Genomic DNA, 109916 nt, shown 5'->3' on the forward strand with positions numbered 1-109916 from the left:
TTGATTAAGATGTACATCACATAACTGGGGAAAATTTATTGATGTCAACTTATTCATGATGAAACAACACTTCAGAGTATAATATTAACTTTTATGTTTTCACATGTAGATATATAGTACAGCTCTTAGACATTCAGACGATAGTTGACCACAGTAGCATCAATTTATTCCCAAATTCCCTATGCAAACAGAATCATTGGTATACTAGGACAAAGAAATCAGAAAATACCTCATAATCAGATGAATCCTGTTTAATACAACTTGTTTTATACAATACACCTTATGCTAACACCTGCAAGTACTGGTATATTTGCTTGCTTAGTTCATGTCTGGTGACCCTCACCTTCAGGTCAACCTTTAATGTTTCACAAATCAGACAAAAACGTATCAACACTTGTATCAAATATGAAATCTCTGAAATTACTTTTCATTGAGTGAATGACCATGACAGTTTAGACTGTATGTGATGAAGATATGCTTTCTTATATTCTAAACATTTATGTGGTGTTTTTATGAGAAGCCTGAGTCAAGTAAAATTTCATGTAAGCTCACCTGGTAACAGTTGATATGATACCACTAAACCCTACTCAAAATGATTGTAAGAGACATATTTAGGTTAGGTGACTCCAATGTTTTGGGCACTGATTGCTATGCATGTCTCTGGTGCACCTGTGGTAAGCTCGTCACGCTGAAGACCCGGGTTCGATGACCCACATGGGTACAACGTGTGAAGCCCATTTCTGGTGTACCCCGCCATGATATTTCTGGAATATTGCTAAAAGTGGCGTAAAACTAAAACTCACTCACTCACTGGTAAGCCAACATCTCTCAATTTGAAAGCAAAACTTGGGTTAGAATCCTGTCAAGATTTGATTCACCATGGTAACGAACATTTAAAGCTTGTTAGGTATTCAGTGGTTTTGATGCTCTGTGCCCGTTAATCACATGCCAGAAAAATACCATGAGCAGCGAGAGGCATGGTCAGAGTGTGTGAATGGGTGAGACTGCCCTCTGAAAATGGTGGATTAATAGTATTTTGTTGGTCATTCTGGAATCTTCAGGGGAAAATAGATCATGTTCTTATTATTACCTGTTACATTACTTCTAACCTTTAACAAGATCTGACTTTACCTAGAATTACTTCTTCCGGTATATCTTAATTATCTGAACATTTCCTTTATTCTAAGCTACATGTTAGGAAGGAAACAACTCATCAACTCTGAGTGTCAAGGTATACGTGGATTATATAGATAACCTTGGATTATGACAAATGTACATGGACACAATTCTGATTTTCGTTTTACAAAAAGGAAGTTTTGTTTATTTTGTTTATGGTTCTTGGACATGTATTGTTGTTTGGACATATTCACACAAATCATATTTATACTCATGTGTACATCACATAAATTTGTTCCTACTGTTTAGTTACGACGATCCACAATTCAACATCATCATCATCATCCTCATCTCATCATCATCAATAATGTTATCCATGTCATCATCCATTGTGAATTCTCACTCCACAACTGTAAACCATGCTATTTTTTTGCCTTATTTAGGGCTCTTATTAATTATTCTGATTCGTAAGTAGAGTTAATACTGACTTTTATACCTCTCTTTTCTATTATTCATTATTAACCAAATCTTAGACAAATATTGCATTTAAAACATGAAATTTGTTGTTTCAGAGGAAACAGTAGTATATTGAATGCTGTTTGGGATCAGTGTTTGAAGTGGAAATGTCATGGTTTACAGTACTCGTTCACAACATTGATGTTGATCATGTTGTTTTCAATAAAATGTTGTAATATATTTCAAATTCTATTTGTTTTTGTCTGATCTTAAATACAGGATCGAGGATAGGGTAACATACAAAGACCTGATGTGAGCTGGCATTTAGCATGTTCAATATGTTCACGATTATTGCACACACACAGGAACTAGTCTGAACATGGATTCCATGACCATGACACCTCTGTGATACCATGAATCACTTCACCTTGGACCTCTGTGATACCATGAGACAATTTACCATGGACCTCTGAGGTACCATGAAACAGTTTACCTTGGATACAATGAAACAGTTTACCATGGACCTCTGTGATACCATGAGACAATTTACCTTGGACCTCTGTGACACCATGAATCACTTCACCTTGGACCTCTGTGATACCATGAGACAATTTACCATGGACCTCTGTGATACAATGAAACAGTTTACCATGGACCTCTGTGATACCATGAGACAATTTACCATGGACCTCTGAGGTACCATGAAACAGTCTACCATGGATGTCTGTGATCCCATGAATCACTTTACCTTGGACCTCTGTGATATCATGAGACAATTTACCATGGACCTCTGAGGTACTATGAAACAGTTTACCATGGACCTCTGAGGTACCATGAAACAATTTACCATGGACCTCTGAGGTACCATGAAACAGTTTACCATGGACCTCTGTGATACCATGAAACAGTATATCTTGGACCTCTGTGATACCATGAAACAGTTTACCATGGACCTCTGTGATACCATGAAACAGTTTACCATGGACCTCTGGGATACCATGAAACAGCTTACCATGGACCTCTGTGATACCATGACACAATTTAGGTAGCCGAGTAAGTTAGACATCCGACTTTGTGTGTTAACAATTGGGTGCCTGATTCTGAGGATAATAATAATAATAATAATTAATAATAATTGATTTATAGTGCCTATTTCCAATACATATTGCTCAATGGCGCTATAAAGAGAAAAGATTGTAGACAATGTCTATGGAAAAGATGAGTTTTGAGGGCAGTTTTGAAAGCGTCAGCAGATTCTATTTCTTTTAGGGCGAGTGGCAGAATGTTCCATAGATAGGGGGCTGCAGCAGAGAACGCTCTTGATCCCATGGCTGTTTTGACGTGAGCAGTAGGGAGTTTGACGAGCGAAGCAATCGGCTTGGAACATGGAGATGAATGAGGCTTTTAAGATATTGAGAAAACATGTTGTTCGATGTGTGTTCGAATCCCGGATGGGACTCAACCCAACAAAAATACTAGAATCTGTACTTTACTGAGAAAGTGTAATCCAAAATACAACGTGTTACATCTGACCACTTTCTAAATGGCATGGTGTATTTCACGTCATAATGCTAACACAAAAGACAGAAATATCTTCTTCAAGATTTTATTTATTTACAATATTGTTTTTCAATCCAGACTGGAAACATCCACCAGACTTTAATGCCACATGAACAAATATGCATACAACACTATCACACATCATCCTCTATATCTCCAGATCTGCATTTCAGGGAACCTACTCTCATCCCTGGATCGTTTCTAGTGTTCTCTAATCTCAAATTACTCATCCTTGATTTTCATTCACATTTTGCCAGGCAAACTAGCACTGAGATCAGGAAAAAGGAAATGAGTAAGGGAGCACTCGAGAAGACATCCTTTCCATCAAAAAGATGTTTGAAGGCTTACTAGAACATGTCAGTCAGTTTTTCACTATTGACTACGTCACAATCAATGGGACTGGTCACAGTGTTGTTACTTTTTCACCAACCCAGTATTGTGGTAATTTGCATTCTGATTGGTCTGTCTGTTTGACTGAGCAGAGCAGAGCAGCAAATCAAATTCTCTATTGGAAAATCAAGGGCAGGTAATTTGAGGGTCCTGTAGGTTTACTGAAATGTAATCTTGAGATACAGAGGGCTCTCCATATCAGTTTAACATGAAATATACCCTGAGATAGTTGAAAAATGTCAGTTTCATAGAAAATGCCCCGTACTAGCCAGTTATTCCTTGATCTGAAAATCTTTCTCACAATAAAAGCATACAAATATATACATCAATACTAGATGAAAGGTTTCTCATACACTTTATATCAAACAGTTTCCATGGTTACATAATGAAATTCCATACCGTCAACAACAATGATATTAAGTAACATGCTGTGACAATACTACCTTGACATGTTTGTTGTTTCCGTTACCATGGCAAAGTGATATGATTATGTAAATGAACATTCAGAATGATCAAGAAAATTAATCAGATATACTTGTGTGTCTAGCCTTTGTGTCCACTTCACATGTAATCTAACTATATGTAATTCATTCCACTCGACCTGAGAAGATCTAGGTTAGAATCGGTCTTCAGCAACCCATAGGCTCCTAACGGGATTGGGTTGTCAGGCTTGCTGACTTAGTTGACACATGTCATCGAATACCATTTGAACAATGCTCATGCTGTTGATCAATGAATTGACTGGGCCAGACTCGATTATTTACAGACCGCTGCCGTATACCATAGCTGGCAGTGCATTAAACAACAACCAACCAATCAATCAATCAGTCAGTCAATCATTCCACACAGACTTTGTGTGAAAACATTTAATGCTTCACATATGCCGGGTCAGTGACATGTTCACTGATGTGACGGATCAGTCATGGTATCATGATCCCTTTGTGTGTACACATGATTACAGAACAACATCAGGGGTGTAAAGCAGGTAATGTGTCAAATGCTTCAGACCCGTGAAGATCGGGTTAGAATTGGTCTTCAGCAACACATGCTTGTCATAAGAGGTGAGGTGGTCAATCTCGCTAACTTGGTTTACACATCATCATATCCCAATTGTGTAATTTGAAGCACATGCTGTTGATCACTGGATAGTCTGGTTCAGACTCAATTATTTACAGACTGCCGCCATATAATTGGAATACGGTTGACTGCGGCGTTTAACAACAATCCAACCAATCATATGCTTCAATGAAACTTTTTACATTAATACTGGATAATGGCTGTATTTGCAGTTCGTCTCTTTAGTAGAAACACATTTGCTGCAAACTACTGATAAGACAACAGAAACATTGAGATTTCCCTTTTGTTCTTTGAACAGAATTATTTAGATACATTTATGATAAATAGCATAAATACACTTTGAAAGGGAAAATTTATACATGTGAAAGTAAATCTGAGTTTGGAGTTTTAATGTGATGTTCTGTAAGTTAATTGCTCAGTACACCTTAAATATACACTTACTAAAAAGTTATGCACTCACTTTCTGATCTTTACCTTCTTTGTTACCATGTAGATCTTCCACATGTATCTTTACAAAATATCTATAAATGATATTGATCTCACTTGATAAATGTCATTCGATAGGAAAAGCTCCTGCTGAAAGGTAAGTCCAAGAACACTGCACGTTTCCACAGATGGTCGCAAATACATACATGAGTCACACATGCTGAAGCAATGGAATGATGAGTAAGACAGTCACAGACTTAATGACCCTGAGAGACAGGTACCGTCAAAAATAACTACTGTAATGGAACAGTTACAAATCACTTCATCAGGGTCCCATTGTGCAGGAAGATCGTAGCAGTACAACAATCATAAGTTTTTGTAAAAGTATGGGAGTTATGATCACTTTAGAGCTACAATCGCTTTGTGAAACGGAGCCCTGGTAGGTCATTTAGGTTTCTTTATTTCGTATTAAGTATGTCACTTTGTGAATAGAAACACAAACATCTGATAAAAACTTAGTAAAATATATAATGCATGTATTATGTCAAAATGTATAATATCATTAAGATGTGCTTAACTATGTTCTAGATGTATGAAAAAGATGAGAGTGGCACTGTATTTGATCATCTTGCTGTCATTTGAGGATTTTATCAAAGCATAGAACAAGTCGAAATAACTTCATAATAAATTAAAAGACAAACCAATTATACAAGTTCATCATTCATCTTCATCATTCATCTTCATCACTACTCCAGGAGTCAGCTGTGGCTGCTATTCTCTTCACAAAACTTGGATCTTGTTTGCTCTTAGAGTCCTCCTTGAGATGATCATCATATGCACTGTCTGTGTTGGGAACCCACACCAGAATATTGCGGTCACTTCCTCCGCTGAACAGTTCATGGCTGTTAGTGTTAAACAGACAACAGTTCACAACGTTATAATGCCCTCGCAATGTGTTGATGTAGCCGCCTTTATGAAGATCTAAGATGTCAATGTTACCATCACTTGGCACAAATATCACATCCGGGCAGCCACCTTGGGACAGACCAATCTGGACGTTTTTCTTACTGTCATTTTCTATTGAGCCGTAATTCACCATGCAGTTTTTTCCAGTATATGTGTTCCACAAACGCAGCCTATTGTCTGTGCCGAATGTCACCAGAAACAAGCCATCATGGGTAAAACTCAGGCCATTCACTCGTCCACCGTGGGCTGTTGTGGCTAAAGACAAGAAGTACAACTTTATGATACTATTTAACATTGGTTATTACTTGTGAATGAATGAATGAACAAACGAACGAATGATGTTTGCAAATATTTTGTCCCAAAGATTCTTAATAAAGAAAAAAAGTTATTTCAATTAGTAAACTAGTATTACTATACTTATCTGAAAAGTGATACGCATTATATGATACGCATGGGGAAATCAACAACAAATACTTGCCAGGACTGGCAGGCTATACCTGCAAGTTGTTCAACAAGTTCACTTTAACCACATTATCTATTGAGATATTTCAGCCACTCGCTCAAGACTTACAGCTGGCAACTGAAGACGCTGCTTCTCCATTGTGTTGATCTAGAGACATCAGGTGCCCTTTGGCTGTACGTACATCCCACAGCAGGACCCGATTGTCAGCACTGAAAGAGAGTTGTGTATTCCCATCATTGCTACGTCGTTAGATTTCAAATATCTCCTCAAGTTTGCTTGTGTTTCGTTCATATCTTAGCCATATGACAGTGGCTTGTAAATAATTGCGCCTAAACCAGACATAACTCATTGATAGACATTGTTACTAATCGAGATATGAGGATGTCATTTCAAGTCACCAAACCTGGCAACCAGATCAATTTTGTCCCTTCTGATGACCAGAATAGTTTGCTGGGTACCTATTCTAACTATGAATCTTCATGGCAGATCCTATTAAATGATAAGTCAATCATTGTTAGGTATCAATGGCCGATCCAGGGGGGAGAGCAGGGGATGCAAGACAATTCACATGCCAAACAATAATTTCTTTTTATTCAATTGGGTATTATTCGCTTATCCCCTTTTTTAAAATCCCCAATCCACCTCTGATATCACCTGATCATACCTTCATTCTGTTAAGATAAGGGCTATGGGCTTTGTACAATAAGACGACAAGACCTCTGAATTACTGTTTATTTTAACTAACCTGCCTGTTGCCAAAATAAACTCATCCCTTGTAGACCACTTGACTGACATAACACAAGACTTGTGTCCTTTGAGCATATGGGTTGCCGACCCAGCTTTCAGATCTACCAGCTTCACCGTTGAACCTTGACAGCCAACAGCAAGCAGGTTGTGTTTGGTGGCGATGGGAGACATGTGATGACTGTATACAATAGTGCTGAACTCAAACGTATCTGCAGGCTGTGAATGAAAAAACAAACAAACTTGAACACCTCTTTTTATGAAAACCTGTGCACACCATACTGAGTTCTAAGTTGTAATTACGAGTTATTTTTCTTATTGTTTAATGTTTTCCTTTTCTTAGTTGATCCAAAGGTCATTTGAAATGATAAATTTGGCAGGCAATCAGAGAACTTAATAAACACTATTCTAAAACGATTTCAGCAAGACTGGATCATACTAGACAACAGACAAGACCAATGACTGAGTATTCCGGAAATGTCATAATAATCAAACTACTACACAATGAAACTGCTCACCACAAGCCTGTTAGTGTCCCACACTTTCAATAGTTTATCAGTTCCACTGGAGGTGAAGATGCCCGTGTCCAACGGGTACCACTGAACAGTCTGGATGCTGTGTTTGTGCATGTATCTATTGGACCTGTCCACTCCACAAACATACTTATAGGAGTGCTTCACATTCCCACTGAAATTCTCCAGATCATGAACAGATATTCCTCCAGTGGAGCTTCCTGATAACAAGCTGAAAACAAACGTAACAAGCTAAACAGTGGTGTGGGCATTGAGACCACAGGGGTTTGTTTTGCTGAAAATAATACGTCCTGGGTCCTACAAGTGTACACTGATATCCATCAACATATAAAGAAGGATATGTCCTGGGTCCTACAAGTGTACACTGATATCCATCAACATATAAAGAAGGATATGTCCTGGGTCCTACAAGTGTACACTGATATCCATCAACATATAAAGAAGGATACGTCCTGGGTCCTACTAGTGTACACTGATATCCATATACATATACAGAAGGATATGTATATGGATATCAGTGTACGCTTGTAGGACCCAGGATGTATTATTTTCAGCAATACAAGCCCCTGTGATTGAGACCACATACAGATAGTCATGAATAAGGAAACAGAAATAAAGAAAACCTTTAAGAATTCTTCCGTTTCTTAGACATTTCAGAAATGTTTCGGATACAAATCTTTCAGACAGATTTTAATTACGTTAACTTTCTAATCATGTAAATGTTGGCAATAGAAAGTGAAGGATGAGATGAATGAGTGAATGAATGTTAACGTCAGAATTTGGCGCCTTGAAATATATAACCTATAACCACAAGCGTTCAAAATAATAATGCTTACTATCTTGATTCAATTAAGTCAATGTCCATGCTGTTAATGCCACCACTTTGGACTCTGTCGACATCTCTGTGTTTACTAAGTTCCAAACTAAATATTCTTCTAGTTGTTTCAGCTCTGGATAATATCAGAGGGTTGTTAATGCCGTATTCTCTGTCCGTAAATAGTCTCAGCATTTTGAGAGCCAGTACTAAACACAATCGGGAGACATCGGACTCTCACTGTGATTCATAATAACATAGGGAATGCAAACATTGCAATATGCTTAGTAAATCTCAATATGTAAGGGAGGCTACTCTTTGTTTCAAAGCTCGCAAACAGCACGAGTTCATGCCATTTCGTGTGCTTCACGACCACTGCAGTGCGTGCAAGGAGCTCACGAAATGATATAATCCGGAAGATGTTAATACACGAACATCTTAACCTGTTAATGATTATTGTAAAGATTTCAATAATATTACTATATGTAATGTATACTGTTGTATAATTGACAATTATTTTGTTTGAAAGTAAAGAGTACAAATGGCCATATCTTTATTATCACAATGATAGAAGGCATTGGCTTTATCCGGCTAAGTAAGTTTAACTTTATACCAGTTTTGTCAAGTTGGAACTCTGCGCCATCTGTACCCATTAGACGGAACACAGTGCAGGCCACGAGGATAGAGAATCATGTCAACAAACACACTTACATTCGAAGGGTGTAATTTCTTTCGCCAACGTCTTGTTTTGGCAACGTTGAGTGGAAAGACTGTTAAAATAAGAAAAATAAGATCTACAGATGACAACCCTGGTCTTAGAGGTATACAATAATGTTGGAATATGGAAAAGATATGGGCCCGTTTCACAAAACGATCGTAGCGCTAAAGAGATCGTAACTCCCATACTTTTACATACACTTACGACAGTCGTAGCGATACGATTGCTTTGTGAAACGGGTCCATGGACTTGTGATGTCATGAAATCAGTGTGCGAAATAGCCACTGGTCCGCTAGTCAGTGGCTAGTAAATTTCCAGTAAATCTCCACAGTAACTGGCCCGACTGACTAGTGCATGGGGTCATTTTGTAAATATATCACTCCGACTTGTTAAGTTATGATACCCATTTAAATCTTGCAAGATTATTGCCTGATAAAAATGTTCATCATATTAACAGCTTAATGATGAAACCTGTATCATGCCGACAATATCTTTTTCAGAATTATTTTTGTAATCTTTTACTTAGTTTCTACATTTAAATTTCGGGCTAGTGAATTATTTTGTGGGCTAGTAACTTTCAGGAATTTGGAAACTATTTTGTACACTGCATGAAATCATGTCTGGGTTTTAGTCACAATCACACATCTATATGGAGATTTTTATCAAACTGATTTTACGAAACGAGTGTTTGAATGTAGCATTTTCCCAGCAAGAACGAGGATAATTTTGAAAATCAGTGTAACAATTTCTTATTAATACTGATCATTTTGAGCTCTCCTCCAGGAAAATTCACTACTAAAAGATGACATAAAACAAATGTACAGGTAGGATGTCATTCTGACGTTACTGACAATAGGATTTGAGTGACTTCAACAATGACACCAGGAAGATGTAAATATTGTACAGTCACATGTGATATTTGCATGACTTTGCATAAAATGTGTGTAATTAAGTTGTTTCTAATGGCTATTCCTGGGATTTATTATCCACTTCAGTTTGGGTTGTCCCATTCATTTTCCAATGGATGTAATGAGAGATTTACCCTAAATGGGTGATATCTCATGTATCTAATATATTTGTCTTCTGATTCTGAGGATAGCATTTTATAACAAAAAAAGTAATGATAAGCTGGTATCAGAGACCATATGATAAGATGTGGACTCTGCTGATATTATGAATGTTTTTCTTATTTTTTCACAGATTTTGAAGCTAGTTTTATCAGGCTTCTTGATAAACTTACAAATGGATCAAAAATTATCGTGAGTGAAACAGGTATGTGATATATCCTTACACTTTGGACTTTATCTAGTAGTAAAATCAATGAGTGAGTTTAGTTTTATGCCGCACTCAGCAATATTCCAGCTATATGGCGGAGGTCTGTAAATAATCAAGTCTGGACCAGATAATCCAGTATCAACAGCATGAGCATTGATCTGCACAATTGGGAACCAATGACATGTGTCAACCAAGCCAGCGAGCCTGACCACCAAATTCCGTTAGTCGCCACTTACAACAAGCATGGGTTACTGAAGGTTCATTCTAACCCGGACCTTCACGGGTCAGTAGTGAAATCTAAGTAAGGTTTAAACAAAAGAAGGTATCAAGATAAAATAGCCATTTCTAATCATGCACACTATGACCTACCTTATTAATAATGTTTAAATGATTCTGAAATTCAGTGATGTGTTTGTTTGTACATAAGTGTTAGTCTCCAGAGCGCATACATGAAAACTCGTGACTTTCTTTCATTAAAGTATTAACAGTTGATATACTTTGGTCTACTTTATTCCTGTAATAATGGCCTATATGCGAAATAGTTCAGCTGATTAATACAACTAGATACTAATTGTTTATAACTTTGAATGACTCATGTTTTCAGTAACTTGCCCCAAAACAACCTCTGCTGAGTGGATGTGTGCATAAGCTTATTCTGTTTCATACTGTACTAACAGTAGACATGTTGATCTTAGTATATAATTCTTACTATATCAGTCTCAATGGTTTGGTTTTACAATTGTAGCCATTTCTAACTTTGTCTACTGAGAAAAAAATACTGGTAAGTAAATTTGACCATTGTGGACAGAATCAAATATTTCAGTTTGTTTAGGATTTATCAACAAAACCAGTATGATATTCCAGGAGACTGTCAGTATCGTATCCTACCTGTAATCTATATCAGAAGCTATGATGTATGTGTGTGTGTGTTTATTCAGGAACTAGTGTGTTTTATCAGCCTGGGTTGCTGTCAGGGGGAAGTATCGAGCATGACTGCAGCACCCAGAGATCCCTGGGATACTACATCGAGGGGCTGCTGCTGCTGGCACCGTTCATGAAGCGACCAATCAAAGCTGTCCTCCGGGGGTGTCACCAATGACAAGACAGATCCATCTGTAAGATTTAGCATACACAGAAACATACTGTACTCAGATATATCTGTAAGATTATATTACATAGAAACCTACTGTATACAGATGCATCAGTAATATTACATATACACAAAAATATATTGTATCCCAGTATTGAGAGTTTGTTTCATGTTTCAGGTTGATTCAATCAAATTGTCCACATTTCCTGTGTTGAAGAGGTTTCTGGGTACAGATGAGGGTCTTGAACTGAAGGTAGGTCAGTGACGACTGTCGATGTAGGAAGACATTGTTTGATACAAGTTGTTCACGCCGAAGACCCGGGTTCCAATCCCCACATGGGTACAATGTGTGAAGCCCATTTCTGGTGTCCCCCCGCCGAGATGTTGCTGGAATATTGCTAAAAGCAGCGTAAAACCATACTCAGTCAGTCAGTGATACAAGTTGTGGTCAAGTCTGGCGCTTAGAGTGTTGGCTTGTTATGTTGGCGCCATCCCATTATGGGGCACCATGGCCATAAATGCCCAATTACAGTTCCCGAGTTGCTTATTGTAACATGTTATTGCTAGGTGAGCCATTATGGTGCTGCCATGATGTTCGTGATATTAGAACATTGACTTGAGCATGTCTTGCTTCTGTTGAGGCTTTGACACAGCATACATCCTCTCCAATGATGCAACACAAGCCCAACCAACTCTTGTTATCAGTAAGTGAAGAAACTGAAGATAGTTGGTTCCTAAATGTTTTTAGGTTTATGGCAACATAAAGGCAAAAAGAATTGCCTTATTACCCAATCAAATGCCATGGATATGTCCAATGACCCATAGTGGAGCTGTCACTGATCATGGATGTATAGTAACAAGTTCACATTGTTGCCAGGTAATCTGTCATGGTGTCATCTACAGTCCGTTTGAGTCAGAAACGGACCGATGAATTGCAAATTTGATCATTGTACAAAATTGCCACAGAAATATAAATAGTACACATGTTTATTATTTACTAATACCCAACAGCTTTCTTATATTTGAAAATTTTCCGGACTCCACCAAAAAAACCCCAAGAAACTATCATCATTGAAAACGCAAAAGTTGTTATCTGACGCGGCTGGGTGAAACCGCAGAAACGGAACAGCCAGTCATGGCAGGGGACATCTCAAAATCTCTTCCGGGAGACCTGTCGGTTCCTTGTCTGTCGTAGTGTCATAGTCACGACTTAAAGGGATGACAAGTGGTGCCACAGTTGCCTGTTGTAAGCCATCCCGAGACCAGTAACCTTGTTCAATGACGTTAGCTACCTTGTTGACACAGTTTTGCAAAGATTCAGTCGTGATTTTGTTAAAGGTCACATAAACCCTAGGGGGTTAAAATACATAAATCACTACCTGGCATCGTTATAAATGAAACCCCGTCATTAAAACTACTCATTTCGACCTTTAATTGACTTAAATCGACCTTTTTGACAACAGTGAACAATTCTCACCCGCGAACGAAATTTCAACCAATCAGAGCGGCGCGACTCTGTGACGTCATATGAGGAATAGCTTTGAGGGCCGATGCAGAATTCATCTACATTTTAGGGGGCAAATTATCTTGTTTACAGGCTTGTATAAACCTGAAATCGTGACAATTGTTGTGGAAAATGAAAGCTATATGTTCTCACAATCTACTGGCATTTAATTTTGTCTCCTGCTTTGCCTAGTTTCGAGTTACAACTTGTTTTCATAGGCGCTTCTGTCACAATTGATTGGTGTCGTTAGGCCCTATTTGTATAATGACTGATCCAAATTGATCCCATTTCTGTGTTTTTACCTCGATATTTAATCATGTCATGTAAAAATCTGTTTGTATTCTCAAAACAGTGTCGGCCCATAAGTTTTCACATGCAATACAGCAATTAATACTCCCTTGTTGTAACCCGTGTTAGGTGGAATAAACCTACACATGTTATTTGTCATCATTCACTTGATGGTCAGTTAATGAATTTATAACAGGTATAATTAGTGGTAACACACTTAGATTACCCGACAAAGGTTCCCATTTGGCATTTCTTGTGTCTGGAGTAAATATTCAACATTATAAACATCGATCAAAGGATTAACCGATAACACGCTGATTGATTAATTACTTTTATCTTACACAGCGAATTTGTCAAAAGGTAGTGTTTATGTAATTAGATTTACTAATCTATACTGAATACACTCTGCCGTGTCGGTGTCTGCGTAAAAACAACGTCCTTCTTTCAAAGGATTAACCGGCAATACATTGATTGATTGCCCATTATTGGCTAACTAAATTACTATCTTGGGTGACCAATGAGACTATACACCAATACCTGAAAAGATTTATCACTTTTTCGTATATTAAACTGTTAAAAGACACATCATTGGAACAGTTTTGTGGATATTGATGGATACATTCCTCAAACAAGGTAATGGCCTGATATTGTTCCTATAACTTTAATCTGTTTTAATTTTAATATTTGCATTTTGTTTTTTATTCTTTTGTCGTAGCATTCAACAGAATCATTGTTTTCGCCGTGAAGTGTAATGAGACAGACAACATACACTAGGGTGTGTGTGCGAATTATGATTCACATTGGCAAACTATAAAATGTCTAGATATTACAGTTCTGTTATAAATTCACTATAAGTATCAGCAGATCGTCAGCTTTTTATTTAGTTTCAAAATGCATAAAAGTATGATAATAAACTATTTAGGATTATAAGACCAAATATAAAGACGCACATTGACTAGTATCTACATACTGGTGAGTGGACATTAACCATGTGAATGTAGCAAGAAATTTATCGTGCAGTATTGTGACTTCGACCCCCACCTCGCTTCGACCCCCACCTGGAAGAAATCGATATGTTATAAGTTGTGTCATGCAAAATCATTTTGGTTATGATTCCAATACATATTTAACTACGAGTAGAAAGTAGTTTTGATTTTTAACTTGATGAAAACAAACTATAATCTCATTAATTCTAACAGACTTTCACGATTTTCAAAATGGCGCCCTGTCGGGAACATCCGCCAGTCTGTGGATAAATGCTATTTAGGTTTGTTTTCACCGGAGTTCTAAAATCAAAACTACTTTCTATTAATAGTAAAAATATGTATTTTATTGATGGCCAATAGGATTTTGCATGACATAGCGTATAACATAACAATTTCTCTCCTGGCAGCGAGGTGGGTGTCAATATAATACTACTTACAATATTATTGTTGCCGACCACAACCTCACTTCGAGGAAGAAATCAGTATGTTACAAGTTGTGTTATGGAAAATCTTTATGGTCATCAATCATATACATATTTTACTATAACTAGTAAGTAGTTTTGATTCTTTAACTTCCGTGAAGCGATCTGAACACAAGTAAGATATCGTTTCAGGCTTCCACAAGCTAAACCGCGCTCACAAACATAACCCATTTAGCACGAACTGCGGGTCCTGTGGAAATCTGTGCATGGTGACACCATCACCCGACCCTAGGAGCAATTGACGACAAAGCAGCGATTAGGCGTATGTCGTCGTTCATGTCGAAATCATCAAAATGATGAGCGTGCTACACACTTTCTATACAACTAACTGAAAATCGTTCCTCATATGACGTCACTGCAGTGCTCTGGCGACAGAGTTACGTAAACTGTCTGTGGTTTCGTTGGCGGGCGAGAGGGAAGCAGGCGACTTTTTGGACACTTTTAATCGCTCGGTATTAATTAACCACAAGTTTTTAAAGAATAAATTTGGTGTTCCGCATAAGACTAACCACAAATCTTTCATATGTAATGGTTAAAAGAGTAACAAAAAACAAAGTTTAGTGGTTCTTTAAGGGATTCCTTAACCAAAACCTCTATGTCACGTAATCTAAAAGTTGTGTTTGATCTGGCAACATCTCCTTTGACAATACCCCATATCATTTCAATGGGGTTAAGGTCACAGTGATAGGGTGGAAGTCGCAGAATATCGTGACCCTTACTTTTTATGTAACTGTCAACTTTGTAGAAAGGTTCACCTTTGTGGGTTTTTATGATCTCATATAGCTGAGGCTTCGTTGCCTTTGAAGGCCGTGCGATCTGAAATTTGTCAAGCCATGATATCATATCACCTTTTCGACTGTTCGATGTCGTGGCTTTACTGTCGGGGTCCTGCACGCTGTGGTATGGGGCATTGTCCATTACGATAAAAGACTTCTCTGGTAGAGCTGGTACCAACTTGTTTTTAACCCAATCGAGGAAAGCCGCACCATTCATCTCGAAATGGTAGTCTCTGTTATCTTTGCCCTGAATACCAAGTCGCAGCCTGGGAGAAAGCCTTTGCTGGAGCAACCAGCATGGAGAATGATTAGTCTCTCTCCTTTCCCTAGAGGCAGCTTTCTACGTGACCCCTTATCACCCCCATCGGTACCCACTGACTACTGGCAGTGTGCGAGGCGAGGCATTGACCCAGGTCGTCCAAGTACACTGGCTCCAACCCTTCCTCGCTTCTTCTTTATAACCCGAGAAAATTATTTCTCAAGCGAGCGATATCAGGGCGTTCACAGAGTACTGACCTATTCTCCCCCGAAATTTTCTTGTAATGATACCCTAAAGAGTGTAAGAGTTAAGCCAGAGTGTGTACTTTGATACTCTGAGGTTGTGTTCTTGCTTCAAATGCTTTTTAAAAATTGTCAGCGACATGTATTTGTTTTCAGAATAGAGCTTGTTGATAGACTTCCTTACAAGGTTCTTTTTGAAAGTTGTTTGAATGTTTTAATTTGTGTGATTTTGACCACGACCCTACCTGCTTCGCAGAGATCACCCTCACAATGTTTGTGTTCCAGAACATTTGTCAGTACCCTTTGCTGATATTCCTAAAGCTTTGCTGCCCGCTTACGGAATTTATTATTGGCATAAAATGGTTTGCCCCTTTCAGCTTCAGCACGGAAAAAATCGTACACTTTAATCATCAACTGTTTCACGTCAGCATTCAACTTCATTTTTCATCAGGCATGTGTATCCCGTGCACGACGAGATAGTGGCTGTTCCGTTTCTTCGGTTTTACCCCGCTGCGACAGATAACAACTTTTGCATTTTCAATGATGATAGTTTCTTAAACAACTTTTTTGGTGGAGTCCGGAAAATTTTCAAATATAAGAAAGCTGTTGGGTATTAGTACATGATATACATGTGTACTATTTATTTTTATTTATGTGGCAATTTTGTACAATGATAAAATTTGCAATTCATCGGTCCGTTTCTGACTCAAACAGACTGTAATGTTCATGAAGATATTGTAACTTGTTCACATTGTTGCTAGGTGACTCGGCGTGGTGCAGCCCCAGATGGTGGAGGGGAGGTTGTGTTGTGTTGTCCATGTCGTCAGAAGCTCCGACCCATACTGTTCACAGAGGCAGGCAAAGTCAAGCGGATCAGAGGTGTGGCGTATCCTTGACACAGAGAGTAACAGTGTTGCAAATAGCTGCTGACCTGTTGTCTCATGGCCAGTAGTTGTTTAGCAGAGCAAAATTCATCAAAAGTTATATACTGTGAACAGTAAACAACAAAACATCAGTATAATATCTCAATAGTGTATTTTTGGTAAATATTATCAATGTTGAAAAACTTCCGGCTCGATCATGGTTGTTGGCCAGGATTGCTAACTTGCAAGTTTGAGAAACTTAACTATCATCAGGTGGGCGACAAGAGTGTCACCTTCCATCACCAACAGAATAGTGGAGTCAACACGAGGGGTGCTGAACCAGTTCCTGCCAGACATCTACATCTACACAGACCACAGGAAGGGCGGACAATCGGGAAAGTAGGTCACATCTGGCTATAGATGGTAATCATTGTCAGGAAAGTAGGTCACATCTGGCTATAGATGGTAATCATTGTCAGGAAAGTAGGTCACATCTGGCTATAGATGGTAATCATTATCTGGAAAGTAGGTCACATCTGGCTATAGCTGGTAATCATTATCAGGAAAGTAGGTCACATATGGCTGTAGCTGGTAATCATTGTCAGGAAAGTAGGTCACATCTGGCTATAGATGGTAATCATTATCAGGAAAGTAGGTCACATATGGCTGTAGCTGGTAATCATTGTCAGGAAAGTAGGTCAAAGCTGGCAATTGCTAGTAATCATCTGGAAAGTAGGTCACATATGGCTGTAGCTGGTAATCATCAGGAAAGTAGGTCACATCTGGCTATAGCTGGTAATCATTGTCAGGAAAGTAGGTCACTTCTGGCTGTAGCTGGTAATCATTGTCAGGAAAGTAGGACACTTCTGGCTGTAGCTGGTAATCATTGTCTGGAAAGTAGGTCACATCTGGCTATAGCTGGTAATCATCAGGAAAGTAGGTCACATATGGCTGTAGCTGGTAATCATTGTCAGGAAAGTAGGTCACATTTGGCTGTAGCTGCCATCTGGCAATGGTAATCATTGTCAGGAAAGTAGGTCACATATGGCTGTAGCTGGTAATCATTATCAGGAAAGTAGGTCACATCTGGCTATAGCTGGTAATCATTATCAGGAAAGTAGGTCACATATGGCTGTAGCTGGTAATCATTGTCAGGAAAGTAGGTCACATATGGCTGTAGCTGGTAATCATTGTCAGGAAAGTAGGTCAAAGCTGGCAATTGCTAGTAATCATCTGGAAAGTAGGTTACAGTTGGCACCCGTTGTAATTATGTATCCTTATGCACTACAACCATTGTGTGTTATGTATATCATTACATACTGAAGACATCATGAGTGCATCAGGATCTTGTTATACTTGTATTATCATTACTGGTACACTAAATATGTCTTTCCTCCGAGTACAATGGTACACAGTATATAATAGGTATCATGGTCTCTGCACATTGAACAATAAGAACTTAGAAAATAAGCAGGCTTCAAATGAAGTAAGTTAACTGTAGTTAGATATAAGGTACGATACAAAATGTATATCACCATACTACCAGAGATACGGGTGAGTCACCCTGCTTGTAGAGGATCCAGTGTGTTGCCTGAAGCCTTGGGTTCAATTCCCAACATGGTAATATTGCAAGGATTCTTGCAGAAACCATGCTTGCTCATTCAGTCAGATCAGTGTTAAACCCAACTAACAAACTCACACACTTCCAGATCCCCAGGCTTTGGACTGACTCTAGTAGCAGAGACTCTGAATGGGGCATTCCTGTGTGCAGAGTCAGCCTCCAATGAGAAAGGATCAACAGAAGGTCCAACAGTGCCTGAAGACCTTGGCAGAAACACAGCTAAACTCCTCCTGGAGGAGATATACCGGGTAAACTGATATAGATCTCACTGTTGTCGGTAGTGTCATGATATGTACCCCTCAGATTCACACCCCATGGGGATTCTGACTTAGAACTACTCCCCATCATCCTGTGTTGGTTGGAAGAGGCAATAGTGTATTGGGTGGTCATGCCTTGTGACTTGGTTGTGGGTCATTGTGCCCCAGCAGTATGGTTTGTTGTTCATAATATGTGTCACTTGTTTATCTGGTCCAGACTTGATCACAGGCCAGTCATATAGCTGTAATATTGCTGAGATTGGTGTTGAACAAAAAACACAAATTGGACACGAACTTCCAGCTGTGGTCTACCTGATCAAGCACTGGTTTATGTGCTCCAAGTGTATACTTGCTATATCCACCACACTCTGTGTAGGTTCTTGGTTAGAATCGGCTCAGAGCCACCTAGGTTGGTCATAAGAGGCAATACTGCTGAATGGGTTACAAACACTTTCACTTGCCTACACGCACTCATCCTTTCACTCTCACTCACTCACTCACTGTTTCAGGGTGGCTGTGTTGACTCCAGTAATCAGAGTATGGCCGCCCTCTTCATGGTTCTGGGACAACAGGATGTCTCAAAAATACAGACAGGAACCCTATCGTCTTACACTTATGTGAACACTGTCTACATCACCAATGTAAAGCTTAGTCATGTTACTGCATACGTCTTTGCAAACGTGTACAATGAACTGCGTTAAAATAGTAATGAGCTTTAAAGCCTTCATTAACAATTAGCCATCCAGACAAATTTCACTCATGTGAGAGAGTCCGGTACTAAGTTATGATTGGAGATGATGATCCACTTCATAAGGTGGGTATGTGTACCAGTGTTGCCAGGATATTTATCATAATTTGAAAAGTTAAACACTACCAGTTCTGTCAAATTACTACAGTTCTCATGCACTTTGAGGTCAACTATGGTAATATGAAAGGATCTGGTGACCCATAACTTAATTGAGGAGTATAGAGATACTCCACATTTGGAAACTGAGGCTGACCCATGTAGAGTTATAATGCTTGTTTCAGGATCCAGTTCCTGCGAGACATCCACCAGTTCTTCCAGGTTCAGTTCAAGGTGGATGTACAGAGTCATGGCCCAGAGGAGGAGGAGGGGCTGCAGGAGGGAGGGGAGAAGCTTCTCTTGACCTGTGTAGGGGTTGGTTTTACAAATGTCAGTAAACCTGTTTTATAGCATACAAACATGGCTTGTGTTTTCATTCATATTTCCCATGGGGACTCCCAGGATAGAATAGGTCCTATCATGCTGTGTTCATCATCATAAGAGGTTACTTAATGGACCTAGTTGTCAAACTTTGTGTTTGATGGAGTGTCATTGTGTGGATCTATACTCACAATATCAATCACTTGATTGTATGGTCCAGACTGGATTATTTCATAAAGATGGAATATTGCTAAGCGCATTGTTAAACAAACATCTCTGGATACAGGAGACTAGGGAATTGTGCATCTGGTGGCCAGACATTGGGAACAAAAGCTTCAAATGTCATCATTTCATTGTGAGATCATATTGTTTATTGACATCATAAATACAAAATGTGGTCAATAACTTACTGCAGTACCGTCTTTCTATGTGTGATGAGACAAACATCACCTACTCTTTAATAGTGTGATGCCATGGGACATTGCTATGTTCTTCCATGGTCAGTTTCATGGGAATGAATGTTTCCAAATTAACTCCGATAATTATTTCAATTATCAAATGCTATACATAATGTATGCAATATTCATGTCATCATGCCATGTTTTTCAAATTTGGAAACAATACTTCGACAGACAAGTGTTCAGTTTCACTGAAAACTCCTTATGATGGATAACTGGCCAACATGGATAGATGCTTGCCAGGTTGTCCGCGATCAAGTGTAGTGCTACACCGACCATATGAGTCTTATGAGCAAAGTGTGTGCAGCTACATGCGGAATCAATTTCATCGTCATGCACGTGCACTAGCCTACATCTGCTCTACCTTTCACAAACCAAATGGGTTTGCTCATTGCCATGCACCGCCTACTTCTCGTAAATGCGTTCTCTGCGCCGGTCCTACTTATCCTTGTTTGCCAGTAAGATGTACAATGCCTTATCCACAATATCCAGTAAAGCTGTCATTGAGAAGTTGACCCACTGAAAGTGTACCTCAAAGGAGGGAGTGTTTCACACCATGTTAAATCCGTGAAGATCTGGGTCAAAATTATTCTTCGGCAACCCATGCTTTGCGCGAGATAACACTAATGGGATCAATGGGTCAGGCTTTCTGACTTGGTCAAGACTCGATTACTTACAGACCACTGCCATATAGCTGGAATATTGCTGAGAGCAGCATAAAACAAACAACAACACCATGTTTTCTTGTGTATTCCCCAAGTTTGAGACTTGCCATTACCCTCTTAAAGAATACCAAAACAAGTTCAGTATTTATTGCTTTAGTTTATTGGGTGTATGGACAGAACTGTAACAAACATAAAATATAAGTATTTCACATGTATCCATACTTCCATTCAAAGATGAAGTGAAGATGTTAAGATATGTTCTCAACAGAAAACAGCAGTAAGTTGAGAATTCATTTCATTCAGATTAATTCATTGTACTTTGCTGCAGAAACTAGCAGGTCTTCACCTGAACTATACAGAAACTGACAACTTCAGATGCCGACTGTAGTCCACATATCTGACTTGGTGTTACTTGACAGACTCAAACAGTCACAAGACCACAATTGGTATTTACTCATCAACAACCTTATCGAAGACCAACGCTCTGTATGTTGGTTTGAATAATCTCTTACTTTGTTTAAATGAAAATGAAATGTCATAACTGTGACCACAAATACTACTTTTCATTTTTATTTTTGTACATTCCATCATGGGTCGTGCATTTCTGCAACTGTGTAGTACTTTTCTTTTGTAGGTCAATAACTTAAGCTTTGTTTCATGTTATATTTGAGATTACACTTTCTTAGTGAAATACAGATTCTAGTGCTTTTGTTTGTTGTTTTGTCGAGCAGGTTAGACCACTGACTTTGTGTGCTGGCGATTAGGTGCCCGAAATCTGAGGGTGTGGGTTCGAATCCCAGATGGGACTCCACCCAACAAAAGTACTAGAATCTGTACTTTAATAGGAAAGTGTAATCCCAAATATAACATGTGTTACATTTGACCACTTTCTAAATGGCATGGTGTAGCTTTGTTCAGTTTGCATAAAGAAGACATGTTAAATTCTGTTATATTGAATTCCCTGCACCCATTTGCCACCATGGCTTTGTTTTGCACCACCTTATCATATACCCATCAGCATGAACATCATATAATCAGTCTAAATGGGCCAGTCCTTCACAAACGTAGTCAAATCAGAACCTGAACATGTCCTGGTTACCATTCCACAATGTGATCTTAGCTCCACAATTTGTTGTAAGTCTTTGTTAAAGCAATGTGACCTTTAATAATCACGCCGGTAAGATCCCTTTCTGGGACAGGGTAAAATGGTAAGACAAAAGGTAAGCACTAATACATTCCAGGATGTAGTTAAGATGGTATGAAGGAGAGTCGAGCATGGTTTGTTCATGGAAGAAAAGTGAAATTAGTTTTGAGAGTTATTCTTAGTTTTCCATATGTTGTCACAAGACAAAAAAATAATTAGTATGGTTCAAAATGAGTCCAGGTATTTATCTGAATGAAGATAAAACATACTGGCTAACAGGGGATGGGTAAATTTATGAGACTTTCCAACACCTCACAGTGATCCATGCATGGTATCACTGCTTCATCACCTTCAGAAGGAATGTTGGAAGGAAACCAACACCAGATGCAACTCATACAGTGAAAATGGTGAGCAAGTAGGTTTTGAACCACTTTTAGCACTTTTCTAGCCATTTCGACGCATAGGCCACCAAGAATAACTACAATTGAGGGCAATTGGACTCTGGGACAGCTCCAACAAATGTAAATATCAACAAATGGGTGATACAGAAGCACTGCGTACTAGCACACATCTTTTTCATTTCATCATGAAATTTAACGATCATGTATGACAATGCAGTTGTTCAGTTGCATATCAAGACATAAATAAACCTTGAGCTCTTCATAACAGAAAAGTCCCTCATTGTTGACATTAAAAGTAAAATAGGATCACAGATGCTTTAAAACTGCCTAAACGACTGGTTCTGTCACAATGAGATTGTTGTGTATGGGAACTGAGCAAGTCCTTGCTTCAAGTGAGGTATGTCTGTGATGAAGGTGGCCCCATTAACCTCTGGCTGCAGGAACACCAGAGCTTGTGCTTCCTTCTCAGGCACATCTGGTTCACCTTCCCCGCCCTTGTTTTCTGTGGGTACATCATTGCTGTCTGTCTTCCCTTCAACCTGGAATAGTATGAGATGAATAGTGGTTTCAGCTGTATCAGCAACTTTGTAATATTTTGTAGCAAATGTAATGATTTGTCGTATTCTGTTCTGAAGCAGTCTGTGACAATAAGTTTGGAGTCTATCACCCAGAATTTGGCTCTTTGAATCATTCTAAGTACATTTTAGTGTTACTGTATGGATTTTAATAGCTGAACTTACTAGACTGAACATAATGTCACTAGACTCAGGCTTAGAACTAGTGGCTGATTTCACAAACTGTGAATCTGTGTTTTTAGGTCTGAACAAGTAGCCAAACCAATTTCAGACATGTCACCACTGGGGATTGGTGCTGACCCATGCAAGTCAAGCTGAAGGGATCCATGTTGTATATACACTAGTAGCTAGTTCCATGGGAGTCTTCCACTTCTAGATTATCTATTTATTACCATTTGGTTTGTTTGCATACTCTTAGCACCTTCTCTTGTGAATGTTACTCAGAGCGAGAAGCGGCTGACCTACCTGCAAGCTGAGTTTCCTCTGTCTGGCATCTATGTACTGGTTATACCACTCCTTGAGTTCATCTTGTGTCACAGTCTGCAGTATCGCAATCTGTGAACATATCGGTACATCTCAAAACTCTCAATAATTTCTCTACAAGATATTGATCCCAAATATAACATATGTTACATTTGACCACTTTCTATATGGCATTGTGTAATCATAGCTTTCGGCTGTGGGAGCCGTGCCAATGTACAGTTATCAGAGGGGTACACAAAGTCCGCAGTCCAGACTACCAGTTGTCCGATTTCCATGTTTGTGGAAGTCGTGGTGGCTGAGCGGGTTAGGCGGCTGACTTTGTGTGCTGGCGAGTAGGTGCCTGATTCTGAGGGTGTGGGTTCGAATCCCATATGGGACTCAACCCCAAAAGTACTAATATTTGTACTTGACTAAGAAAGTGTAATCCCAAATATAACATATGTTACGCTTCATGTAATGTCCATCTTAAGAGAAGGCAATATTATGAAATGTGTGGAACATACATCGAAAACCTATGTTTCTATTCATAAAACAAAGCGTTCTGAGAAAGTAAATTTACCAAATTGTTTTCAGATAAAAGGGAGCTACCCATAAATGAGAAAAATATTTTCAGGCAATTGTTTTGCACACATTCATTCAAGATACTGTCTGTGGCTTACTTTAACACATTTCCAAGGGGAGATAACCAGGAACAAAAATCCATGTACCACTATTTGGACAGTTACAGACCATGCTGTCTACATTGATAGACCCACCTCCTTCTCCAGCACATCAAACACGTAGGACTTGTCGTGGATCTCCCTCCAGAGTCGAGTCGCCTCCTCCCCAAGATGCGTGTCCTCAATTGTCTTGTTTGTGATCAAGGAATCAACCTAACAGACACATATTGTTTTACATTGGTTCTCCAGCTATCCTATGTCAAACTCCATTTTGTTCATATAATTTCAAATTCCGTGTTATTTCCTTTAGGTTTACAATGCAACATGACAGATGAAAGTTGTTACTAATAACAAGTGTAAGAAGGAAATCAACATACTGTGGGAATCTGTCATGGAATGTTACCTTGACCAGGGAGTCTGTGTGTGTGTGAGTGAGTGAGTTGGGTGAGTGAGTGAGTGTAGTTTTACGCCGCACTCAGAAATGTTACAGCTATATGGCAGCGGTCTGTAATAATTGAGTCTGAACCAGACAATCCAGTGATCAACAGCATGAGCATCGATCTGCAGAATTGGGAATCGATGACATGTGTCAACCAAGCCAGTGAGCCTGACCACTCGATCCTGTTAGTCGCCTCTTACGACAAGCATGGGTTACTGAAGGTCATTCTAACCCGGACCTTCACAGGTAGAGTGAGTTGTGTTCATCACTGCTTTGAACAGTATTATAATAATGTCAGGTTGATGTTGGAGGAAAGCCTGAAGTGATGTAGGTATCAGACATTTAGCACTGTTGAGAAATCTATGATCACAGGTATGCTGCTGACACACCTTGAAACATAAACAGGGCAAACCAGGAAGTGAGCCCACAACCCAAGTTCCTGGCATCCCCAAGGGACAGAACTCCACAGAGTGAATTAGAGAACTGGAACCCTGATGTAGGAGGAAAGTTTGAAGGGATGCAGGTCAGGGATGTTTTGTGAAACCCACAAGTGTATGTAATGGTGCTGACAACTGAAGGCTCATAATTAGGGTGACTGAGTGATTCAAACCCAGATAATACCATTCAGCATCTCTCAAGTAAATAACAAAGGTGGTGCCTTGTACAACTGGGCCCCTTGCTGGAATGTCTAAAATGTGCCATTTCTTCCTTTATGTGCCATCTTGTGTAGTTGAATAGCTTAAATATATTTATATAGTCAAGTTGGAAGGTCTCACCAAGCTGTCGAACTCTTCCTCAGTCATTGCATGAAGAATTCCTCGGAATTCCCCAAGAAAGTCTGCCATCAGCTTCTGCACATCATTCATGCTGCAATAAATACAGAAATAGCTGATGTAAATACTGAGGCTCTAAATATCGCTAAATATTTCTCTCCAACCTGTGAATCTATGAGATGCCGGACTATAGCTGTGATATCAACATGATAAATGTATCACACAGAAAATGAGTGAGTGGGGATGCCATACAAACAGAATTTCAGGTACATGACTGCACTTCAGCTTCATGTGTGAGAAAACTCATAGTTAGTTAAAGATGTCTACCTCTTTGGTGAAAGGGGCGGTGGGGTAGCCTAGTGGTTAAAAGCGTTGGCTCGTCACGCTGACGATCCGGGTTCGAATCCCCACATGGGCACAATGTGTGAAGCCCATTTATGGTGTCCCCCCCGTGATATTGCTGGAATATTGCTAAAAGCGGCGTAAAACCCAACTCACTCACTCACTTTGGTGAAACACAAGCATCAGGGTCAGTAGAAATCTACGAATCCATAACAAGTAGATCCTGATGCAACCATGACATGAATCATTACACAGTAATTTCCAGCCTTTCAACAACTGAGCTAACATTCCCCAATGTATCGATAGCATCTCTAAGAACAACAGTAGTTAATCACTTGCTATCACATGTAATTTGTATATGCAATAAATATTTGCAACACTAATCATTTTAGACCTCCATGATATAGAAATAACACTTCTAAAGATAAATATCCTCCAGCTGGTCAATCACACTGTCTCAGTCACCTGTGTTTGCTTGACTGGCTCTCCACAGTAACAGACAATCCCAGAATGCCATTGGTCACCATGGAGTAGCAGAAGACACTATAGCCCAGCTGGTGTTTGGTTCGTAGAAAGTCAAAACAGGGTTCTTTCATCCGTGTCTGAAATCACCCAAAACCAAGAAAATGAACAAAACAAGAATGGTTATGATTGGTTAAACACTCTCGTCATCCAGCATCTAGGCGGTATGGTAACCTAGTGGTTAAAGTGTTCGCTCGTAACGCCAGAGACCAGGATTGGATTTCAGACATGGGTACAATGTGTGAAGCCCATTTCTGGTGTCCCCTGCCATGATATTGCTGGAATATTGCTAAAATCAGAGTAAAACTAAACTTACTCACTCCTACAGCATCCAGTCATGACAGCCTGTACATAATCGATAATAATCAACAAGAACTCACTGGTGTAAGATGCTACACAATCAGGTTCATCAGAAAAAAATATCAACTTAAACTGTGGGTTCCTATTGAGCCTTGGAATTAGACATGATTGTAAATAGTGTTTTAAGTTTGAGTATCCTATTTTTAATCTGAAGTTAAAGATGAATACATGCTAACAATAAATTAATTAAGAAAGGGGGTTATGATTCAACGTTAGCACGAACCAGCAGTAGTTCATTGATACAAGACTTCCTAAGGTTGCCTGGTTCAGACTGGTAGTAGTCGGTGATGCAGGAGTTACAGTCGTCCCTGTTGACGCTCTCCACCCGGCAGGTCAGCTGGCCAGTAGGTAACTGTAGCAACAGTTTCTGAAGCATCCAAATGTAACAGTTAGCTATGTCTAAACACATACCCGGCAGGATCCACCACCACTAACTTCAAATAAGGGACCAGTCACTGATTACAGGAGAAGTACTGTACATAAATATCAATTCATTTCCTGCAGACAAAACCACAATGCTTGTCATGTTTTTTTATGATTCCTCACCTTTAAGCAATAGATCCAATTAATTTTTGTTTAAAATGAAAGAAAGTTTGAGCAATAACTATACAGTTTAATTTTCTTTGACCCTCCCTTCACAGTCATCTGTTTCTCTAAGCCAGTCCAAGTGTAAGCTATACCTTGGGTATACGCTCTGTCGGAAGTGGCTGTGAGCAGAGTCTCTTCTGAATGTAGTCCGCCATCTCAGTCACCTCCTGCACAGATGGTGGAAAACAAAGACACAGAAATAGATATGGATTCAAAGTCTAGAAATGTTCTGGAGCACTGTAGAAATGAAAGTGCATGAATGTGTTTCTGAAATATGAACAATTGTTGCTTTGCAGATATTTCACATCATATAACCTGTGGAGTAGACATTTCGAGGGGTTTTCAACAGCATGTCATCAATGATAGAATGTAGTAGACGAGTGGTCGTACATTTGATGGTTTCTTGTTAAATTAGTATATGAACTTTGACTGGTTAGGATAGGATAAAAGGTTAACATTTGTCACTGTTTATTTCATAGAGCAGTGTGTAACAATTAAGGTTGTGAAATGACACAGCATTCAATAAATCGATTTAATACCCTAATCCAACAGTTTAATATGTCTAATGGTATTCTCATGTTGATTCAAGACCGGACACTGACATCTGTACCATGTGTTGCCATTAATTACATGGGACCTGTTTTATGCCAAAATTCCTATTCTTAATATAAGCCTATGGTAGTTACAGCGTGCTTCATGGAACACATTCTCTTCCAACAGAGGTTACTTGTCATATCTTCCTACGAACCTCTGTTCTAATATGGCCATATTTCCCGGTTCTTGGAAAATCCCTAGCGGCAAAACATCGCAACACGAATTATCTGCATTCTTTTTATCCAATCAGAACATGTGTTACATCGACTTAGATCCAACTTCTCTAATACAAGCAAAGGTGGGGCCACAAATATCCCTCCTCTGCTGGGGACTTGTGTTGATGTGACACACATGACATATAATGGCTACCTTAACGAGGCCATTACATGACTGAGTTCTGTCTATAAGAAACGGATGCGCATCGCGCAGGAGAAGAGGTTCTAGTTTTTCTGAAGCATACGGAAATTACCGAGGCCTTGTGAAGGATCACTTTTGAAATGTCACTGATTGCACTACTAAATCCTGGATTGCAACCAAAAATCACACCATGAAAGGGCCGTATTAGAACAGAGGCTCGGTAATCCTGACAAGTAACCTCTGTGGGAAGAGAATGCATGGAACAGTGCCTTTGCTAAATCTTTCTTGGACAACATCCCTAAATCTAACATTTCCAAGCCAGTTTATTTATGGGTAATCAACATGTCAACATATTTTTACTCATTCAGAGGAAATTAAAAGATAAAATCAAAACCTGTTAGTAGAAGTTCATATTTTGATAAGTTAAAATGGATTGAGAGAATAAACAAACACACATACCTCAGGTCGGAAATTCCCTATAACAAATCCTTCAATGAAAAGTTGACTCTTGAATTTGCTGAGGAAGGCTGTGAGCTGGGGGAGAGTCAGGTCTGAAATCAGACGGTACCGGTCGGGTAGTGCCTGGGTACTTGGATCTAACATGGCGAACCGCAACATTCTGAAATACATCAATGGCTTGTGCTGACATGAAATCAACACATGAAGTAGGGTACATTCCGATTTCATCAACTTGTGAGATGTTTGTCTATCAAAGCTATAAAATCATGTCTGGATAAAATCTTTAATTACCAATGCAGAAATATAAAACAGTGACAGATATACAAGAGAGATCAGGCATAACATCTATAACTTAAAAACCTCCAGTGTTGGTAATATTCCAGATATACTGGACCAGGCAGTAAATAATCAAATCAGGACTACAAAATCCAGTGATCAATATCATGAGTATATATCCATGCCATTGGGGTATGGTCACAAGCAAACATGTCGCCTCCTAACCTTACAACCAGTGCATGTTGCTAGGGACCTATTTGATCCCCAAATGGGGTAAAGCTGTTTTCAGTATTATGCAGGTTCAATTTTCCCACCTGTGAAGGTCATGGTCAGAATATTGATCTTCATTAACCCATGCTTGTCGTAATAGGCGACTAACAGGATCGGATGGTCAGGCTTGCTGACTTGGTTGACACATCTCATAGGATCCCAACTGCGCAGATTGATGCTCATGCTGTTGATCACTGGACTGTCTGATCCAGACTCAATTATTTACAGACCTCCGCCATATAGCTGGAATATAGCTGAGTGTGACGTAAAACTAAACTCACTCACTCACTCAATTTGCCCATTCAAAATGTTTGATCATAATATCACTTATCTAACCCATCTATATTGTTGTAATCAGGTTCAGTGACAAACCTTGCCAATTCAAAAGGTTTGATCATCTCATTGTAGAATGCCTTCTGTAACTGTGTCTTGATGGCTTCAAACAACTCTGGGCTACACACGAAGTCAGCGATATGGTCGACCATACACCGGAACAACAGCTGCAACAGTAGCAGAGTATCTGACTCAATGTCAACGTCCAGAAACAAAGGAATTTCATCAATAAATATACTGCAAGTGTTTTTGTGGCATTTGGATGGCAAACCAAACAACATTTTCTTGCATTAATGTCCCATAAACCTACAGCAGATATGCCATGCCCATTAGTTGACTACTGTTTGCAGATTGGTTGAACATAGAGTGGGAGGGGTTTGTGCTGCATCATTGTCTTGCAGCATTTTTTTTGTATCATTGTCTATATGTTATGTGTTAATTATTAATTAAGTAGTCCGTGAAGTTATTACTGCTGAGAAAGATATAAATAAGGACTGAATTCATCTTATTTTTCGTTTTTACAGAGGTATAAACATAAAACCAACATGCACACTTTGCACATTGTGTGCACAGCGTCATGAATGGGGTAAACCATTTTTTTACCTAATGACTTAAATGTAATGTAATTTAGTGCATATCCTGAAAACTACAACTTACAGGCATCTTGTGACTAAATCCCTCCATGCTGATGACGATGCCGGTAGGAAACCCCTCCACCCAGTACCTGCAACACACAAGCATGTCATGACTATAATCAGCAGCACTCTGCTCAACACAACACAGTTTTGTAATTACTGATTTTATACATCTGATAAACAAATAAAAAATCACAAATGTGATCTAATACAATATTTGAATAAATCCTCTTTATAGATCTGATAAACAAACAAAAAATCACAAATGTGATCTAATACAATATTTGAAAAAATCCTCTTTCCATCACGAGTGAATGAGTGACATTAGTGTTATGCCACTTTTAGCAATATTCCAGCAATATCAAGGTGGGGGACACCAGAAATGCTTCACACATTGTACCCATGTGGGGAATCAAACGTTACCGTGATGACAAACACTTTACCCACTAGGCCACCCCACCACCCCTTTTTACATCAAGACTAAGAAAAGAACATAAAACCAAAGTCAATCAATTTGAGAGGGTAAGTAACTCATGGAATATTATTCCCAGAAACATTCTAAGTAGCATATTCCTTTGTTTTTGTTTCCCCACAACTGATGTTTAGGAGACCATTTGTTTTGTACACATGTTAGTGAGGGTCACCCTGTGGAATGTTCAATGTCCGGTATCAGGAGGAGCATGGTGACCTACTCATATCCGGCCAGGACGGCAGGGTAGGCTGCCTCGGTCAGGATGTTCAGCAGGATGTTGATGAAAAGGTCATTCAGGGTGGCACTGTAACAGTTAATGCATGCATATATATACAAAGAGGGTACCGTAAATTACCATAGATAAGCCGAATTTTGAAGACCAAAAAGTGCGGTCTATAAAAGGGGGTCAGATTATCTACAAGTAACACTTTCTTCAAACTTTTTTCTGGTGACAGTATGAAAACGAAATTGTATCGTTTCGCGTGAACGAACAAGAGTGAGTGAGTGAGTGAGTTTAGTTTTACGCCGCTTTTACCAATATTCCAGCTATATCACGGCGGGGGACACCAGAAATGGGCTTCACATATTGTACCCAGAACGAACAAGAGAAAACGATTTTGTCAGTGAAGACGTCAAATTTTCATTTAAACATCACTAGGCAAGACTATTATGTGTAAAAGTTGAGGTTGTACACAACAATCAACTGAATGTTACAGCCATAAAATATATTGAAAGTAATTCTGTGGCATTTCATTGGTAAACTAAGCATGAAATTTTTAGAGTAAAATTAATATTTTATACTTATCCTGACTCATGCTTATTGCTTGTCTTCTTCTTAGTACTAATTAGTACTCACCACGAGTTACCTCCCTTCCACAAGCGCGGGAACGAGGGCGCCACCTCAACCCATGTGCCTCACTCTCTCCTTTTGTTTCGAGCCCGACACTTTATTTTTCCGAAGAAATCCAAAGTGTTAAGTGGGGAGGACGGGAGGGCTTACTTCATGAGTCAGGATAAGTATAAAATATTAATTTTACTCTAAAAATTTCATATTTTTCCTTATCCTGACTCATGCTTATTGCTTGTAGAATCCGACCGAAAAGGAGGTGGGAATATATATACTTTGGATTTTAATAATTAGTGATTTGAACTGCGATGATTGTAATAACCCTATGGGAACTTCATAAAGGCACTGAACTGATGAATTCCTGCTGCTTAACTTATCAGCTGCCATATAAAGGTTATTACAATTTATTGAATATGATAAAAATATATACAACATTAATGTAAGCTGAAGCTATTAATGTGATAGTATAAACTTCTGTGAGTTTATAGTGGATACTTTTATAAATGAACCAAAGTATTAAGCTTAAGATATGCATATATTTAAGCTATAATAGTATAGTACTGTGCTTAAGATATAATTATAACTTAAGCTGTATAATAGTAACCAACTCCTTAGAGTTTGTTAGCTAATACACTTATGCATATGACCATATGACTGAGCTTAAGGATTGATGAAACTTACGCTGAACATATATATAATAGCAAAACTCCTAGGAGTTGTAAGCTTATATATAGTATGATATAAAAAACCATAGTACTGAGCTTAAGACAATAAATTAAACTTAAGCAAAATTTATAGATAGCATGTAGCTATTAGTACTTTGTTATCAGATAAGTATAAAATCTGTAAGATAGACTTATCTTCTCCGTGGAACTGTCAACTGTTGAGCGAGGACCATGGGACCGAAATGGTGGATACCTGAGACGTCCTCGGTGGTGATATCTCTCAGATAGTGGTTGGCAAACACCATATCGGATCTCCAGTAACATCCCTCCATTATGGTATTCAATGAGCAATTCCCATGTAGAGCTGAGAGTTGAGGCTAAGCTCTAACTCGTGAGGATTAGAAGCTCTTGGAGGGTCGAGTCCTGCAGCCTTGTAGGCACGTAGTATGACAGTTCTGATCCAGATAGAGATAGTAGAATGCATTGAGACTTCCGTCTGCGTAGCTGTAGATATAGGGATAAATAATCTCTTGAATTTCCCTCTGCTCTGTTTGGATCGTTGGAGATATATTTTCAGTGCTCTCACTGGGCATAGTGATAGATCCATCGTATCATGCGGTCCAAGTATGGATGAGAGAGCTGGGACGTGGAATAATCTGTCTGGTTGACCTGGCAGTTGGTTTTTCATTTTAAAATCCCAGCGAAGTCCCAGATGAGCGATGTTATGAATATCATCAAAGCGTGTTCTCTCGTAATCCAATGCGTGAATCTCTGACATCCTGGCGGCCGTAGCTAGTGCTAGCGATGTTATGAATATCATCAAAGCGTGTTCTCTCGTAATCAAATGCGTGAATCTCTGACATCCTGGCGGCCGTAGCTAGTGCTAACAGGAATAAGGTTTTGTGGGTCAGTGATTCAAACGATGTAGATAGCAATGGTTTATAAGCCTCACTAGTGAGGTGTTGGAGCACTATATTTAGATCCCAGGCTGGAGCATGAAACTTCCGTTTCTGATCCTCCAATCGGAACGCTCGTAACAAAGCGAGTAACTCTGGTGTTTGTTAACTTGACGCCCGTTCGCATAGTTATGACAGAACTTATAGCTGCAAGATAAGTGGACAAGGTTGAGCCTTTTAGATTCTTAGTTTGCAGTAGATAACATAAGAAATCTGCCACTTGAGGATGTGTAGCATATCTGGCTGTAAATCCTTTCTTAGCAGCGTAATTGACAAAACTGTGCCATTTGTCATCGTGATAAGTTACGAAGTTGAGTTCACGTAGTGCAAAGCTTTGACCGCTTTAGCTGCTCTGGCAGAATAACCTTTCTTATTCAGACATGCCTTGATACAATCCATACGTGAAGTTGGAATGCTTCTGGTGTTTCGTGCACTTGTTTGGTGTGCGGATGTATCAATAGATTGGCGCGTTGTGGGAGTTGAAGAATTGGTTTTCCCATTACTTGAATGAGATCTGGAAACCAAGTTCTCGCTGGCGAGTAGGGCTCGACCAAAATGAGATGGAGGCTCTGCGTTTGACTGATTTTCTGTAAGACTTGTGGGATCAACGCTGGAGGCGGGAAAGCGTACGCGTTGAGTCTCTCCCACGATATGCTTAGTGCGTCCGTTGCCCATGCTAGTTGTCAGTTGCTTGTTGAATCGAGTGGCGAATAGGTCTATCAGTGGAGATCCTATTTCCATGATTATTTGATTTAATATCTCTGTGTGGAGCATCCATTCTGTCGGCGACGGTTGGTGTGGCCAAGAGACAGCGTCTGCTAATACATTCTTTGCTCTTGGAATGATACAAGCTCTGACGTGTATGTTTAGATTGTCGATTAAATCGAACAGTCTGAAACATCGAGCCAGTAGGTTCTGTGACCTTGTTGAACCTTGTTTGTTCACATAAAATGCCACTGTTGAATTGTCTGTGTGAACCATCAACTGAGCGTTCTGTAGTAGGTTGCTCCAGTGACTTATGGGCGTTTATGGCTGCTTGCATCTCTAGCAGATTTATGTGACATTTGCTCTCTTGATTGCTCCATAGGCCTGACGCTGTCCTGCCAACAAGGTGGGCTCCCCAACCTTGTAGTGACGTGTCTACGTAGAGATGTGTTTTCGATTCCGGCTCTACTAAGGAGACGCCTGCGCAAACATTCAATCTCTTGGTCCACCAGAGTAGATGTGGTTTGACATAATCTGGTAGACTGAATGGTAGAGGGTCCTCGAGATGAGCATTGATGAGGACTTGTAACGGACGAATTGAAGCCTGCCTCTGACTGTCAAGTCTTGAGCTGATGTGAGTAGTCCCAATAGGCTCTGCCACACTGTCGTGAGTGGTAACGGAGAGAGTAGGGCTTGAGGAATAAGTTGTTGGATCTTGATCCATCTGTCCTCCGGGACTACAATACGATTCTGAGCTGTTAGAAATCGTATACCTAGAAATTGCAGATCCTGCGTTGGTTCTAGGTCCGACTTGAGTAGATTTACTAACCATCCTAATTGTGTTAGTAGCTTGATTATAAAGTTCAGCTGTAGTCTGAGATGCTGTGGATCTGGATCCACTTGTATACCGTCGTCTAGGTAAAAAGCGCTGTGAAGTCCTTGACGATGTAGGTATGAGACAATAGGCTTGGTCACTCTTGTGAATACCCAAGGGGCCGATGTGATTCCGAAGGGAAGAACCTACCATTGATAATGTTTCCTGTCTTGGATAAATCTTAGATATTTCCTTGAGTTGGGATGAATCGGAATGTGTAAATATGCGTCTTGCAAATCTATGCTGGCCATGTAATCTTTGGGACGAATTAAATGCCGAAGTTGCGGTAAGTGTATCATGCGAAACATTGGTGATTTGCATAGATATTCTCTTTTGAAGATGCTCATGTTGTATATGAGACGAAACTTCTCCTTGGAATTTTTCTTCGGCACTAGGAAAACTGGGGAGTAGAAACCTGGTACGATGTTTCTTTGATCCAGAACTTCTAAGGCCTGTTGACTGGGGTTGACTGTTAACGGAGGCTTGGCCTTGAGTTGTATTAGATATCCGTGCTGTAGGATGTTGGATACATATGGATCTTGTAGTATTCCCCAGTTTTCCCAGTGTAGCTGAAGGCGTCCACCCACTTGAGACGGTTGTACTGGAACGGCTGGGGGTGGAAGACTCCAGTCGTTCCGAACCTGAATTTCATCGTCTAAATCCACGGGCACCTCTGGATGATCTGCCTCTAGCTGATCCTCCCCTAAATTTGTTGTATGGGCAACGAAAAGAATCCTTGGGATCTTTAGCTGCAGCTAATTTCGTGTTCCTGCGGCTTTCTGTAGCCCGAAAACTAAGACTTGCCCGAAGTATCTCTGTGTTGACTGTTTAATGACGCTCGCTAAGGTATCCATGGATCTGATCATAAGTACCTCTCTCGAAGTCCTTTAGATACTTCTTTGGAGACCTTGTCTATGTTGCCACCAAACAGTAAGGGCTGATGACCATGGAGCTGTGTATAGAGATTCTGTAAATTGCTTATCCCAAGAGCAGGAGGCTAGTAAGCCTTGGCCTAATTTGAGCCATGGTAGTAGTTTCAGTAAGGGCTGACAGGTGCTCTGTAAGAAATTGGTGGTCTCTTTTCTGCATGAGTAGAGCTGAGTAGATCATTCTATCTTCCTCCTCTGTAGAATTCTTGAACTTGGTGATGAGAGTTTCATTAATCGTTCTAGATCTATTCAATCCAAAGAACATTCTCCTGGAGATGGTATCTAATTGAGTGAATTTGCGATCGTCTACTCTGTAACTTCTGGACTTGGCATCGCTGATTAATTTAAAGTTGTCATCAATATCCTAGGCCATGAAAAAGGGGTCCATATTGTGTCCAGCAAATTTCTTGGCATTGAAGACCGGGAAATGTGTAGATTGGACTTTCAAAGATTTGGAACAGGCTGTATCCAGATTAGCTGGTACCACTGCAATCGGGTCAATAGGAGGTAAGGTGATATTGTCTACATCATCATCCTTCATCAGGTAAGTCTGAGTTGAATTCTCGTTCTTCGATGGGGAAGCAAGTTGTAACTCATTCACCATCCAGTATCTAATCTCAGCATCTGAGAAAAAATGATACCTTCTTCCTCTGATGTAGGGTCACATAATCGGAGTCCTAGATCTGTAGGAAGATCTAGGAGAGGACTGTGGTGAACGGACTGACGAGTGGCTAGTGTAAGGAGACCTTGGAGGAGACATCCTCGGTGAACGCTGGGGACTTCGCGAAGCTCTTCTAAATCTTCTGGGCGAGGTAGATATCGAGCCACTTAGCCTTCGCGACCTTCGCGAATGTATCGAGTCAGTGTCCGAATCGACATATGAGCTTGCTTCCCTGTGAAACGACCTCTGTGTTCTACAGGGTGTGGGCTCAGCTGGCGCTCATTCTCCACGCATGTCCCTCGCAACTGAGAGGCTCTAGCTCTTCGCTGGAGGCTGCCTGGGACTTCCATGGCGATCGCTATGGGCTGGTTGCCCCTTGCCGGCGGAGGCGCTGTGGGCTCTGGGGCCCTACGCGAAGCCAAGGCGAGCTCTGGGGCCCTGTATGACTTATTATGGGTTGGGCTCTGGGGCCTCTGTAAACCGTAACGGTCCTCCATCAGTCTCATGATTTGGTTAACCAGGTCGTCTGGGACGGTCTGCGCTGGCGTTGAGGGTGGCCTTTCTGTGAAAGTGACGGGACCCTCAATCATAAACTCAGGCGTCAGCGTAGGCATCTCTGGTTGCGTGTTGATCTGCTCTGTAGTGACGGTAGCAGATACTGGACGTTTCTTATGACGTACATCTGGAATGATAATCGGAATGTCATCATCATATAAACATAATTCTGAGACAGGTAGAATATCGAGGCAAAATTATTTGTAGCTTTCGTAGATTTCCTTTGACGGCTGTGGACCTGGGGGTTCTAAGCGTCACGTTGAGATGATGTGGACGCTTTCCTAGTCTTAGACTGTGAAGACGGAATGTCTAGAGATGCAGGTCGCTTGGACATAGCGGACTGCGCCCCACGCTTATCCCGAGGGAAACTCAGGCAGGCCACCAGCCGGTATGGTCGTCAGTCAACAGTTGACAGGGTATATTAGCTTCCGATCTATTAGCCATGACTGAAGATTGTTTGCGTAGATTTAACTGCCTTCCGCCTCAAAACGGAACATAAATATTTATCAAAGGCAGAAATTGGTAAATTAATACATAATTTACAAAGAGAAACAATAGAACATGGAGTAATGCAACTAGGGCATTTTAAATGTGGATCGGTAGCGGAATAACGTAGTTTACAACCTGTGCAGATTCTCATTAACGTAAACTGCTGAACAAACACGGCGAACCATGAATAAAACAGCAGAAACACGACTAATAATCAGTTGTTGAGTTGTATTAGATATCCGTGCTGTAGGATGTTGGATACATATGGATCTTGTAGTATTCCCCAGTTTTCCCAGTGTAGCTGAAGGCGTCCACCCACTTGAGACGGTTGTACTGGAACGGCTGGGGGTGGAAGACTCCAGTCGTTCCGAACCTGAATTTCATCGTCTAAATCCACGGGCACCTCTGGATGATCTGCCTCTAGCTGATCCTCCCCTAAATTTGTTGTATGGGCAACGAAAAGAATCCTTGGGATCTTTAGCTGCAGCTAATTTCGTGTTCGTGCTTTCTGTAGCCCCTAAAACTAAGACTTGCCCGAAAGTATCTCTGTGTTGACTGTTTAATGACGCTCGCTAAGGTATCCATGGATCTGATCATAAGTACCTCTCTCGAAGTCTTTAGATACTTCTTTGGAGACCTTGTCTATGTTGCCACCAAACAGTAAGGGCGATGACCATGGAGCTGTGTATAGAGATTCTGTAAATTGCTTATCCCAAGAGCAGGAGGCTAGTAAGCCTTTGCCGACGAGCCATGGTAGTAGTTTCAGTAAGGGCTGACAGGTGCTCTGTAAGAAATTGGTGGTCTCTTTTCTGCATGAGTAGAGCTGAGTAGATCATTCTATCTTCCTCCTCTGTAGAATTCTTGAACTTGGTGATGAGAGTTTCATTAATCGCTCTAGATCTATTCAATCCAAAGAACATTCTCCTGGAGATGGTATCTAATTGAGCGAATTTGCGATCGTCTACTCTGTAACTTCTGGACTTGGCATCGCTGATTAATTTAAAGTTGTCATCAATATCCTAGGCCATGAAAAAGGGGTCCATATTGTGTCCAGCAAATTTCTTGGCATTGAAGACCGGGAAATGTGTAGATTGGACTTTCAAAGATTTGGAACAGGCTGTATCCAGATTAGCTGGTACCACTGCAATCGGGTCAATAGGAGGTAAGGTGATATTGTCTACATCATCATCCTTCATCAGGTAAGTCTGAGTTGAATTCTCGTTCTTCGATGGGGAAGCAAGTTGTAACTCATTCACCATCCAGTATCTAATCTCAGCATCTGAGTGAGTGAGTGAGTGAGGTTAGTTTTACGCCGCACTCAGCAATATTCCAGCTATATGGCGGCGGTCTGTAAATAATCGAGTCTGGACCAGACAATCCAGTGATCAACAGCATGAGCATCGATCTGCGCAATTGGGAACCAATGACATGTGTCAACCAAGTCAGCGAGCCTGACCACCCGATCCCGTTAGTCGCCTTTTACGACAAGCATAGTCGCCTTTTATGACAAGAATGGGTTGCTGAAGACCTATTCTACCCCGGATCTTCACGGGTCTCTCAGCATCTGAGAAAATGATACCTTCTTCCTCTGATGTAGGGTCACATGTCGGAGTCCTAGATCTGTAGGAAGATCTAGGAGAGGACTGTGGTGAACGGACTGACGAGTGGCTAGTGTAAGGAGACCTTGGAGGAGACATCCTCGGTGAACGCTGGGGACTTCGCGAAGCTCTTCTAAATCTTCTGGGCGAGGTAGATATCGAGCCACTTAGCCTTCGCGACCTTCGCGAATGTATCGAGTCAGTGTCCGAATCGACATATGAGCGCTTGCTTCGCGAACGACCTCTGTGTTCTACAGGGTGTGGGCTCAGCGAAGCGCTCATTCTCCACGATGTCCCTCGCAACTGGAGAGGCTCTAGCTCCTTCGCGGAGGCGGCCTGGGACTTCCTTTGCGAAGTGATCGCTATGGGCTGGGTTGCCCTTCGCGGAGCGCGTTTGTGGGCTCTGGGGCCCTACGCGAAGCCAAGGCGAGCTCTGGGGCCCTGTATGACTTATTATGGGTTGGGCTCTGGGGCCTCTGTAAACCGTAACGGTCCTCCATCAGTCTCATGATTTGGTTAACCAGGTCGTCTGGGACGGTCTGCGCTGGCGTTGAGGGTGGCCTTTCTGTGAAAGTGACGGGACCCTCAATCATAAACTCAGGCGTCAGCGTAGGCATCTCTGGTTGCGTGTTGATCTGCTCTGTAGTGACGGTAGCAGATACTGGACGTTTCTTATGACGTACATCTGGAATGATAATCGGAATGTCATCATCATATAAACATAATTCTGAGACAGGTAGAATATCGGAGGCAAAATTATTTGTAGCTTTCGTAGATTTCCCTTTTGACGAAGCTGTGGACCTGGGGGTTCTAAGCGTACGTTGAGATGATGTGGACGCTTTCCTAGTCTTAGACTGTGAAGACGGAATGTCTAGAGATGCAGGTCGCTTCTTGGACATAGCGGACTGCGTCCCACGCTTATCCCCCGAGGGAAACTCAGGCAGGCCACCAGCCGGTGGCGGGTCGTCAGTCAACAGTTGACAGGGTATATTAGCTTCCGATCTATTAGCCATGACTGAAGATTGTTTGCGAGATTTAACTGCCTTCCGTCTCAAAACGGAACATAAATATTTATCAAAGGCAGAAATTGGTAAATTAATACATAATTTACAAAGAGAAACAATAGAACATGGAGTAATGCAACTAGGGCATTTTAAATGTGGATCGGTAGCGGAATAACGTAGTTTACAACCTGTGCAGATTCTCATTAACGTAAACTGCTGAACAAACACGGCGAACCATGAATAAAACAGCAGAAACACGACTAATAATCAGTTGTTGAGTTGTATTAGATATCCGTGCTGTAGGATGTTGGATACATATGGATCTTGTAGTATTCCCCAGTTTTCCCAGTGTAGCTGAAGGCGTCCACCCACTTGAGATTGTACTGGAACGGCTGGGGGTGGAAGACTCCAGTCGTTCCGAACCTGAATTTCATCGTCTAAATCCACGGGCACCTCTGGATGATCTGCCTCTAGCTGATCCTCCCCTAAATTTGTTGTATGGGCAACGAAAAGAATCCTTGGGATCTTTAGCTGCAGCTAATTTCGTGTTCCGTGCTTTCTGTAGCCCCGAAAACTAAGACTTGCCCGAGTATCTCTGTGTTGACTGTTTAATGACGTTCGCTAAGGTATCCATGGATCTGATCATAAGTACCTCTCTCGAGTCTTTAGATACTTCTTTGGAGACCTTGTCTATGTTGCCACCAAACAGTAAGGGCGATGACCATGGAGCTGTGTATAGAGATTCTGTAAATTGCTTATCCCAAGAGCAGGAGGCTAGTAAGCCTTGCCGACGAGCCATGGTAGTAGTTTCAGTAAGCGCTGACAGGTGCTCTGTAAGAAATTGGTGGTCTCTTTTCTGCATGAGTAGAGCTGAGTAGATCATTCTATCTTCCTCCTCTGTAGAATTCTTGAACTTGGTGATGAGAGTTTCATTAATCGTTCTAGATCTATTCAATCCAAAGAACATTCTCCTGGAGATGGTATCTAATTGAGCGAATTTGCGATCGTCTACTCTGTAACTTCTGGACTTGGCATCGCTGATTAATTTAAAGTTGTCATCAATATCCTAGGCCATGAAAAAGGGGTCCATATTGTGTCCAGCAAATTTCTTGGCATTGAAGACCGGGAAATGTGTAGATTGGACTTTCAAAGATTTGGAACAGGCTGTATCCAGATTAGCTGGTACCACTGCAATCGGGTCAATAGGAGGTAAGGTGATATTGTCTACATCATCATCCTTCATCAGGTAAGTCTGAGTTGAATTCTCGTTCTTCGATGGGGAAGCAAGTTGTAACTCATTCACCATCCAGTATCTAATCTCAGCATCTGAGTGAGTGAGTGAGTGAGGTTAGTTTTACGCCCGCACTCAGCAATATTCCAGCTATATGGCGGTCTGTAAATAATCGAGTCTGGACCAGACAATCCAGTGATCAACAGCATGAGCATCGATCTGCGCAATTGGGAACCAATGACATGTGTCAACCAAGTCAGCGAGCCTGACCACCCGATCCCGTTAGTCGCCTTTTACGACAAGCATAGTCGCCTTTTATGACAAGAATGGGTTGCTGAAGACCTATTCTACCCCGGATCTTCACGGGTCTCTCAGCATCTGAGAAAATGATACCTTCTTCCTCTGATGTAGGGTCACATGTCGGAGTCCTAGATCTGTAGGAAGATCTAGGAGAGGACTGTGGTGAACGGACTGACGAGTGGCTAGTGTAAGGAGACCTTGGAGGAGACATCCTCGGTGAACGCTGGGGACTTCGCGAAGCTCTTCTAAATCTTCTGGGCGAGGTAGATATCGAGCCACTTAGCCTTCGCGACCTTCGCGAATGTATCGAGTCAGTGTCCGAATCGACATATGAGCGCTTGCTCCGCGAACGACCTCTGTGTTCTACAGGGTGTGGGCTCAGCGCAGCGCTCATTCTCCACGATGTCCCTCGCAACTGGAGAGGCTCTAGCTCCTTCGCCGGAGGCTGCCTGGGACTTCCTTTCATGAAGTGATCGCTATGGGCTGGGTTGCCCTTTGCCGGAGGCTGTTTAGGGCTCTGGGGCCCCACGCCTTGGGCCTGGGCGAGCTCTGGGGCCCTGTATGACTTATTATGGGTTGGGCTCTGGGGCCTCTGTAAACCGTAACGGTCCTCCATCAGTCTCATGATTTGGTTAACCAGGTCGTCTGGGACGGTCTGCGCTGGCGTTGAGGGTGGCCTTTCTGTGAAAGTGACGGACCCTCAATCATAAACTCAGGCGCCAGCGTAGGGCATCTCTGGTTGGCGTGTTGATCTGCTCTGTAGTGACGGTAGCAGATACTGGACGTTTCTTATGACGTACATCTGGAATGATAATCGGAATGTCATCATCATATAAACATAATTCTGAGACAGGTAGAACATCGGAGGCAAAATTATTTGTAGCTTTTCGTGAGATTTCCCTTTGACGGCTGTGGACCTGGGGGTTCTAAGCGTGCGTCTGAGATGATGTGGACGCTTTCCTAGTCTTAGACTGTGAAGACGGAATGTCTAGAGATGCAAGGTCGCTTCTTGGACATAGCGGACTGCGCCCCACGCTATCCCCCGAGGAAACTCAGGCAGGCCACCAGCCGGTGGCGGGTCGATCAGTCAACAGTTGACAGGGTATATTAGCTTCCGATCTATTAGCCATGACTGAAGATTGTTTGCGAGATTTAACTGCCTTCCGTCTCAAAACGGAACATAAATATTTATCAAAGGCAGAAATTGGTAAATTAATACATAATTTACAAAGAGAAACAATAGAACATGGAGTAATGCAACTAGGGCATTTTAAATGTGGATCGGTAGCGGAATAACGTAGTTTACAACCTGTGCAGATTCTCATTAACGTAAACTGCTGAACAAACACACGGCGAACCATGAATAAAACAGCAGAAACACGACTAATAATCAGTTGTTGAGTTGTATTAGATATCCGTGCTGTAGGATGTTGGATACATATGGATCTTGTAGTATTCCCCAGTTTTCCCAGTGTAGCTGAAGGCGTCCACCCACTTGAGACGGTTGTACTGGAACGGCTGGGGGTGGAAGACTCCAGTCGTTCCGAACCTGAATTTCATCGTCTAAATCCACGGGCACCTCTGGATGATCTGCCTCTAGCTGATCCTCCCTAAATTTGTTGTATGGGCAGCGAAAAGAATCCTTAGGATCTTTAGCTGCAGCTAATTTAGGTGTTCCGTGCTTTCTGTAGCCCGAAAACTAAGACTTGCCGAGTATCTCTGTGTTGACTGTTTAATGGCGTTAAGCTAAGGTATCCATGGATCTGATCATAAGTACCTCTCTCGAGTCTTTAGATACTTCTTTGGAGACCTTGTCTATGTTGCCACCAAACAGTAAAGCATGATGACCATGGAGCTGTGTATAGAGATTCTGTAAATTGCTTATCCCAAGAGCAGGAGGCTAGTAAGCCTTGCCGGCGAGCCATGGTAGTAGTTTCAGTAAGGGCTGACAGGTGCTCTGTAAGAAATTGGTGGTCTCTTTTTCTGCATGAGTAGAGCTGAGTAGATCATTCTATCTTCCTCCTCTGTAGAATTCTTGAACTTGGTGATGAGAGTTTCATTAATGCGTTCTAGATCTATTCAATCCAAAGAACATTCTCCTGGAGATGGTATCTAATTGGCCGAATTTGCGATCGTCTACTCTGTAACTTCTGGACTTGGCATGGCTGATTAATTTAAAGTTGTCATCAATATCCTAGGCCATGAAAAGGGGTCCATATTGTGTCCAGCAAATTTCTTGGCATTGAAGACCGGGAAATGTGTAGATTGGACTTTCAAAGATTTGGAACAGGCTGTATCCAGATTAGCTGGTACCACTGCAATCGAGGTCAATAGGAGGTAAGGTGATATTGTCTACATCATCATCCTTCATCAGGTAAGTCTGGAGGTTGAATTCTGGATTCTAGCCGATGGGGAAGCAAGTTGTAACTCATTCACCATCCAGTATCTAATCTCAGCATCTGAGTGAGTGAGTGAGTGAGGTTAGTTTCGCCGCGCACTCAGCAATATTCCAGCTATATGGCGGCGGTCTGTAAATAATCGGAGTCTGGACCAGACAATCCAGTGATCAACAGCATGAGCATCGATCTGCGCAATTGGGAACCAATGACATGTCAACCAAGTCAGCGAGCCTGACCACCCGATCCGTTAGTCGCCTTTTCACGACGACAAGCATAGTAAGCTTTTATGACAAGAATGGGTTGCTGAAGACCTATTCTACCCCGGATCTTCACGGGTCTCTCAGCATCTGAGAAAATGATACCTTCTTCCTCTGATGTAGGGTCACATAGCCGAGGAGTCCTAGATCTGTAGGAAGATCTAGGAAGAGGACTGTGGTGAGCGGACTGGCCAGTGGCTAGTGTAAGGAGACCTTGGAGGAGACATCCTCGGTGAGCGCTGGGGACTTCAGCGAAGCTCTTCTAAATCTTCTGGTGAGGTAGATATCGAGCCACTTAGCCATGACCGCCCAGCGAAATGTATCGAGGAAGTCAGTGTCGAGGTCGACATATGGCTTGCCCATGAGCGACCTCTGTGTTCTACAGGGTGTGGGCTCAGCGGTAAGCTCATTCTCCCGCGATGTCCCTACGCAACTGGAGGCTCTAGCTCTTCAGCGGAGGCTGACCTGGGACTTCCTTTTGAAGTGATCGCTATAGGCTGGAGTTGCCCTTAGCCAGCGGAGAAAGCGTTTGTGGGCTCTGGGGCCCTACGAAGCCAAGAGCTGAGCTCTGGGGCCCTGTATGACTTATTATGGGTTGGGCTCTGGGGCCTCTGTAAACCGTAACGGTCCTCCATCAGTCTCATGATTTGGTTAACCAGGTCGTCTGGGACGGTCTGCGCTGGCGTTGAGGGTGGCCTTTCTGTGAAAGTGACGGGACCCTCAATCATAAACTCAGAAGCGTCAGCGTAGGCATCTCTGGTTTAGCGTGTTGATCTGCTCTGTAGTGGCGGTAGCAGATACTGGGCGTTTCTTATGGCGTACATCTGGAATGATAATCGGAATGTCATCATCATATAAACATAATTCTGAGACAGGTAGAATATCCGGAGGCAAAATTATTTGTAGCTTTAAGTAGATTTCCTTTTAGCGAAGCTGTGGACCTGGGGTTCTAAAGCGTCGCGTTGAGATGATGTGGGCGCTTTCCTAGTCTTAGACTGTGAAGGCGGAATGTCTAGAGATGCAGGTAAACTTCTTGGACATAGCGGACTGCGTCCACGCTTATCCCGAGGAAAACAGGCAGGCCACCAGCGGTGGCGGTCGATCAGTCAACAGTTGACAGGGTATATTAGCTTCCGATCTATTAGCCATGACTGAAGATTGTTTTGCGAGATTTAACTGCCTTCCGTCTCAAAGCGGAACATAAATATTTATCAAAGGCAGAAATTGGTAAATTAATACATAATTTACAAAGAGAAACAATAGAACATGGAGTAATGCAACTAGGGCATTTTAAATGTGGATCGGTGGCGGAATAAGCGTAGTTTACAACCTGTGCAGATTCTCATTAAGCGTAAACTGCTGAACAAACCGCGGTGAACCATGAATAAAACAGCAGAAACCACGACTAATAATCAGTTGTTGAGTTGTATTAGATATCCGTGCTGTAGGATGTTGGATACATATGGATCTTGTAGTATTCCCCAGTTTTCCCAGTGTAGCTGAAGGCGTCCACCCACTTGAGGCGGTTGTACTGGAGCGGCTGGGGTGGAAGACTCCAGTCGTTCGAACCTGAATTTCATCGTCTAAATCCACGGGCACCTCTGGATGATCTGCCTCTAGCTGATCCTCCCTAAATTTGTTGTATGGGCAGCGAAAAGAATCCTTGGGATCTTTAGCTGCAGCTAATTTAGGTGTTCGTGCTTTCTGTGCCTTGAAAACTAAGACTTGCCGAGTATCTCTGTGTTGACTGTTTAATGGCGTTAAGCTAAGGTATCCATGGATCTGATCATAAGTACCTCTCTCGAGTCTTTAGATACTTCTTTGGAGACCTTGTCTATGTTGCCACCAAACAGTAAGAGGCGATGACCATGGAGCTGTGTATAGAGATTCTGTAAATTGCTTATCCCAAGAGCAGGAGGCTAGTAAGCCTTGCCGACGAGCCATGGTAGTAGTTTCAGTAAGGGCTGACAGGTGCTCTGTAAGAAATTGGTGGTCTCTTTTCTGCATGAGTAGAGCTGAGTAGATCATTCTATCTTCCTCCTCTGTAGAATTCTTGAACTTGGTGATAGAGAGTTTCATTAATCGTTCTAGATCTATTCAATCCAAAGAACATTCTCCTGGAGATGGTATCTAATTGAAGTGAATTTCGCGATCGTCTACTCTGTAACTTCTGGACTTGGCATGGCTGATTAATTTAAAGTTGTCATCAATATCCTAGGCCATGAAAAAGGGGTCCATATTGTGTCAGCAAATTTCTTGGCATTGAAGACCGGAAATGTGTAGATTGGACTTTCAAAGATTTGGAACAGGCTGTATCCAGATTAGCTGGTACCACTGCAATCGGGTCAATAGGAGGTAAGGTGATATTGTCTACATCATCATCCTTCATCAGGTAAGTCTGAGTTGAATTCTCGTTCTTCGATGGGAAGCAAGTTGTAACTCATTCACCATCCAGTATCTAATCTCAGCATCTGAGAAAATGATACCTTCTTCCTCTGATGTAGGGTCACATGTAGGAGTCCTAGATCTGTAGGAAGATCTAGGAGAGGACTGTGGTGAGCGGACTGGCAGTGGCTAGTGTAAGGAGACCTTGGAGGAGACATCCTCGGTGAGCGCTGGGGACTTCAGCGAAGCTCTTCTAAATCTTCTGGGGTGAGGTAGATGTCGAGCCACTTAGCCTTCTAGCGACCTTGCGAATGTGTCGGGAGTCAGTGTCGAATCGACATATGGCTTGCCCATGAGCGACCTCTGTGTTCTACAGGGTGTGGGCTCAGCGAAGCTCATTCTCCATGTCGATGTCCCCGCAACTGGAGAGGCTCTAGCTCCTTGGCGGAGGCTGCCTGGGACTTCCTTTGCGAAGTGATAAGCTATGGGCTGGGTTGCCCTTCAGCGGAGGCGTTTGTAGGCTCTGGGGCCCTCACTTGGCCAAGCCAGAGCGAGCTCTGGGGCCCTGTATGACTTATTATGGGTTGGGCTCTGGGGCCTCTGTAAACCCGTCTTGGTCCTCCATCAGTCTCATGATTTGGTTAACCAGGTCGTCTGGGGACGGGTCTGCTGGCGTTGAGGTGGCCTTTCTGTGAAAGTAGCGGGACCCTCAATCATAAACTCAAGCGTCCAGCGTAGGCATCTCTGGTTGCGTGTTGATCTGCTCTGTAGTGGCGGTAGCAGATACTGGGCGTTTCTTATGGCGTACATCTGGAATGATAATCGGAATGTCATCATCATATAAACATAATTCTGAGACAGGTAGAATATCGGAGGCAAAATTATTTGTAGCTTTTAGTAGATTTCCCTTTTGGCGAAGCTGTGGACCTGGGGTTCTAAAAGCGTGCGTTGAGATGATGATGTGGGCGCTTTCCTAGTCTTAGACTGTGAAGGCGGAATGTCTAGAGATGCAGGTAAGCTTCTTGGACATAGCGGACTCGTCCACGCTTATCCCCCAAGGAAACTCAGGCAGGCCACCAGCCCGGTGGTGGTCGTCAGATCAACAGTTGACAGGGTATATTAGCTTCCGATCTATTAGCCATGACTGAAGATTGTTTGCGAGATTTAACTGCCTTCCGTCTCAAAGCGGAACATAAATATTTATCAAAGGCAGAAATTGGTAGAATTAATACATAATTTACAACGAGAAACAATAGAACATGGAGTAATGCAACTAAGGCATTTTAAATGTGGATCGGTAGCGGAATAACGTAGTTTACAACCTGTGCAGATTCTCATTAACGTAAACTGCTGAACAAACACGGTGAACCATGAATAAAACAGCAGAAACACGACTAATAATCAGTTGTTGAGTTGTATTAGATATCCGTGCTGTAGGATGTTGGATACATATGGATCTTGTAGTATTCCCCAGTTTTCCCAGTGTAGCTGAAGGCGTCCACCCACTTGAGACGGTTGTACTGGAACGGCTGGGGGTGGAAGACTCCAGTCGTTCCGAACCTGAATTTCATCGTCTAAATCCACGGGCACCTCTGGATGATCTGCCTCTAGCTGATCCTCCCCTAAATTTGTTGTATGGGCAACGAAAAGAATCCTTGGGATCTTTAGCTGCAGCTAATTTCGTGTTCCGTGCTTTCTGTAGCCCCGAAAACTAAGACTTGCCCGAGTATCTCTGTGTTGACTGTTTAATGACGTTCGCTAAGGTATCCATGGATCTGATCATAAGTACCTCTCTCGAGTCTTTAGATACTTCTTTGGAGACCTTGTCTATGTTGCCACCAAACAGTAAGGCGATGACCATGGAGCTGTGTATAGAGATTCTGTAAATTGCTTATCCCAAGAGCAGGAGGCTAGTAAGCCTTGCCGGCCGAGCCATGGTAGTAGTTTCAGTAAGGGCTGACAGGTGCTCTGTAAGAAATTGGTGGTCTCTTTTTCTGCATGAGTAGAGCTGAGTAGATCATTCTATCTTCCTCCTCTGTAGAATTCTTGAACTTGGTGATGAGAGTTTCATTAATCGTTCTAGATCTATTCAATCCAAAAGAACATTCTCCTGGAGATGGTATCTAATTGAGCGAATTTGCGATCGTCTACTCTGTAACTTCTGGACTTGGCATCGCTGATTAATTTAAAGTTGTCATCAATATCCTAGGCCATGAAAAAGGGGTCCATATTGTGTCCAGCAAATTTCTTGGCATTGAAGACCGGGAAATGTGTAGATTGGACTTTCAAAGATTTGGAACAGGCTGTATCCAGATTAGCTGGTACCACTGCAATCGGGTCAATAGGAGGTAAGGTGATATTGTCTACATCATCATCCTTCATCAGGTAAGTCTGAGTTGAATTCTCGTTCTTCGATGGGGAAGCAAGTTGTAACTCATTCACCATCCAGTATCTAATCTCAGCATCTGAGAAAATGATACCTTCTTCCTCTGATGTAGGGTCACATGTCGGAGTCCTAGATCTGTAGGAAGATCTAGGAGAGGACTGTGGTGAACGGACTGACGAGTGGCTAGTGTAAGGAGACCTTGGAGGAGACATCCTCGGGTGAGCGCTGGGGACTTCGGCAAGCTCTTCTAAATCTTCTGGCTGAGGTAGATGTCGAGCCACTTCTTAGCCAGCGACCTTCAGCGAATGTATCGAGTCAGTGTCGAATCGACATATGAGCTTGCTTCAGCGAAGCGACCTCTGTGTTCTACAGGGTGTGGGCTCAGCGAGCGCTCATTCTCCACGATGTCCCTCGCAACTGGAGGCTCTAAGCTCCTTGAGGCTGCCTGGGACTTCCTTTCTTGAAAGTGATCGCTATGGGCTTGCCCTGCCAGCGAGTAGCGTTTGTGGGGCTCTGAGGGCCCCAGAGAAGCCAAGAAGGAGAGCTCTGGGGCCCCTGTATGACTTATTATGGGTTGGGCTCTGGGGCCTCTGTAAAACCGTAACGGTCCTCCATCAGTCTCATGATTTGGTTAACCAGGTGAGTCTGGGGCCGGGTCTGCGCTGGCGTTGAGGGTGGCCTTTCTGTAGAAAGTGGACGGGACCCTCAATCATAAACTCAGTAAGCCAGCGTAGGCATCTCTGGTTGCGTGTTGATCTGCTCTGTAGTGTGGTAGCAGATACTGGACGTTTCTTATGGCGTACATCTGGAATGATAATCGGAATGTCATCATCATATAAACATAATTCTGAGACAGGTAGAATATCCGGAGGCAAAATTATTTGTAGCTTTTAAGTAGATTTCCCTTTTTGAAGCTGTGGACCTGGGGGTTCTAAGCGTGACGTTGAGATGATGTGGACGCTTTCCTAGTCTTAGACTGTGAAGGCGGAATGTCTAGAGATGCAGGTAAACGCTTGGACATAGCGGACTGCGCCCCACGCTTATCCCGAGGGAAACTCAGGCAGGCCACCAGCCCGGTGGCGGTCGATCAATCAACAGTTGACAGGGTATATTAGCTTCCGATCTATTAGCCATGACTGAAGATTGTTTGCGAGATTTAACTGCCTTCCGTCTCAAACGGAACATAAATATTTATCAAAGGCAGAAATTGGTAAATTAATACATAATTTACAACGAGAAACAATAGAACATGGAGTAATGCAACTAGGGCATTTTAAATGTGGATCGTGGCGGAATAACGTAGTTTACAACCTGTGCAGATTCTCATTAACGTAAACTGCTGAACAAACACGGCTGAACCATGAATAAAACAGCAGAAACACGACTAATAATCAATGCAAGTTGAATAAGGATACTAGTTACACCTCTATAACTGAATATAAGAGGTACTAAACTAAATATAAATAAAGGATATAGTGTGTTGGGAGACACAGGCGCTCTCACGTCCAGCTCACTGGGCGAAGAAGGAGAGAGTGAGGCACATGGGTTGAGTGGCGCCCTCGTTCCCGAGCTTGTGGAAGGGAGGTAACTCGTGGTGAGTACTAATTAGTGATTTTTTAATTGAAGGGAACTTCAATTGGGAGATACACGTGTTCCACTATGTTCGCAAAAAGAAGAAGACAAGCAATAAGCATGAGTCAGGATAAGGAAAAATAATTATTTTTCAATTGCTTCCAGAAACACAAACAACTGGGCCATGCTCTCTTTGCTTACTAGTGATTCCTACTTGTCTGACAATAGAGAGGGCAGGGCTTGAGCTTCATGAAAAGTGTCAATGTTTCTGAATTGGCAGACTTCTTTATCCAGATGACATTCTTGGTGTAAATATCCCAATAATCAAATTGTGAAATTATTAATCAACAAGCAAATATAGCTTCAAGCCAACAATGTTTACAATCATCACGTAAGGTACAGTAACAAAGTTCAGCAAAGCTAAGTCCTTGTTAGGTAATCAACACGTAACATGTACTGTGAAACTTACTTCTCCAGAGATTCAGACACTGCTGGACTCATCAGATGAAGGTATGTGTAGCCTGAAATATATCAATACATCATATAGAGCCAGACTGATTTGGATTAAAGGCTGCTATAAACACAATATCATATTTCACCATAGTTCCACAAACTAGGGAAGAAGTCTACAGAGGCATGTCTAACACGTTTGTTATTTAACAGAATATAAGCCAGGCTGGTAGCCTTAGACTATTAGCTGTGTTGAGGACAAGCAACTCCAGTGATGGTATTCCTCACTGATGTGTAGCGTCTGGAAGCTCTGATTCTGAACCAGTTCTAAATGCTTCACTTTCGCTATAAACTTGAACTGAACAGAACTGACAGAAAAAGCAAGGCTTGCTACAAACTCTGATGACTAGGGATACAAGGGTTACACAGGTTCACTGAACTAGTTGTACATAGTAGTTTATCAAGTCAGTCCACTGGAACAGTGCTAACAGATGCAGAATCATAATCTGGGCTAATGTTTGATTTCGACACCTTACAAACAGATCCTGCCTATGCACAGTGAGTCATGAGACCCTTGGCCACTCTCTCTCTACAGCACATGTATTGGAAATGTCCCTTAATGTGACCTCTGACAAGAGACATGCTTGTACATTACACCTCTTTTCAACATTACTTGTACATAATAATTACAGTTTTTCAGGTGACACTTTCACACTCTTACCTTTAGGAACATTGAACTTGCTGTCTTTCTTGAACCACATCTTGCAGAACTCATTGTCCACTACTGGGTAGGGGAGCTGTATGTGACATGAAACTATCAGTCAGATGGAGGTTACTCACTTTCACTAGTGGTCACATACAGGTATCAACTTATCCACCTTTCAGGAATCAGTACTAAGTATTGATAGGGTCTATGTCATTAAAGGTTTAATTAGCACAAAAATACATTAAATATTATTAACAAACTATTATTGGATTATGATTCCATTAGTATTTAAATCTTTAATTAGTTTAAATATACATCAAATAATATGTTTGCTGGCTAGTTTTATTGTGTCAATTGAGACTGTTGACGCTATACACCAAATGTTGTGACCACACATCAGACATATGTACCTTTGGAGTATCTTCACTCGATGGGTGCAATGTGAAGTCAGTGGCTAGAAACAAACACCACACACATATATTGACAGAACACAGCTGTAGAATAAGATATACCCTCTTATCCACTGTTTCATTTGACATAAAACACACAACCATAAACACAAATGATTCCAACAGGTGAACCTTTCAAACATAGTTTCAACAGTGAGTGAGTGAGTTTAGTTTTACACCATACTCAGCAATATTCCAGCTATATGGCGGCGGCCTGTAAGTAGTCGAGTCTGAACCAGACAATCTAGTGATCAACAGCATGAGCATCGATCTGTGCAATTGTGAACCGATGACATGTGTCAACCAAGCCAGCGAGCCTGACCACCCGATCCCGTTAGTCGCCTCTTACAACAAGCATGGGTTACTGAAGGTTCATTCTAACCCGGACCTTCACGGGTTGAGTTTCAACAGAATTTTCATTCATATATAAATAATACTCAAACAAGATTACCCAGTTTCTTTCAATGACTATAGTTAGTTTCCCCTATAATGACAGATTAACTATAATCATTTAAAACACTGACAGTTCCTTAACTTCTTTGGAGTAGCATAATACTGGTTTGGTTGACTCAAATACACAAATTACCCTTCTGAAAAAAACCCCCAATGATATGTGAAATGAAAGATGAGGACTTCACTCGATCCCGTTAGTCGCCTCTTGCAACAAAGCATGGGTTGCTGAAGAACAATTCTAACCCAGATCTTCAATAATAATTTGGTTCAATGACAGGTACAGAATACATTAGAATATAAGATGAGTACAGAATACAGAGTACTTGTCTTTGATTACTGTGATTACAAGTAACCACTTCCATCCTGAATCTACAGTGTATCTTGATTAAATGTAACATAAAAAATAGTGTCGATAATTCAAAACATATGAATACATACCTATATAAATATTTGGTTCAGGAAAAAACAATTCTGGGTTTTCTTTCAGATCTGCAAACATAATTGCATTCTGTTAAACAATATACATGTACCACCAAAAAGGTGACAATTACTACAGACTATACCCATTCTCAACAAGAGAGAACAATTGTTTGTTACTCAGTTTGACAATAAGCTTGATTTACAGTTTGGCATGAGCAGACAGAATAATTTTTCACTTTAGACTATATATTACAGTACATTGAGAGTACTTACTTTCCCATGTCTTTCTCCATTCAGAATCAACTTCTGCAAAAAAAACAATAATTTTTGTACAGCTCATCCTTGGGAAAAAAACCAGCAAACATTGAATACCTGCTACAGTGTACACAAAATCTCCACTTTGTACACACATGAACTACACCATGCACCCACCTGTTATACTATACAATCACCTAAAAATTAGCTGTACTGTAAACCCACCTGCTGTACTGTACACTCACCTGCCATACTGTACACCCACACCCACCTGCCATACTGTACACACCTGCTGTACTGTACACTCACCTGCTATACTGTACACCCACCTGCTACACTGTACACCCACCTGCTGTACTGGACAGCCACCTGCTACACTGTACACCCACCTGCTACACTGTACACCCACCTGCTACACTGTACACCCACCTGCCATACTGTACACCCACCATCAATACTGTACACCCACCTGCCATACTCTACACACCTGCTGTACTGTACACACCAGCTCTATTGTACACCCACCTGCTGTACTGTACACCCACCTGCTACACCGTACATCCACCTGCTGTACTGTACACCCACCTGCCAAACTGTACACCCACCTGCCATACTGTACACCCACCTGCTATACTGTACACCCATCTGCCTTACTGTACACACCTGTTGTACTGTAGACCCACTTGCTGTACTTCACACCCACCTGCTACACTGTACACCCACCTGCTATGCTGTACCCACACCTGCTATACTGTACACCCATTTGCTATATTGTACACATACCTACTATACTGTACACCCACCTCACCTATACTGTTCCCCTGATATACTGTCGCCCACCTGCTATACTGTACACCCACCCGCTATACTGTACACCCACCCGCTGTACTGTACACAGCAGCTGTACTGTACACCCACCTTCTATACTGTACACCCACCTGCCATACTGTACACCTACCTGCAGTACTGTACACCCACCTGCAGTACTGTACACCTACCTGCAATACTGTACACCCACCTGCCATACTGTACACCCACCTGCAGTACTGTACACCTACCTGCAGTACTGTACACCCACCTGCCATACTGTACACCTACCTGCAGTACTGTACACCCACCTGCCATACTGTACATCTACCTGCCATACTGTACATCTACCTCCCATACTGTACACCTACCTGCAGTACTGTACACCCACCTGCTATACTGTACACCTACCTGCAGTACTGTACACCCACCTGCAGTACTGTACACCTACCTGCAGTACTGTACACCCACCTGCCATACTGTTCATCTACCTGCCATACTGTACATCTACCTGCCATACTGTACACCTACCTGCAGTACTGTACACCCACCTGCTATACTGTACACCTACCTGCAGTACTGTACACCCACCTGCCATACAGTACACCTACCTGCAGTACTGTACACCCACCTGCCATACTGTACACCTACCTGCAGTACTGTACACCCACCTGCCATACTGTTCATCTACCTGCCATACTGTACATCTACCTGCCATACTGTACACCTACCTGCAGTACTGTACACCCACCTGCTATACTGTACACTTACCTGCAGTACTGTACACCCACCTGCAGTACTGTACACCCACCTGCTATACTGTACACCCACCTACTGTGCTGTACACACCTGCCGTACACCCACCTACTGTACTGTACACACCAGTTGTACACCGACCTGCTGTTCTGTACACACCTGCTGTACTGTACACCCACCTGCCTCACTGTACACCTACCTGCAGTACTGTACACCCACCTGCTATACTGTACACCCACAGTTACACTGTATACCTACCTGCTATACTGTACACCTACCTGCTACACTGTACACCCACCTGCAATACCGTACACCCACCTGCTATACCGTGCCCACACCTGCTATACTCTACACCCACACTGTTACACTGTACACCCACCTGTTACACTGTACACCCACCTGTTACACTGTACACCATTCTGTTACACTGTACACCATTCTGTTACACTGTACACCCACCTGTTACACTGTAAACCCACCTGTTACACTGTAAACCCACCTGTTACACTGTACACTATTCTGTTACACTGTACACCCACCTGCAATACCGTACACCCACCTGCTATACCATGCCCACACCTGCTATACTCTACACCCACACTGTTACACTGTACACCATTCTGTTACACTGTACACCCACCTGTTACACTGTACAACCGCCTGTTACACTGTACACCCACCTGTTACACTGTACACCATTCTGTTACACTGTACACCCACCTGTTACACTGTACACCCACCTGTTACACTGTAGACCCATCTGTTACACTGTACACCCATCTGTTACACTGTACACCCACCTGTTACACTGTACACCCACCTGTTACACTGTACACCATTCTGTTACACTGTACACCCACCTGTTACACTGTACACCCACACTGTTACATTGTACACCCACCTGTTACACTGTACACCCACCTGTTACACTGTACACCCACCTGTTACACTGTACACCCACACTGTTACACTGTTCACCCATCTGTTACACTGTACACCCATCTGTTACACTGTACACCCACCTGTTACACTGTACACCCACACTGTTACACTGTACACCCACCTGTTACATTGTACTTGGTGTTATACCATGCCTCCTCACAGTCTGTTTCACCTATGACAGACTTGTCTGTAGACAGCAGAACAAAGTTTGCCTTGTCTGGTCCAAGATATTTTGTGCAGTCACTAATCAACTGAAACAAATCTCTGTTATATTAAACTTTCCAAATAATCCATTCAATACATTTCATTTCATAACAGGATCCATTTACCATCAGAAACAATTTCTTCTTTATAAAATATACAATAAATCATGCTGCAAAATGTGTACTCCTCCCCCAGAGAGTACCCCCATTTCACTGGGCATCGATCAAATCCCGACTTAATATTTTTTCGAAATCGGGGAGAATCCTGAATTGATCTGTAATTGAATGGCAGAAATCGTTAATTGATCTTTAGATATCAGCAATGGTCTGGAATAGATCTCTATGATCGGGGAGAGCGGGAGCAATCTTTGAACCGGTTCAAAAACTTGTCACGATCTAAGAAACTCGGCTGTTGATCGAGTATTAAACGGAGACAGCGTGAGTTCATTGGAAGTCAGCAGTATGTTGATCGGATGCAGCAGGAACGCATCGGGAATGTATCGTGCAAACAGCGGGCATATTCTGAGGGGAAAATCACTGAAGTCAGGTCATTACCCACTTGTGATACTGAGTGAGTTCATTAAACATTGGTGACACCGAGGGAGTATCTTTGGTTCCAGTAGTATCTTTGGTGGCATTTAGAAGTTTGTGTAAATAACAACAAGCACGTGTTATGGATTTCAACTCCTACTTATTTATAAGTACGACGTTTCGGTGCACAAGTTTCTAGCTTGATAGAGGTGGTAGAACATGCACCGAAACATCGCACTTATTAATAAGTATAAGTTGAAATCCATAAAATATGCTTGTTGCAAGTTCCAATAGCATGGGATTTTTTTAATAGTGTACATCAGTTCAACATTCCTTTGAAGTGAGAATATAACCAAATAATGAAGGAAAATGACACACACACACACACAGACACACACACACAATCTTCTAAATCTTTGCTCGAATCATTTTCTCCTGCCATGGGACTGCTACAGCCTCACTATCTAAATATGGTCTGAGATATTCTCTTTGTCTTTTGGCTTCTGTAGTGTATCTGCACTGATCCTTCAGTAGAAGTAAGTTCATGCATGTTGGCATGCTGCCTCCTTTCCCCTGGGATAATATTGTATAATATCAACATCCTCCTGATCTAGGTCGGCATCATGCACACCTGGATATCTTATCCTCATGATGTTATGTGAACACACTGCTGCCTCAGCCATGCACCTCACTACGTCTGGACCCAGTTGCAAAGTTGTTTGGAGCGCCTGCCACCTGTTTGCTAGAATTCCCGAAGGCATTTTCAGCTACCCTTCTCGCCCTTGACAATCCTTCTCGCCCTTGACAACCTGCAGTTGGTGATCAGCTCCTGTTCAGAGAGTCCCCTCCTCGAGTAAGGTTTCATTACATACGTTCGAAGTGCAAATGCGTCAACAGCCAGGATGAAGTAGGGTGTGTTTTGGTCATCGTTAGGAAGTGGATCAGCAGGATGGAAACCAATTGAGTTGTCCTCAAAGCATTCCTTGAGTTCAGAATTGTTGAAGATCTGGGCATCAGACATATACCCCAGGCCTCCCACGTCAATCCACATGAATCTGTAATGTGCGTCAACCAGTGCAAGGAGGACAATCGAGTAGAAGCCCTTGTAGTTATGATACAGGGATCCTGATCTGGGAGGTTTACGTATGGCAACATGCTTTCCATCAAGGGCCCCAATGGCATGAGGCATGTTCCAAATGAGTTCAAAGTATAAGCTCACTCTTCGCCATTCCTCAGATGTAACAGGGCAGTTGATCACCTCATCTTTGTAGTGTTCCACTATAGCACGACACAGATCAGGCAGGAACTGTGCAATGATGTGCCTGGAGACTCTGAAATCATAGGAGAGGGTGGGGTACTTATGCCCAGACGCCAGGTGCCTGAGGGTGACTGCCAGCTTCAGTCCTGGTTCAAGGGCTTTTCTGAAGTTCGTGCCCGATTTCTCCAGCATTGGACCAAGTGTGTTGAGCAGCTCATCAAACATGAGAGGAGGCATCCTCAGGTAATTGAAAAATGATGAGGTATCTTCAAATCTCAACTCACGCATCAGTCTATCATAGTATCCGAACATTAGTTTTCTCTCTTGAGCTAACCAAGGGCGCACCCAAAATGCTTTTCTTCTTCTTCTTCTTCTTCTTCATTTATAGCAACTGTATCATCATTTGTCTCTGGTTCAGTTGAAACTGGTGCTGGAGGATGAGCAATAGTTGGAAAGTTTGGGGTCCATGTTTTCAATTGCAGCTGTGAATGGAGAAATGAAGAGCGGCTGCGACTTTGATACCCAAATTTCAGGCAAATTAGCCAATTTTATCGTGACATCATCAAATATTAATGGGGAGTTGATCGGATAAAGCGTGAATAGAATGGCAACTGAACGCCATGGGCGTATGTCCAACGTCATCGGATCGGCAGTGATCGGATGTTTATCTTCACTACAGCGGTTTAGAACGTGATGAGAACGTGATCAGAGCGTCACCTGAGCATGTTGAATCGGGGAAAGTTGGGACATGTTCACAGTCAGATCGGCCGTTCAGATCGTGCCTAGAGTATCTGTGCATCGTATCATGGTCGCATAAAGCGTTCGTTGATTGTATGTTCAGCATAGATCAAGTGTAATTGCATACATCTGGGTATATTTTTCCACGATTGAGCCTGCTCGAGTGTGGAAACTGAGATCGGCATTGATCTGGATGGGCGCTGATGGGTCGCCGCCCAGTGAAATGGGGGTATTAGTGTAATCTGTCACTAACCTGTGGGTCATACTCAAACAGCAGGTTCCTGCCAGTGAGGTAGTGCTCTGGTGTGTATGTCTGCATGCTCTCAGCTATCTCTTGAACATCTTCCATTGGTTCCCCTACAAACATGAATCTGTATTACAGTTTTATTGAGACAAAGTCGTGGCCGCGAGAATTTATTGTATGCCACTTTTAGCACTATTCCAGCAATATCACATCACAGTGGAGGACATTAGAAATTGGCTACACAGTGTACACACATTGAACCCGGGTCTTTGGCACAATGAGCAAACGCTTTAACCACTTGGCTACCCCACGTAAAGGAAGTTAATGGTACTCAAAAGTAGCTCAAGAACACCAACTTCATTTCACCAAAGCCATGACAGATTATTTATTATAATATGAAAGAATCGGATGTTTCTTGACTTCTTTTGAATAGTATATGTCTACATGAAATCCTGCTGATGAGGTAAGTAGGAAACTCTTTACTCCATGTTTCTGCATATAGTCTGGCTGCATTATCCTTTATCTTTCCATAACCCTTCGTCCTTAAGTCAGTGAAAACCTCCCTCTTCCTTCCGTCCAAACTTGAAGTCCACAATCTGATGGAAGGCCCCAAAGAAAACTATGCATCAGATCCTTCAGATCCTAGTACTCCATCCCCCAGATCCTAATACCTGGGATCATCTGGTCCCTCAACACTCACCTCTTCCTTCCATCTGAACTTGCAGTCCTCAATCTGCTGCAGTTCCAGGTACAGTCTTTGCTGTGGGCCTTGGTTCTGCAGCATTAGGATGTACTCAAAGACAGCATTGCACACCTGAAAACATGTACAGTATCTTCAAGCAAGACTCTGGGTCCATAGTTAGAATCCATGAAACACGAGACTTAGACATTACCGCTAGATGTTCTGAGTCACTTCCCAATGCCATATTTAGGGTTGAACATGATTGTACACTGCTGCATGAAACTTTCGTGGGAAGAATTCTTGTAATTATCTTGAGTGGAGAGGAGTGGAGCAGAGTGGAAATCAGTTCACTGGAGTGTTCAAGAAGAAAATTGTAACTAGATCCCCTGAATCACAAAGCCTGAGTGAGTGTGTGAGCATGGTTTTTACGCCGCTTTTAGCAATATTCCAGCAACATCAGCGGGGGACACCAGAAATGGGCTTCACACATTGTACCCATGTGGGGATTCGAACCCGGGTCTTTGGCATGACGAGACAACGCTTTAACCACTAGGCTACCCCACCACCCGAATCACAAAGCAATGGATGTTTTCTTGGCTTGTTGTTTAACACCACACTCAGCAATGATCAAAAGTGTCAACCAAGTCAGCTGACCTGACCACTCGATCCCCTTAGTTGTCTCTTACGACAAGCACAGGTTGCTGAAGACCAATTCTAACCCGGATCTTTACTAGTGGTGACAAAGCCATGGAGTTTATCCTGCACCAACTCAACTACTCAGCAGTCAGTGTTACCCCTTGCCATTCCACAAGCACAAGTAGCAGGAACATCTTGCCCCATAACACCAAGGTGAACATGTCCGTAAAACATGTCACATGTCAAACTGAAGAAATACTGGCACCTCACCTGTAGTATATTGTGCAGGCCTTTGGATGTAAGTGTGATGCTGACATAGAAGAGAGACCATGTAGAGTTGTGGCCGAACCCATCGCTGTCACTGCCCCCCATCATGGCCAGGGCATACAGGCTGAAGCACAATGTACCACCATTACTCACTGTATTGGGCTCTGCATATTGTAAACACGGCCAAAATCAATGTTTCTTGTTATATCAATGACTGATTTGGAGCCCTTTAGTCATAATTGTTTTCCTCTTGTGTGACACAACAGCTTCTACCAAAGCCATCCAGTATTGTAATACTTTATGCCACTAGTATATATTTGCTGTGCCTCACTATAGATAAGGTAATCAACTATAAAACTACTAAAAACAACTGAAAAACCCTCAAATACACCTATTTACCACACCTATTTACCCAGGGGTGGAAATAACCCATTGCCCGACGTCCGAGTCCAGTGTTTTTTCCTGTCGGGCAAGCAAATTTGTATATCACACTGTACCGGTGTCCAGTTGACTTTCCAATGTTAATTATGTTGTTTATTTAAAAAATCAACAAGAAAACGGCTGGTATAGTGGAAAAATTATCAGGGCAAGTGATTTTACATGTGCCACTGTACCGGAGTACACTAGCAATTTTAAAGTTATTTCCACCCCTGTTACCACACCTATTTACCACAGTTTGGGATGGGCTGAAACACACTGCAGTTATTACTCTGGCAGATAAAAATAGTGTTGAGTGGAGGAGGTAAATACCTTTCATTCCCTACTATATACTAGAGTCTGGTCATGCAGACCAGGGACAGGCAGCATGGGTCAATGCTATCAGTTTTCACATGCAAACCAACTGATCCTTATTACTCTGATCTTTGGACAGGATCTATTTCAAGGGGTCAAGGCTTGGTCATCATTTTACATAAGAAATGGGATTATGAGGAAATGAGTTTGTAACAGGTGTGTCACAAGTTCATTATTCGGACAACACACAATGCATTATTACTTCAATAATATATTACCAAAAATTACATAGAAAATGTGATAGAAAATTTCATGTAAAATTTAAATGGTTACCTACTTTTTCTTGAGATATGAAAGTATGCTTCCCTTTCCTTCATGTAATATCAGCATTGACAAATATTCTTGTGGCTTCTGCCTGTCAAAAACAAAACATCATTTGCATAACAAGAAAAAGGAGAAAGTCTTTAACCAGTTTAACAGTTCTTACACAAAAAACATAAGCTATAACTCAAGTCTATACATAGCTACCATCTCAAGTGAAGGGCAAGTGGAGGGCACCTGCTCCATTCTGTAGAAACAACATACAGTATTCAATGGTTACAACTAACCTGTCACTAAATCAAGGGTACAGATAAGCTGCATATATGTGTAAATTACACAAATATTTATGTGAAAACTCAATTCCTGTGAAGTCTTTTGCATACAAGTAAGCTTGAAGTTCTGTAAATACTCAATAAATGTGATCTTACATGCGTACTAACAAAAACAGACAAAATACAAAGGTATTTTGAGAGGTTCTATATCAGCCTCTGAACTTGGCAACTTGCATTCTTTCTTGTTTCTCATATATAACAGAGCAAATATAAATAACAAACACGTAAACCAACATTTAAACTTTACATTTTACAATTATTGGAAAATGGCAAAATACCCAATTGAGTTTGAGTGAGGTGGGTACAATATATTGGTGACTCAAAGGAAAATTAGGATACCCAATTGAGATGAACACAGGCAAGTGCATAACTCAATGACCTAAAACGTCATCTGTAGCTCTGCTAAATTTAGCATGCATTAACTGCAGTTTGTTATGCACATTTCAACTAAATTATACAGCAATTGGCCACGGCAAAACAAGAGTCATCAGAAGATGACATATTCCCCCAGCACCCACATATTTGAAAGAACAAATCATCTGACTGTTACTTAAAGTCCAGCTTGACTTTTATTTCAACTAAGTCCAAATCGTTTCCATGGAAATCATGAGAAATATAAATGCCAAAAATCTGTAAATAGCAAAAGGAACCATTTCAAAATTTGCCTAAAATATCTGCCAAGTTCTGTTGAAAGATACTGAATGCTTTTCGAGTTGTGCACTGGAAATGAAGCCTACTCCTTGCTTTTGGGACAAAGTCCTAATTGTTTCCATGGAAACCAGGGAAAATAAATCGCCAAAAATCTGCCAAATAGCAAAAGGCACCACTTTGGCATTTGCCTCGCATATCTGCCAAGTATTACTGAAAGATATTAAGAAGTTTTCCACTTGATGTCGGGAAACAAAACCCACCCCTCTCTTTTGAGACTAATTCCGAAAAAAATAAAAATGACAAAAATCTGTAAATAGCAAAAGGCACCACCTTAGGTTCTGTTTGATACATCTACCAATTTTTGTTGAAAAATATTCAACACTTTTTGAGTTATGCTCCAGAAACAAAATGATTACGGACGGACGGATGGACAGACAGACGAGGTGTTGACTATATCCTCCCGCATTACATGCGGGGGGATAAAAATTAGTTCGTATAGACATGAGTTTGTTATAAGTGTGTTTATTATAAACATAGTTGACTAACTCAACATGGACTGGTCCAGCTACTGATAAGAAATGTCCGCAGAGGATACCTGATAAATGATCTCAGACAGGTAAACTCATAGTGGCTATTGACATCACCTCACCTGTACTTGTCTACCAAAGATGGCAAAGACCAGGATATCTCAAGTTTGTGATTGTTCTCCATAGGTACAACTGAAAAAAGTAACATTTAATATTTTGTTATTCATTTCATTATTCCTTATTTGTACTTATCAGTTGGACTAATACATCACATATTAAACCTTCTATTAGACAATAAATGTCTCTAAACAATTCTTTGACAAACTAAAAAAAATTTCTCATCAAGAATGATTCTGATGCAACTATTCCACAGTTAGGTGCAGGAGCATACATAAGTGACGCCAGAATATCTTAATGGTAGCATCTAACACAACCCAAAGTTCACTTGGAAAATGGTGAAAACATAGCAAGGGAAGATATTCTTTCAGATACCATTTCCAGCATAAGGAAGACTTACCATTACACTGACTGACTGACTGAGTTTTGTTTTACGCCGCTTTTAGCAATATTCCAGCAACATAACGCCGGGGAACATCAGAAATGGGCTTCACACATTGTACCCATGTGGGGATTCGAACCCGGGTCTTCGGCGTGACGAGCCAACGCTTTATCCACTAGGCTACCCCACCGCCCCCTTACCATTACAAGGCAAACTGATGTTTGGTCGTGTGTTCATACTGTCACTGGTTTGTCAGTAAGGGATAAAAGTCTGCTTGATAATATCCTTCATATTCAGCCTTTTAGTACTGGTAAGTCTCATTTGTATGTATAATAAGTTAAAGTCAGGCCAAATTGTACAGTGTCCTTGTACATGATGTCTCACCTCGGTAAAATTTCTTGAAACCTGCAGTGTCAAATGGATCCTGAAATGACATGAGCATTATATTCTAAAATGCAATGTGCCATGAATAACCAAAACATAGACACAACACTCAATATGTTGAGTTTAAGAAAAGGAAGAGTGGGTGAGTGAATGCTGCTCACATGTCAGTTCCACATATTTGTCATAATTCTATTTGACATGGCAAGCTTGTTGGTAATCCATACTTTCAGCTTACCATAAAACATGATCATCAAGGCTATAAATGCAAAAAACCCTGTAGAGGTTTCTGATTCTTTGAAAAGAGATCCTCCTTGGGGTATTTATAAGCATTAAAATGTCCATTTTAAATTCCTACGACAGTTTAACTATATTTTTCAATAAAATATTTACAAAGCAAAAAACTTGTTTTTTCTTGTGAGACCACCCGTACAGGACCCCTGGGCCCCAACAGCCAAGAGCAGGTAACTCTAAGCGTGAACCTCGTACCTCACTTTTCATGCTGAATGAACGCAGACAGAATGAGGGGAGGTGGGTGGTCCTACCCCAAGGAAGACTCTTTTCAAAGAATCAGAAACCTCTACAGGTTTGTTTGATTCTATGTCAAAAGGGATCCTCCTTGGGGAACATATAAGCATAAGACAGACTCCCATAGACATAGAGTCGGGAATGGTATTCTGTCTGGCATACAATACCCCTCACAAAGCAGAATTCCCCAATCGACTGAGAGAGTGAAAGACACACTTACCCTGTCAGCTGACCGCCGCTGTCAATCAGGCGGGGGCGTGGTTAGGGTGAGGGACAATAGCTGCCAAGCTTAATAGCCTGATAGGCTGAGAGCATATAAAAAAAAACCCGCCCCCAACCAATGAAATTTGGTCACCTAACCCCACTATAAACCCAGTAAGCTATGCATACTGAAGGTGAATAGAAAGGGAACGTTAAAAGGAATCGTAAAAAACGAATCAGGTAAACCATCACCAAACCATCACCAGGGGATAGAACTATATAAACCTTCACCAAGCAGCAAACGCAATGGAATACTAGAAAGCTCAATCGGCTAGAGAGTCGCAACCCTGCCCACTGGTAAGAACCACACGACCAAACTGAGCACGCTCTCTGGAGTGCTTATAAAGTTGGTAATGTTGAATAAATGTATTCAGATGGCTTCAAATAGCCGCCGAGCAGATCTCCTCAATGGGCAGGGCCTTACGGATAGACGCTGTTTGTTTGATATAAGCCTTGAGAGTCTTACGGACATCTAAGACGTGAGCACGTCGAAGAGAGGTACTGGACGATGGAGGCTGCAGTAAAGCAGGAAGCTCAATAGGTGCCGTTATGTGAATGGAGCCAGCAATCTTAGGATGGTAGGAGTCTGCCAGACGTTACCGCCACAAGAAAAGCTGCCTTCCAACTTAACAGCTGGAGTGAAAGAGACGACTGACAAGTCCCAAAGGGGACTAATCCGCCGGACAGTCGGACGGATTCTGTCCACGCCTGCTAAGAAGAATCCCCCTGTTTCCACACCAGCGCGCACAACAGGCCCATCTACTCTTGTATTGAACGTTTGTCGAATCTCTCCGCGAAGCCAGAATTGTGTCTGCAACTGATGTAGAAATTCCACTCGCCTGGAGGCGATTCCTGACAGTGGCCAAGCCACCCACTGAATCCTGGGATTGGGTTGTGGCGCTCCGTTCTGGGATAGTAGATCCGGTCAAAAGGGTAATAGTACAGGAGGCTGAGCCAGAAACCTGAGGATTACCGGAAACCAGCGTTGAGCCGACCAAAGAGGTGCAAGCAGCACAAGCAGTCGCGCTGGTTGGGTGGTTAGCTGCGAGAAGACTCTGGGAATCGGCGGTATGGGTGGGAACGCCCACAGAACCCTGTCCGTCCAATCGAGCTGGAAGGCATCGGAGGCGATGGCTGTCAGACCCGGTATCCGGGAGCAAAACACGGTATCTGATTAAATTAGCTCCAGAGGCAAACAGATCTACCTGGAACGACCCGAACTGGGAGATAATCACGAATATTCCCTGATCGAGCATCCACTCATGGGGGGCCAGGATACATCGTGAGAGAGCATCCGCACGAACGTTGTCCACCCCCAGGAGCTAGACAGGCATCACCTGAATGTTGAACGGATCGCACCAGAGCAGAAACTGCCACGCTTCCTGAAAGAGAGTCGGTGACACCGTACCGCCTTGCTTCAGAATATAGGTCATCTCCGTTTGGTTGTTCATTTCTAGACGAACCACCCGTCTCACCCTGTGCGGGAGGAGTCCATTTGAATGGAGACCAACGGAATCGGAAACTCCAAAGGGAGCCCTCTGGGTAAGTTCCCGGCATCTGTCCACCACCTGAGATGAGGTAATAACCACTCCGGAGTCGTGAGAATCGTTGTAACTCTCCGAATGGGACCACAGTTGAGCTAATGCTTGCTAAATCGGTCGCATCCTCAACCTCGCACGCCAAACTACGTCAACTGTTGCCGCCATGTAGCCCAGCAATCGAAGCCATACTCGTGTTGGTAGCATGGGGGATGCGAGGAACTGTAACGTTACCTCCTGGACTTTGGCTCCCGGACAGGGAGACTAAACCCCTCCTGCTCTCGAACCGCGCCCCCATAAAAATCAGATCCTGTGTTGGAACTAGCTCTGACTTCTTGAGATTGATAACCCACCCCAGCTTGGCGAGAATGCTCATCACGGAGAGTGTCGCATCTCGGCTCATGTGAGTGGCAAGCGCTCTGAGTAACCAGTCGTCCAGGTACAGGTGGCAACACCGACCCTGTGCCCTGGCGACTTGCGCTGGAATCAACATAAGTTTGGTGAACACCCTTGGCGCCGTGGAGATGCCGAAGGGGAGCACATGAAACTGACCGTCGAACGAAAACCAAAGGTATTGATGAAAGTCGGGATGCATTGGAACATGGAGGTTTGCGTCTTTGAGGTCGATTGACGTGAGCCAATCGCCTACCTCTACAGATGAGATCACTGATTGCAGTGTCCCCATTTTGAAAGACGGTAGCTCGATCATATTGTTCAGACCTTTCAGATTTAGTATAGGACTGAACCCTCCACCCTTCTTGGTGACTAGGAAATAAGTCGAGTAATAATCCGCTTCTTCCTGCCCCGCCGGGACCACCTCGATGGCTGCCTTGTCCTGTAATGACTGGACCTCGGCACGGAGTATCTATGTCTAGACGCAGTCACGACAGCATGAAAAGTGAGGTACGAGGTTCACGCTTAGAGTTACCTGCTCTTGGCTGTTGGGGCCCAGGGGTCCTGTAGGGGTGGTCTCACAAGACAAAAACAAGTTTTTTGTTTTGTAAATATTTTATAGAAAATTGTAGTTACAACTGTCGTAGGAATTTAAAATAGACATTTTAAAGCTTATAAGTACCCCAAGGAGGATCTCTTTTGAAAAAGAATGTAAAATTCATATCACAGTGAGTCAGTTTCATGTGCAAAGAAAATGATGGAAGTAATGTAGGTATTGGATGTTTACAACTTTGGTGAAACACATGAGAACAGACATGAAACATAATCTGGGTAACAGGATTCAAGCCCATAATCACAGATTTTTGGTGTGATCAAGGGACACAACTCTGCATGACAAATTGAGGTGTCTTAGAGGACTGAGCGACCCCTCTAGACTGACCTTAGGGACGATCATAATTTATGGCTAGGGGGATGATGATTTTTATGGAGAAGCATGTACAATGTGAATTACCCCAACTAAAATTTATGCACAAAGTATGTGACCCCGTCTGTATGTCATGAACAAAATCAATGACCACCCCCTAGTACATGTGTACAGAACTGATGACCCCTTATACCTCCCCAGAACAAAATGGATGGTTCCACACCCCACCCCTCCTTAAAATCATCATCACCCTTAACCATAAATTATGAACGGTCCCTGAACAACAAAATGACTCCATGTTTATATACAATGAGTGAGTGAGTGAGTGAGTGAGTGAGTTTTACGCCACATTCAGCAATATTCCAGCTATATTACATACAATAAAATAAATCTTCACCAAACTGACCACAGGCCCAAATCAGTGTAAACCAAACTTACCTTCAAATGGCTGAATGAGGGCCGAGGTATGTTGCTGAAATAATACAGACAGATGCTGGTAAAATAACCATTACAGTATGTTCTGATGAAATGAAACATTACTTAATCACTCAATCAGATGGAAATACTTTTACAAATTTAATAAATCTAAGCAATACACAATACTATATATCAAGTCTGAAAGTGATTGAGTGAGTGAGTTGAGTTTTACGCCGCACTCAGCAATATTCCAGCTATACGCCGGCGGTCTGTAAATAATCGAGTCTGAACCAGACAATTCAGTGATCAACAGCATGAGCATCGACCCACGCAATTGGGAACCGATGACATGTGTCAACCAAGTCAGCGAGCTTGACCACTTGATCCTGTTAGTCGCCTCTTACGACAAGCATAGTCGCCTTTTGTGGCAAGCATGGGTTGCTGAAGACCTATTCTACCCTGGATCTTCACGGCTCTAAGTCTGAAAGATTCTGACATGTGATTTGGAATTTTGTTTTCGCAAACATCTGACTATCCTGTCAATTTGTTCATGGATATATTCCACAGAAGACACTTATCCTCATACACTAAGGCCTAGACTAGAATTCACATTATTATATCACAAGACTATGCAACAATGAGCTGTCATAATTCTTAAAGTTCCATATCAGATCAACTGCACACATAATATTGGTGTCAATAACACAGAACAGCCAGAATACTTTCTCATCATAGAAATCTTTTTTACTGAATCATCTCCAGTTCTACTACTCACTGTAAGGAATATCTGAGAATATATCCACTGCCCATTCTTGTAGTGTGTCAAGGCTGTCTGCCAACAAGAACAAACAAGGTGAGGAAATATTTGGTAGCAGAATGTCAAAAACATGTCTAAACACTTTCACACAGTGGAACAGGTTATCTTTATTTCTCAGAACCACATAAAATATGTCCAGTCAGTTATACCAGACATTATTGAATATTGTCTGTCAGTTTCATTTCCATATTTTGCATTCATATTTACAAAAGAACCTGTGAAAGCATTGTCTGTTTCGCTTTTGATTTACTATGCAGAACCCATTTCACAAAGCTCTCGAAAGCCTAAGATCTCGTAACTTTTCTCGTATCATTCGTACTCCCTATGTTACAGTATAGGAGATACGAATGGTACGAGAAAAGTTACGAGATCTTGGACTTACGAGAGCTTTGTGAAACAGGGCCCAGGTCAGTGACAAAGGTTTACACTTTACTTATTAATATTCATATCATTTGCTTGTTGCTGTTCCAGTGATCAATCCACGGCCTACGGAAGCCTATTAGGGCCATGTCAAAAAAAAATTCATATCCCTATTAACTGGAAATATCCCCTTAATTACTGGAAATTTCCACGTAGTATCTGGAAATTTCCACTTACTAATTGGAAATTTCCACATAGTAACTTGAAATTTCTACTTAATAACTGGAAATTTCTACTTTATAACTGGAAAATTCCACTTAATAACCGGAAAATTCCACCTAATAACTGGAAATTTCCACTTAGGTTTCTGGAAATTTCCACTTAGTAACTGGAAATTTCCACTTAAATGGTATAAATAGAGCCTACAGCAGTATTTGAACAACTATATAAAGATCAAAATATGGAGATGTGCGTTAAGATCATTCAGACATACGTATGCTTAGGGTTGAGCAATAAAGACATTCTTTACTTTCTGGCTCATGATCACAAGATTTTGATAAGTGAACACACGCTGAAAAGAAAACTTGCAAAAATGAAACTCTATCGAAGAAAAGGAAAATCAAAAGTGGTTGATGTCGCTCTCTTCATCCTGTCTGAATGTGAAACCTCTGGTAAGTTACATGGCTATCGATGGATGCATCAAAGGTGTCGGGAAAATGGTTTGACTGTTGACAAAGAAACTGTAAGAATATTGCTTGGTATCGTTGACCCTCAGGGTGTGAAATGTCGCAGTAAAAGAAGACTGGAGCGCCGGAAGTACTTTTCATTGGGACCTAATGCTGTTTGGCATATCGATGGAGTGCGACAAATTGAAGCCATCACGGGAATTTGCATTCATGGATGCATAGATGGATTTTCACGTAACATCATATGGCTACATGCATGGAACACTGAATAACAATCCAAAGCTGGTAGCAAGTTATTTCGTTGAAGCTGTATCAACATATCAAGGATGCCCAGAGAATGTAGCTCTGATGCTGGCACAGAAAACGCAACTGTTGAGCAGATGCAGTACTTTCTGAGGAGCGATCATGTGGACAGATATCGGCTGGTAGACTGAGTTACGTGTATGGGTCAAGTACAACAAACCAAAGAATAGAATCATGGTGGGGCATATTGAGAAAGCATTGCATTCAGTACTGGATGGATCTTTTCACTCACCTCAAACATGATGGATACTTTACAGGAGACCTCGTGGATAAAAACCTGATGCAGTTTTGTTTCTTAGAAGCAATTGAGGTAAGTTCATTTACACGTTTATTTTCACCACGTTAATGGTTTTATGACACTATATATGTTTTATCTTAATTGTACTACTTTGGTTCAGGTTAGTTATTACTAACCAATAACTGATTATCTTATTGCTTCAGAATGAAATTCAAGAAGTGGCTCGTACTTGGAACTTCCATCACATTCGTGCAAGTAAGAACAACCCAGGTCCGCATGGGAAACCGGCTGTAATGCATGCTATGCCTGCTTTATATGGTGTTGTGGATTGTTTAAAGCAAGTAACTCCGGATGCAACTGAAGGGATGAGGTCTGTAGTGATGCCACTGTATTCGAATTATGCAAAATCATTATGGATGAAATGCAGTGGGAATTCCCGGAGAAGAAGGACGATCTGTGTGATCTCTATATTGCACTGAGGACAGAATTGAAGAGGCAGCTTGCCTAGCTTACTGTATTACAAACAGTGTTGTAATGCCTGGGAAATACACATTACAATTACAAATACTGCAATGATGCATTCACTTCTCACAGTGAGTGGTATGAATGGACTTTAGATGAGGTTTTTATGTCTGCATGCAAAGCTATACTTTATGGTGGTTTGGTAATTTGAATTGTACGATTTCTGAACATTGTATTAAAACAATACCATGCCAGTGTCAGTGTTTATATCATTCTAAGGATCACAGTGTCATAATGGATGGCAGTGCAATGACCTAGGTTGCAGGAGTTTCCAGGTTCGATTCCATCCCCGTTTTCATATTTCACTAATCTCCAGCATATATGTTTTGAAAAATTTCCATTAGAGCCCTGGGTGCCGTTGTACAAAACAACCTTATCGCTAAGACTACCTTAAGTCTATGTTAAAGTATAGGAGTTACGGTCACCTTAGAGCTAAGATCGCTTTGTACAACGGCACCCTGGACGCATCCACCACTCTCAGTGTAGACAGCTTGTTGGAAAAAGGCCCACAAAGGGAGGAAATTATCAGGCCGAGTGGTGGATGCATCCAATGTACTAGTGCAAATTTATCAAAAGATATATGCTAGAGCTGGTAGTGTCAGTATGGATGTTATTGTCAGTATGGATGTTAGTGTTAGTGTGGATGTTATTGTTAGTGTGGATGGATATTATTGTCAGTATGGATGTTAGTGTCAGTATGGATGTTAGTGTTAGTGTGGATGTTAGTGTCAGTGTGGATGTTAGTGTCAGTCAGTGTGGATGTTAATGTGAATGCTAGTGTGGATGTCAGTGTCAATGCGGATGTTAATTTCAGTAAGGTTGCCAGTCTGTGAAAGGACTAGTTTGTTGATCACACCCTCTTGCCAAATTGCGCAACTGATGTTTTTCAAATATGAATTGATTGACACTCTTTGAGTAATTATAGTTGCTTTCATAACATGCATGGTTAATTTTGCTGACCATGTCTCAATTTCAAATCAGAGTGATAACATCATAAAGAACAAAATTTCGTAATAAATTTGAGTCTCAAGTTACACTCTCACGTGAAAAGATTAAGCATTTGTTCAAAGAACGCTTTGCTAAAATATCAACACATTTATCATTCGATGTAAGAAAACAATCATGTTTTGAAGTAACATATTAAGAAACCTCTTTCAAAGTTCACACTTGTAGGCACAGTGACCATACACTTTTCTTCAAACACATTTTAAGCAGGCTGCCAACAGTGAAAATATTACTGAAGTTGAATAATGCAAATGATCTCAATTTGATCATTTGATATTGTAATAAAATTGTAAAAGAAACTTCCATCGAACGAGAAACAATCTTTGTATAACTCATATGCATCATGATTCGATCGAACTGATAAATGAATTTCTTTTGTAACACAAAACTGAGTATAACTGTAACAATTCTGTATCATCCAACAGCCTTCAACACAGTGTAAGTCGTCATACTGATTTCCAGTGCAAACGTGTGTGTCTTCTACGAAGTCCATTAACCAGATGTCACTCTTCAGCACTGCAGTGAACTCCGACCTGAACTGAAGATAGCTGTCGTATTGCTCGGGTAGTTCCAGCACATATCCACAGGTGTGAGCAACAGGTCGGACGCTGTAGTCCCTTCAATGTGTTGAATCTCACAGCGAGGGATTTTTTGCTTTCCAGAAGCATCAACTAGCAGAAGGTCAGAACCGGGTACAAAATCTGAGTAGCTTTGCCAACATATCAGTTCAAGTTCTTTCACAAACTTGATAAGAAATTTGGGAAGTAGCTGTTTGACAAACTGACATACATTCTGGAAATGAGAAAAGAGAAACGACCACCTTTCTGACATTTGGAATCAAGTTGTTGTAGAGACTTTTCTAATGAAGTGTCACCAAAATCAAAGAAATAGCCAAGACTGGTAAGCTGGTCAAACCAACACGCTTTCACATACATTGGTTCTTGAATGAGTTCCTTATTAATGCGATCTCTCCTATTACCTTGGTTAGGTTTTCAGGAGTTAGGATGACCCGATCCATCGTGTGTTGAGATTATATGTCGATGATGTCCTCTTGGATTTGGTCATCAACATTGCCCTCCATGGCTGTTTTTCAAAGTATCTGCTTCACTGAGTGGCAGATATGACAGATACTCTGTCACAAGATGATTCTTCAGTATCTGAGAAGATGTCAGCGCCAAAGAGGCAGCAAGACATGAAGCCTTTTGACAGATATATGGGGAAGTATAAGCTGTGTTTTCCAGCCAAGATAAAGGGCGCTTGCAATGGCCTTCCAATCTGAATCACTAAAGTCATGTCTGATGAAAGGAACCTTCATTTCTCTGCCCAAACAGCAATTATCATAAAAAAGGCGACCAGAATTCCACCAGTGCATCGCACACACCCGACACCACCACTGTCCGTAGTAATTTCGCTCTTACCGTTTGGGAGGAATCATTTGAAACTAAAAGATCCTTGTTGAGGTCATATGTATTTTCTTTGAAATTCTGTTTCAGCTCCTGGAATACATGACCTCTGTGAACACGCATTTTTATGTTCTATGGTGGGATGCTGCCTGTAAATCTCCTCAATAAGTGTGTTGATGGAATGTAGGTCGTCTGCTGTATCTGGAATATCGGAAGAAACATATCCCGATAAGTTGCATCAAAGGAGAGTAATACTTGTGCAGGTATATAAGTGTATATGTCTCGATCAATGGTATCCAGCACATCAATGTTTTGTGGATCTTTCAATGACACAACAGTTGCTGATGATGTGAATGATACCGGTTTTGTTCTTGAAGTATTGAATGGTGGCATTGGCAAGTGTTCATCATCCTGTTCTTCAGTATGTTAAGGAGCAGTGACTGATGATGTCGCCAGTACAGCCTCTTGTGAAGTCTGTTTATTGCAAAATCTTCTGTTTTTCCACCAGTGTGCTCTTTCTGTTTCATGCCCAAGTAGAACTTCACCTTTGACAGCTTTGACATATCAAATACTTGCTGAATGGTAACATCTGATGGCATTAGTGATGCGAGTTTGTAATCAAAGACATCGACCTCGTATTCCTTTTCTGCTCTCGAACTTGTCAGAATATCCTTTGGGGAAGAAAAGAGACTTGGCCTCATGAAGAATTTCATTTCGGCGTTGATGTTTTGACATGACAATTTCTCTCACCCTCCACCAGAGACAGCCCGTACCTGCTTGTATTCCTTTCTTTTCACATCATATTTTGATAATCCAATACCAATTAAGCCTGGATGTCTTTGTTGCATTCTGGTTTCCAAATTACCAAACTCACTGTTTGCCCGTCGTCTTCTGAACTGTCGGATTCTGCTTTTCGTTTAAGTTGCTTTCTCAGTCTCTGAAATAAGCTTTGTTTTCGTTTATTTCCTGATTTTTCGGCTTTGGCACCTTTCTTTTCCCTGTTAAGGAAAGCTCATTAGTGCCAGTCGAATTAGCCGCCATACTGGGGATATCGTTGAAAGCTGATCATCTGTCATAATCGCAATACAGGGGGCATCAATCTGTAAAACAAACAGTCATAAAATGGTACTCAAACAAAAGATTTCCGTAATGTCTCAATTTAAATAATAATACTAATACAACGTGGTGGACTCAGCAAATGTGGATTAAATCATTCTGGCTTGATTCGGGCTTTCGCCACACAACCCATTACTTCACTGCTTCCAATAGATTAGTACATGCATCACGCACCTTTTCTCGTTGCAAGACATCAAGTGTTGCCGTAGGTATACCTCTGTGCGAAGGAATTCATCCATGACTACTCTTCTAGCTTCGGATACCAAGTGAAAACTACTTATTGCCATATGTACATTTCCAGATACTAGGTGGAAATTTCAAAGAAACCTAAGTGGAAATTTCAAAAGAAACCTAAGTGGAACTTTCAAAGAAACCCTAAGTGGAAATTTCCAGTTACTGAAGTGGAAATTTCAAGAAACCTAAGTGGAAATTTCCAGTTACTAAGTGGAAATTTCCAGTTACTAAATAGAACTTTCCAGTTACTAAATTGGAAATTTCCAGTTAATAGGGATATGAATTTTTTGACATGGCCTAATAGGCTTCCATTACCACGGCAGTACAATGACATCTAATCAACAAAGTCACAGTCTGACCAGCCAGCCATGTGGTCACCTCTCAATATGTCCAGGCAGGTCACCGTAACACCATAACTGCTTCTCATATATATACCCCATGTAGGAAATCAAACACTTTAGTTTCACAACTCTGGGTGAGAACATATGTGTGGGATTAAGAAGGGATGACCTGAGATCATTGTGTTGCGTAGTAATGACCTTGAAAACAGACATGTCAATTCAATCCTAATATGGTTCTATTTTAGAGATTGTGTAGAGAAACAAATTAGGTACAACAAAAAGTGACTGTCAGATACCATTTATCTTAAAACTTGTTTCAAAATGTATCGAACTTGCTTTTGCTCATTAGATTAGCATATACACATGTATGTTATTTTAGTTGGAAACTGGTTATAATTAAATGCTATCTGACAGATACCCACGTAACAACCATCTCTATGTCTTGGTTTGCCCTTATGCAGTGGGCTGGATTGACAATGGACACCTACCCATTGACTGCAGCACGAGGGTCATGTAGTTGGCACAGTACATCTTCTCATAGAAGTCTACAGCCCGACCATAGATGTCCATACCCTTCTTTTCAGGATCAGTCTTCAAAGACTTAGCATTACCTGTTCAGGAAGAGTGAGAGAGTGAGTATGGTTTTACGCCGCTTTTAGCAATATTCCAGCAATATCATGACGGGGGACACCAGGAATGGGCTTCACACATTGTATCCATGTGGGGAATCGAACCTGTGTCTTCAGCATGAGGAGCAGACGCTTTAACCAGTAGGCTACCCCACCGCCCTGTTCCGTTAGAAGTGTGAATATTAGGTGTAGGTAGAAAGGTTCATCGGAAGCCTTTCTTTGAAGTATATTGATCCAGTTGACACTTCATTCAAGCCTCATTCAAGCTACAAGACAGTGGTCTGTAAAGAATCTAGTCTGGACCTGACAATCGAGTGATTAATATAATGAGGATCAGGGTACCATGATGAGTCACCAAGGCTGACCACAACATTCACTAAATTGCCTCTTTCAATCAAAACAAGATGCTGGGACCTATTCAACGCTGGAATCCCCAGTTAGTGATCCAACCTTCGCTGGGTTTCATTATGTATTCCAAACAGATATGATCATATGCAACTGTTTGCCTGTTATATCAGCATAAAAACAAAACAGGATTGGTTTCATTAAATATTAATCAATCTGGCTCCAATGAATTCTTAGTTATAAATTGATGCCCATATCAACATGATTAAGTATCTCACCTCCCATAAACCTTGACATTGGGTGGCCCTTCTTAGCAGTCTTGGATATCAGTTCATTTACCCTGTCATTATCACTGGAAGTTGTCATCTGAAACTCTGAAGAAAAAGGTTGGACTTACTTGTGGTATTCATGGTGTTGGGCAAAAGTCACAATTTTATCATCATTACGTGTTGATGGTCATAATTTGTTTGTTCTAACAAATCATAAATCCCTAAAGAGTGAGTGAGTGAGTGAGTTTAGTGTTACACCGCACCCAGCAATATTCTAGCCCTATGGCGGCGGTCTGTAAATAATCGAGTCTGAAACAGACAATCCAGTGATCAACAGCATGAGCATCAATCCACGCAATTGGGATAAGATGACATGTGTCAAACCAAGTCAGCGAGCATGACCACCCGATCCTGTTAGTCGCCTCTTACAACAAGCATGGGTTACTGAAGATCAATTCTAACCCGGATCTTCCCAGGTTAATAACTAAAGAACCTACAGTCTCATTTTGCCCCACTCTTTACTTCCTTCCACATACCACTGTCAACTGCCTCTATCTCCCTGTCCACACAATCCTTCTTCAACAGCGGAGAGATGAAGAAATGGGCAAGTTTGTCCAGGCACTTCCGGAAATATTTACGCTGGATTTCAAAATAGAATGTTGTCTGAAAGAGAAACAAGGAAAACACATGCAATCAGAGTGTTGTACAACAGAGCTTTGTACTAATGTAATAGGCAGTTTGTACTAGTATGCCGTTTAAGTGACTGTGTGTTTTAAGGACTAAGTGAGTGAATGTATATTAAATCCCCAATCCGCTATATTCCACAAATTACAGCAGCATGCAAATAGCAGTGGCTGATAGCATGAGTATCACTCCAAGCCATCAGGTCACACTGACACGCAATCAGCCAAACAACTCAGGAAGGGTGATCTATTCCTCTCCTGAATCCCCAGGCAGTGTTATCAGACATGCATCTACAGCAGACAGAAAATATAACCTTGGACTGACTGACTAAGTTTGGTTTTACGCCGCTTTTAGCAATATTCCAGCAACATCACTGCGGGGGACACCAGAAATGGGCTTCACACATTGTGCACATGTGGGGATTCGAACCCGGGTCTTCGGCGTGACGAGCCAATGCTTTAACCATTAGGCTACCCCACCCCCCTATAACCTTGGAGATATGGTCAGTTTAACTTTTCTTTGTAATATCTTGTTCAGTTCATTTGTGGCTGGCACACGCTATGATAGTATGAAAGACAACTGTTTGAGTAAAATACAAATGCAACAAGTTGCAATGTCTAGTATTACTGCACTTTCTCACACCAGTCCACCTGCCAGACATCGTAGACTCTGAAGTATGGCAGAGGCCATCCTCGATAACTCCAGGGTATACGTTCCGATAAGCCTCCACTATACTGGAGGATGGGCAGAGGCAGGGTTAGTATTATTTGGCAATGCAGACAAAGTCTGAGGGGCTATCTCCCGAGAAATAAAAACATTCTGAGACATACTGGCCAACAGAGAAGATCAAGTCAGTTATACAACTCCAATAACACACATTTATCCACACAACTAAATCAGAACCTAATATTTTCTATGTCATCACAGGGATGGGTCAGTGTAAGAAATGGACTGGCAATAAATGTGACATGTAAAAAGGTTTGAGTTACCATTTCACAATCAGTACAAGCATTTGAATCTCCGCCATGTTTGCCAAGGTAATCATCAAAATCATTCTCCTCTGGGTAGACACTACTGCCCATAAACACCACTGAAATGTGAAAAAGATTATTGTCCAGACATTGAAAGGAAACTTCAGTATGAATTAGTAGCCAAACATCTAACACAGCCTTCATGATCTACTCTTTTGTGTATTACAAGTGCTAATGGTATGATTAGATCAGTTCCTGGAACACACACAGAGAAATAAAAGCACAAAGACTTTTAAACACAAATACTTTTCGATGATGTGCAGTGCATAAGCTAGCTATAAGAGGGCATGAAACATGACAACCACATGAATGTGCTCATTGCGCTGCAAGATTCACAAATAATATCTTGGAATTTTATAATGAAAAAGGAATCAATAATCTCAATCACATGGCCTGACTGGCTGACTGAATTTGGTTTTACGCCGCTTTAAGCAATATTCCAGCAACATCACGGCGGGGGACACCAGAAATGGGCTTCACAAATTGTACCCATGTGGGGATTCGAACCTGGGTCTTTGGCGTGATGAGCCAACACTTTAACCACTAGGCTACCCCACCGCTCCTCAATCACATGGGAGAGGGCAAACTTTAGTAATACAATGTAACTGCATAATAACAAGTCATTTTATCATGCCCTTAATTTCCAATGGCAAGTAGTTGCTGATAGTGCAAATAGCCAGCTCTGATGAAATGGTATCCACCAAATTTAGATAAACCTGTAGAGGTTCCAATTCTTTGAAGAGAATCGTCCTTGGGGTACATATATGCATTTTTTGCGGCTGAAAATGTCATGTGACAGTTGTATCAATGTTTTAATAAAAATATTGTACAATAAATAAAAGTCTTCTTATTTATTATATGGCCCCCACCACGTGGAGTTACCTCCCTGCCACGCATGCTTGGCCAACCAGGTAAGCACCTAAGCCCGTATCATCATTCCTTCTGCTGAACAAATCAGTGAACAGAATTGCGGGGAGGTGGGTGGCCCCACCCAAAGGACGGCTCTCTTCAAAAGAATTGGAAACCTCTACAGGTTTATCTTATTCTTTTTCATAGAGATCGTCCTTGGGGTACATATATGCATTAACTCAGACTCCCAAAGACCGGAGGCTAGGGAGGAGGGAATTCTGTCACAGTACAAATAAATAGCAATCACATAAAAAAAAAGTTACTTACGCCACAACACTCACCTGTCAAGTGTCCCGAAGCTTCCGCAAGAGGCATTATGGGAGGTGACACGACAGGGAGGAAACGTACTGAGGACCGACCTCAACATGTTAAGCATTAAAACACATCACATAGTGTGTACCCCGTCCACTTAGTGAAATCTCAGAGAGCACCGTAAGGGGGAAACCACAACTCACAACCAAATTTCTCAACCGAGAAAGTGAAATTTGTCGAAAAATCGACAGCGGATATGTCAATTAAAACAAAAATGTAACGCAGCATCTCTATAAAACCAAATAACCAAGACTCACTCGGTCAGGATGGCAGGACACTGTCCACGGGAGAGAACAGAACGGCCAAAGCGAGTTCGATCACGGGAATGTGTATCAAGCTGATGGTGCCGCATAAAAGTGCTAGGCCGGCTCCAAATAGCTGCAGAGCAAATCTCTTTGATGAGCAGTGCCGCTGCAAAAGCTTTTGAAGTGGCTACTGCTCTGACTGTGTGAGCCTTCAACCCCTCAGCGGGAAGCTTGCCCTCAGCCTGATAAGCAGCACAAATGACCGACACAAGCCAGTGAGAAAGTATCTGTTTGCTGGCAGGAGCCCCAGCCTTCCTGCCACCGTGACAGCAGAACAGATGGGTACCCGTATGAATCCCTTGCGTTCATTTGATATAGACCTTGAGGGTCTTACGGACGTCCAACGGGTGAGTGTTCGTTGCAGAGGTCCCCGATGTGGAAGGCTGGGTTAGTGTAGGAAGTTTGATTGGAGCTGTCACATGGAAAGCATGAACCACCAGAAAAACGGCCTTCCATGTCAACAGCTGAATGGAAATAGCCGATAGACGTGAGGAAGTAGGACCAGACAGCCAATCTAGCACGATTGACAAATCCCTAGGTGGGCTGGTAGGCCTGAGAGCAGGTCGAACCCGATCCACGCCAGCTAAGAAGCACTGCAGAAGAGGGTGCTGCCCCAGAAGAGCACCATCGACAGAGGTGTGAAAGGTGGAAATAGCGGTGGAGTAGCAACGAATGGTCGAAGCCGCCAAACCTTCTTCCAAACGAGACTGCAGGAACTCCAAAACTCAGACTAAATCCGCAGAAAAGGGATCTGCAATTCCCACCAGCGCGCATAGCGGGAACATCCAACCTTGTACTGAAGGTTTGTCGAATCCCGCCTCGAAGCCAGAATTGTGTCTGCAACTGTTGTAGGAATTCCGCGTGCCTTGTGGTTAGACCTGACAGAGGACAAGCCACCCACCTAATCCGTGGATTGGGTTGTGGCGTGCCGTTCTGAGTGAGAATGTAAGGGTAATAGAACAGGAGGCTGTGCCAGAAACCTGAGAATTACCGGAAACCAGCTCTGTGACGGCCAAAGCGGTGCCAGAAGCACAAGTAGCCGAGCTGGCTGGGTGGACAGCTGGGAGAGGACCCGACGAATGAGTGGTAGAGGCGGGAACGCCCACAGCACCTTGCGGCACAACAGCACCACAGGCGTCGGAAGCCAATGCCCTCTGGTCCGGTATTCGAGAGCAGAACACGGGAATCTGATTCGTCCCGCCGGGCGCAAACAGATCCACCTGGAACAACTGGGAGATAACTCCGAATATCTGCCCATCGAGCATGCACTTGTGCGGGGCCAGGATCCAGCTTGAGAGCGCGTCAGCTCGCACGTTCTCTTGCCCCGGGAGATAGACAGGAATCACCTGACAGTCGCACTGGTCCCACCAGTGGAAAAACTCCCACTTCTCCCAAAGGAGCGCTAGGGCCAGCAAGGTTTGCTGGGTCGCCGCCGAGTAGTATGAGGTCGACAAGCACAGCTTGCACATCGCCATGACTGCGCACATCAACCGTCGATGCAGCGGACCGTAACAAGTCCCTGGTCAGGTGGGCCTGTACCTCGGTAAGTTGACGAAGGAGAACAACATGAGGTGATACGTCACCCGTGCCTGCCTCCACTTCCAGGGCCGACCTCTGAATTTAGGAGAGGAATGCCCCATGGACCACAACCTGTACCTGTTGCATAGCATTCCTATAAACCTCCTCGTAGGTTCGGTATGCTTGCCGCAGAGGGGCGCTCGACTGGGCAAAAGGTGGAACCGAATGCCCTTGTTTGGCAGCCAGAGCTGAACCCGAGGAAGCCAAGCCACCCCTGAGGGCAATAGAGGTAAACACACATTCGTCCACCACCGGAACCAGGAAGAGGGACTCATCACACAGCTGATACCGCATCACAAGTTAATCTAACCGGAGCCTACAGCCAGCTAGCAACGAATCCACAACATCCTGAATCAGTGAGGGAAGAACACAGAGCTGCGTCTGTGAAGACTGCCGAGGAGCAAACGCCTCATCCGGCAGGCAGAACTCAGACGAGTCCTGACAGCTAGTTGGCACCGCAGCTTGGGGTAACATCTGCACAATGCGCTGACGCACCTCTTGCAAAGCTGACGAGAAGCAGAAAGAGCCTTCGGACTCCTCAACCTCCCCCACATCCATCGACTCGGCTCCTGAGCCTGAGCCTGAGCCAGAATCCAGATCCTCCCGAAGAGAGGACCTGAACCCCGACCCAGTGTAAGGCCGAGCCACGACGACGAAGGGAAGGAAGAGCTCCGCTCCGGACACTGACCGCACGCCAGGACCCCGGTCCCGAGACGCAGGAGGTAGCTCAGACAGAATTGGCTCCTCCGCTCTCAAGGGGAAAGGGTGCGCAGGGAATACTCAACAGTCCCTGCGCGAGCACCGAGAGGGGGCTGGGTGCGAACCCTCCCTCCCCGGGCTGGCCGAAGCTCCCGGACCCGAAGCCAGCGACAACAAATCAACAGAAGCCTCGAGGCTAACGGATCAAGCTGAGCCCGGCGATCCTACCCCCGAACTCTCGTTCGGATTATTATTATTATTATTATTTATCACTCCGATGAGTTTTGTACCAAACATAACTCCTAAACCAATGCTCCGAATTGCTTACAAAAAATCACACTGACTGACTGACTGAGTTTGGTTTTACGCCGCTTTTAGCAATATTCACAAAAAATCACACAGATGGGCACCAAGGTGTAGATATTCCCCTTAAAAATCTCTAGGCTCTAGGCCCAATAGCAAAGGGCAGATAATTCAAAATTAATTCCAAAATTTCAAAGTTTGACAGCAAATATCTAAAGAACTAATTGTTCCAACACTTCCAAATCTCTTGTACAAATGCACAATCGAATTCCCAACAATTTTGACTAGATGGGTCAAGTCGCTAAAATGTACCGTTTGGCAGTTATATTTGTTTTCAGTTTTTGGCCATGTTTTTCAGCAGTTTTCTGAGTAGTTTGCTCCCAAAATGTGCTGAGCTCCAACCATCAGCTCTAGACATTCCAAACTTTCCATAACTGATGTCCAGTAACCATTGTGCAAATTCTGCACAAAAAGTGCCAGTATGGTAGATAAAGTCTTAGTGATTCTTGAACACTAATTGTTTTGACCGTAGACCCAAGAACAACTGAGATACAGCCTTTTAAAGAGGGAACTATTTCTTCTCCAGAACTTCTTAAAAGGTACATCACCCCTGTGACCCCGGCTGTATTTGGAAGATCCGCTCGCCTGTCAAAAAACTGCAACCAATTTGTCAAATATGACTTCAATGAGTCAATAACGCGGGTCTTGGGGTCCATGGATGACAAGGTTGTAATCTGTTCGTGATTGCTGAGAAAAATGTGAAATTGGTGCTATCGCGGAAGACGCGAAAAACGGACCCTCATGAATGTGGTAAGCGGAAGTTGTATGGAATGAGGTAATGCCATTTCACTCATGGTTTCTTCGTTGTTACTGTAAACAGTTTTAATGAATTGGATTGAATTTAATTTAAATAAAATGTGTTTTCTGACATCATACGTTCTCGGATGGCGGTGTTTACCCGCGCAATAACGTGGTGTGTTGCATCACAGCAAACATTGTAAGCAATCGGCTTATGGCATGTCTTTATGATAAAGTTGTTTTTTATTAGTTATTACAATGTTTCGCTGTTCGTCTGATTACTATTGAGAAAACTGTGCATGTTTTAAGCAACTGAAAAACCATGGATAAGTATGATAATCACAGTTAATTGCAATCCGCACTGAATTTCACTAGTTTACAACGTGATTAACCAGAGTTCAACAGTGTGAAGATGTGTGATCACTGGGCAACTTTTTTATAAGGGAGCCGCGGATTACCCAGCGGTTTAACCGAATCCGCGGTATCACAAGAGAAATATTGCGAGGGATGACTGCAGTTGAAGACTCAGACATAGTCGTAGTACTGAATACTCTTTGTCAGCACTAGTCAACCACGTGTACACACGATGCGTGACAGCAGAAGGAATGATGATACGGGCCTAGGTGCATACCTGGTTGGCCACGCATGCGTGGCAGGGAGGTAACTCCACGTGGTGGGGGCCGTATAATAAATAAAAAAGGCTTTTATTTATTGTACAATATTTTTACTAAAACATTGATACAACTGTCACATGACATTTTCAGCCACAGAAAATGCATATATATACCCCGAGGACGATCTCTATGAAAAAGAATTTAAAGTTGGACGGAAAGTATAGTTCTTTTTGGCAAACATATCTTAATGGTCACCCTTTTGAAAGCGATTACTGTTTCCCTGGCCTTTGTATAATGGCGACAATGACCTCAGAACATGCTTATCATCACTTCATAGAGGCCAACAAAATCTATTCAACTCACTGTGTTCAAGAAAGTGAGCAAATCCTGGAATGTCGTCTGGATCACAGAAACTGCCTGCACCAACACAGAGGGCTGCTGCTGACTGGGGTACAAGAGAGACAACTTTAGTACCACAGAACATCACAGGCTTGTTTAATACAGTCATGTACATAGAAGCCAAAAAGGCTCTTACAACACATATTCTATCACTTGAAATTAAAAAAACTATTCAACAATACTTACATATATTTAGATCTACAGATTCAAGTACAATAAGGAAAGTATACAGGAGGTACCTTAATACAGGAAATCGCTTTTGGATAGAGAAACAAATATGTAACAACTACAAAAATCGAAATTGTAACATTTATGTTTTAAATAATAACCAATTAATGGCATTTTGTGAGTGCAAACACCTAAAAAGTTTAAATACCTTTATCATGTCCATTGAAGGATGTAAATTGGATAATACATGTAAAACATACACATGATGTAGTTATATCCTCCAATGTAACTTAAACATCACTGAATTCATTTAACTACTAGCCTCCCAAGCTCCTTGATTGGCAGAAATATAAAGTGAGTTTTGTCACCTTCTTCTCATTGCCCTCCTTCTTCTTGCCTTCTGGTATATCAATCTCCATCTCCTCCTCACCACTGCTGCCACTACTTTCGCTTTCACTCTCGCTCTCACTGCTAGACTCCCCAATGTCCATCAAATACCCCTCTGGTGTGGGGTGGGACACCAACATCACTCTTATGCCATTCTTAAGACGAATAATTCTAAAAAACACATGAGTAAGATCAAGTGATGAGAATACAAATTTATCAAATCATTACATAATATGCAATTTTGTATACTCAACTATACTTATACAGGTACTACGCATACATAGGCCTGAAGGTGGCAAGGTTGCTTATAGTGTCACAATTTCTGGAGCAGGGTCTCTTTGACTTTTAACCTTGTTCAGCCAGCATTACCAGATTCCCCATCATTACAATTCTTCATTTAACACATCCTCGATAATCTCCAAGGTATAGGTTAAGATCACTCTCCACTATACCCTGGATGCATCCACGGCTTGGTCCGATGATTATATTACCTCCCTTTGCTGGCGACCGCTATCTTTGTTGATACTGGCAAGCTCGGATGTAACGGCAGCTTAGCTGATTGGCTACTATGAGAATGTGGAGCCAGCAAAGGGAGGTAATATAATTATCGGGCCAAGCCGTGGATGCATCCAGGGGGCAAGGTATACCCTGGAGATTATCGAGGATGCATTTAACAGTGCCATACCATTCTCTTCCAACAGAGGTTATTTGTCATATCTTCTTACAAACCTCTGTTCTATTACGGCCATATTTCCCGGCTCTCGTAAAATTCCCAAGCATAAAAAAATCGCAACACGAATTATCTCCCTTCTTTCTGTCCAATCAGAGCATGTGTTACATCGACTTAGATCCAACTTGACTAATACAAGCAACTGTGGGGCCACAAATATCCCTCCTCTGCTGGGGACTTGTGCTGATGTGACACACAAGACATTAAATGGTTAGCTTGTCCATTGTCAACGAGGGCGATGGAGATGCGATTGATCCGCCACTACATGCCTAAGTTCTGTCTAGAAGAAACGTTTGCGCATCGCACAGGGGAAGAGGTTCTAGTTTTCCCGAGCATTAGGAAATTACCGAGGTCTTGCGACTGATCACTTTTGAAGCAACGTCACTGATTGCACAACTAAATCTGATTGCAACCAATCACGAATCCTGAACACTCGCACCATGAAAGGGACATATTAGAACAGATGTTCGCAGGAAGATATGACAAGTAACCTCTGTGGGAAGAGAATGGTGCCATACCTGTGTTTGTGGAAAACATCTAGGACTTACATGACTGTAGACTCTCTTCCCAAAACAAAGCTGACATGCTATGGTATAACTGGATACTGTTTAACACAGCAATAAAGCTAAATTATTCAACACTTGTCATGGCACGTCAACTTTGTGTTGAGGAAAGCGAAACCCAATAGATGTGATGCTGACTAAAAACCATGATACTTGTGAATCAGAGATTGAAACCCATGACAGCATGTTTCTAGTACATATAATAGACTCAACCATGAGCAGAGACTAGATAACAGGGCCACTTGCTATTGGGCCACCAGTTTGCCTTTGTACAACAGGAACCTGATATCAATTTACCATTGACGTAAATGCCAAATGTTGATTTGACCTAGTGTAAAGTACATCAGTCAAAAGGACCAACACTTCATTACCTGTAATTCTTCTTGTCATTTGCTGACTTGACAGGATCCACATCCAACACTTCCATGTTGCCAAGATCCTTCCAAAACTAACAGCTGCATCAATAAAGAATTAAAAATGCTACATATATGCCTCAAATCTTAGCTCAATAACATTGCATTAGTCAGTTTGAGTCAATTTTCATGTGACGAGAGCCTGTACACGTTATTTTAGAACTTGGCAACAACATTACATCAGAATTATGTTTACAAAGGCAAAATGCTTATCATGTGCCACACACAGATGACATGAGACCTCAAGATAAATAACATATTTATGTACAGGTTTCCTTTGGAAAATTGAGATGTAACATATTGTTATCAAAAACTTGTTGCACATTTATAAGAATTTGGGAACATATTATGATATATCACTAATAATTAAATGTTCAGATCTAGAACCATTAATATGACAACCTACCTCACAATTAGCTTGCTAACACCTCAAATAAATATTACTGTTTGGATCTGGAAAATATATACGGTGAGTTATCTCAAACACTGGCTCTAACTAACTTCCCTGTAGCCACAGCTGGAGACTCGGGTTAACAGGATGTTGCCCTGGGCAATCCACTCTATTGAAGTGTTGGAATATTGATTATGTATATCGTGCTGTGTGAATGGTTTGTCTTTTTATTATTGTCATTATGACTGAAACAGGAGAAATTGTGTGTTTATGGAAGTGCATGGTGTGAGGGGAGATATACTTCTGCTAAGTCAACTGACTGAGTAACAGGGCGACAGCTTCTCAAGTCATTATCAAAGCCCATGGTTTCATTTTCATTTTGATTATACGTACTTTTAAGCAACGTGTTTGACTCTAGTTCTGAGACAGTTACTGACTAAGGCTGTTGTGCATTATCGACATCAGCTCATAGTACACGTGTGTGATCTTTCAATCTTTGCGGAAATGAACTCTGTAAGGTCAACCGGATATTGCGTTTTGAGCAACGCTATCAGGATTTTCTCATTGATATTGTCCAAACTCTTCCAATATATCTATGTGAACACGGCAACACATCAATGACATATTAACCTGAACTCTAATCCCCAATATTGTATCACTGTAGTTTCAGCTTCGCAGCGTTCAGCATCAACTTGTGATTTTGTTTGTTATGTAACAGTGTAAGGAGCTTAAGGGAGGCACTATTAATATCTATTGTATGTTTAATGTTTCTGCGCTTAATTCAAAATAGAGCGTATCTTTAATTGCATAAAAATACTATACTATTATATTTATAATATGAAAAGCGGTTTCATGGAATATTAATTGATTTTAAAGAATATAATTTTTTAAACACTGTACACTTACAATAATTGGCCCCTAACATGGCCGACTTCCACATGTGATTGTGAAATACTGCTTGTAATTTTTGTCTGAGAGGTTGCAGTTGTGGTTTTTAAAGATGAGTGATACAATTATTGATTCAAAATCCGTTAAAGAAGTGGGATCAATCCTAGAAAACAGCGGAAAACCACTAAATGATAGATTTCGAGCACTTTTTACGTTGAGAAATCTGGGTGGGAAAGATGCGATTGACAGTATATCACGGTGTTTTACGGACCCATCAGCTTTACTGAAGCATGAGTTGGCGTATTGTCTAGGACAGATGCAGGACAAGTACGCAATACCAATTCTGACAACAGTCCTGGAAGATAAAAGTCAAGAACCAATGGTCAGACATGAAGCTGGTAAGTTGTGGCGATAATGCATTGATCAAAACGTTGCACCGTCACATGTTTCTAGCGTAAATGACACCAAATTAGCGGTATAACTATAGAATATCTAGAAGCATATTCTTTTGGGGCTCCAAATTAGCATTTAAAGTTCATATATATATATATATGTGTGTGTGTGTGTGTATATGTATGTAATGTATGTATGTAATAAGTAATAACCATGATAACATCTTGATATGTACTTCCTCACATGATTTTACTTCAAGGGATGATTAATTTAATCAACTCGCTCAGATATGTTGCTGTCTTTGTTAAATGAGTGATTCCAAAGCTTATTGTTTGTAATCAGGGAATGCAAAATACATAAAATAAGTATGTGCTGTTTTTTGCCATTTGGCTGGGTGACATTTGACATGGTGCTATTTACATAGATTAGTTGGGACCAGTTGAAAATCAAGTCCATTGAAAACTTTTGATGACAATGTCACAACATGCAGCTCGCCAGAGACTAATGACATTTTTCCCCATCAGGTGAAGCCCTTGGAGCTATTGGATGTGAGAGTGTCCTGCCTCTTCTGAAACAGTATGCTGAAGATCCTGTGATAGAGGTGTGTACAGTTTTATAAGGAAAGTAGGTGAAGTTGCCATTATATTTTATACTTCCAGTCTTACTCAAGACAATGTGATTAGTCTTTGTTTGTTTGTCTGTAATGTCATGAGTATTGTTTACAACTATTGATGACAACAAATTGTAAATAATCAAAGTCTGGACCAGACTATCTTGGGATCAATATCTGTAATTAGTTAGAGTCTATGTTAGCAGTACCCCTTAAGATCCGGGTTACAATTGGTCTTCAGTAACCCATGTTTATCATAAGGGGCGGCTAACAGATTGGGTCGCAAGGCTCACGGACTTGGTTGACACGTCATTGTATCCCAATTACGTAGATCAATGCTCATGCTTTTGATCACTGGTCCAAAGTCCATTTTTTTTTTTTTACCATGTTTACAGGCCATTGCCATGTAGCTAGAATATTGCTGAGTGCCATGTCAAACAACAAAAATACTGCCAACATTGTTTTGTTATTTATTGTAGCTTTATCAACATGATCAAAACTGCTTGCAAATGATCAAATCTGGGTCAGACAAACCAACTGATGCTTGCAGCAGCAGGAGCAAGCATAGAGTGTGACTAGAGTTAGGGTCTGATGACCTAAAGTTATTGCCACATGATCCTTATATAAGTACTTTCACATTATTACATTAAAGGCATTGCTAACTTTATACTTAAATGTTATTGGTATTAGGACCAGTAAAGAGACTTTACCGCTTACTTTCACATTCTTACATTAAAGATGGGGTTAAAATATCTCTGCATGAACAAAATAAGGATTGGAAACAAATCCTAGCTTTGAACAAAGTATCATTATGTTCCCATGTTACCATTCAAGAGCAGTTAGCTTTGAATCTTATATTTATGCATTATCATGAAATCCCCCAGGTTGCAGAAACATGTCAGCTGGCAGTTCAGAGAGTTGAGTGGCTACTCAGTTCCAAGGAGAGAAGCTCTCCAACAACCCCTATGCATCTGTCGACCCAGCACCTCCTAATGCTGATACTGATGTCCCCAGTCTACAGACAGTCTTACTGGATGAGACAAGGCCTCTGTTTGACAGATATCGAGCCATGTTCTCACTCCGTAATGATGGGAGTAATCAGTCTGTGCTGGCACTCGCTGAAGGTAGATACCTGTACTATTTGAGCAGGTCTTTAAATTTCGTTAAGCGATATGTCTCTGATTTAACTGCAACTGGATTCAAGTATTTCTGAAAGTTTATTCGGGAGAGAGTAAAGAAGCATCAAATCATTTTGTGGTTGACAGTATCATCACTTAATCATATTAATCTTTTAGGTTTTAGTTTGTTTATGGAAAAGATGAAAATTATTACATTTCCACTAATTTGTACACAAAGAAAATCATAAAAAATTGATTTTCAAGGTTTTCGTATTTTTAGTTTCGTGTATAATGGTACTTCTAATATGACAAAGAAAACCTCCTTTGTATATAATTTTGTATCATGTGTATTATTGCAGGTTTGAAATGCAAGAGTGCACTTTTTCTCCATGAAATTGCATATGTTCTGGGACAAATGCAGAATGCTGCATGTACACAACAACTGGTTGAGAACTTGAAGGACACTGAAGAGAACCCTATGGTGAGACATGAGTGTGCTGAGGCTTTGGGTGCCATAGCAACAGAGGAGTGCATGGACATCTTAAAGAAGTACCTTAAAGATAAAGAGCAGGTTGTGAAAGAGAGCTGTGTTGTTGCCCTCGATATGAGTGAGTATGAGAACAGTGACCAGTTTCAGTATGCTGATGGTCTGACCAAACTTCAACATGGGCAACATGGCTAATTCTGTGAAGAAATTAACTTTCTTTGATTTTAATGTATTAACTGTAAATAAAACGATGAATCTCTTTCGGTGTTACTGTTCAATTCACTTCTGCTAACAGGACTAAATGGTCTTGTATTTCAGACCACGTATTGGAGAACTGTTGACCTAGTAGTCACATCACATCCAGTTTTCATCCCACACTAAGCGGTCATACTGTGAAATAAGGGGCCATTCATAATTTATGGCTAGGACTCGTGTAGGAGGGGTGATGATGATTTTTATGGGGAAGCATGTACAAAGTAAGTGACCCCCATGCATGTCATGTACAAAATCATCAATGACACCCCCAAGTACAAAACTGATGAAACCCCCTACCACCACCATACGCGGATCCAGAAATTTTCAAAAGGGGGGGTTCGAACCCCCTGAACCCCACCATGGCTCTGCCATTTCAAAACACTAACTTCAATGTGGTCTTTAGTAACTTTCCTCTGGATCTGCCACTGACCACCACCTCACCAGAACAAAATGGGTGTTTCCCCCCCCCAAATCATCATCCACCCACACCCACCTCTAGCCATAAATTAGTTTGGTCTTATGAATATAAAAGAAACAGCTTGTAACCATGGTAACATAACAATTTATTGAACATATGAGAATTGATTTCAATATAAAGTTGAAAGTACAAGTGTGAACACAGTGTATAGTATATCAACAGTAACTTCCCATACTGCTTTATATCACAAGCCACAAAGTGGGACATGAGATATTTGAACAGTTGTCTGTCTGTCTTTCAATCCATCTGTTCTGTTCTTAATGGGGACAAATTTTCTCAAGATGAAGAATTGTAATTGTACACATTGGTAGAGTAAAATGAGTTAAAGAATTTATGTCTTACATAAATTCTTGTTTTAGAGAACAATCTTATTTTGTTTCTCAGCTGTTATCAACAAAATCTTGTTTTTAACTGAATACCATTAAACAATCTATTCATATTCACTATTAATATAACACTTTTGATGTTTGGGTATTTTCCACTAAACAAATCTATGCCATGCTCTTTAGCATGTTTAGTATGTAAATAATGAATGTTACATATTCATTAAGCATCACAAAGACATACACTACACGGATAATTAGTGTTCTGCTTTTATAATGAACAGTATTTCAAGAACAATGGTCGGCAGCTGACATAACTCCTTGATGAGTTTATGTAAACTAGTGAGTGGATATGGTTTTACACCGCTTTTAGCAATATTCCAGCAATATCACGGCGGGGGACACCAGAAATGGGCTTCACATATTGTACCCATGTGGGGAATCGAACCCAGATCTTCGGCATGACAAGTGGGTGCTTTAACCACAGGGCCACCCCACCGCCCCTTGTGTAAACTAATCATGACTGGATTTTACATGGTAACCAGTGAGATGCACAATGTTTATTGTGAAAAGTGCTGTTAACTATCTCCCAAGTAGGTGATGTGACAAAATTCTTCAGCATGTCCAGATAAAAACAACAGGTGCAAGAAGCATTCAGATTTTCGCATTAATTTCATTACATACTGAATATGTATTTATTTCAACATGGCGTAAACATATATCAACATGTACCAGTAATTAATATTTATTATCACAGTTCTCAGTTATAAATATATTCGGAATATACAGTTAAAAATGTACAATAAATATTTCCAGACTAAACCTATCCACTTAAAACATTTATATGTATTTGTGAATGTCCTTGATCCTATCACTTTGAACTTGATTCCAAAATTAAGTTGCCATGGACACAATCTCTCACTCACTCACTCCACTTGGGAGAGGAGTTTCTGTTAAGAGTGTTGCTCACACAGACCGGAGGTAAAGTGTGATGTTACTGTTCCCACAATTCTTGTTTTGCACAGGAAGCAGAAATTTGATTTGCAACCCCAACACTTAATGTGATTATTTCTCTGGTTTTTCAAATTCCTTTGACCACAAGTTGGACAAGCACAGACAAGTTTCCGGGCATCAGGATTTACTTGCAATGTTGCCTCTATCAGCAAGACAGCCTGGAAATATCAAAATACATTTAGCAAGGTCTTAAGGCTTTAACTCAGAATAAACATGTTACACAACTTTCAATGGGACTATCATGTCTATTATTCTTCATTCCATGATACATCAAACTTATTATTCATGTCATCTGTAACCATGGTAACGTACATATATGGTAAAGGGAAAATAGATCTTAGTATTCCTTTCAAAAATAGTGCCACAGCCTTGTAGCTGACCTTGAAACTGTTGAAAATGTCGATAAAGACAGACACATAATGAACGTTGCTGTTATATTCATGTATAAATACATCAAGTGTAAGTAAAGAGGACCTGCTGATAAAATATGAATGGAACAACATTTCAGTAGTGCCTCTTATATCTGCGCGAAAAAATACTTTTTGAAAATGACATCTAATGAAAATCATTTTGTTGAGTATCAGCAAATAAGTCTCTGAGAAGTTAGAATGGACGGGCTGCATTTGGAAGAGGTGTCTCCAGCTGCATATGCTATCAAAACTTCTACAATGTGCTTTGAAAAAGAGACAAACAAATTTGCATCAGTTTTTGGCCAAAATACTAACTGGGCTAAATTAGCGATGGCATCTATGTGAATACAATCTCTATCTGTTGATTGTTATAAAAGGTTGGAATAACACGCTAGAGTCATCAACATTTTAGGCTGAAAAGTATGAGAATCCATGCCCTGTCTTATTGTTTTGTTGTTGTTTAACACCTCGATCAGCAATATACCAGCTGCATGACAGCAGTCTATAAATACTAAAGTCTGGACTAGACAATGCAGTGACTGACATATTCAGCATTGTTCTACACAATTTAGACATGCATCATTCAAAGCAGCGAGCCTGACCAAACCAACCCAATTATTCACTAATTACTGAAAGTATGGGCTGCTGAAAAGCAATTCTAACCTGGATGTTCACAAGCATTAATAAACTAAACTGTTCTACCACAGATAAGCTTGGTTTTGCAAATTTGCTCTGAGAAGGCAGGAGCAGAGACCTGATTAGTTCAGTGGGCAACATCCATATGATAGGGTACGATCAACATGGCACTGAGGATTGGGTAGGGTCAACCAGACAACCAAGAAGCTAGTCTGTCTCTCATTCCCTGAACCACATTATTTTCCCTGCTGCCAAGCCATCCCTGCAATGCTAAAGCCCTAAATGAAGCTAGGGCTCCTTTTCAATTAATATGGGTTTAGCATTAGTCTACCAAGACTGACAGACTGAGTTTTGGTTTTACGCCGCTTTTAGCAATATTCCAGCAACATCACGGCGGGGGACACCAGAAATGGGCTTCACACATTGTACCCATGTGGGGATTCGAACCCGGGTCTTCGGCGTGACAAGCCAACGCTTTAACAACTAGGCTACCCCACCGCCCCAGTCTACCAAGAAGCCAAAACTTGTATGTTTGTGGAACTTACGTCTGGTAATTGCTTTACTGGTGTTACGACTCTCATCTGTGTGTCAGACAGTCCACATGAGCCACTGTAGAAGTGGTCGTATCCTGATATCAATTTCCCACACAGCCAGCAGAAGGACTTCCCACAGCGGCATGTCATCTTGTTACACCTTCAATAGGGAAACTTGCATCAGTGAAGGAAACAACTCAAATAACCAAGCATTTAGACATACAGGAGAGTTTGTATGGCTGCTTGTAGTTTTCAGGACTTTCTTGCAGCGCTAGCTCTAGAATTTAACTTAATATAACACAGACACAGTATTCACACTCCTTTCCAACCGACCGCCTCCGTGGTGTAGTGGTTAGAGCGTCCGCCCGGAGAGCGGAAGGTCGCGGGTTCGATCCCCGACCGCGTCATACCAAAAGACGTTAAAATATGGTACTTGTTGGTTCCTGCCTGGCGCTCGGCATTAATGGGTACAACAAAGACTTGTCGGCTCGGGAGTCAGTATAATGTGTCTGAGTGGGGTATTCATGCTTCACTGTGGCATGGTATCTCAGTGGGCTAGCACTATAGAACCAGCTTAAGTCTGGGCTAGTACAAGCAGCCGCACATACACATACACACACATGCACGTCGTCATATGAGCGAAATATTCTCAAGCACGACGTTAAACCAAATTTCACCTCACCTCACCTGACCTCTCCAACCATTGCTATAATTATCTGATCACAAGGCAAGGCAAAAGTACTATTTTGAATATCTTTTGGTATGACAAGGCCATTGACCAAAGCACTGATGCCCTGCTCCCCAGTCAGTCGCTCCATTCAACAGATCAATGGTGGAGGTCACAAAGATCTTTATCCTAGACTTGATATATCTATGCAGCATAATTCAGCTCCTGTATGGAACCCGACGATGTAAAACCTACATGCAAGATGAGATCATGTAAGACCTGACCACTCTTCAAAATGATTACTTTTGTCTGAACCATCTACCAGTAATTCAAAGGACATAACTTTATACCCATGATGCACTAATACAGGAAGTCAGACTCTTTTAGGGTTAACATTGTTTGTAGGTCAGTATGAATTTGGATTAACAATTTATATTCTTACCCGGCAATCTTTTCAATGGGTACTTTGCAAGATGGACATTGTCTTGATTTTTTTACCATCTCTAATTTCGTTTTCAGCTCTTCCGCCAGTTTCTTTTTGATTGCCTCCAGTCTCTGACGATCAGCTTCATTAGCACTGGGGCCCTTTCTTTCAACTGCATTTAGCTTGTCTTCTGCACTTTGACATGGTTCTCCCTAAAATAATCGTGACAATGGATTATGATTTGAAATGCTTTTTATAGGCAATAGCTTTGTTGTTCACCAATTGACATTCATTACCTACAGTGCTCGCAGCACCCACTCACCTAATGCCACACCCACACATGTCTACACAGCCACACACACTCACCTCATGCCACACCCACTCACCTAATGCCACACCCACACATGTCTACACAGCCACACACACTCACCTCATGTTTCACCCACTCACCTCATGCCACACCCACACATGCCTACACAGCCACCCACACTCACCTCATGTTTCACCCACTCACCTAATGTCACACCCACACATGTCTACACAGCCACACCCACTCACCTCATGTTTCACCCACTCACCTGATGCCTCACCCACATATGCCTACAGTCACACCCACTCCCCTGATGCCACACCCACACCCACACATGTCTACACAGCCACACACACTCACCTGATGCCACACCAACTCACCTCACGACACACCCACACATACACAGCCACACCCACTAACCTGATGCCTCACTGCACTCACCTGCTGCCCTCACCCACACATACACAGCCATGATGCCACACACTCACATGCCTACAAGCCCACTCATCTGATGCCTCACCCACTCACTTGATGCCTCATCCACACATACACAGCCATACCCAATCACCTGATGCCACACCCACACCCACACATGTCTACATAGCCACACACACTCACCTGATGCCACACCAACTCACCTCACGCCACACCCACACATGCCTACAGTCACACCCACTAACCTGATGCCTCACCCACACATACACAGCCATACCCACTCACCTGATGCCTCACCCACACATACATAGCCATACCCACTCACCTGATGCCTCACCCACATATGCCTACAGTCACACCCACTCACCCGATCCCACAAACACACACATTTACAAAACCTCACTCACCTGATGCCACACCCACACCCGTCTACACAGCGACACACACTCACCTAATACCTCCACGCACACACCCACAGCCACACCCACCTCACCCACTCACCTGATGCCACACCCACATATGCCTACAGTCACACCCACTCACCTGATGCCACAAACACACACACCTACAAAGCCTCACCCACTCACCCGATGCCACACCCACACATGTCTACACAGCCACACACTCACCTGATGCCACACTTACAAACACCTACAAAGCCACACCCACTCACCTAATGCCACACCCACACATGCCTACAAAGCCACACACACTTGCCTGATGCCACACCCACACATGCCTACACAACCACACCCACTCACCTAATGCCACACCCACACATGCCTACAAAGCCACACCCACTTGCCCGATGCCACACACTAGCTCACAAAGACACACTAGCTCACCTGATGCCACACCCACTCAAGCCTACAAAGCCACACCCACTTGCCTGATGCCACACACTAGCTCACAAAGACACACTAGCTCACCTGATGCCACACCCACACATGCCTACAAAGCCACACCCACTTGCCTGATGCTACACACTAGCTCACAAAGACACACTAGCTCACCTGATGCAACACCCACACATGCCTACAAAGCCACATCCAATCTCCTCATGTCACACCCACACGCCTACAAAGCCACACCCACTCACCTGATGCCACACCCACTCACCTGATGGCACACCCACATATCCACTCACATGATGCCACACCATCTCACCCGATGCCACACCCACACACATTTACAAAGACACACTCGCTCACCTGGTGCTACACCCACACAAACCTACAAAGCCACACCTAATTTCCTAATGCCATACCCACACGCCTACAAAGCCACACCCACTCACCTGATGCCACAGCCATATACTCTTTCACCTGACGCCACACCCACACCCACTCACCCGATGCCACACACACACACCTGATGCCACACCCACATCCACTCACCTGATGAAACATCCACACACTCACTCAACCGATGCCACACCCACACACCTGATGCCACACCCACACACTCACTCACCTGATGAAACACCCACACATATCTACACAGCCACACACACTCACCTGATGCCACACTTACAAACACCTACAAAGCCACACACACTCACCTAATGCCACACACATGCCTACAAAGCCACACACACTTGCCTGATGCCACACCCACTCACCTAATGCCACATCCACACATGCCTACAAAGCCACACCCACTTGCCTGATGCCACACACTAGCTCACAAAGACACACTAGCTCACCTGATGCCACACCCACACATGCCTACAAAGCCACACCCACTTGCCTGATGCCACACACACACCTACAAAGCCACACCCACTTGCCTTATGCCACACCCACTCACCTGATGCCACACCTACACATGCCTACAAAGCCACACCCACTTGCCTGATGCCACACCCACTGACCTAATGCCACACCCACATATGCCTACAAAGCCACACCCACTTGCCTGATGCCACACACCTACAAAGCGAAAACCCACTTGCCTTATGCCACACAAACCTACACAACCACACCCACTCACCTAATGCCACACCCACACATGCCTACAAGGCCACACCCACTTGCCTGATGCCACACACTAGCTCACAAAGACACACTAGCTCACCTGATGCCACACCCACACATGCCTACAAAGCCACACCCACTTGCCCGATGCCACACACTAGCTCACAAAGACACACTAGCTCACCTGATGCCACACCCACACAAGCCTACAAAGCCACACCCACTTGCCCGATGCCACACACTAGCTCACAAAGACACACTAGCTCACCTGATGCCACACCCACACATGCCTACAAAGCCACACACACTTGCCTGATGCCACACACTAGCTCACAAAGACACACTAGCTCACCTGATGCAACACCCACACAAGCCTACAAAGCCACACCCACTCTCGCCTGATGCCACACACACTAGCTCACAAAGACACACTAGCTCACCTGATGCAACACCCACACAAGCCTACAAAGCCACACCCACTTGCCTGATGCCACACACTAGCTCACAAAGACACACTAGCTCACCTGATGCCACACCCACACATGCCTACAAAGCCACACCCACTTGCCTGATGCCACACACTAGCTCACAAAGACACACTAGCTCAGCTGATGCAACACCCACACAAGCCTGCAAAGCCACATCCAATCTCCTCATGTCACACCCACACCCCTACAAAGCCACACCCACTCACCTGATGCCACAGCCATATACTCTTTCACCTGACGCCACACCCACTCACCCGATGCCACACCCACACACCTGATGCCACACCCACATCCACTCACCTGATGTCACACCCACACCCACACACCTGATGCCACACCCACACACTCACTCAACCGATGCCACACCCACACACCTGATGCCACACCCACACACTCACTCAGCTGATGAAACACCCACACACCCACTCACCTGATGCCACACCCACTCACCTGATGCCAGGGGTCCCTGCACAGAGTACAGAAGGAAAAGAAACAGGTCGTGCAGTGACCCAGATTCAAATGGTCCTCCTCTTCCCGAATCACAGGGTTGTTGCATCTGGGGCACCACTCCACATCACTCATCCTCTCCAAAGTTTTCTGAAAATAACACATTCAGAATCAACTCCTGCTTTGGTCAAATAAAGACCATGATCTGTGGGCAATACACTCCTCCATTTTAGTGAGGTATGTTTCTATTTCATGGGGCGGTGGGTAGCCTAGTGTTAAAGCGTCCGCTCATCATGCCGAAGACAATGGTTCGATTCCCCACATGGCCACAATATGTGAAGCCAATTTCTGCTGTCCCCCGCAGTCATATTGCTGGAATATTGCTAAAAGCGGCATAGAACCATACTTACTCACACACTCACTCTATTTCACAAGTAAATGGCTTCCAAAGTAAGAGATTCAAAGTTATTCAGATGCAGAGAATTATTCATTATTTAGTTAGTGACTTGGGTTTAACACCAATATGAACAGTATTCCAGCTACATCATGGCATGTCAATATAACACCATTCATATTCATTTTAGAAATTTGGGATAGATACGACAGAAAAGTAAAAAGACATTTAATACCCAGAAAGCTTAAGATATTAAGAAAAAAGAGCTGAAATTTGTTCATATGATTGCAGATGAGAACCTGGGTCAGGATGTGATTGGACCAGGTGATTCATATTTTATCTTAGGAATGATACGGATAATATTTTCCCATGCACAAGCATGAAACAATTAAAGCAAGGCTAGGTACTTTTTATCAGTTGCTCTGATAGATGAAAATGTACCTGCATACCATGATGAGAATATTGATAAGCATGGGTATAGCTTGTAAAAGACATACCTGTAGAAGCAGTCTCTCCCATCTATCAAACTCTTCAACAGGTAGGACACTCTGTATGATGTGGGGAGGAACAAAAGAATCACAGTCTGTGTCAGGACACCTGGAAATAGAGCATTGTGTGGAAGTTGAGATCGTTTGTCACTTACATTTGTCACTCAATTGGCAGCAATTATCTGAAACAGTTTAAAATATTGAGCTGAAGTATGACCAAGTTTAGGTGGCAGCAATAGCAGCTCATAAATTAGATTTACTGTCCTGGTTTTAGCATATAAACAGGATAGATTTCAGGATGGGATAATTTCTATAAGACTTGCTGTACCTATATCCGTATATGACAGCAAGTTATCACCCAGGACAATACAGCCACCCATTGCCATTGCGACCATCTCGGGTGACATGGAATCTATCCTAATTCTAGAAATAATGGGCAAGTGAGTATGGTTTGTGCAGCTTTGAGCAATATCGCGGCGGGGGACACCAGTAATGGGCTTCACATTCTGTACCCATGTGGAATCAAACTTGGGTTTTCAGCGTGATAAGCAAACACTCTAATCACTTGGTTACCATGTATGGTCTGACCTGAGATTTTCTACAGTTCCCAAGGTGACGTGATGTTCACAGTAAGCTGTCATGCAGTCACGGCAGTAGTGATGCTCACAGTCCTTCATTCGGTAAAACTGATTCCTGGTAGTTCTTCATAACAAACATGGCACTCATGGTTGGAACGGTAAAATTCTATGTCTGTCTGAACTTGATTGAATCTGAAAATATACAATATACTTTTTATATTTTTAAACAAGATACCTATATTACTGAAACTAAATGTCAGACTCATAGTGCATAGAAAATAAGAATCAGTTCATACCTGCACAAATCACTCCATAGGTAAATGTTGAGCCAGATCATAAGTCTTCCCATAGATTGTCATTCAGGTATATTCATAATCTACAACCATGATGTTGTATTACTCACTGTAACAATTCAGACACTGTATGCTATACACATGATAACAATGTCAACACTGCCTGCCCAAGGTCTGTACAATCAGACAGTGCTCTGTTATACTCACTATAACAATGTGGACCCTGTATTTTATACACCCAGTAACAATGTGGACACTGCCTGTACCAGGGTCTGTACAATCAGACAGTGCTCTTTTATACTCACTGTAATAATTTGGACACTGTATGTTATACTCACTGTAACAATGTGGACACTGTATGTAATACTCACTGTAACAATTCAGACACTGTATGCTATACACATGATAACAATGTCAACACTGCCTGCCCAAGGTCTGTACAATCAGACAGTGCTCTGTTATACTCACTATAACAATGTGGACCCTGTATTTTATACACCCAGTAACAATGTGGACACTGCCTGTACCAGGGTCTGTACAATCAGACAGTGCTCTTTTATACTCACTGTAATAATTTGGACACTGTATGTTATACTCACTGTAACAATGTGGACACTGTATGTTATACTCATTATAACAATGTGGACACTGTATATTATACTCAATGTAACAATGTGGACACTGCCTGTCCATGGTCTGTACAATCAAGCAGCGCTCTGTTATACTCACTGTAACAATGTGGACACTGTATGTTGTACTCACTGTAACAATGTGGACACTGTATGTTGTACTCACTGTAACAATGTGGACACTGTATGTTGTACTCACTGTAATAATTTGGACACTGTATGTTATACTCACTGTAACAATGTGGACACTGTATGTTGTACTCACTGTAACAATGTGGACACTGTATGTTGTACTCACTATAACATGTGGACACTGTATGTTATACCCATTGTAACAATGTGGACACTATGTTACACTCACTGTAACAATGTGGACACTGTATGTTGTACTCACTGTAATAATGTGGAGGTTGTATGTTATACTCACTATAACAATGTGAACATTGTATGTTATACTCACTATAACAATGTGGACACTGTATGTTATACTCACTATAAGAATGTGAACACTGTATGTTATAAACACTGCAACATTGTAGACACTGTATGTTATACTCACTGTAACATTGTAGACACTGTATGTTATACTCACTGTAACATTGTAGACACTGCCTGTCCAAGGTCTGTACAATATCAGGAAGAGCTCTTTTATACTCACTATAACCATATGAACACTGTATGTTATATACACTGTAACATTGTAGACAATGTACATTATACTCACTGTAACATTGTGGACACTGCCTGGCCCAGGTCTGTACAATCAGGCAGTGCTCTGTGGTCTGTTGGTCCTCCTTCTCCCTACTGGCATCAGCAGCACAGTGTCATGGATACCAAGATGGCTGTAATTGGTAATTACCAATTACTTAAGTTCCATCAATACAACAATATATGATAGCAATTCCTTCATTTATAAGTGTTTTACAATATGTCAGTTTTAATAGGATAGAGGCATTTATGGTAGCTTACAACATTCAAGCTATATGTTCATGACTTACAATGATTCAGTCAGGAACAGATGAACCAGTGAGCATCTCTAAGACATGGCAGATAAGTGTTTACTATCAGTCACTCGCCAGATCAATTGTTAGAAATAACACCCAGAGAAAGGTTATGAATCTAAAGCTGTCATTAATTCATTCTTTGCAAATAATTGTGGAGTTGGCAAATAATTGAGTCTGTTTAAAAAATAATGGCCTTTGCAAATCTGCTGTTCAAAGTAATCCATGATATCAGGTTATGGCAACACACTATATCAACCAGGTCACATATTGCAACCAGGCACTCATCATTAGTGCAACAAAATCCCATATGGAGATAAAATAGTACCTGAAGATGTTATTTTCCAGCCAGTCAACCCAGGTGAAGATGACAGGGAGGTTCTCAGACTCCTGCCACAACACATCCAGCTGAACACACAGAGCTGCAAGCTGATTGTCTGTCAACCACACGCATGACAGAGTGAACAGTGGGGAACTCTGGGAAGGGTAAGAAGCAGGAAGTACCACTTGCAGAGTAAGGGGGGATAGGTACTTCACATTGAAAGATCCAGCCCATCTTTGACCTGCAGTCAGAATGATTTCATCAAAACGAATTATCAAATAACATCATCTTATCATTCAATACCTCTTCTCAAGCTTCTGGACACCTAGCATTCATCAGGTGCATTCCATTGGTTTAGCACTGCATCATTCAAGAGACTTGCTCCATTTTTCACTGTGATGAAAATGTGCTATGTTTAATCTGTTTCTTGAAAGACTGTTTCACACAGCACAGCTTCTACAATTTCATACACAACATACCCATCATTAGTCACTGATTCTACTCAAGTCAACAATTAAAATGTCAGATAAATGATTCAATATATCCAGTGAAATAGAGCAATATTGTCTTGTATGGTCAGATTCTTTCTATGGATCGATCTTAATCTATACCTTAGCCAGGAAGCCAAGGACAGTGCTAGGTCATCAATATTCTTCTAGCATGAATGATATATCCCATTGCAAATATAACTCAGATAAAACTATTTTTTTTTTTTTAATGTAATTTTTTTTCACCAATAGCTTGAAGATTGATTAATTTGTTTACCAGAATCTGGCGCATTAAGTTAACACATTTGCCCACTTCAGGAGGGAAGCTTGTCCTGCACTGGCTGTTTCCTTGAGCATGACAGGCATAAGAATGTCTACTTTGATGTTCTGTCCATCTGTAGTGATGGGAATTGAAACCTGAATCGTAGATAAAACAAAAATGCTGACTCCCACATGATTAAAGTAAGTATCGTTTCCTCACCATGTAGAGTCGTAGTGGATTGTAAATTTGGGGCACCTACTATGTAATATAAAAACAAAACAAAACAAAGAGAGAAAAATGCTGACTCAGATGTTATATGATTTGACATTTCTGTGAACTGAACTGAAACACAAAGTATTTCATACAATCCTCATGAATGAGTATATATCCCATTATAAACAAAATTATGTAATATACCAGTATGTGTAAAAAGACATTTTTCATGCTCAGTATATGGATATTCCTTACATGTAGGGTATAGAGACCTTCACTTTCTTCAGATGGTGAACTTAAAACTTTAAGTCTTTCAAACTCCCCGCCTTCATAGATAGCCTGGAGAGCAAGCACCTGTGTATGTACAAAACAAAGTAAGCATTATTCATCATGTGCAAGCATGTCCTTTACTGTTGTTCTGTCAGGAACGAGGGACAATTAGATTCAAGATAAAAGGACCTGGTGGTTTAATTATGTGACTTCTTGTGTGTGTGTGTGTGTGCGTACGTGCGTGTGCGTGCATGCGCCTGCATGTTGGTGTGTGTCTGCATGCACTAAGCAGTTATACTAGCCCACTGAGATACCATGCTGCAGTCAAACATGAAAACCCCACTTAGACACTCTTCTTGTGTATATTCATAAAAGTTTTGTTGACAGAAAATAGCAGCACAAAAGGGGTACTGGTATATTATTGCCCAGTAACTCGATAAATTTTAGTATTATGGGCAGTCAATTTTTAACTTAATATCCGCTTATACTCGATTTCTGAAACTGAATAGAAGCTTGTGTTCATCATGTTTCAATAGTCAAGGCATGAGTACATAGACATAGGCGCCCAACTCTGATATATCTCATCTTATATATAGGTCATACTTATAAATATATCAGAGTCGTACATAGATCAACACTTGCATCCCTCAAGATCTCCAAGGACTGAGACATAACCATGAAAAGTTTATGTACTCACAGAGACTTAAAGAAATGGCTGCACAAGTGGACTAACATTAGTAAGAAAATGTATTTTATTCAAAATCGTATTTACATAACATAATTATCAAATAAGACAGCAAATCTCTGAGTTCCAACACGCACACTCACTTCAGACAAAGCAGTCCGAGTACAATGTCGGTGTTGTTTCATATAAAAGTCATTATTCAATTTGTGTGCAAAGTGCACGGGTTGACAAAACGTCCATGAGTTACCTCCCTTTATCAGTTGTTTACAAATGCATTGCATCATTGCCATTTGTAGTTTAATTCCGTTCTCACATTTGACAGATCACATCAAATCCGGGTATAGACAAACCTCATCATTCTGCTCCTCCAAGTTGCTGCTAAAGCACTCGTCTTTAAACGTGGGCGAGGCGCCACCCTCCGCCATCGCCTTCAACACAGAAACAACTGGTCGCTTCGTGGATCAGGGTTACGGCAGTTTCGTAAACAATGTATCAAAGATGGATTTTCTGTTGTCCAAGTGGATGTTTAGTTGTAATAATCACCTGACAGTTGAAGACAATCTTGATATTTCAGCAACGCCCACTTAATGGATGAATTTGTAAACACATGAACTATGTCTTGCACAACGATTGGCAAGCTGCCTTCGCGATTGAGAGGAAGGTTGTCCTGGCATTCTTGAAAGTGTGTTGTGGCGGGTATATATAAAAGTGTACCCGTGTATATTTACAATCGCGCGCAAACGAAAATGTACCTAAACAAATCATGTAGTAATGAACTCTTCCAATAAGTACAATGGGAACAGGCGGAATATACAATAGCGGGACTGTGTGATATAATTATTGACTTTCTATTAATAGATATAGAAATTATCAACAGCCTTTTGATGTCCACGAGACACGAGGGCTAGATTATCTCTGTGTGTATATGAACATAGCGCAAAAATTGAAAAACACTGTTTTGAGTGTAAACAGTACTGATAACAAGCTTCAGTAGCAGAGAAATCAGTGATGTCATTTCATTGTGACGCCATGGTAACTGATGACGTCAAAATGATCTGAGCAGCATTGTGATTCATTTTCATTGTAGCGATATCTCTAACACTTTTGTTATTATTTCCCGAAAAAGCTTGGCTAAGATGCTTCGCTAAAAGATCAAAGGCACCGACAGTACTTTACCGCCATTTTTTGCATTACGTCATGCTGTATGAGAGAGAGAGAGAGAGAGAGAGAGAGAGAGAGAGAGAGAGAGAGAGAGAGAGAGAGAGAGAGAGAGAGAGAGAGAGAGAGAGAGAGAGAGAGAGAGAGAGAGAGAGAGTTTATTCACGTGTCTAGCGGTGTATACATAAAAATTACATAAAGAACATCACGGTATTAAAATTATACATCGCCCGGCCAACATGGGCCAACTAGACACAAGAGTACTAAAAGCACTGTAAGTGCTAAGATGGTGCAAATACACAGCGGCATTTAATAATGGTGTTTAGTACATAATATACATGATAAAAGCAAAATAAAATACTAGATAGTATGCATGTCATGTGTGATACCTTCCATTTTGTACTTCTTAAGATAACGAGGGATGTTTATGAGACATTGTGATATCTACTACTCACACTTTGCTAAGGACCACAAAAATTCACAACTTTACTTAAATGTAGATTCATAATTTGAAATTGTATCCATTTAAAACTGGATAAATAATAATATGGTAATCCCTCTTTAGGCAAACAGTCACTTTAACCTTATGCACTTGATACGTGAGTAACCATCAAAATACAATATCACTTACAATTAGCTTAGATATTTAAACCAAATTTGACCCCACATCATAGTTTTCTGATGAATCCATGATTTGATCCTTAGTAAAGTGTGAATAGTAGAACGTACTCCTATACAAGGATTTAATTAGTGCAGCGTCGGGTTTGGATAAGAGGTCGCACTGCATAAGAAATATGGCTTGATCTACGGGGGTCAATGGCAAAAAATTTGGATTAATAGACGAGGCACGGTCCCAAACACAGTATCTTAAGTCTGCATAGAGGTTACAAGTTGTAAGAAAGTGAACCTCGTCTTCGATGCTATTTGCATTACAATGTTTACAAATACGACTGATTAATGGGATTTTTGGCCTTTGTTTGTTTTTGTTTTTGTTTTTTGTTGTTGTTGTTTTGTTTTATTGTTCTCTACTGGTTAAATTTCTAAGAGACGTTTTAAACTCTCGATAGGTTCTCAGTTTATAACCATTATTAATTAATCCTCTCTCATCCCACATTTGTTTCAATCATAATTCCTTCTCACTAGGTATATGAGGTATATCATTAGGTATACAATAGTATTAGGTTAGCAACACCGTTGACTTCCTGGTTGTTTTCTGCCTAGATCAATTCCAGTGTACTAAATGTGGCATCTTTGAAAAGAAATACAGTTCACTCTACCTCCACGTATAGTGTAATAAAGTATGCTGTTTGCCCTGAACTATTATAACTTTAACGTACCGGACACAAGCGTCCTCGTACTTTAACTATAAGAGCGAACTGCATTTCTTGAAATACGGATATAATACGATCATATGTGTCCCTGTGATTTTACGAAACGACTTTCAAAATTCTGATATTTCACAAGCGAGAGCCATAATGAGATTTCAGTACAGATGTACATGAAGTTCTCAAATTATACATGTATGAGTTAGTTCAGTGTGTGCATTGTTGCGTCTTTTAGTAAACTGTTTTTGTGTCTTTTTTCTGAATAAACATAGATGGAACGAATGAAAAGTCCTTAACTAATCTCTCTCAGCCACTGAACCTGGTTAGCACCGCTGCTACACTTTTAACACTGGCTAATGCATTGGTTTTGATACCAAATATAAATCATACAATTTCGTGGAAGGTTCAAATTTTTATCGAACTCGTATTGATATATTTCATGTCAAAATACGCTCGAGATTGTTGAATAAAACTTTACAAAATATTAACAATATGCTCTGCTTCATTTTAGATAATAGTCCAAGGGTTGTGTTAACGACGTGTAGACTTTCCCATGACCCTAAGAGAAGGATTAGTCTACTCTTCGTCCTTGTGAGGAGCGTTACTGCAAAACATTATATTCATCGAAGCAGTTTATATATACTGAGGACTGTGTTATTTAGCACAATTATATCAGATATTATCACAAGTTTTATCAATGGTAGGTTTTGTTTTTATATCCTTAGGAAGATCACATATCATTACATAATGCGATTGTTTGATGAAATATTGCTAGATCCTTTACAGTAACCTGTGCTACATGTAGTCGTCATGAGTCGTGATAAACGTCACTGGATTGTCTGGTCTAGTTATGAACATTCGTGTACGTGTATATATGGATGAATGAATGAGTGAATGAATGTCTATATTTTCTCCAGATAGGTCCGAAGATCCTCTAAACATCATGGTTATATAATTATATAATTAACAGAATACACACATACATACATGTACATACATAGAATATGGGAACATTTCCCAAAATATATACAGGTTATTTACAGTCAGGTATTGGCTAGATTATTACCACAGGTAATTGAGGATATCTTTTAGTTTACAAATATATACAGGTTCTCTTTGCAGATGATATTGTTACGTTTTCATTCATGGTAAGCGGATTTAGTTGTCTTTAGAAATACAAAATGTCAGGTATTGGCTAGATTATTACCACAGGTCAGCTTGCTTATTGAGGATATCTTTTAGTTTATACAAATGCTTTGAGAATTCTAAAATAGTAACATGCCTTGTTATTTCATCAATATCATTGTTATTGGCACCAAGAAAGAATGCCAGCATGTCATGCTCTTCCATCATCTCTATTTTGATATACATGTCAATATCAAGATTATCTATTAGAGTTGAGAAAAATACATCTCTCTCTGAAAGTAGATATCCACAGGTTAGGATACCATGGTGATAGTAATCATTAGCGAAGGTATTACATTTTTTACATTCTTTTGATAGTTTGCTTCCGCATCCAATCCTTATTACATATTGCAATTCTTCTCTCAGTACTGGATATAACAATGCCATGCTGTATAACACATGAGGTGAAAGTGCTGTATTGATTTTGGAATATCGAGACAAGTCAGCTCTGCATGATAGTTTATATTTCCATACTTCTTCCTCGTGGTTACTTACGTATTTCATTTACTACAATCTTTCTCCACTTATGTTTCGCCGGGAATTCTCCTGTGCAGATGTAGTCAAATACATAATGAAGTAAGTTATATTTCTTAGCTGTTGAAAGCAGTACTCTACATAAACTGTCTAAGTTCTTGGTATGAGAATAATAGAGAGAGGTAGATGCACAAAAGATTGTTTTACACATTTGGACACATGATAAGTTACATAGACGCCCAAGCAGCTGTAGTCTGCATTTATCTATATAGCCAACCATGCTCCAGAATCCTAGATCAGCTATGGTGGCATCAGTAAGAGAGCGTTTATCAAAACCTTGTACAATCCTGGCAAAGTAGCGCTGAGTGCTTTCAGTTAGTTCAAGGTCTTTACCATGGAGAGTGGATAGTAATTCACAGCCATAAAAACTCTTGTTAATATCATTCTTTTCCATATCTTAATACTTTGAATACTGATGTAAGTCCCTACTGTTTAGACCAACAGAGAGGAGGGAATTAACAGCGCGCCTTGCTTTAGTACAGCTCTCCTCAATATATAGTTTAAAAGAAAGATTACTTTGGAGAAGTATGTATATGTGTATGCGCGCGTGTGTGTATGTGTGTTTGTAAGTGTTTGTGTTGTTTGTATGGGTCTGTAATCATGTATTTATGCACCAATATATACTAAAATATATATCATCCCTAATGCTCTACATATTTTAGGATGTCTCTCCGATTGTCCCAATAAAGTTACCTAATGACAAGCTGAAAAGCAAAAACGGATAAAGCAATTTCTATGTCAAATGACCATTGTACCACACAAACGCACGCGCGCTCATACACACACGCACACACACGTAATTCCCCAAGCAATTCGTCTACAGCTTTAGTCACACGTTGTGTTGTCGATCAAAGTGACTTCTGTCTCAGATACATTTCTGGTTTGAGAGACAGTGACAAGCTTTTTACCATTAATCACCAATGCCTCTTCTTCCCTAATTTCCCCAGAAGAGCTTCGCGTTGGTCATTTTCGTAATTTCCAGGAATTGGGAAGCAATTCCGATGTTATGCTAGACCTAAGTACTCTCCCTATATGCAGTGAGATACGCGTTCGCCGGAACTACTTAAGTACTGACGTATACGTTCACGTGTCAAGTTTTATTTATCTAGTTAGCAATGCAACCGCTATCTAAATAAATACTATGTAAAACTAAAACTAATAATTTCATTCCTATAATAAGAATTGGCGTTGAGCACCTATGCTTGTCGCAAGACAGGACTGGGTAGCCATGCATGATCTCTGATTTGTCTGATCATCGGATATTCAATCCCGCACAACGATTCTCATAATGCCAACTTGAGTGTCTGGGCCAGATGCCACCATTTACAGACCCGCGTCAGCTGAAACATTGCGACGTTAGAGAAACAAACACACAAACCTATATCGTGAGACAGAAACAAACACACAAACCTATATCGTGGGACAGGTTTGTGTCTCATCAGTATTTGACACTGTACAAAGTCGTCAGAAAAGACACAGGTAAACAAATTTTTTTTATTTCATTCTGCCCCGTGAAGATCCGGGTTAGAATTGGTCTCCAGCAACACATGCTTGTCGGAAGAGGCGATTAACGGGATGGGGTGGTCAGGCCCGCTGGCTTGGTTGACACGTCATCGTATCCCAGTTGCGTAGATCGATGCTCATGCTGTTGATCAC

At 41.6% G+C, this 109916-nt stretch overlaps 5 protein-coding genes across 9 annotated transcripts; 2 read left to right on the plus strand and 3 right to left on the minus strand.

Moving 5' to 3' along the window:
• Positions 1–4253: 4253 nt before the first annotated feature.
• Positions 4254–8845, minus strand: LOC124275296 (DNA excision repair protein ERCC-8-like). The gene is made up of 5 exons (XM_046710778.1): positions 8568–8845; positions 7717–7942; positions 7200–7417; positions 6563–6663; positions 4254–6246 (listed from the first exon to the last, which is right to left on the minus strand). The coding sequence occupies exons 1-5, from the start codon at positions 8738–8740 to the stop codon at positions 5756–5758; spliced, it is 1209 nt and encodes a 402-aa protein (XP_046566734.1). The 5' UTR covers positions 8741–8845; the 3' UTR covers positions 4254–5755.
• Positions 8846–9178: 333 nt separating this feature from the next.
• Positions 9179–20109, plus strand: LOC124275298 (RNA 3'-terminal phosphate cyclase-like protein). The gene is given in 10 exon segments (XM_046710785.1): positions 9179–9366; positions 10464–10535; positions 11477–11622; positions 11624–11653; positions 11807–11881; positions 16927–17051; positions 17302–17427; positions 18738–18897; positions 19416–19519; positions 19936–20109. Coding segments are annotated over 10 exon segments (1134 nt in total). The 5' UTR covers positions 9179–9236; the 3' UTR covers positions 20102–20109.
• Positions 20110–22578: 2469 nt separating this feature from the next.
• On the minus strand, positions 22579–87253 carry LOC124275297 (nardilysin-like). Of its 5 annotated transcripts, XM_046710782.1 has the most exons (34): positions 86937–87132; positions 86559–86605; positions 86111–86194; positions 84428–84617; positions 83856–83937; positions 77933–78033; positions 76796–76922; positions 76269–76364; positions 75505–75627; positions 68763–68823; positions 68013–68046; positions 63933–63972; positions 63172–63241; positions 61556–61633; positions 60490–60610; positions 59602–59715; positions 58911–59015; positions 56049–56178; positions 53441–53473; positions 53186–53236; positions 52256–52299; positions 51861–51936; positions 51159–51210; positions 31097–31180; positions 30427–30493; positions 29809–29936; positions 28891–29050; positions 27573–27647; positions 27116–27259; positions 26476–26612; positions 25672–25762; positions 24553–24669; positions 23780–23869; positions 22579–23278 (listed from the first exon to the last, which is right to left on the minus strand). In XM_046710782.1, exons 3-34 carry the CDS (start codon positions 86164–86166, stop codon positions 23084–23086), a joined length of 3072 nt encoding a protein of 1023 aa, XP_046566738.1. In that variant the 5' UTR covers positions 86167–86194; positions 86559–86605; positions 86937–87132; the 3' UTR covers positions 22579–23083. The 5 variants fall into 5 exon arrangements, with proteins under 5 accessions (XP_046566738.1, XP_046566739.1, XP_046566740.1 ...); XM_046710783.1 differs by lacking the exons at positions 86559–86605; positions 86937–87132 and adding an exon at positions 87174–87253; XM_046710784.1 differs by having other exon boundaries at positions 86111–86178; positions 86559–87133.
• A 190-nt stretch (positions 87254–87443) lies between these two features.
• On the plus strand, positions 87444–90299 carry LOC124275299 (deoxyhypusine hydroxylase-like). The gene is given in 5 exon segments (XM_046710786.1): positions 87444–87829; positions 88349–88425; positions 89319–89376; positions 89379–89558; positions 89912–90299. Coding segments are annotated over 5 exon segments (924 nt in total). The 5' UTR covers positions 87444–87543; the 3' UTR covers positions 90235–90299.
• Positions 90300–90836: 537 nt separating this feature from the next.
• LOC124275243 (E3 ubiquitin-protein ligase RNF14-like) lies at positions 90837–104819 on the minus strand. Its single transcript, XM_046710725.1, is given in 11 exon segments — positions 90837–92267; positions 93701–93848; positions 94798–94991; positions 98439–98585; positions 99327–99426; positions 99906–100008; positions 100011–100087; positions 102147–102381; positions 102928–103045; positions 103359–103457; positions 104409–104819. Coding segments are annotated over 11 exon segments (1515 nt in total). The 5' UTR covers positions 104484–104819; the 3' UTR covers positions 90837–92048.
• Between the last annotated feature and the right edge of the window lie 5097 nt (positions 104820–109916).

The sequence above is a fragment of the Haliotis rubra genome, unplaced genomic scaffold (genome assembly GCF_003918875.1).
Source record: "Haliotis rubra isolate DU_JTF1 unplaced genomic scaffold, ASM391887v1 Scf2, whole genome shotgun sequence".
NCBI lineage: Eukaryota > Metazoa > Mollusca > Gastropoda > Lepetellida > Haliotidae > Haliotis > Haliotis rubra.

Coding starts and splice junctions, on each gene's coding strand:
- LOC124275296 (XM_046710778.1), bottom strand. CDS start 8,740: ATGCTGAGACTATTTACGGACAGAGAATACGGCATTAACAACCCTCTG. Junction 7,418..7,716: donor GGGACACTAACAGGCTTGTG/GTGAGCAGTTTC, acceptor TTTCATTCACAG/CCTGCAGATACGTTTGAGTT. Junction 6,247..6,562: donor AGCGTCTTCAGTTGCCAGCT/GTAAGTCTTGAG, acceptor TCTTGTCTTTAG/CCACAACAGCCCACGGTGGA.
- LOC124275297 (XM_046710783.1), bottom strand. CDS start 86,166: ATGGAAGTGTTGGATGTGGATCCTGTCAAGTCAGCAAATGACAAGAAG. Junction 56,179..58,910: donor TGTTTGAGTATGACCCACAG/GTTAGTGACAGA, acceptor GATTTGTTTCAG/TTGATTAGTGACTGCACAAA. Junction 29,937..30,426: donor GATTTAGTCACAAGATGCCT/GTAAGTTGTAGT, acceptor CTACTGTTGCAG/CTGTTGTTCCGGTGTATGGT.